Raw genomic sequence first — 141991 nt, forward strand, 5'->3', positions numbered from 1 at the left:
ATATCAGAAACAGCAAGGCTGGAAAACAGCTGGGAGCAGCCTCCTTGTTCTTACCTCCAGAAAATTGAGGTACCGAAAGAGGCTAACAGATAGCTCAAGGTGCCTGGAAGTGGTTCATGGAGCTGATATGTTTCAGGATTCCGAAGGTTTTTTTTAAAACACGTGGAACTTCAACTCAGTCATTTGCAAGACAAGGAAGAACCACCATATCACCAGTCAAAACATATGCACCAGTTCCATTCAGGGCAAAAAGGAGCAAGAAACCCTTCCCCTCTTTGCTGAGTTACAGTTTGGAAAGTTGAGAAATGGATGCCAGAATTTGCTTGTCTTCTCATTCCCTGCCCATTCCTTTTTCTCTTTTCATATTGTGTGTTTTAGGTTGTAAACCTGTGGTCAGGAATTATTTTGCTTGTATCATGAACACACTTACCAGGGAAAATGCCCTACTATATATATAGTGGGGCTTACATCTGGGTAAACATGCCTAGTTTGTATTGTTTTTAGGAATGTTCAGGCACTTTATAAATAGTATTATTATTAATAATAATAATAATAATAATTATCACTGTGTTCTGTTGATACCACTCAGTTTGATACTGATGGTTATTCAGAGCTCCACTAGTGATGTCATGTTTGCCCTTTAGCATAAAGCAGCATTTCCTGCCGGTCTTTTTTTGGGTGGGGGGCTGGCATCTCAACACCACTCTCCCCACTGACCATTCCCTCGCTCTTTCCCTCCGGGCGCAATCTGCACAATTGCTCAGGGGGATAGTGCAAGGCGAGGGGCAGCTGTTGCTCCTTAAGCACATAAGAAGAGCCCTGCTGGATCAGGCCGAAGGTCAATCCAGTCCAGCTCTCTGTTTCCGTAGTGACCAGCTAGATGCCCTTGGGAAGCCCGCAAACAGAACCTGAGCTCAGCAACATTCTCCCCAGATGCAGTTTCCAGTAACTGTTATTCCAAGGCATTCTGCCTCAGGCTCTGACACTGGAAGTTGGTCTTTTCTCTGCTTGAACATTTGGAGAGGGCAAGTGAACGGGCGAGGAAGAGGAAGAGCAGCGCCATGAGGTTGTTGTGGGTGGACTTCTGCTGGGGATGGATGTTGTCAGGTGTCCAGCAATGGTGGCTTGTAGTATCAGCTTTGGCATAAGGTGTGCTGGCCCCAGGGGTTTGTCCGTGAAGTGAGGTCCAAGTCCAGCCCTGGGTCTAGGGGTCCAAAGGAGGTCAGTCCGGTGGGGAGCGAGGCAGGGAGCAGGTCAAGGTCCAAGGCAGGTGCAGGCACGAGGTTGAAGGTTGAGCATACGCTTGCAACTAAGTTGCTCACGCAACTTGGGCTGGGTCTGGCTGGCTTTTATCTGGCCCTATGCTTAGGGCGGCCCCGATCCTCCGGAGACTCGCCTCTCCTCCGGGCCTGGAGGCGAGCACTCCTCCTGAAAGCACTTAGCTCTCTTCGCCTCTCTGTCCTGAGCCTCTGCAGCTCAGGAGAGGCTGGTGGGTTACTGGACCCAGGGGCCGCCTCAGCTTCCTCTGAAGAGGCTGGGAGTGGAGCACCTGCAGGCAATGGGTCCTCCCTCCCATCAGGAGCCAGAGCAGACTCTGCTGATGCCTGCACCTGGGGATCCAGCACAGGTGGGGATCCTTCAGGCTCAAGCCCTGGCCCCGGCTCAGCTGGTTCTGGAGGCGGGGAATCCTGTGCAGGCTGGGATCCCTCAGGTTCAGCATCAGAGTCTGACTCCCAGGCCATCACATAAGGGGTTGGAAACTGAAACATTCTCATGAGCCTTTGTAAATTTGATCATCAATAGTCGTTAGATGTCCTAAGACCCTTTGTGTATCAATGTTCTGAAACTAGGAGCCATTATCACTGGCTCTTTCGGTGTAGGCATTACTGCTGTCACACAGTGTGTGAAAATCACGGCGCCGCCCATAGGGTGAAAAACTAGCATTTCAGTTGATCAGTAGACACCATTCATTTTGCAAATCTCTTCGCTAACTGATTGGTTTACTTGATTAGAAAGCTGGACGAAGAAGCCATTATCTGGGGCTAGGAAATAGAATCAATCTGATTATTCGAAGCTGCCTTTCCTCTGGAATGCATAAACACCAAGCTGTTTGTGTCAAATGGGGACAAAAGAGTGGGAAGCACAATGTAAGGGACGAAATCCTCCCGATGTCGTAAGTCCCTTGGAGATGCCATAGACGGGAATGGTCAGATCATGGGGAAAGGGTGGGAGGGTCTCGGAGAGCTGGGGCTTGATGACTCCAGGGAAGGTGCCAGCGACTTGCAGGAGGCAAAATCAGCCTTCACCCCCACAAAAATGTCAGAACCCGAGGAGGCAGGTAGTGAGCTAGAGAGTAAGAAGCTGGATCCAGGGGAGGAACCAAGTGTTATGAGAAGTGTTCTGCCACTGCATTTGATATTTTATTTCATAAAATGTATATAGTTGGAGTTAGTAATGCAGCTAAATACCAGTTGCTAGAAACCACAGGAGGGGAGAGGCCTCTTGCGCTTGGATCCTGCTTGCAGGTTTCCAACAGGCAACCAAGGCCGGCGCGTCCATTTAGGCGAACTAGGAAATTGCCTAGGGCGCCAAAATGGAGGGGGCGCTGGCCAGGCTTGGGCGGGACGGGCTAGCCAGCCCCGTCTCGTCCATTGGGGCTGGTGGCGCAGCGTGCCAGGGTGCCAGCCCCCCCAGGGGCATCCCCACAAGCCCGCCGGCATACCAGGCGGCCCCTCCCCAACCCGTCCCCATGGGCGGGCGGGCGCCAGCGGCACAACCGCTGCCACCCATACTGCTCCTGGGCGGGCTGTGAGCCGGCTGCCCAGCCCCATCTTCGAGCACAGCGAGTGGGGGGAGCCACGCTGCCCCGCCGGCGGCCTCCCCCTGCCCCCACAGGGGGGGGGCGCCAGAAGGTGGTTCACCATGGGCGCAAGAAGCCCTAGCACCGGTCCTGCAGGCAACTCATGGGTCCCTGTGAGGAGAGAATGGTGGAGTAGATGGGCCATTGGCCTTAAGAACACGAGAAGAGCCCTGTGGGACATTCAAATAGTACTCTCCCCCCCCCCCCCCCCGCAATCAACATGTGAGATACACAATGAATGGGAAGGGGTTGCACAAGAATAGAATAACGCTCTTGCCTACATTTGGGTCATTTCAACTGGGCTTGCCCAGGACCATTCTCAGTCTCATTTTCTGCTACCTTTAATGGCATTCAAAAACTGCCGGCTGATGCAGCTGCCCCACGCTCACATAACTGGAAGGGGTCTTGCAGGCTACTTAGGGTGACTGGTTTATTCAGCAGCTATCCTGGTCTCTTTATGTGGTGGTTAGACTATGTCTGATCTTTATTGAGCAGCCATTCTGATTTGTTTGTGGGGTGGTTATATGACAGCAGGCTTTCCATCTTGATTGCTTATGGGGTGTTTACACATCTTCCTGCTAATTACCCATTCGCCCTATGCTTTTCCAGTGCATTTCTCTGTCACTTTTCAAGACGCAAGGATTCTGTCTTTTGAAAAGTAGGTTTGTTCCATTGAGGACACAGAACGGTTTAATCCACTATAAGTGCACAAACCTAAAGTTCTGGTGTGCGCTTGGATCCCTCTTGCAACATACTAACAGCCTGGAGTTACCTCTGGATCAATCCCGTGCTTAATGCAGAGCATACACAAAATATGGCTAGCCAGCTTTTGCTTCAAGAGCCACCATCCTTCTAGGTAACTGTTTCCATTATTCCACTGACCATCAAGGAGTTTCTCCTAATATTCAACTGACATCCACCATCCTGTTACTTAAGCCCTTTAGATCTAGTCACGTCCTCTGGGGCAGCAGAGAACACGTCTTTGCCCTATTTTAGATGATAGTCCTTTGTGCATTTAAAAACTACTATTGCGCCCCTCCACATTCTTCTCGTCCAAGCTAAGCATTCCCAGCATCTTCAGCGGGGTACAAATAAATTATTATTATTATTATTTGTTTGCATAGTGCTGGCCATCTCCATTGCTCTCCTCTGAGCCCATTGCAATTTGTCTATATCCTCCTTGAAGGGAAGATTAAATTTTAATCTTTAATTAAAATTCAAGATAAGTGAATGTGCCTAGTTTCCATGTAACACTGGACGTGGGTGGTGCTTGTGGTTTAAACCACCAACAACCCTCTTGCGCTTGCCAATCGGAAGGTCGGCAGTTCGAATCCGTGCGACGGAGTGAGCTCCCGTTGCTCTGTCCCAACTCCTGCCAACCTAGCAGTTCGAAAGCACACCAGTGCAAGTATATAAATAGGTACCGCTGTGGCGGGAAGGTAATTGGCATTTCTGTGTGCCCTGGCTTCTGTCACAATGTCCCGTTGTGCCAGAAGCGGTTTAGTCTTGCTGGCCACATGACCTGGAAATCTGTCTGTGAACAAACACCAGCTCCCTCGACCTGAAGCGAAATGGGCGTCACACCCCATAGTCACCTTTGACTGGACTTAACCATCCAGGGGTCCTTTAACCTTAAAAAAACCTCCTTAAATTGCTCCAGATAATGTCTGACTTGTACAAAAAGTGGAGATACTAAATCCTTAGGAACCTTGGTTCTACTGATTTGTGCTTGGATCACTTCTGAGTCATGACACACGTCACCAGAGACCTTTGTGGTCATATTCTGCAGGATCTGGAGCGGTAAAGCTGGTACCACTTTTAGAACAATGATGGCTGGCAGGAAGAATATAAGGTACACAGATTTCCTTGTGCTTTCTCCAGCTTCTTAAAAAGTCTGCAGTGATCATCACTGACCAGAGGTCTCGGCAGCTGCCTGAAATGTAAATGGGATGCCCTTCCTTCCTTGCAAGGATTTTGTGAGCGGAGGTTTGGCCCTAAGAAACAGCATGCAGATTGTGCTGCAGTGTCAGTTCCTTGACAATCGGTGACACTCGAAGCTCTCAGCAAAAAGAACAGATTGAAGACAGATTGCACGGATGATGTGCTGTGGTGCTACATAGATAGGGAGTGGCTACAGAGATATTTAATCATTCAACATTAACACAAGACATCTGTCACCATGCTCAGCAGTGATGGGGCTTTGCTGCAGCTTGGAGCAAAAACAATATGTTCTGGACCTCATAATCACTTGAGGGGAAATTCTACTTTTGCAAAGAGTTCTCTTAAGCGAACAGTATAAATCTGTATATTTTATTATAGCAATCCCAACTCAAATCCTTCAATAAATGTAGTTGTTATTAATGTGCAGCTGTTAAATAACAAAAAAGCAATAACAGATGAATCCCTGAATAATCATGCTGATCTCAAATGGTATGAACAAGGAACCAAAATAAATGCCTACATATTTTTATTATTGTTTTCAATACAAGTTTCAGGTTTCCCCCCCTCCAAATCCTTGTTTCTTAATTCCTCCCCGCCCAAATGTCTCATTCTGTAATTTAAATTGTTACATGTATTCGCTTTTTTGTTTCAGTATTCATATCCCACCTTTCTATGATGATTTATACTCAAGGCAGCGTACAGAATGTGTGTGTATAATGACCAAAATACTCCTTAAAAACAACAACACCTAAAATACAGTCCTAATAAGAAAACTTGGGCAAATGACAGAAAACAAGACCATAAAACACATAATCGAAAAGGTTCAAAATAAATGATGCCTTAAGAATAGAAGATTGTGAGATTTCTATATTTTATGGATTCAAGCGCAGAAGTAAAATGAGATGGATACAAGCCCAGTTAAGAACTACAGCTTTAGATAAGACATGTTTTGAGAGGTTTCTGAATTAACTTTGCTCCCCAGATGGTACATAAATTTCTGAGAACATGCCAGTTCTTTAGTAGCATACTGTAGGTACAGCTACCATTCATCCAATCTGCGAGTCTTGTGACTTCATCCTATGCATTCTCCATCAAAATGCACACTGATGCATGTGTCATCGAAATAATCTCATGGCTGTATTCCTCGCATGAGGACCCCTTGCCCCTACTAACAGTGCTACTGTTGTTGTTCAGTCGTTCAGTCGTGTCCGACTCTTCGTGACCCCATGGACCAGAGCACGCCAGGCACGCCTATCCTTCACTGCCTCCCGCAGTTTGGCCAAACTAATATTAGTAGCTTCGAGAACACTGTCCAACCATCTCATCCTCTGTCGTCCCCTTCTCCTTGTGCCCTCCATCTTTCCCAACATCAGGGTCTTTTCCAGGGAGTCTTCTCTTCTCATGAGGTGGCCAAAGTACTGGAGCCTCAACTTCAGGATCTGTCCTTCTAGTGAGCACTCAGGGCCGATTTCCTTGAGAATGGATAGGTTTGATCTTCTTGCAGTCCATGGGACTCTCAAGAGTCTCCTCCAGCACCATAATTCAAAAGCATCCATTCTTTGGCGATCAGTCTTCTTGATGGTCCAGCTCTCACTTCCGTACATTACTACTGGGAAAACCATAGCTTTAACTATACGGACCTTTGTCGGCAAGGTGATGTCTTTGCTTTTTAAGATGCTGTCTAGGTTTGTCATTGCTTTTCTCCCAAGAAGCAGGCGTCTTCTAATTTCGTGACTGCTGTCACCATTTGCAGTGATCATGGAACCCAAGAAAGTGAAATCTCTCACTGCTACAGATGTGTATTATTTATTTGTTTCATTTCTGAAAGCAGTTTAACAATGGAAACATATATAAAAGCATTTTCAAATCCAATACAGCTGCAGACTTGGATAAAAATCTCCACTTTAAAAAACTTGTTGGGAAAGCCAGGTCTTCAACAGGTAGGTTTTGAGATGGCCCCTATCAAAAATGCAGTGGTAGGGAGTTCCAGAGGGTAGGTGCTGTTACATTAAAGGCCCAGTTCCTACATTGTATGGAACAAACCACCTGGTGAAATGGTGTCTGTCGGAGGCCCTCTCCCGCAGAATGCAGCATTCAGTTGAGTATGGATGAGGTAAAATGAAATTTCAGGTATCCTGGTCCCAAGCGGTTATAGAGAATCGCATGCCAGCACCAGCACTTGGAACTTAGCCCAGTTGCTATCTGCACTAGCAGCATGACATAATGGTGACTGCAGTGAGCAATTCAGCTGTTGCATTTTGCATTAGCTGCAGCTTCTGAGTCAACTTCAGGGGCAGCCCCACATAAGAGTAAAAGCCACTTCTGCAACTATAGCAGAATATAGTGCAAGTTTACCACTCCATTCCATATTATTTGCAAATGGATCCTCCACCCCACCCCACCCCCCGAAAGCAAATAATATGGAAGTTAGCACCAAACTTGCACTATTTTGCACAGTTGTTCTAGAAATGGCTTTTACATTGTGCGAAAGCTGGAACATAATGTGGAACTTAACAGTCAGAGAAACATTGCGAAAACAGAATAAACTGCCATGTGAATGTACCTGCAGCCTCGGATATGGAAAACAGCACACTAGTTTTCCTGATTATATTACTAGTGCTTCTGCCCTGTTTTCTCATGTTTCTTTCAGACTGCAGTACCTGCTGGGTTATAGAACTGTGGCTTTTTGACTGATATATGAGAGCATGCCAGGCTAATTTTCATTCATACCAGTGGGTGTGGTGTGTCATAACAATGAATATTATTATTATTTTATTGATAATTTTGTAAATACAAAAAAGACATAACTTAAAAGCAAAAATTACATAACTTAGAAAGCAAGAAGAGAAAGTAAAAAAAAAAAAAAACAATTAACCCATTCCTCCCCACCCCACCCCCCTGCGATGGCTTCCAGCCTTTCCTAAATTGCATTCCCCCCTTTTGATTGTATGTATACCTATATCTATAATTTTTCTTCTCTCCTTTATTCATTTGTTTGAGCCTTCACAGATCTGCCAAAAGACTAGCTTTTTCCACATGACTTATAATATAGTCTTTAAATGACTTCCAAACCTTATCTATTTTTTTCTTGACTTATTCCTTTAACTTCACCAATTTTTGTTGCCAAATTATAATAGGTTATCATTTTTATTTGCCAATCTTCTTTATTAGGTACTCTTTGGGCTTTCCATTTTTTTGCTATGAGGAGTCCGGCTGCTGCTGCTGCTGCATATATAAGTATGCACCTGTCCTTGACTTAAATATCATCGTCCAACAATGTTGAACAACGAATATTATTGGACACTACTCCCCTATGCTTTCTGCGCACACCTGCTTCTGTTCCCCTGTGAGTCACCCATGAAAACAGCAGGAATGAACTATATGCAGCTACACCACCTCAAATTCCATCTCTGTACACCCACAATATTCTGCGTTAATGGGGGTTACAAATGGTTTTCTTCCTGGAAGGAGTTAACATGGAAATGAGCACTAAACTTCCACTATATTGTATTCTGCTAGATTTATGGAAGTGGCTTTTACATTGGGTGAAAGCTCACATTTAATGCAGAAATTAACCGTTACAGATATGTTGGGGAAACAGAATAAACTGCTGTGTGAATGTAGCTAAGGTCTGCCTCTGCCTCTCTGGCATCGTCTTGACTTCTCAAACGGCGACCCAGGATCCCTCACCTCACCAACCATTTAAGGCTCCATTCTCCACTGTAAACAGATATAGGATGAACATGGAGGGTGGCCACCCACAGATGTTCATGTGAGATTCAGTTATAGGGTTCTGGCTTTTGAAAATGTTAGCTTTCAGCAGTCTGCAGTAGTCTTTGTTGTTGTTCAGTCGTTCAGTCGTTCAGTCGTGTCCGACTCTTCGTGACCCCATGGACCAGAGCACGCCAGGCACGCCTATCCTTCACTGCCTCTCGCAGTTTGGCCAAACTCATGTTAGTAGCTTCGAGAACACTGTCCAACCATCTCATCCTCTGTCGTCCCCTTCTCCTTGTGCCCTCCATCTTTCCCAACATCAGGGTCTTTTCTAGGTAATCTTCTCTTCTCATGAGGTGGCCAAAGTACTGGAGCCTCAACTTCAGGATCTGCCCTTCCAGTGAGCACTCAGGGCTGATTTCCTTGAGAATGGATAGGTTTGATCTTCTTGCAGTCCATGGGACTCTCAAGAGTCTCCTCCAGAACCATAATTCAAAAGCATCAATTCTTCGACGATCAGCCTTCTTGATGGTCCAGCTCTCACTTCCGTACATTACTACTGGGAAGACCGTAGTCTACATTTATGTTATTTTGATAAAGTCAAAGCAATATTCATCTTTCTTGGGAGCTGTCCAAGGCTCTGCACAATCTCAGCCATCCTTGGCTACTTGAAACCTGTTCTCCTTACTTGGTTTTTTGATGCTGGATGACCCATGGCCTGGGTCTGTACCCTCCAGATCTTGTAAAGTTTCCTGTGGGCTCATTCTTTCTTGAGTAGGGCACAATCCTGTACAGCTGCTGTTCATTCCACATGTTTATTTGGCTACTCTGTTCATCCCACCCTTCTCCCAAGGAGTTCAGAATGGCTTACAGTGCCCCTCCCATTTTACCCTCACAACAACCCTGTGAAGGTTGCTTAGGCTGAGATTTAGCAGCTGTCCTGAACACCACCCAGAAAGATTAATGATTGAATGGGAATTTGAACCCATGCCTAAATCCAACTCTGAACGTGGCAGCTTCTCCGCCTTGGATTGGGCCCTAACATGTGCTCAAACCCCTCAATAATTTATGCAGTCCCAAGCAGCCAATGAAACAGGACATCTATTGAGCCCTTGGTGGGCTGACATACATGGTTGGTGGGGGGAGGGGTTGTAAGTTTTGTGTTATATCCATTTTAGAGATTTATCAGCTGAGGCAAAGAGATTTTAACTTTTCTATGAAAACTATCAGTGAAGTTGAAAGAAAGCATGGGATGCAATCAAGTAAACCTCCTTAACTTCTTGTCTCCCATAATTAGGAAGGCTATTTTTCCCACTGAAAATAATTAAAGATGGCACCTATATAGCTGTTAGTACCAGAAGGAGTTTAGTCCTTGAAAGTAATGACGCTCAACTGTTAACCCAAGTTTGGGTGTCAGTTTGCATTTGGAAGAAGATGACAGCCATTGGTGATTTCTAAATGCGACAGGGTGCTTCTTTATCTTATGGTCATATGTCTATTTTAATTTTTAGATGGGTTAACTTTCCCCCCCACTCCAAGCCATACTTTGCAACAGGGGGCTTCCCTCTGAAAATTAATACCATATGGTAAGCTATTCAAGCTATCAAACTTGGATAGTAATTAATACAGAAATACTTCTGTGGATGCTTTGTAACCCAGTGTGTGCCAATTAGAGATGGGTGAACTGGCCTGGAAATAGTAAAGGATCAGACATGCTTTAACCCAGATTTTTAACTGTGCTGAATTCTGTGCCAGGCAGCTCTTAGAAAGCGCAGATCTGTGCCTCTTAATCCTCCTGCCCATTACTCAGGGTAAACTCAATTGACTATGGCAAATGGTTTTCAACCCGTACTCCAGACCACTTAAATTGCTGGGTATCTCAATACACAACTTACTAAACTTTGTCCTTTGGTGCTGGCGTCATCAATATCAGCAGCATCATAGCGAGGCCCTGGGCCAGCCTGCTAAGAAGGGCCCTTTATTATTTATTAAATTATTTATTACATTTCTATACTGCTCTTCATCGAAGGATCAGAGGGCAGCTTACAATATAAAAACAGGGGAAAAATGCATACCATAGTAATGAATAAAAACAATTACCGCCCACTGCCCCCCCCGTTTCAAAGGCCATAGAAGAAGAAGAAGAAGAAGAAGAAGAAGAAGAAGAAGAGGAGGAGGAGGAGGAGGAGGAGGAGTTTGGATTTGATATCCTGCTTTTCACTACCCAAAGGAGTCTCAAAGCGGCTAACATTCTCCTTTCCCTTCCTCCCCCACAACAAACACTCTGTGAGCTGAGTGGGGCTGAGAGACTTCAAAGAAGTGTGACTAGCCCAAGGTCACCCAGCAGCTGCATGTGGAGGAGCGGAGACACGAACCCGGTTCCCCAGATTACGAGTCTACCACTCTTAACCACTACGCCACACTGGCTTGTTTAGTTAGCCAAAGGAGGGAAAAGAGGAATACTTTTGCCTGACGCCTAAATATATGCAGTGAAGTTGCCAGGTACGCTTCCTTGGAGAGAGCATTCCACAAGTGGGGAGCCACGCTTCAGACCTCTCATGGAGGAGGCACACAAAGAAGGGCCTCCAGACCACCCTTTTCCTGCCCAGTTGAGAAAACATGGTCCAGATGCATTGGACTGATGACATGTTGGGACAGCCCCATGGTTATGAAGTCCTGAGCCAACCCAAAACCAGTCACCTTGCCATGGATGTTGAAGTCCCCCAGAACCAGCCATCTGAGATTCCTCAACACCGTTTCTGATGGCCACCAACTTGGATGGCTGTAAAAGAGAATTAGACAGAGGCCAGAGATATATAGTTTGATGCCACATTCCTGGTCATCTGTATTATTGTTTCCCCGGGTAAGGGGTTATATACTGGTGGTGGTGTTCTGTGACTGGGTGTTGAGTTACACCATTCTCTATGCTCTGTTGTGGTGATGTGGGCAGGGTGGTCATGAATGAGGAGAATAAGCTATTTCCTCCCTTCCCACTGAAGTCTGGAAGAGGGAAATTTTCTGTGGCAATTCTGAGGCTGGTTTAAAGTTCAGTCATCAAAAGAGCTGTAGTCACATAAGGATATGTTGTTATTGTTGTTTAGTCATTCAGTCGTGTCCGACTCTTTGTGACCCCATGGACCAGAGCACGCCAGGCACTCCTGTCTTCCACTGCCTCCTGCAGTTTGGTCAGACTCATGTTGGTAGCTTCAAGAACACATAAGGATATAAGGTAACACAAAAGTGTTGCCTTCTGCTGTGCCACAGGTGTCTTACTACAATCTTTCCCATTTTAGCCACCTGAGATCTTCTTTTAGCATATCTGTCGTGGGTGGCCTCATAGGCTGTGTTTGCCCAGCGTTAGTGACTGGGGCTGATGGGAGTTGTAGTCCAAAACATCTGGAGGGCACCAGATTGGTGGAGGCTGTCTTTATAGGCTGATATTTCACTCTTTTGATTAATTTCATTAGAAATGTTGGCCAGAGCTTACACTGGATTAGCAACCGTTAGCATCTCATCACTGCATACTGTACAATTACCTGTTCCATTTTTTTAATTGATTAATTATAAGCCACTGTTATGATATTATTCTGAAATGTATTTGGTGACAGATGTTCACTAAAAAGGGGACATAGCAATAGGAAAAATACGTAAGTTTTCCTCTCTTTTGAGAGTTTAAACATTTTAAAGTATAATTTATGTACGTACCCAAGAGAACTGTACAAATTCTTGCACTATCTCTGGAAAGAGAGCTTTGAGGACTCTCTGCTTTGTCAGTGTCTTGAATGTGTTCTTTTATTTCCTTCTTTAATTATCATCTCTCTCTGTATCTAATACTTTCTCTAAATTTCCTGCACTTAACAGCTAAACTCACTCACTATTAGCTTGTGTGCCTAAATTTACTGGAAGAAACAGGAATGTCACAATAGCAACAGTTTTGTTCACAGTCTAAAATGGGCAAACAAGGAAGGGATGAAGACTAAAAGCTTGGAGGGCAGGCTGGTTAGTGCCAAATAGCAAGGCAAGGTCCTGATTTTCAGGACCTTGGAAAGCTCTCATGCAAGAGATATGTTGCCTCAGAGTCACCTAGGGACTGACACAGAACACCCTACTTGTGCAGAGTTTTTGTGCTCTTTCTGAAGCAGTTTTGCTCCTTTTGGGGGATGTTGATTTAATTAATATGGCAGCTATTGTATGTGGCTCAGAGTTCCTTCTTTGGTGCTTATATTTTCTTTTTTCCATTTTAATGAGAGGCTCACTAATGAGCTTGATGGTTTCTGTTTAAATTAGCACATTTGGAAAGAGTGATCAAAATAATACATTGAGGCAATTGGACAAGCATAGTGCACTAAAATAATAGCTCTTTTGCAGAGACAACTGAAGTGGACATCCTTTTAGCTAGTTTGCAGCTTATCACAGCTGGAGTTCCACTACTCAGTTCTGCCGTGTGGCCAGGTCTTCCCACCAGCCCACCAAGTTGCAGCTCCTGTTGTCCTTTCAATTAACTCTAATTAGGTATAAGCAAGTGCAAATAATTGCTGTGTCCGAAGCTAATTTAGTACTTGTGCTATATTTAATTTACAAGTGATGCTGGACTTTGACTGAAAAACTAATGGAGATCCCTCCATCGACTTCAGAGTATTTTGAAGGGTTTCAGATGGTTAAGTAATTTGGTTCATCAGCTGTTTATTTTAAGCAAGCAGAATTTACAATGGCTGGCAAAACACTTAAATCATTTGTATTATCAAATGATTTAAGGAGTTGGATATATGATTTATGTGTGCTGTACATAATTAATCCTACAAGGGGGACTTTGAATTTACATTCAGTGGCTTCTAACTATTATGGCTATATTGTACCTCAACTGTCAGAGGCGTTGTTATGCCTTTGAACACCACTTGCTTTTGCACCCATGTCCATCTTGCAGGCTTCCCAGAGGCATCTGGTTGGCCACAGTGGATTTCTTCCACTGTGCAATTTGCAAGATAGCATACATCGTTTCAGGTTGTACTTTTGTAACTATTTTTGATATGATTCTTAATGTTTGTTTATATGCCAACGGTCATTACTAAGTGTCTCCAAAGGGACTTACGGCAAAGGCAGTGGCAGAGACAAGTAATATATACACATAAACCATTAACAGTGTTTTGTGTAAATAAAATGATTTTTTATACAGTACTAAAATTAAATCGACAGTGTTCTCGAAGCTACTAACTTGAGTTTGGCCAAACTGCGAGAGGCAGTGAAGGATAGGCGTGCCTGGCGTGCTCTGGTCCATGGGGTCACGAAGAGTCGGACACGACTGAACGACTGAACAACAACAACAAAATTAAATCATTATCACATAGTAACATATGAGCACCACCAAATTCTCAGCTGCAGCTAAACAATCTGACTCTTAAATTTGGATTTAGCTGTGCCTTGTCCACCACAGCCTCCAATGTAATCTTCAAATAAGTGCCAGAAAAATAATGGCAGGCCCTTATAAAAACAAAAAAAACCTATAAATATACAGAAACCTCTAAACCTGAGGAATTTCACACATTACCTATTTCAAATAATAACTTCACCACCCAACTGTTTCCAAAGCTACCTAAATGCCCCACTGGGCCTGTGTTCTGTGAAGTAGCTTAAAAGGGTGTTGTATGGTAAGGTAAAAGGTAAAGGACCCCTGGATGGTTAAATCCAGTCCAAGGTGACTATGGGGTGTGGTGCTCATCTCGCTTCAGGTCAAGGGAGCCGGCATTTGTCCACAGACAGATTTCCAGATCATGTGGCCAGCATGACTAAACTGCTTTTGGCACCACGGGACATTGTGGTGGAAGCCAGGGCACATGGAAACGCCAATTACCTTCCCGCCACAACGGTACCTATTTATCTACGTGCACTGGTGTGCTTTTGAGCTTCTAGGTTGGCAGGAGCTGGGACAGAGCAACAGGAGCTCACTCTGTCGCACGGATTCAAACTGCCGGTCTTCCGGTTGGCAAGCCCAAGAGGGTCAGTTGTTTAAACCACAGCACCACCAACGTCCGGTGTTACATGGAAACTAGGCACATTCACTTATCTTTAATTTTAATTTTATTGCTTTAGTCTGTTACCATTGTAAACTAAACATTCTTTTTGTCACACACATAATGTTGTTCTTCATTCTTGCTCTAAATACTTGTAGGCAGTATGGGGTTGAAGCCTTCTGAATTGTTAACATCCAAAGGTATCTGAAGAAGTGTGCATGCACACGAAAGCTCATACCAAGAACTAACTTAGTTGGTCTCTAAGGTGCTACCGGAAGGAATTTTTTAAATTTTGTTTTGTTTTGACTATGGCACACCAACACGGCTAACCACCTGTAGCTGATCCAAAGGACAAAATAGGAGCAAAACAAAACACTGAAAATAATCTACTGGGTGCAGAAAATAGGGACCCTCCTTGGTAAGTAGGGAGAGTTGGAGCCTATGCAATTAATAGAACAGGAAATGCAGTTCTGTCCATGATTCCAGAAGGCCAGTGAGGAATCTGGACACAAAAGGGCATAATATGCATCTTTAACTAATGTAAACTTTGCACAGCATTGGGTGGGAGAAATGCCCTTTGTTGTTGCCATGAATTGAGGCACATGGGGCGCAATCCTATATATGTCAGCTCAGAGGTAAGTCCTGCTAAGTCTAATAGACCATGCTCCCAGGTAAGTGTGTATTAGGCTGCAATCCAGTATTGTCTGGGAATAAGTCTCAATGAACTCAGTGGAGGTTATTTCTGAGTAGACATGTTGTATAGGATTGCAACTGTAAGTGTATGAGGCAGGTGCCATTTCAAGTTACCCAAATAACTGTGTGTGTGTTTTTAATGGATATCTTTTGTATCTTGCCACGTTAGGAACTGGATGTTCATTTACTTCTCTCCCCGCACCCACTGTGTATTTCTCCACGAATTAATTAAAAGATCTAGCCAGGACTGCTCTGACAGCTGTCTTGCTCTTCCACTTTCCAGCAGTTTGATTAATCTGTGACACTCCAGATGCAAAAGTCGAGTGTGTCAACACACGCTTTGCTCTTATCTTAAAGTCCATTTAAATCATGACTGCTCTTCTGTTTTTAATCAAAGAGAAACGTCTTAAGAAAGAAATCTATTACCAGGAATTAGCAAGGATGTTGTTGACTGGGCACCCTGCAGATGAGGCTAACAGGAATATATTGTAGGACCAGAATTGGAGCATGCCACCACTTGAATGGGTGTGAATAGATCCTTCAGATATATATATATTAATTATAAAGGAAAGATGTGAAGGTGCACTTTTAGCCTCCCCCTTTCCCCCAGATGATACTGATACATCATTCCTGTATCTGAAATTCACATGTGACATCTACACAATAACCCCTTTTTTGGCAAGGTACTTGAGAGGGTGGTAGCAGTTCAGCTCCAGGTACTTGTGGAGGAAACCAGTCATCTGGACCCATTCCAATCTGGGTTCAGGTCTGGCTTTGGTACAGAATCAGCTCTTGTCATGCTGCTTGACAGATAGAAATGGGGGGGGGGTGACCCTGCTGCTCCCATTGGAGCTGTCAGTGGATTTTGACACCATTGACTATGGACTGTAGACTGTGGATTTTGACACCATTGACTGTGGACTATTTTTGTGGGCTGGGAACCGAAGGCAGTTTTTACAATAGTTTCACTCCTAATGGCATACATCATAGAATCATAGAGTTGGAAGAGACCACAAGGGCAATCCAGTCCAACCCCCTGCCAAGCAGGAAACACCATCAAAGATCTTAGAGAATAGAACTGGGGTGTCTACATGCTGGCAACTTAGTTGTGGGTTACCACAAGGCATTGTTTCGTCCCCAACATTATTAAACATCTATATGAAGCCATTGGGAACAGTCATCAGGAAGTCTGAGGCACAGTGTCTTACTAACATCCAGTTCTATTTCTCCATTAAATCTGAGGCAGAAGAGGCTGTGCAGAAGCTGAACCGGTGGTAGGCTAGGTGACAATAAGTAGACAGGAGCTGAATCCTGCTAAGACAAAGGCACTGTAGGTGAATGGTTCCCAGGTCTGAGAATTGGGAGTGTTGCCTAGATTCTGCTGTCCACAAAGGTGATTGTGGTTACTTGATAAACATGCAGAAATTAAGATCCTATCATTTAAAAGCTAGAGGCAGGCATTGATTTGATCGGTCACTTCAAAGGACTAAGGAGATATCAGGTGCAACTATTAATAGGGACATAAACCTGTGCCAGACAACTAGGCAGAGACTGGAGGAATGTTAAGGAGCTTGTTCTTCCTTGTAGTCCATACAATGGGGCCAATGCACAGAACTGATTTGTCAAGGATACACTCATCTTTCTGTCTTATGCGTTTGTAGATGCTAAATAGGCCTAGAGTATTACAGCAACACTATAAGGTAGGTTTGTGTTAAAATGACATGCTTTCCCATAAAGCTTTATGATGCAGCTGCTTCAGGCAGCAGACTCTAATGGAAGCAACCATTACCTTGTATCTGATCACCAGGTACGTCTAGCTTTGGTGCATGACACTTGACCCAGAAGGGGAGACCTGCATGGAGATGAGCAAATCCATAATCATTTACTTCCTAATTGCTGAGGACACACTAGAAAGGTGATATTGCTCTTTTTTGGAATGCCCTCTGGCAATGTTTTGACGAGTCTTACATTTTGTTGCTGCTACGGTTAAACAGTTGGGAGTCAGAAATCCTCGCTGATCTTCTGCAAGTCACCCAGAGATCTATCAGTACATCTCGATCTACTTTCTGCGCTCCCAACGCAGACGCAATCCCCAGGATTGCCTTACACGTGACTGTGGAGTCTCCATGTGCCCTGGAGGGAGGGGATGCTAGAAAATTAGAGCGAGGAGCGATGTTTGATGTCCTGCTCTTTAAGGGATTAATAATCTTTTGGCGTCGGGGAATAGGCCAAAAATCTTCCCTTGCAAAATAATGAGCAGAGAAACATTTACTGATTAGTTTAATTCCAGATAATCCTATCTGATGAGCATATATCAAGAGATCCTTTAACTGATTTACTGTCAAAAGGCTCAGTCCAGAGCATGCTCTACTTGTGTTCTTCTTTGCCCCCACCTCCTCCCTCTTGCAAGAAAGAAAGTGTGCAAATAATGGGAGAACGCAGTGCGGAAGTGCAAAAGCCATGTCCGTGCAAAGCTAAGCCCAGGTGCAAAAAAGGTACACTTGACAAAGCGTTCAGAGTAGAAGATGCGTAGAAGATAAGCAAGCTAGAGCACGCAACAGGCACATATTCCTGGAAAATCCCCAGGTACACTGCAGAAAGACTGTCTTTATGTCTAGCTGGTAGTTTTTGTCTGCTTCTGAATCTCTCACTGCTGCATCGTGTGTAAGTAATCACATCTCTCTCTCTAAAGTGCAGGAGATTTAAAACTCTTATTTCCTCTCCTCTGTCTATCGGCTTTCTCTCGCTTTTGAGCTTTTATGTTTCATAAACTGATTAGGAGCAATTATATATGCTTTATCCCTAAACTTTCCAAATGACTTGGCCATATGCATATTTAAGGCTTCCTCATCCCCGCCAGGAGCTCAGCCTTTAACGTAAAACTGCTGAAATTAAGCTGATTCTGGTGCCACGTCAAAAAAGGGGGGAGGGGAGGGAGAAATTAGGGGTTTATCCATTAATATCTAGTCGGACAGGAAATTTGTTGTGGGTGGTGGTCGGATTACTGCTTCTCTAATTGCTACATCAGATTTTCTCCCTGGCACTACCAGTGAAAGTCTTCCTCCCCACCCCACCTCAGTATTTTTTACTGTGTTTACAGTTTAAAACAGGTTTTAATAATAACAAATAAATAAAAGAGTACCAATAAATAATGCAATTGTCGTAACTTGGAGATCATAAATAAAATAAATGTAAAACTCGCAAATTCAGTACCAAGACATGCCATCAGTAAAAGATTTTGCAGTTTGTGACTACATAGTAACTGACAGTAATTCCAAAAATAAAGTACAGATAACAACCTAGAATTTTACTAAATCCAGACATTTGCCTAAACAGTGGAACCTGGTGTCCTTCAGCTGCTACATTCACATCAGGGCCGGCCCAATAGCAGAAGAAGAAGAGAAGAGTTTGGATTTGATATCCCGCTTTATCACTACCCGAAGGAGTCTCAAAGCGGCTAACATTCTCCTTTCCCTTCCTCCCCCACAACAAACACTCTGTGAGGTGAGTGGGGCTGAGAGACTTCAGAGAAGTGTGACTAGCCCAAGGTCACCCAGCAGCTGCATGTGGAGGAGCAGGGATGCGAACCCGGTTCCCCAGATTATGAGTCTACTGCTCTTAAACCACTACACCACATTTTGGCACCTGAGGTGGACCCCAAAATTGGGGGGGGGGAGGAATCCTGCCCACTGGGCAAGTAGAGGTGAAGGAAGATCTACATCAGGGACAAGTTGAGGGAAGGAAGGTTGACATTGGGATCTGCTGCCCCAGTGAATCCTGCCACCAGAAGCACTCACCTCACCTCAAACCTAATGACAATAAAGCAATATTGTCCTCTGGATACTTAAGCAAAATAATTTCAAGGAAGGCAAATTGCCAAGTCTTGGTATACCAACAATCCAAATTATCAAGATTGAATATCTTCCAAAACTTTGCAATTGTAGCCTGTTCTGCTGTAAGGAGATGTGAAACAGATTCTCTGTTCTTCAAATCCTGATCAGTGTTCACAAATAAATTTGAAAGTGCCAAATAAGGGGAAGAGTGGACTGTTTACTCGTTTATTTATTTATTTATTTTCATGAAATTTATATACCACTTGATTGGGAAAAAAAACCCACCCTCAACGAGGTTTACAAAACAAAATAAAAAATAAAAAAATTCCTTCCAGTAGCACCTTAGAGACCAGCTAAGTTTTTTTTATTGGTATGAGCTTCAGATACACAGACAAAAGGAGTGAAACAAAATTATTGGTAAAAACAGTTTAAAACAGCTATTTAAAACAATTTATAAAAAAATTAAATGCAGTGATAAACTAAAAACACTAATCACTAATTAAAACACTAATCAACTTTCTATATCTGAAGAAGTGTGCATGTACACGAAAGCTCATACCAAGAACAAACTTAGTTGGTCTCTAAGGTGCTACTGAAAGGTTTTTGTTTGTTTGTTTGTTTGTTTCAACTACGGCAAACCAACACGGCTACCCTACCTGTAACTGCAACTTTCTACATATCTGGATAGGCTTGTGTAAAAATTTTTTTGTTTTGTTTTAGGTGCCTAAATGAATACAGTGAAGGTGCCAGCCTGATGCCAGTAGGGAGTTTCAAACTGTAGGCACTACCACACTATAAGATCAATTTCTTACAAATATGGAATGGGTGTTATGTGATACCTGTAACAGTGCCACAGATCTAAGCAGCTGAGTGAGGATTTATGTTCTCAATGAGATTTCCTCAAATACCTTCTCCCCAAACCCCTGCAAAATCCAGCCAGATGGGTGGGCTATAAATAAATAAAATAATTATTATTATTATTATTATTATTATTATTATTATTATTATTATTTTGGGACAATTCCACCACGTTTCAAAAAAAAAAAGTCTTGTTTTCCTGGCACTCCCTCCAGTATAATGGGATGGCGTTCTGGTGCATAAAAGAGAAAGATCGTGACATTTAATATCAGCCATGTTCTATTTTCAGTGAGAGTTCTGTAGGATGCCCCTGTCTTCTTCCCACCAAGGCCTATGATTCTGGTTTAAATTAAAAGTGGCCCTTAACAAAATGTTATACAGCAGTGAAACCAGCTCCTTTATATGCTCTGAAGAGTCAACAATAATACTTTCAACTGGGGTTAACTGTCCAGTGACATCTTTTTAAACTGATCGGCAGGGAAGAAATGCTCTTAATTGACAACCTAAAAGCCCGTGAAGGGCTTTATCCCCCCAATAAGTTTTCATTGTCACAATGGTTAATGGAGTGCCTTATTTATATATATATATATAAATCCAGCAAGAGGAACAATTTACAAGTTTGCCAAGAGTCATTGTTATATATCCTGCCTTTATTTTTGAAGGGTGGGTAACGTTACAGTGATAAGCAGAAACATTAAGCTAGAATCGCCACCCAAATGTTAAAGAACTAGTTTCCCAGCCATTGCAAGGAATAGAATTCATGTTTCCAGAAATGTTTAGTATTTAGTAAGGCACTATCTGTCTCAAGGTTCTCCATGGTTACCCACTGTAACCAAAGGAGCTTTTTCCCAAATCAGTGTGCATAGGATTTCAACTTTCAATTATAATACACAAATTAATCTCTTATAGGTACACTAAACTCAGTACCATTAATATGAACTAAAATTCCTGAGCATATCCTTTCAACCTTCCACATCTTTAAAAAAGAGAACCCCCCACTTTATTTACTTAAATTAAGAACAACTTTTAACATGCTAATATTTTCATTAGGATGTTCTAACTACTGTTTCAAAATGCATTCAACTTTTAATGTAATCCTTAACTTTAGTTTTTTGTTCCCTGCTTTCCAACTAGTAGATCAGTCACCTAAAGATTTAATTGGTTCAATGGGACAAATTTTGATCCACAGACCATGTTGTGCAGCACACAGGTTAATTTTGGGATTTGTTTTGTGTGTAATATACTAGGGATTGAAAAGGTTAAATATGGTAATAAAGATTTACTTTCCTTTGAACAAATAAGGGTAGCTATTTATTGTTTGAAATGGTCAGGTAGCTTCATAGTTTAATTTATCTCTTTAAGATAGAAAAAAAAATTGAGATGCTGGTAATCTGCAGATATATTTAAATATAATCAGTAACTTAAATCAAAGGCAGATTAATAAAACAAAATTCTGTAGTTAGACGACAGCTGTAATAAAATGTCTTTATACATCAGTGTGTGTGTGCTTTTAACAGTGTTACCTGTCTTGAGACCACTGTTCCAAACAGTGCAATCCTATATATATATCTCCCAGTAAGTTCAATGGGGCTTACTCTTTGATAAGTGGATACAGAGCAGCCAATTTTGCTTCTTAAATATCTACAGCTATTTCCCCTTTCCTGGTTTGGGGTAAGCAGAGCTGCCTGCTAGCAAAATTACCAGCAGCCCTAATAGCATTGTCATTAATGAGTCAGTCTGAAACTACTAACTCCTCCTTTTCTTTTCTTTTTCTTCACACCTGACTAATTCAAAACGAGATTCCAGCCTTTTCTTATAAACCAAGAATAATAATGATCAAAAAGTAATCGTCAAAAGCAAAACCATAAAACCCAAGCCATTCGCATCACAATTACCCTAAATGAAAGTTATTGTTTTGCTAATCCCAGGAACAGCTTGCAAGGGGAGATTTGGGTCTTTCTTTAATAATGTAAAGTTAATACGCAGTCCTCTTGTAATTATCTTTATCAGAAGACCCCTGTTTAATCTGCATGTTTAGCAGAAAAGGACCAAATCAAAAAGTGATCTGCTTTAGAGCACTTGATGTAAGCTGTTTGTAAATCGTTTGCATAAACAGATGAAGCGGGGAAATGCAATCCAGGTGCAAGAAATGGAATCAGAGGTACAAATAACTGCAGTCTCCCCTCTCCCCCTTTTCTGTTTTTGTTTGGCAACACGTGGCTTGTGGTTAAACACAACAACTCTCTCAATTTAAAAGAGAGAGCCTGAAATCTAGCAGATTTTAGCTTTACGGGTGGATTTGACGGATGCTAAAAATAAAGTTGACCTGGAATCACAGCTTGAATTTGGCCAAGGCTGATGCCAGTGTCCAAAAGACACACTGAGGAGCTGGCAAGCTGGCTTTGTTGGTCAGCCAAATAACAAACCACCCAGAAACACTGTGGAATTTTGCAGTTTTCCTTCCTTTCCTTAAGAATGCATTTTAGTTGGGATACATTTCTCTTGTGATCACTGCTAATGCAGGATAGAAACTGGGAGGGGAGAAAGCCAGTTTTAAACCAATTGTACATGCTAACCAATGTAGGTTTTAAGGTGGAATTTCAAACATGGAGTGTACTCCTGAGAGATACCCTAGAATCTCCCCTGATACAACACAAATTTGGAGCAAGTTGCTCTCATGTGTCCTCCTCACTCCCAGTAATTGCAAAAACAAATAAAAACAAGGAATGTGTGTGTGTGAGTGAGAAGGTGTGTGTGTCAGTTTTTCTCTTCTTTCCTGCTCACAGGTAAAATGGAAGTTTCTATTCCGTATCAATAATTTTGAGTGAGGGGCTAAAGGGTAGCAATTATTCCAGATTAATTCTTACAGAGTAAATTGCTGCAATCCTAGGACTATCATTTGCAGAATAGGGAACATTGAAAGGGGGGTAAGGGGAGGCTTGCCCCCAAGAAGTGCTGGATGTTTTTGGGAAGTTTAAATCATAAACTGGAAAATAAAATAAGGCTACAATCTTAGACATGTTTATTTGAAAGTTAACTTTAAAAAGATCAGTGGGATTTACTGGAGATTTGGTGTGGGAGAATTCATGTCATACGGTCCATTATTTCTCTTTCAGAAATCTAAAATGTGGGACAAGTGTTGCCCCCTCCCCAGAAATACACTTTCCTCTTCTGTACCACCCCACAACTTCCACCTGCCCCCAATGCTGCCCATGCTATCACTTGTAGATGGACTGAGAAGAAACCCCCTCTTCCCTTTGGTATAATTGCAAAAGCAGCTTGCAGAGAGCAGCAGCTGAGAGTCACTGTACACTGTACACCTGACAGTGATTCCTGCCCCCCCCCCGAAAAACAAATTTCCATTTTTTGTGCAGCTAACTAATGGAACACCAAACCTGACCCAAAACACCAGTGAACAGACAGCAATATATTGTCTAAGATCCTAAGTGAAAAGGACAATGTGTCTGTGAGCACATGTGCCAGTGAAGAGCTTTTTTTTTTTAAGTTGAGGCCCACATTTCCTTCTAGGCAACCTTCCAGGGACCATATGCCAATGGTGGGTGGGGATCGGAGGCACAACCAGAGTTCAAGGTCACATTTCATGCTCATGGAAGGTGTGAAGCATGCCAGTAAGGGGTACAGCCTGGAGAAAAAGGGTGTCATTAGGGAGAGTCCCCAGGCTGAGAGGCTCGGAGGGCTGCATTTTGGGGGGCAGGGGGATTGATATGAAGAGAGGCAGACTCCATGGTTTTCTCCATCTCTGTTGCTTTGTTTACCCCCATCCCATTGTTTACCATCTAGTCTGATGAAGAACTCTGGAGAACACAAAAGCTTACACATTGCTTTGTGATAGTTTAGTTGTCCTATTAAAGGTATTGTCTTAATATGGATTTTGGCATTCATGCAACAAATAACCTTGCTCACGGGACTTGTCCAGGGTCCTGAAGGATTTGTTTCTGATTGCTTTTGCTTCCTAATTTTCTCCCGCGTCCTTAAGAGTCCTTAGAGTTGTAACTTTCCTGCCTGTTAGTCCCCTGCTCTATGAGTCTACCATAAACTCCTGCCTAACTTTCTTCCTTCAGACTCCCATGGACTCAGCCTTGCCTTAATTGGAAAAGGGGTTTTCCCTGTCTAGGGGAGAAGACGGTGGTACCTCTATTGGAAGATGTGATAGTTCAGTGGCAGAGCACATGCTTCCCATGCAGAAGGCCTCAGGCTCCATCTCTGGCATTTCCAGCTAAAAGGCTCAAGTTGTGGGTAATGAGAAAGCCCGAGAGCTGCTGCCAGTCAGAGTACAGAATATGGGGCTAGAATGATGAACAAATGGCTTGAACTTCTGTAAGGCAGCTTTGCCGATACAGTCTGGCTGTAATGGCTTACAATATATATTACTTCTAATGGATGTTTTGTAAAGCATGCTGCGTTTTTAATAAACTATCTGTCCCTCCTGTGCCATCAGTATTCCCTCACTACATGGAGAATTAAGACAGAACAGGCAATTAAAGGTATCTAAGGGTTCATTGCCAATAAATCTGATGGTTCTTGATTTTCCAGGTCCGAATGGCTGCAGATGATTATTGGGATGCCTTCACTGCCTAATTAATGGTTATGCTAAATATGCTACAGTGTAGACCCCCCACTTACAGTTATGCTGCGTTAGTATCTCTGAACCGACACCTTGCTATCTTGTTAGTGGTTGTCTTTAGCATTCTTTATTGCTATCTGTCGCCATATCACTATGACAGAATGAAGAGGTGGTTAAGGGGTGACAATATCCAGTGGTCCTGGGGGGAAGACCGTAGCTCTGTGGCAAAACATCTGCTTTGCATGTAGAAGGTCCCATGTGCAACCCCCTGCATCTGTAGGTGGAGTTAGGAGAGAACCCCATCTCAAACGCAGGAGAGCTGCTGCTTGTCAGTGTAGGCAATACTGAGCTAAATGGACCACCTGTCCGACTTGATATAGCTTCCTATGGGCTATGCCTCGAGAATCCACAAAAGGGCAACCAAAATGATCCAGGAGGTGGAGCTACTCCTCTATGAGGAAAGGTTGCAGCTTTTGGGACTTCTAGGTTTAGAGAAAAGGAGAGTAAGAGGTGACATGATAGAAGTTCTTATAACACTGGAATTCGTAGACACCCAATGAAGCTGAATGGTGGGGGATTTCGGACAGATAAAATACTTTTTAAGGCAGGGCGTGGTTAAACTACGGAACTCTCTTCCTCAAGAGGCAGTGATGGCCACCAACTTGGGTGGCTTCAAAAGAGGATTTAGACAAATTCGTGGCAGCATGTTTCTGAATGCCAGTTGCTGGAAACTGCAGGAAAGAAAGGTGCTGTTGCGCTGAGGTCCTGCTTGCAGGTTCCCGCAGGGATCTGGGTGGCCACTGTATGAGAACAGGATCCTGGATTAGATGGGCCACTGGCCAGACCCTGAAGGCTCTTCTTGTGTGCCAGCGACGGGGGGGGGGTGGTGGACGGCGTTGAGGGCAGGGAGACGGGGGACAAACGCCGAAGCCGATGGGGCTTCCGCACCTCGTAGTGAAATCTGTTACCCAGATCAAATAATGCCTACGTCAGAAAGCGGAGAGGGAAACGGGGGAGGGACAACAGGGGAAAGAGTGATCGGATCGCGGGGAAATTGGTGGCAATTAATTCTCATGGAGTGACCCCCCCCCTCGTCCCGCGCACACTTTCCCTGGAGCTGATTGGCGCCGGGCGGCTTGGGGCGCGCAGGATAAAAAGCCTCGGAGAGTCTCTCCGCGCTTGTTGTGTAGGCGCCCGGCTGCCGAGGAGAGGGGAGCAGAGGCAGCAGCAGCAGCAGCATGACGGGCCGCGAGGAGATCGCGGAGGGCAAAGCCAAGGGGAAAGCGCTGACGCCCAGCGGAGGCGGCGGCCCCGAGAAGGCGCGCTTGGGGAGCCCGTCGGGCGGCAGCCTGCGCTCCAAGGGCTTCGCCATCACCGACCTGCTGGGCTTGGAGGCGGAGCTGCAGCCGCCCGCCACCTCCTCCGTGACCGGCTCGGGCTGCGAAGGCGGCGGCGGGGCAGCGGGGCTGGCAGGAGGCGGCACCGGCGGCGGAGGTCCCTTGCCCATGGGCTTGGGCTTCCTGTGCGGCTTCGCCACGCAGCAGCCGGCCGGGGCGCATTGCCTCCTGCCGGCGCACCTGCCCTTCCTGCAAGCGCGCCCGGAGCACCATCACCACTCGCACCACCACCCGAGCCACCACCCGCACCAATACGGCCCCGGAGCCGAAAAGCACAAGGAGAACATCTCCGGTAAGCGAGACCCCGCTTGGGGCAGGTCCTCTCCGGAGGGAAGGAAACCGAGGAGAGCGACTGCCGTGGGGCGAGAGGCCGGGAGGGGTGGAGGAGCGCAGGCCGGGAGCAGGAGAGCTGCTGCCGGTTTAGATCGAGCAGCGAGCGGCCTGAGGGAGGCTCTCCCGGGAAGCGCACCAAGCAGGGCAGGACTGGAGCCCGACCTTTGAGCAGCGTGGCTACTTCGGAACAGGTCTGCTTTCCGCAGGGCGCTCCGAAGGCACAGAGCCACTGAGAGTCTGGCTGGCAGGCGCCGATCAGTTCCTTTTGGACACCTCCGAAGTTCCAAGAGCACTTTGAAAGAGTTGTTGTGTGTGCCACCTTACGGACCGAGAGATCTTTTGGTAGGGTCAGCGGGCTGGAGTCTACTTACCAGATGCGTGAAATATCCTCAGTTGGTAGGTGCGTGCACTGCACGCCATAGATCAGTGTTTTTCAACCTTTTTTGGGCAAAGGCACACTTGTTTCATGAAAAAAATCACGAGGCACACCACCATTAGAAAATGTTAAAATTTTTAACTCTGTGCCTATATTGACTATATATAAAGTAATTCTCTTGAATTTTTCAATTTTTCCCACGGCACACCAGGCAACATCTCGCGGCACACTAGTGTGCCGCAGAACAGTGGTTGAAAAACACTGCCATAGATAGACAAACGAACAAACCAACCCGTTAGGTCTCCATAGTGCATGGGTCTTGCATTAATGGGCTATCACCAATCCATTTTCCACCACAACACGCAAATTTGTTTCCCAAATCTAAAGTTGGTAACAATCTTAAGTTTAATATATTTGCTAACAGATACCCTGTGCCTTTTAAAAGCAGTATAATATGAACCACCACAACATGAGGTTTCCTCAACTCTCACTACATCACTGTACAGGCAAAAGTGCCACCTGTTGAATCCTGGAGATCATGTAGCTGTTAAATAGGACCTGCCTGTGTCCATGAAAAAGGTGTTTGCATCCTGTCCTTCCAATAACCCACATTACAACTTCACAACATTATAACACCCTACTGTGTGTTGCTTGAGAAACAGTAACTTGCAAACATAGAATCAGACCATTAGTCAGTCTAGTCCAATTTTGTCAACATTCACTGGCAGCAGCTCTCCAGAATTTAAGACACAAGTCGCTGTTAGCACTTCCTGGAGATGCTGAGGATTGAACCTGAAACATTTTATGCACAAAGTACAAAGAACTACGGCCCTTCCCAAAGCAAGCCCATACCCAGCCAGTGAGCTTCATGACTGAGCAGGAGTCTGATCATGGAGTTTATCATATCTGTCACCAATACTCTAGCACCTGTTCTAGCCAAAGGCAGAGCTACATGGATATGCTAATGCTTTAAATGAAATCCTGGTGACCTGATCTGCAGGGGGAAAGATTTGGAAGGAGATGATTTGGAGCACCAGGCAGCTATTTCAGAACCATTAACTGTTGGCAGACATTAAATAATTTCTGCAAATAAAAGTGCTGATGAGAGAACTCCAAAAAGATCTGAAACAATCCTTATATGGATGGGCCATTTGGATTACAAGCTTCTGCATGTGGGAACACACATGTACAAATATTTTCACATGTGCAAATGTTCACACAGATTCACCAAGGACCATTTCTGATGTGACATTCTGTTCATAAGGGATCACTTTTGGATGTGCAGATGTATATAGGTGTGGAAATATTAGGCAAACAGCTTGTTGGGACAGGTGAGTCCACGGGAAGAATCTAACAGCATTGCTGCTTACAGCACTATTCTTGGGTCAAATATTGTGGCACGGTGTTTTCCAGTGTGTGATTTTGGTAATTATCTCTGTGGGTGAACACCAGGACTTGGAAGTTATACAGTATGCACATTTTCGCTCAAGCATGTTTTCACTCAGATCATCTTCACACAACACACACCAAACCGTACTTGAGTTTCTCTTCAGTGGTTATAGTTATAGCAGTGTTGAACATCAGCATGGCCAATGGCAATCAAAGGTAGGCCTTTCTCACTTGATTGGAACCTTCCACCATGGTGGGTTTCTAACCAGGTGGCAAACACCATGGCGCTGGGCTTCCTCAGGTTTGCCATGGGATTCACTCACTGCTGTGTAAACGTGTGATGGCAGCCCCTGTCTTTCCAGGGAAGAGATTAAAGGAATGCCTGCTTGATTTAGTAATCTCAGAGGCAGCACGGCTGCCAGCTGAGAGGTCAGCATAAAACTGAAGGAGGAAAAGGGCACTAAAAATACTATTGAGCTGAAAATTTCAGCGGCTGTTTGAAGGTGTTGGTTCTTACAGAATTTTACTCAGCTGGAGTTTTTTTTTTAAGGGTTCTGTAAAACAGTATACATTGGAATAAAAAAACTGTCCTATGAACTATGGGAGAACAGAGGAATTTCAAATTAATTTGCTTAAACAAGCAATCTCATATAATATTTGATTCTGTATATCTTATGCATTAATACAATATTGAAATGGAAAAATAAAGGCTGTTTGGTAACTTTTATTGTGATTCAGAGAAGGCTCCATCTAGGATGAACTCAGTTTACTTTGGAGCCCCCTGTTCTGTTGTTCCCTTGCTAGAAGAACTGGACTGACTCCGATTCTATTCCTGCCTTAGCCTTCTGCCCACCTGCTCTAGTTGCTCTGCTGGTGCTGAAAAGCTGGTGTTTGTGGCAGCTTCCCTCCCATTTATTTTGCCAGGCAGTGGAGATGGTTGGAGTTGACCTATATTCCTAATGACTGAGGAGAGCAGTTTCAATCAGCTCTGGCCACTTGCCAGCCCTATTTGTAGTCCTGGTTGGCAGCTACCTGCCCCCCTCCTTGGTGCTTACCACAACAGGGACTATTGGACACAGGCTGGTCGAAAGGTGGCATATGTGGTAGATAACAGCCAATATATACTTGTGAGTAGCTATTTCTTGACACTGAAGATGCTGTACTAAGTAGAGTATTAGTTGGCACTGCAGCTGTTAAATGCCCTCCCTGGGGAAGTCTGCAGAGCTCCCTCTCCTCCCATTTTTAGATGGGCCTTAAAAGCAGAGTTATTAACAAATTCTACTTCTGAAAGCTGTCTTATTGGATTTTTATACTAATGTTGATTTTCTTCACAGTAATTTTTATTGCTCTTTTACAATTTGGAAACTGCTATGGGAAAAAAATCTGTTTTAAACAGTGCATATTAATAAGTTGAATAGAACAATGTTTATACGGGGGGAAACCTTTGATCTATATTTGTTTTTCTCCCCAACCAAAATATTAGATGAAGACAGTTTGTCAGGGGACAAGAACAACCTCAAGGCATCTGATTCTCAGATCAAGAGAAAGAAACGGCGGCACAGGTATGACAGATAAATAATACTGGATATAACTGGAGTCTTCCCAGACACAGCTTGTAGCATTAGATCCCAGAGTTAAACTTTGTAAGTACGCTACATTCTCTCTCTTTAAAATCTCACTTAAGCTGCAATCTTATATTCACCCACCTGGGAGTGAGAATCATTGAACTCAATAGGGCTTACCTCTGAGTAGACACATATAATAGGATTTCACTGTTAGCATTTCTGTATTGTATTGTATTGGACAGTACTGTATAACTTTTTAAAATGAATTATCTGGTCTGTAGATGTTGGAGAAAGAAATTGCCACTTGATCAGACATGTGAATTTTTGCTAGAGAATTCTGGGGCTTGGGACAGGACAGAAGTCACACCATTTAACCTGGAAGTCCTAATGGTTAGTTGTGGTTACTCAGTGGCAAAGGAAAGACACTTTGCACATGGTCAGAAACATTTTATTTTTTTCATATGCTCAGTGCTAAGCCTCAGCAGTGAAAACAATATATTGGGGAAAACCTGGCTCAAAGTAAGTCCTGAAGGCACAACAGAGACATGTGCCTCAGTAGTAAAACCCATGTTTTCCACACGGAATGTCCCAGGTTCAATCCCCAGCATCTCCAGTTGATAAAAGGATCAGCAAGTGATGGAGAAAGCCTGAGACCTTGAAATGCCAGCCAGTGGGCTGGATGGACAAGTAGTCTGACTTAGTATAAAGGTGGCTTCCTGTGTTCCCAGATTAACTGGGCCATCCTAACCATGTCTACTCAGAAGCAAGGCCTATTTAATTCAAGGGGGCTTACTCCCAGGCAAGTGGGGTTGTAATCCTATGCATATCTAAAGTTGCACTGTAAGTCTTGAAAGCACAACAGTAAACTTCTAGGCAGCATGAAATCTGATTGAGTTGGGAGATTCTGAGTTAATTTAAATCACATGTTGGTAATGAAAGGATTTCTCTTCCATTTTAGATTTTTTTTTTTTGGGGGGGGAGACAAATTCCTAGGCAGATGGAAACACAAATGGACACCATTCTATGCCACTTCTTATTTTGTACAGCATTCTGGAAGTTATAGTTTGCGATCTGCCTGTTTGTCTGAGCAACAGAGCTTGGGGTGGACTCTAGCTCCCTCTTGTTCATTCCCATTACCTTGTACAAGAGCAAGGTAATTTAGACATCAAGGTCTCAGACCAGGTTGGAACAACTCCAATCAGCCTGTCAGCAAACCCAATGGTCAAGGATGATGGGAGCTGGAGTCCAGCAACAGCTGGTGGCTACTAGTTTCCCAATCCTGCCTAAAGCATCAAAGATTAAAAGTCACAAATAACTGTGCTGCTTTTATATTAGTGAAAACATTGTGGGCACTTTTCCCATGGAAAGCAATGCCAAAAAATACAGCTCATATGTTCTATTCTCATTCCTCCAGATGTTCCTGGACTATATAATTCCCATCATCCCTGACCATTAGCCATGCTAATGTCCAATAATACTGGGGACCACCAAATATTGTCTGAGGCCTACAGGATGAATGCAGTCCATCAGCCATGTACCGGTACTCTATCACACACACTTTCACACACATGCAAACACGCACACTTGCAGTTCCAGGCAAATAGCAATTATAGTACAGGAGTTTAACAAGTTCACTTGGTATTTCTCACTCTGGACTATATAATTCCAACCTACACATCTGCTACTAGAGCAGAAAGTTGTTTCTGAAGGATGTGACACGGCCATCTATGAATTTATCGTCCCTGTAGGACTGTGTTTACTGCCCATCAGCTGGAGGAACTGGAAAAGGCTTTCAATGAAGCCCACTACCCGGATGTGTATGCCAGAGAAATGTTAGCCATGAAAACAGAGCTCCCTGAGGATAGGATACAGGTATGTTGTTTGTTATTGTTAAACCACCATAAAGAGATCATCATGTGGAAATGGGAAGTTCGTTTAGGGAAGTTTTTAATGTTTGAAGTTTTATTCTGTTTAATATTCTGTTGGGAGCTGCCCAGAGTGGCTGGGAAAACCTAGCCAGATGGGTGGGCTATAAATAATAGATATAGATATAATTATTATTGAGTGTCAACACATTCATTTAAAGCACTGATCAAACACAAGTCATGGGAGCTTACTAGACCCTCAGGGCAGGTAGGAATGGATATGTTCCTGGACTTCAATTCCTATCATGCCTGACCATTGACCATGTTGGCTGAGGCTGAAGGAAGTTGAAGACCAACAGCATCTTTTATTTTCAGTAAAAAAAAACCGTTGAGTATCTGCCTAATAGGGAATTTGGCACTCCAGCCCATCTGAATTTGACACCTTTGGATTAAGGAGTGGCTGGGTAAATAGCTCTGAGTAATTATTTTTTCCTAGCAAATTGTCCAACAGTGCAGGAGGCTAGGCTGTATAATCTTCCAGCCATCTGATTCTAATTCAGCTCTATAAAAATGTATATAGATGGACAGGAATGACCCATTAAAATAAGTAAAAAATAACAACAGATGTTACAGTAGTTGCAATAGCTAGCCTTCACTTTCCAATATTATGACTCTACTGCCACTGTAAATTTGCACCAATGGGGTGCTAGTACAATACACAATGTAGACGGGACACGATCCCAGACCAGGTAGTATTTCACAAGTAAGGCAATAGTATTAAGATAGAATAACAATAGCAAAAGGAGTAAATGTTAACCTTATCAGTTAATTTATGTAGTATCACCTTCACCTGGAACACAGGGTTTTTTTTAGCTGGAACTCAGTTCTGGCACCTCTCAGGTGGGCACCATGTCCATTGCCATTATAACAAAGGAGGTGTTCATGGTGGGTTCTGGCACTTCTGTTTCTAGAAAAATAGAACTGAACACAATGAAAGGAAAAAGAATTTCTACTGCTTATTTAGTGAAGGAATACGATTGAGAAACTGTTAATTTGGTTGTGTGTGTCTTCTATCTTATTTATGCCAACAGAGAAATCAAAAATTACTTAGAACATACTTATGCTTTCTTGATCTGACATGTTTTATTTGATGTCCTTTCCTCCTCCTCCTCCCCCCCCCCCCGTCCTCCACACAAATATGGATACTTTTGCTAAATATATACTTCTTGATGTAAATCCAAAAGGTTTGGTTTCAAAACCGAAGAGCCAAGTGGCGAAAGCGTGAGAAGTGCTGGGGCCGCAGCAGCGTGATGGCAGAATATGGTCTCTATGGTGCTATGGTGAGACACTCCATCCCACTACCTGAATCAATCATCAACTCTGCCAAAAGTGGGCTTGTGGGCTCCTGTGCCCCCTGGCTGCTTGGTAAGCAAACATATAGCGCTCTGCATTCGCTGGTTGGGCTGAAACTCAGTTAATTAAGCGGGAAGAGCTTTCAAAATGAAAGACACTACTGGGGTAGAGAACAGACTTAGGCTTCACAGCCTTCATCCCAATAGTGTTGCTAAGTGCATTTGTGAGCATTGCTGCAATGATGGTGAAATCTACCTTCCAACCGTCACTGACAAGGATCTCACTGTGTTGGGGTGGGTGGGTGTGCACTCATGTGTTTGCTCATGCTTGCACACATACAACTTCTTATAATATACAAATTTATTCTATATTTACACCCTATACACCTGCTCTCTACCCCAGTAATGCTTGTCCTTTTGAAAGCCCTTCTCTCTTCATTAACTGAGAAATAAGGAAGTGATTGTTAGCTGACTTGCCATCACTTTTATGAAATACTAGAGTGAAATTTAGATTTAATTACATAAAGCAACATTTTGTTCTTGTGTTAACCACAGATTAACCTTTGGTTAAGAATTTTATCAGAGCTGATAGAACAGCTTTCTTCCTAGTCCTTCAAACTTCCTCCTTGTACGACAGGGACATTGCATGGAGAAAACAGCTGCCTTGCTTGCGAAATCCCCTATGGAGATCCTGCCATGCATGAATATCAGAAGCAGAGCTACTGACCTGTCTTCCATGAATCCAGTTGTATGCTATCTTAGTATGCATGGCTAATGATGGAACCATGTGGATGGAGAGGGCAAATCTGCTCATGTGTTTTACATGAGCAAGCTATGGCATGTGTGGTACTGCAATGGATGCAGCCATTGATGACTATTATTTATTTTTATTTCACAAGGTTTATATACTCTTTGATTGTAATGAAACCTCAAAGTGATGTACAACAAGAACAAAACGATAAAATGATCAGTTTTTTTTTAAAAAAAGTTAATGATTTAAAACATTCAAAAAATAATTAAAATCAATGATAAACTAAAAACTGTATTAAAACACATGTCAATATTTAACATGTCTGGATAGGCCTGCCTAAGCAAAAATGTTTTTAACCTGACACCCAAAAAAGTAGAGTCATGTACTGATGTCAGTAGACAAGGAGTTCCGAAATATGGGTGCTGCTGCACTAAAAGGTAAATTTCTTACAAATTCAGAATGAGTATTGTGTGGCACCTGTATCAGTACTAGTTCTGCAGATTGAAGCAATTGAGTAGGCATATATGGGACAAGGTTATCTTGCAGGTCTACTGATTTCAGTGGGCTACTATGAGTTTACCCCAATGAGTTTCAGTCAAGCTAGAGTACTAGCTTTCTCAGTCACTGTTAGGTTTAATCAGTATTCTCTCTGGTCTTTGCTTTTCTTTAAAGGAATGCATAAAAAATCAATGGATGTTACAACTAAGCCCGAAAGCGAGGAAAAGGGGAACAGTGACTGGAAATCTCAACGCCCTGAAGAGGAATTAAAAATTAAGCAGGTAGAGCAGGAAAGAAGCTCCACTGACAAATTTACCTCAATGGACAATTCTGATGACATTGCAATGGATCTCTCCAGCACAGCAAAGCATGAGAAAAAGCACGACACTTTGAGACAGTGTCTCAGTGGAGGCCCCCAGCCCAAAATGAAGGACAGCGAGCACTAAGAATCAGAAAGAGGAGAGATGTGATACAATAGAAAATAAATAAATAAATGAATGAATGAAGAAGTCTCTTCAATGCTATGGGAAAATATATTTATTAATGTTTAATTAATATTTATTAGTATTTTTCAACTAACTAATACATTTTACATAAAAGTGGGACCTTTTTTAGATGGTGCCCATCCAAAATATAAAATTTATTTTTTCAACATTAAAGTTGTTTATACGTAAACAAGATAAATTGGGGTTACTGATTTTTTTCCTTTAAAATGTCTCACTAAGTCACCTTTTATTAGCAGCTCCAGAAAAACGATCAGGGCATCCTCATTCTATAACATGGGAGAGATTAACCTGTGGCCCTCCGGATGCTGGACTACAACTCCCATCATCCCTGATGATTGGCCAAGCTGGCTGAGGCCAATGGGAGTTGTAGACCAAAAGCAACTGGTTAGCCACACCTGCTATAGTAGAAAAAGAAACGGAAGGCACTTCATCTAAGCTAATCCAAGGTATGGCAATGACAAAAATGCTTTGGGTGTTGTTTTCAGAAGTGATAAACCTTAGGGAAACTTTGTTCCTTAGATTACATGCTACTATAGGACAGGAATGGTTAATTTCTATATTTCTGGTGACATTACAAAGACTAGGGAGGGGAGGGAGCACAACAAACCAGCCTTGACAAGCATTGCCTAGCAATTTAAGGGCTTAACATGTATGGAAGACATGATGTTGGAATGTGTATGGAGAATCATGGCTTCTTTTCCTTACAAGTGAAACTGTCACCAAAAAAAGTTTGTGCACATCTTGAGTCCTACAGGGGGTAGACTATCTGTTGACATTACAAGGTATATATTTATACCAAACTCTGAAGGCCACCAGAATCTGTTCTAACAGCATCCCCTTTAATTTCAACAGGATTCACACCACCACCACCACATGCTGGATTGAATCCTCTTGCAGAGTTCTGTGGAACACATGCACTCTTTTCTTTTGTGTCAGAGAATGCTGTGTACAGCTCTAGAAAATGAGAATCTCAGTCTATAACAGAACACTGAGCAGAACAAATTATCTTTGCACACAAAGACCATTTCCTGACCCTGAAGAAAAGAGATTAGATCTTGCCTGCACAATGCTCTGTGTGTGTATCAACCCTCTTTGTTTAGAAGATGCTACATCAGGGTACCTGTGTTTACAATATGCAGTAGGTCCAACTGATGCAGGGAAGCAGATGGTACCCGGGAACACTGTGGACTATCTCCTTGTTCTTGACCCACTGATTTCACCTTGAGCTGCAGCACATTTTACTTGATAAGGAAACTTTCCCTTTACCATGATTTGAGCATAATAAATGGAATTACACTGTGCATTTGTACAAATTTGTATTTTGGAAAACATATGCAATAACTCTACATTTTTGAATGTTATTTGACATGCTATGCATAGAACTCACACTTGTATTAAAATATCAAGCCATAGAACCCAGAAGTAAAAATTCCTATTTGGAAAATGCCATAGGAAAAATATTTTGTAATTATGTCTGTAAAAGTGTTAATGTTTGATATTTTTTCCTTTGTCTTTTTATATTTGTCTGAAAGCACTTTAGATACCTCCATTTTCTGAATGTTCCCCTACTTGTTTTGTTTGCCACTTATTTATTATTATGCATTCACAAATAAAGTTCTGTGTTTGTTTGTGGCTTTTGAAGATATATATATATATATTAGCTGCTTGATTTTGAGAATACAGCTTCTAAGCAAGTCCTATTTTGGTTACAAAAACTTTTGTTGGTGAAAGAGTGAGACTTGGGTGGCCTAGATTTTTCAGCAAACGGCCCCCCTGCTGCAAAGACTACATTGCTGATTTGACATCAGCCTACTGTATTCAAAGCTATGTATGAACATAGAGCAAATGTGTGAGCTCTTGTGGGGTAGTCCATTTCAAAATCTGCAGTCACTCTGTGTGTGCAATGTGCAGAATAAATCTTCACAGGGCACTAAAACTGCTATCAGACAATACAATGCTTCATTATTTCCTATAAGCTATCTGTCATAGAATCATAGAGCTGGAAGGGACCCAAGGGTCATCTAGTCCAACCCCTCACAGTGCAGGAATCTCAGCTAAAGCATCCATGACAGATTGCCATCCAACCTCTGCTTAAAAGCCTCCGAGGGAGTCTGTTCCACTGTCAAACAGCTCTTACTAACAAAGTTTTCCCTGCTGTTTACTTGGAATCTATTTTCCTTAACTTGGTTCGAGTCCTACCCTCCAGAGCAGGAGAAAACTTGTTCCCTCTTCCATGTGACAGCCCCTGAGATATCTGAAGATGGCTGTATCTCCTCTCAGTCTATTTTCCAGGCTAAACATACCCAGCTCCTTCAACTGTTCCTCAAAAGACTTGGTCTCAAGACCCTTGATCATCTTGGTTGACCTCTGCACATGTTCCAGCGTGTCAACATCCTTCTTAAATAGTGGTGCCCAGAATTGGGCACAGTATTCCAGGTGTGGTTTGACCAAGGCAGAACAGAGTGGTGCTATGACTTGCCTTGATCTGGACACTATACTTCTGTTGATGCAGCCTAGAATAGCATTAGCTGTTTTTGATCCTGCATCACACTGTTGACTCAGGTTAAGCTTGTGGTCCACCAAGACCTCTAGATCCTTTTCACATGTACTGCTAGTAAGCCAGGTGTCCCCCATCCTATATTGGTGCATCTTGTTCCTCTTGTCTTGCCTAGGTACAGAACCTTACATTTGTCCCTATTGAAATTCATTTTGTTAGCTTGCCCAGTTCTCCAATCTGTTAAGGTCATTTTGAATTCTGATTCTGTCTTCTGTGGCATTAGGTACCCCTTCCTGTTTGGTGTCATCTGCAAATTTGATGAGCATCCCCTTAATTCCTTCATCCAAGTCATTTATAAAGACGTTGAACAACAAAGGCCCAGTACAGAACCCTGCGGCACCCCACATGTCACTTTTTCCCAGGATGATGAGGAACCATACATACTGGGTTCAATAGAATGTATATATACTGTGTGTGTGTAAAATCCCTCAATATAGGAGCATTTAGAATGATCCAGTTTCTGCCTGCGTTAAGATTATTAGATAATTCCCCCTACTTTTTCCTCTAAAGAAACCAAGCAGATATTGAGAAAGGGAGAAATAATTTTGTTTTCACAGCAATTTAAATAAATAAAATTCATGCACATGATGGATCTTTAGGTGACATGCACTGCCCTAGAAACTGTCTGAATCTGTTCTTTAGAAACAGCTTCTTAGACAACATGAAGAGATGAATATGTTGCATTGATCAGGCAGTGTGGGGTCCCACAGTCACCTAGAGGTACCAGGCAAAATATGATGACACACTGGGCACATTTGGCTTAGCATTGCCTTGCCCTCTGATGTTTACCTGACAGCAATATCCTGCTGGTAAGAACAATTCCCCCACCCAGCAGCACTGGTTCTAGCTTCATATAAAGGCACTGATACATATCCCCATCTCAGTGTCAGATCAAGGTTTTGCTTTCTTGCTTTTGGGCACCTGAGAGTCCTGGATTTCAGCGCTTGACAACAAGGGAGACCAAGATGTCACGGCAGGGCTGAAAGCAGTTTTCACTATGTCTGAGGACAGTAAGCAGTAGCTACAGGAGCCTCAGTTACTAGGTTACCCGTGGGCTGAGGACTTCCCAGAGACACAGTGGACCACTGGTACTACAGACTATAAAGGTGCTTTTTATAAGCTTCAATCATTGACCAAAAAGTTATCCATGAGGGTGGTGGTGATATAAAGAGACAGGGCTCAATTTCATACACTGATTTTCTTAACTACCGGTAGATAAAATTTTGAATGTAGCTTTGTAGTCTTCCTAAAAAACATTTGTTAGTAAATACATAATTTTTAAAGATGTAAATTACAGGTGGCTTTGGGGACAGTGGCTGTGGGTTGTAATCCAGAAAGTAAAATAGTATTTTAAAAATGACTACACTTCATACCATTTGATAAACTCGTAGTACATTTTCATCTTCTGTGTAAGACAGAATTGGCCCCAAATCACATTCTAACAGACATATTGAAATGTTTCCAATTTTTTTCTGCCAGACAAATTTTATCTGAAAATGATGTAAAGGTTTTATTAAAATCTAGGTAATTCCAGTCTGGAAAGATTCCTAATAGAGATCAACATGTGAATAAACATGTAACAATATTCCCACCTGGAGCAGAACTGGCAGGTTGTCTACATAGACAAGAAAATGTAGAGAGAACTCTAACAAAAACATGAGCTATGAAAGTTTTAGGAAAATATTGTTCAGAACATCATAGTAATGCAAACACTATGATCAACAGATGCTCCGGATTGTTATCCTAATGCATGTTTTGAAACACTCTCAAAATAACTAGGTTTGGCTGGAATAAACAGGAAAGGATGAAAAGAGATTGGCGAGTAAGTAATTATTTGTGAGTGACTCAAACGCTGAGTTCCTAAAAGTGAATTTGCAGTGAACATGATAAATAATGATGGGTAAAGGCTTATTTAATCAGAAATTAGGCTTTACAAGAGCCGAGGTTTGGCACATTTAAAGCCTAATCCTGATTCGGCAGCATTTGCAAACAAATTTATCTGGGCCGTGCAGTGCTGGCACTAGCATTTTGTTGCATTTATGACCACACCCCTTACATGACACAGATGGCACATCTCTTTGCTTGTCACATTGGAAAACAGAAGCCAGATATCATTGGAAATAATAAAAGCAGAGAAAACATACATATTAAAAGCAGGAATTTCTAAGCTTCAGTTTTTCAACCCTCTCCCTTTTAGGCACCGTAAAATCACCTCTGCTATGACCCACCCCATTATTCAGGCTATGCTGTTATACCTAGGACCTGTATTTCTATTGCTTTGACATCTCTCTGAACAAGCCCTTCACACACACCTTTCTACTCTACAGATCCAACACAGTCCTAACAATGTATGTCTGAATGGAGAGGAGGTATTTTGTGGATTCTTCTAATACAAAACACATTGATGAATAATACAAAAAGGGCTCACAATATGTAGCCTTGGTTTTTGTTATCCAAACCAAAATGATTAACCAATTCTTGACAGGGAAAACCTCAAATAAGGTTATGTAAGTATTAAGAGGGTGGCACTACATCTCAGTTAAAGGGGGACAAATTTTGATTGTGTTGCAATAGAAATAATAAAATAAAATGGCATTTACAAGCCAACCTCTTTCATATTAACATTACCCTAATCATTATCACTACTACCAATTATTGTGATGATGCTGAACCATTAGTTGGTTGGTTGAAGTGATCTGAACGGGGCTAGTAAGCAGCAAGAATAAACGGTACAAATGCTTTTCTAGAAACAACCATCTCTCCCCATCTGGAATGTTTAAAATAGAAACATGCATAATGCTGTAAGTAATTCCACATTCTTTTTAATTTATCTGGGTTACAACAGCATTTTCTTTCATATTTACATCTTTTCACTTTGCCATATGGACAGTTAGATCCTAGGATTTAAGAGTATTTGCTGAATTAATGATGAGAGGTGTGGGGGTGGGGAGGACATAAAAAATGAAATGTGAAAAAAATGAGATTATTTAGATTTTAATTTGTGGAGGGGGGTTACGAGATTGACTGGATTATATGTTTACTTGGCTTTCATAAGAAGACTTTCCCCCATTCTTTTTAATAATGAATGACTCATGTTCACATAAAAGGGAAGGCTGTGTGCATTTGTTGCAGAAACATCTGTATTCTGCCATTACTGTATGATTTAGGAATATTAATTTTTAACTGGCATTTTATCTAGGTTTATCCCATCTTGCTGCTTTGTGGAGTTTTAGATTGAAAGATTAAGCAAATGTGATGTTTAAAGAGATTGCCCCCCAGAGGGTAATACAGGTTATTGCACATGAGAGAGAACATGAAGTGTTCATTACTATCCAGTGAGTATATAGAAGAAAAAAGCTGTGTTCTCCACCTGCCCCCAAGATCACAGGTGAACTGTGGGATTATGATCCACGTCCCTTATTGTGTAGTTTTGGTTTGCGTTGCTGATAGCAGGTTTGCCTTGAACCTCCTGCTTTGTCCATTTTCTTTCTTTTTTCTATGCATGTAGTTAAACTGGAGGCCTATGCATGTAGTTACACAGTATATATTCAATTAGTAATGCCTATTTCACTTCTCCATGAGCACAGCAATCCAAACTATGATTGACCACATTATATGTGGCTGCTGACAATCTGGCAGTGCAAACAATGCTCCATCCAAATCTTGCTCAGTGGCAACTGGGAGGGGTCACAACTGGCAGAAAGCACTGGAGCCTAGCAGAGGTCAGAATACAGGCAGAATGCAGCAGCTAGGTTACTTGTGGGGGCAAAGTACCATCTGCATATAAAACCTTTATTGCAGTATTTACACTGGCTGTCCATCTCCTATTGGGCCAAGTTCAAGTGACTTGTCAGATAACTTTATCTACTCTCTGTTTTGGAAAATACTTTGTCTATTCATCCACCAGTTTTCTATAGGTTCTTGAGAACCTATTCCTTGCCAAACTGAGCACAATGATTTCCAAGGTGGGAGTAGCAATTTTCATTGACATTTGGATGCCAACTGCCATCTTGAATCAAGATGGCAGATGGTAACGTGACTTTGTCCATTTTTTGGCATAGGTTTCGCCACCTCTTGAGATATCATTGCCAAACTCAGAATGAGGGTTTCTGAAGTAACAACATGTGCCATTTGGAATCAAGATGGTAGACAAAAACATGACTTTGGCTTGACCAACCTGATTTTCGGCATGACAGGTCCAAACTCACAAATTGCACAGTCACTCAGAGCAGGACCATTGTGCTATCTCTTTCATACATCTGTGAACACTTGCTGAGGCCCATCTCATGCTATACTATACGGATGCATGTGCCAGGCCACATGACACACCACAACCAGACATGCCAATCTTCACTTATGATCGATCAGGCATTTTGGACACTTAAGATATAGCTATGATGGGATACGTGTGCGTGGCCTTCTCCCCTGCAATATTTATGATATAATTTGCAAATAATACTTTGGTAAAGCTAACAAGAAAGAAAAGGGCTAAGATCCCACTGATTGGCTAGTAAAGGAGTAGGGTTTCTACTAAAACACTCCTGCTAAACATGTGATTTATGGTTTCTTAAAAGGGATCTGCATGCACAGGCCTGGTTGCTCTGTGTGCTGTATTGGATTCATTGCATCACCACCACCACCATTAAATTTATATCTCAAACAGCTGTTTATTTTGTATATACTTCTTTACTTCTCTCCTTGTTAATTTTACTTATCCTTCAATATACCTCAGAATTTGTATACATCTATCAACATCTCTGCTTTGTGCATCAATAAACCATATATTTCACAATATATAAAAAATAAAAAGTCCAGTAGCACCTTAGAGACCAACTAAATTTGTTCTTGGTATAAGCTTTTGTGTGCATGAACACTTCTTCAGATACATACTGTACCTGTATATTTCACATTCTTGTTACATTGCAGTAGCAAAGTTCAGGAACAGTCCCACTTCAAAACGTGTGATTCATGCAATAAGCAGAAGAGGGCACTGTTCAATTATTTTTCACTTGTAGATAATCAACAAAACTGTTGAAGGAAAGTCCAGTACACCAATGAATTATTGGCCATTTTCATTGAACCCTCTGGATCACTAAGCAGCAATTATAGCTATTCCTTAATTATTAAGAGATCTTGAATATACACTCTTCTTCTGTTTATTTAGAACAAGAAAGTAGATTACAGTGGTACCTCGGTTTAAGAACAGTCCGGTTTAAGAATGATTTGGTTTACAAACTCCTCGAAACTGGAAATAGTGTCTTGGTTTGAGAACTTTACCTTGGTCTAAAAACGGAATCCAAACAGTGGAAGGGCACCGGTGGCAGGAGGCCTTATTAGGGAAAGTGCGCCTCGGTTTAAGAATGGTTTTGGTTTAAGAATGGACTTCTGGAATGGATTAAGTTCGTAAAGCAAGGTACCACTGTATAAGGATTCCGGTAAAAAGAAAAGGAAAAGGAAAATCAGATATATTTAACACTACAAAATTATATCAGTTTTACAGCAACATAACTGTTATAGTCCAAGGGACGCTGGTGGTGCTGTGGTCTAAACCACTAAGACTCTTAGGCTTGCTGGTCGTAAGGTTGGCAGTTGGAATCCATGTGACCGGGTGACCTTCCATTGATTTGTCCCAGCTCCTGCCAACCTAGCACTTTGAAAGCATACCAGCGTGCGTAGATAAATAGGTACAGCTGCGGCAGGAAGGTAAACGGCGTTTCCATGTGTTTTGGCACTCGTCGCAGTATTCCATGCATCAGAAGCAGTTTAGTCATGCTGGCCACATGACCCCAAAAAGTTATCTGTGGACAAAACACCAGCTCCCTTGGCCTGAAAACAGAGATGAGTGCGGCACCCCATAGTCAAATTCGACTGGTGTCCAGGGCTCCTTTACCTTTTTACCTTATAGCCAAAAAATCCTGGGAATTATACTTTGGTGAGGGTGTTGAGAACTGTGATAGAACTCTCTAGCCAGCTCACAAAACTACAAACTGAAAGCCAAAATTTGGCTGGTTCATTTCTTTAAACATATAAAACTCAACCACCCAATACTGCCAATAGCACCTAGATATATCTGTCCCTGTGTTTGTTTTCCATTACCAACACCACCTCTCTTTCTACTTAAGCTTCTAACTACATACCTCCTCCATCAATTTTGCCCTTAGATCACAATCATTCAATATCACCATGTACAACTGGGAGATTAGGGTCACAAGATAAAGTAAGGCCCAGTAGTAGGCACATAAAATACCACATGCCAAGAGGAAGATGTTGAGTCCACTTCAACACTCCCCTCCCTTGCATCTTACTTGTGAGGTTTGCGGTCAATATCACAAATGCATGTTTGCTCGAGAAGCACAGGGCGTGTGGACAGAGTTCTTTAACTTCTTAGAGAGGACCTCTGTGTGTGGTCACTTCCTTTGCCTCCTCTAGGTGGGAACTCTATAACAAAGGAGACAATCCTTCCTACTTCCTTCTGCCTGTGAGGAGACTCTTCTCTTTCCATCATGACTCAAAGATGACCAGATATGCATGACTAAAGTTCCCGCATTAAGCCATGTTAGCTAAGACTACCAACTTTTATTTAATGTAACTTATAAGTATTTTTTGCTCACTACTTTGCTGTATTTGCTGCCTGCATTGAAATGTAAGTAATAGACAACAAATAATTGGGATTAAAATGTGTAATTGGCTAATTCCTAAGCTTTAATGAGCTGCAAAACTTATGTTTTCTCTGCTAAAAAGACTTCGCAACCAGTTTTTCTTTTTGTATTTATCCCACACATGTTGGGAAAGGAGGTTTAGATCTAAATCTACAGATTTAATCCTCAGTCCATTTCCCACATTACTGAGTAGGAAAACCATCCAACCGAACTTCCCATCTACCAGACTCACCCCAGGTTGCCTCTCACAGTGCCTGCCTACAATTCCATAGCCTGACTGACAGTAGGAGATGCCCCATGACTCCCCAAATCAGCAGGTAAAAAAGGTAAAGGTAAAGGACCCCTGGACGGTTAAGTCCAGTCAAATGTGAGTACTGGGTGCGGCACTGATCTCGCTTCAGGCAGAGGGAGTCGGCGTTTGGCCACAGCTAGCTTTCCGGGTCATGTGGTCAACATAACTAAACTGCTTCTGGTGCAACGGAACACCATGACGGAAGCCAGAGCACATGGAAACACTGTTTACCTTCCTGCCACAGCAATACCTATTTATATACTTGGACTAGTGTGCTTTCGAACTGCTAGGCTGGCAGAAGATGGGATAGAGCAGTAGGAGCTGACCAAGGTTGAGTGGATTTGAACCATATCAGCAATCCCCTTTGGTGTCAACTCTGCCACTCACAGAAGAGCCTGTTCTTATAGCAAGGCAGGCTCCGGACCACGGCCACACCTCAACTGTATTCACTCAACCAACAATCAACCAATACATTGTACTGCAATCAGCACAAACACTCGCTTACTTGCAGGCAAATATCTCAGTGAACAAACTGATGCAAGCAACAAAACATGCACGCTATCTTGCTGCCTGGGAGAATATACCAGGCAGGGGTGGTGCCAAACAGCCTTCCCTGATTAGTCTTCTGTTGGTCTGCTCCATTCAAGCAAACACATGAATTAGATCTATCCGTTTCTATGGAAAACACAATCCTCTTAAACAGAGAACTGTAAAGGTAGCATTTCCCAGTTCACAGAAGGAAACCAATTATCACCATTAGTAGAAATAATTACAGTACTCTTTCAGCAGCCAGCATACATTTTCCTGCAAACAGATTTTTTTGAATGAATAATGAAGACTCAACAGATGGGAAATGGTTTCCAAATAAAGCATAAGTATCTCAGTGATTAGCATGGGAATAGCAATTCAATGAGAGCTGAGTTCCTACCAGAACTGTAGAGGGAAAGTAGCATTTAATCCTCCTCCTCCTTCATACCATCCCAAATATACAGTGGACGCTTGGGTTGCAAACATGACCCGTGCGGGAGGCACGTTTGCAACCCGCAGCATTCGCAACCCACAGCTCCACGTCTGTGCACACGCGGGTCACGATTCAGTGCTTCTGCGCATAGCGCGATTTAGCGCTTCTGTGCATGTGCAAGTGCCAAAACCCAGAAGTACGGTAACCAGTTCCAGTATTTCTGGGTTTGGCGCAGTGTGCAACCTGAAAATGCACAACCTTAAGTGTCTGTAACCCGAGGTATGACAGTATTGACAATATTACATTTTCAAACTCAGTCTTAAACACTGTTGATACAGAAATGAAATCGTGATCTGGAAAAATGAAGAAACAGAAAAGGTATTGAATATACTGTATTCCCCTAGAGCAGAAGCAGGGAAACCTATGGCCTTCCAGATGTTGTTGAACTTCAGCTCCCACCACTTGTAGTCAGCATAGGCAAAGGTCAGGGATCATGGGAGTTGTAGTAAAATAATGTTGGGTGGGCTACATGTTCCCTTCCCCATCCCTGCTCTTGGCTTTGTGTGTGTGTGTGTGTGTGTATCCAGGAATTCCTTAATGAATAGTGGATTGGACTAAGTCTGATTTTAAATAAAAACTAATTTAATATGCGAAAAAATGAAAGCACCGTAGTTGCAATTTAAGTCTGAACAGACATGAAATCCTATCAGCTTAATAAAAGTGATCATACATCACTAACGTAATAATTATTTCTAATACAATCTGGATGAGAAATGGGTACAAAGCTCGGTGGCAGTATATGCATTACTAGAGAGGCATGGCAATATATTTTGTCCACTTATCACTTGGTTTTTCTGTGACACATCTCTTGGGTGCTTTGGTTGCGATTAAGACACCTCAACAGCTTATACACGCTGGCACACTCTCTCCTTTAGATTTTCTTCACAGGATTTCGAGATAAGGCAAATAGTTCAAAAGGTCCATAGTTAGCGTATGTTGGGGGTCGGAGGGCAAGCATTATACTTCACACATGAGTAGTCGATAAAACACTTTCCATATTTTATCTTTTGCCCCCTGGTTACTCACGCCTAGCTTTGTGTCAATTTCTCTTTGAAAAAAAGCACCTTGCCAAACTTTAAGGTACCGCACCAGTCTAAATTTATTTACACACCCACCTTTCCAACGTTTGCAATTAGCGTTTCCGAATAGAAATTCAGGTCTTATTCCTAAAAGAGGTCATCCGCAAGAGTCGTTTTGCTTTTCGGCTGCGGGAGAAGCTGCAGCTCAAAACGTACGGTTTACAGTGAAAGATAATATGCTTTTCCTCCTCAACAAACCTGTGATGCAGGTGAGAGAGAGAGAGAGAGAGAGAGAGAGAGAGAGAGAGAGACCCCAGCCCAAATGGGGTCCTCTCAGCTTCGGCCGCGGCTGAGTGCGGATTTTTGAACTTTTTTGAATCCCGCCTCACGGTTTAACGGCTTAACCGCTACGCGGTACGGCAGTTCCCGAAACTCGGGAACTTTTCAGTTGTTTTTTTTTAAAGTTTCCCCTCTGCTAAAGAGGCCGAGCGCTCAGTTCCTCTTTCGCCTCACGAGACGCTGCCTACAAGGAGGGGAAGGGGAAAAGGGCGGGAAAGGCGTGGTGAGGCGAAGGAGGAGGAGAAGGAGGAAGCGCGCAGGGCCAACTTGGCTGGGCCAACTCAGCGCCTCAGGCGAGCGGTTTCGAAAGCCGCTTCCCCTTCTTCGCCCCCTCGGAGGCGGCGCCGAGCCGGTTTCAGCGCCCCCCGCCGCTACACACCTGCCAAACCTTCCCCGGCGGCCTTATGGCAGCCACACCGTCCGCGGCTGCTGCCCTGAGCCGCCTGCGGAGCGCCCTGAGCAGGCGGCGAGGGAGGCTGCCCTGGTGGAGCCGGAGCTGGCCGGGCGCCCCCTGGGGATGGCCTTCGTGCGGCCGCCTCCTCAGCGGCGGCCGTTGCCTCTCTCAGGCGAGCGCCCACTTTCCGAGGGGGAGCTACGGCGAGGTGTCCAGGAGGGCGGCCGAGGCGCCCGGGGCTTTCTGGGGGGCGCTGGCTCGGGAGGCGCTGCTGTGGGACGCCATGCACCACACCGACTGCGAGTGGGATTTCGCGCAGGGCCGCGTCCGCTGGTTCTTGGGCGGCCGCTTAAATGTGGCGGGTAAGGAGCGCCTTCCTTTGGCAGGAGGGGCGAGGAGTTGCCCCTGGCGCGCGCACATCTTATATATATTCATATATCTCGGTCCCTCTTGTCATCCCTCGAGTCCTTCTGGTTTCGAAAGCTTATCTAATTCAGTGCCTGGAAGTCACCACCCAAGTGATCTGGAAAGTGATCACTTGGTGCCTGGAAGTCACCACCCAAGTGATCTGGAAAGTGATCAGGAAGTGATGAGGTGGCTGTTAATGCGGCAAAGAGAAAGAAAATAAGGGGTCGAATGCGCTCTGCAGATGCTCAGAGGCACCTGCATTGTGTCAGGTCGGGCCTTCTAGATCGGCCCTGGTGCGAAAAACAAGTTTTAGGGCCTGAGGTGGGACTTTCTGGTGCTGAGCTCAAGAAGTCCGCATGAGTTGTAAGACTACACAAGTTTTCCAGTGCAGAATGCCCCGAGTTCAAATATCTTTGGCACCTGCAGTTCATAGGGTGCCTAGGCTAGGAAAGTGTTTTGGAATAAGAGCTCGAAGAGTCAACATAAAAGGGGGGGATTAGCTGTGGCTCTTGGGATAATGCATCTTCATATTTAAAACAAATTTTCTCCCCACCATCTGCCTTGCATTTGTGAAAGCCAATGTGACCCCATGAATAGAGTGTAGGAAATAAAGAGTTCAAAGTAGACAAACAGGCTTTCTCAGCAATTGTCAGCTCACATAATGGAAGCAACCTTTGTTTTATGTGATGCAGGTGGCCTTCCTTAAAGATTTGCTGGCAGGGAAAGCAATATGCAAATAAGTGAATTGCTCATTATTTTTATTTCATTGGGTTTGAGGTCACGGGCGGCTCATCATTCTCATATGACATGTTTTTTGCTGCTGCAGTTCTTGTGAGGCAGGGAAGCAGCATTTTCATCTTGCAAATTAATAGCATTTAAATACTTTGCTGTGGGACAGCAGGGGAGCGGGGAAGGCATTTTATCCCCAGTGGACATTTCCATTGGTGCTTGGAAATACCACATGGAATGTGGTTGAGCAAGCGTTGCAGGGCCTCCCTTGTCTATACAGTCATATATCAACGTAAAAAGCAGATTATAGGAACAGAAGAATAGCCTGCAGGATCAGGCCATTGACCCATCTAGTCCAGCATCCTGTTCTCACAGTGGCCAGCCAGATGCCTGTGGGAAACCAAGGAGCAGAACATGAACACACGAGCACTCTCCCCTCCTGTGTTTTCTAGCAACTGGTAGTGGGAAGTATTACTGCCTCCAAAGTAATATGAAGAAAATACAGTTCCCTGTCCCAAAGAACTTACAAAGAACTTTTGCAGGTTTTTTTTTATACCAAAGAACTTAAAAGTCATACTTGCTTAAAGCTCTCTGAGAGCTCTTTTGGGTGGCCATTTTGCATACTCTTGGTTGCTTGCTGTGTACCATATTGAGAGTGTGGGAAGCGGAACAAAAAGAGTATCCTTGCTGTGTGTGTGTGATTATGATGCACATAGGTTGGATATATACAAAAAAGCATATCTTTCAACATTTGAGACTGCCATATAGGTTTCCCTAATGTAGGAGATATGCCTATATTAATTGATTTATGATTATTTCAGGTGGCAGCTTTTTCCATTGATTAACCCTGAGAATGAGCATACTGGTATATCCTGGATGCTGGTTGCAAGGTGCATGTCATTTCACATTGGCCTACAAACATTTCATGCATTAGACTTTGCAGTTATATTCAAACAGTTAAGTACAAATAAATAACAGTATTGACTTGTTAGATCTATAATTCCGTCCCCATCAGGGGTTACTGTGCTCCACTAAAAAGAAAACTAGACCCCAAAGCCCTGTTTTCCCACAGAGTTGTTAAAAATACAGACCACCACTTGCTTCCTTCATTCTTTTAGACTCTTCACATCTGCTCCACAACCTTTTAACCACCTGGCTGACCTCAGATCTTCTGGAAACTACAAACTAGATTTGGCCATTTTTTCTAGTTTGGGCTGATTTATTTGTAACTGTTGCATTAACAAGCTAGATATACCGGTAGGATGGGCTTAGTTAGACTAGTAGAAAATAAGGTGTTCTATCAAAAAGCTATGCAATGCCATAAGAATGTAAATGAAACAGCTTCCTGAAGCTTTCCTTGCAAAAGAACCTATTGTTAGATTTTTGAAAATTCTGCTGTTAAAAGTAAGACATGTATAAATAAAGGCCTTGTAAGACATACACTGTGTATGTACTTTTACATGATTCTACAGAGTGAATGTATCAATACTGAAACATGGAAAGCTCTGGAGCTGTAGTTGGTGATGGTGCTAACCACTTAATTCAACACTAATTCCTCTCAGATAGTTGCTATGGGCACTACATTTTTCTGGTACATGGAATGCTTGTTGCTAGGAAGCCTCATCTGTGGAAGTTGAACTTGGCTTTGTAGTAAAAGCACTCTTGTTCCCGCCCCTCCTCCTTTTAAAACATGGATAGTAAACGAAAGAAACTGCTAGAGGATGAGGATGTGATTTCTCTTTATTATTGGTTTTCTGCAGTGTCTGTAATACTAAAATGCTTTGTAACAATAATTTTTTAAACAACAAAAATCTAACTTGACCACAGTTGACAATTGAAAAAATGACCCACAACCTCTCCCTATATTATGTATTTATCATGAGACTGAATTTTTTTTGCTCCTGCACCCTTTTTCTTTTTTGCCATGTCATAATGGTTTATGATATTTCAGCAATTACAGAAGTATAAATAACAAAAATGAAGATTAACCAATAGAAAAACAGTTCCATGAGCTTTAAAATGGATTCTGTTACTTTAATGGGATGGACAAGCCATGCACTCTGTGACTGACTGTAGACTTCGAGCACATTCAATTACATATTGAAAAATTAAGGAAAAATAGTGAAAGATGAAACTATTTGAGGTTCTTACTGTACAATGTTGGGGACCAACAATGGGAAGGGCTATTGCATTCGTGCCTTGCTTGTGAATTTCCTAGAGGCAACTGATTCTGCTGTCAAAGTCATAAGGTGTGTGTTAGACTGTGCAGCTTTGGTAGATGAGAACTGAACATTTTGGCTTTAGCACCCAAAAATTCCTTATTGAATAGCTGCTTTTCTCCTGTAAAGTTGTTTATAATACCAGGATCTTAATTTTTGTTGTGTTAAGTAATACTAAAGAATAGGTGAAAGTGCCTCTCAACATGTGCTATGCAGAGTGCTGATCCCTCACAGCCAAATGATTTTGTGTGCAATCAATAAGGTTCTAATTGTAATCACTGTTTTAACTAGCAATAACAAGGTAATAAGATATTAAATCCACAGTGGTTCATTATAAAGTAAGTTGTTCTGAATCCCTCTTATAGGAACTGGTGTCCCCATGTCTGTTTGCTGCTAGCTGTGACTGCATAAACAGTGGCTATCACCACCACCACTAAAACTGAATGCTAACCTTAGCAAATGAGGCACATGAGGTGATAAACATTCAGCAAAAGTTCAGGCTACATAGTAATCTTGGAACGCTACTTTATGGGAAGGGTTGTAGCTCAGTAGTAGTAGAGCACCTGCAGCCTGGGGATGTTCCCTGCCTGAAATCCTGGAAAGCCATTGCCAGTCTGACTCAGTTGCACTTGTGGGGTGGTTGTCGGAAATGGCATAATTAATGTTCTCATGGGTGTAGCCAGAATTGTTTTTTTTGGGGGGGGCAGGACTGACATGATTGGTCAGTTAAGTATTTCTATTGTTTTACTTTATTGGGGGACAACAACGACTTGCCCTTCTTGGCTATGCCCATGATTGTTCTCCATATAAAAAAGCTTCCTTTCTTTAGAAACCATTACAGTGGAGGTTAGGACCTTTCTCCCCACTTCCTCTCTGTTAATTTAAATACAGTTGCACTCATTTACACTTACAGTTCATTTCAGTTAATAAAAAAGATACAGCTGTTTCTCTTACACTGCTCTGTTAACCATGTTTACTCAGAATTAAGTCTCACAGAGTTCAGTAGGGCTTAACTCACTAGTCACAATGCTTAGGATTGCATCCTTAATTATTCCAATTGTTCTAATTCAAAGTGCAACACAGCTTCATAAAACTCATGGGAGATAAACCTAGGCACACCAGTTCTTTAACACTTTTTGGATGTGAGTTTCTATTTTCAACAATTACCTATTTTCGACAATTACCACAGTGATCAGGTTTCATCATTGCAGTTGACATGCTGGAGAAATCTACAATAAAGTCACAGATGACATTTTCCAGAAATGCCACATTTTCTTCAGCTGCTTCTTTTTACCCGTTAATATTCTACAAGGTGAGGGTGTTAAAGTTACTCACAGATGGTTTATTATGCAGAAAGAAACTGCTTTAGAATCCGTTTCAGTTTGATCATTGACCAGCATTCGGTCCAATTCTTTGTAGCTTACATATGATATTGTTCAAAATTCAACAGGAAGAGCTGCCAACTTTCATTTATTTTAATGGAGCTTTCTATATTATGCACACTTTTGTTAATTATATTGTAACTCCATTTCGTATTTGCTCTACTTATCACTCTACGTACCGGTATTTGTTCTACTTATCACTTTCTCTTCTTATCTTCACATCACTGTTGTATGCATTCTTACTTAGAAGATGACAATAACTTGCTTAAATTGGTTTAGAGTTGATGTGTTAATGTTTAATGGGGGGGATGTATATTATCATACATGTTTCATAGAAGAGGATAGCAAATTGCATTGTAATAAAAGGGTAAAAAGAAAAAAAATTGATTAAAAGTTGGAATATAAAAATATTTAAAAATAAGTAGAATTTAGCTAAAAAGCAATTCTCAATCAAGTCACCAGTGTATAGAAATACCGGTAATCAAGGTCATGAAAACCATTTAAATGTTAAATATTAAGGAAGAGTTAAATGACCTAGTTAAGCTACCATTGCCATACACATAAGAGTTGAAAAGGTACTTGAACGTGGCTGGAATAAATTAAAGGACTCTAGTGCTGCTTTTGTTTATTGAAGAAGCCTTAATTTTCAAGGATGTGATATTTGGTCTCAGGCATGGGGGGGGGGGGAACATACAGTGGAATTAAGTATCTTACTGCATAATTTTCCCAGTAAAGTTTCTCTAAGCTTTGTACAGTGCAGAACTGTCTTTGATTGTTGATTACAGTATTTGTAAATAGAGGACTCCCTTAGGGTCAAATTAGAAGAAAAGGACACCAACAAGGGCATTGAAGGGATTGGCTGAAGAGCACAACACTACAGTATTAGGTTTCCAAAACATGAGCTTATAATTACAAAACATACACATTTTTAGAAGGGTGAAACATAATTACACAACAGATGTCCACTGCAAAATCTGATGGCCAAACTTCAACTTTGATTTTAAAAGGCTGGATTTCCTAGCCTTTAAGTGCTGGAAAGAGGGCCTGCTAAACTCAAAGCTGAGGGAGAATTGTGTGTATCAATCATCCTGTGCTTAGGAGGCAGGACTCCTTTCAGTATGTTATGCACATTCCAATCCCTCCACATAATTGTAATATTTAGCAGAAACAGTGGGGGCAAGGGGGGAGTGCTACATTAACCAAATGACTTTCAGTCTCTTGCCTTTCCAATGTCCTGTTGCTCTGCCTCTCCTATCCAAGCCTTAGCTAGAGGCTACATTTTTCAATAAATATAAATAGATAAATATTATGCATCTATTCCTGGCTTACATACCAATCACATAGCTCTTGTTCATCTGGTTTTAGACTGTAGGTGGTCTAAACTACAAAGAATATCAACAACCCTTGAAGGGAGTTAGTTAGTTGTGGCCATCTTGTGTTATAAACAGAATCATACTGTCAAAGTTTTAACAACTGCACACAACTGTATCTAATGACGTCCTTACATTTACTGCCTCAGAATTCTTATAGATGCTTGACTGTAGTGTATGTTTATGAACTAAACTGATGTACAGTGCAATTTCATGTATTCTAATGATTCTGAAATACTGAAATCATCTGAATACTGTACTTTGATGCTCTTGACTATTTCATTGGGACATTATTGTAGATTTGCATGATCAGAGGCTCTTTAAATAAATTATATTTGTTCATTATCTTTTAAAAATATTAATAGCACAAGTTGATTATCAAATCTGACACTTTAGAATTTACTGTAAATGTTGCTTTTTTATAATTTGTTTCTGTGCAGTTAACTGCTTGGACCGGTATGCACAACACTCTCCAGAGAGAGTGGCTTTGATCTGGGAAAAAGATGAGCCTGGCACTGAAGAGAAAGTTACGTACAGGTATAACTTCAAAATTTTCTTATACTGCGGTTGGGGCGTGCTTACTGCCTACTTCAAGAGCTTCTGTACAAAATCTTTTCCATTCTTTGATGATGGCCAGCCTAAAGAAGAAGAATCAGTCCAGTAGTAGTGGTGAACAAGATGGCAAATACAATCAGTGTTTCTTTTAGCAGAGCGGTTCCCAAATAGTGGGTTAGAACCCAGCAGTGGATTGATGGGACATTTGGTGGTAGCTGAGCAGCCTGTCAGAAAGGGGCTACTGGAAACCATGTGGCAATGTAGCCTAAAGAATATTCATAACTGCTCAGTTGTCATTAACAGACAGACTTTCATTATTATGATTAAATAATTTTGAACCACTTAATATATTAAAAAATACCTCTACAAAAAATAACAACGGACAAATTAATCTATTACAAAATATTACAAAAGTACAGTTACATATAAACATAGTTACACATAAAAATGTAACAAAAATTTGCCTGATGGTGCTATTTCAACACATGTACAGTAAGAAGCTAGCTATGTCAGAACAGGAAATCAAGCTGAAGCTAGTGTAAGAAAAAGGAGCCAGTCCACATGGATGTGAGGGCTTTCTGCAAATGAACATTGGCTGCGTCTGTAAGAAAAATGTAAGAATATCTCTGTGCAGCCTACCTTGGAGTATTTGTAGTGCCTCATCACAATCCTGGATTGCCAAGAAGTCAAGTTGGGGTAGAGGAGCAAAAGTGAAAGCTGGTTGCACAACAAGCTGGCCATGGCATGGGGGTGACACTGACTGGGGAGAGTGGTGGTTTGGAACAATGGCAGAAGTATGAGTGAAGTACTATGAATTATTTCAGAGCTGTGCATTCTTTATCTGTCTCACATGAGACAGCAAGGGAATGGAAGAGAGAGAAGTTTCAGGACATCAAGAAGGGGGGATACTGAAAGGAAATGAGTGGCTCTTCTAAAGAATGGCAGGGGTAAATTGGGAATGGGAGGAAAATGGTGGTTTTTAAACAACAGCAGAGATTGTACCTTAGCACCTTAGTACCTTTCACTCCTGGTACCATGTGCTATCTTCAACGTTATGTTCCAGATGCAAAGTAATAATTTAGAATATATACAGGTATGTTATTACCAAGCAAGCACCCACATGCACACAACACCCATAAGCTGAACTTAACCTTCTCTAACTGAACAAGCTAACTGATTGGCTTGCTCTTAAGATTCTACAGTGGTTACTTGGGTTACAGACGCTTCAGGTTACATACTCCGCTAACCCAGAAATAACGCTTCAGGTTAAGAACTTTGCTTCAGGATAGGAACATAAATCGTGCTCTGGCGGCGCAGCAGCAGCAGGAGGTCCCATTAGCTAAAGTGGTGCTTCAGGTTAAGAACAGTTTCAGGACCTCCGGAACAAATCAAGTACATAATCAGAGGTACCACTGTACTCAATTTAAAGCTACAGCAACATATACCATCATGGGGATTGCACACAAAGGGGGCTGCAGAACAGGGGAGAGAATGAGGAACGAAAACGGTAAGGGGGGCAGGTTGTTTGTGTGCAAGGGATAGTTGAAAAAAGGAGGTAGGAAAGGGAGACTGGCTGGCACAGACCTTGTCTTCTTAATAAATTTGAGTTCTTATTAAATATAAAGTGGTATCTCGACTTACGAGCAACTCGACTTCCGCATTTTTCGACTTACGAATGACCTCCGGAAGCGAAAAAATGGCCGCCGCTTCCGAAATTTTCGACTTCCGAAGTGAAAGCGGCGGCACGATACCTCGACTTACAAAGATTTTAATGCGCATTTTTCGAGGTATGATTTTTTTTTTTCCGTTCTGAGATGGCGGCTTCGACTTGTGAAGATTTCCATTTACGAGCTCGAGATACCACTGTACCAAGAAAAAAATGCACCAAGAACTCTGCCCAGTAAATTTCAATGGTGGGAATAAATCCTACTCACAAGTCAAAAATCAAACAAAAGTATGTACTGTATTCTGAAAAGAATTACAAACTTAAGCAAAGAATGCAAACTTTAACAAACAATACAGCTTCAAACTCACAATGATATGTGTGGCACAATAATTCGTTACAGTATAAGAATAAAAAAGTTTTAAAGTAACAACAAATTCATATTAGTCCATACTCAGAATGGCCGTTTCATGTATTGAGCCGAAGTTAAGAGTCGATTCTGGGTCAAGAACCAGGACAGGGCCCTGTTTCGATGTGGACACCTTCATCAGCTGGTAATATCAAACAATACATAAATTTACATTTGAATTCTAAATTATAAGTTTTATAAATTTTATATACAGAATTATACAACATTTGGTTCCTTGCCTAGTTTTTTAGGGGTCGTGTTAATTTGTAGAACTCGTATGAATATATCTTTTAATTTCTATGATGTAGCAACTGAAAATAATATTAGCAATAATGACGTGTTTTAAATCGAATTGAAAATTATAAAGCACCATATAATCATATATTTCCTTACCTAGGTGTGGATTGATCAATGTGTATCTCAAACTTTTCTGTGCGTTTTCAATTTGGAAATAGCTTATTGCCTTTTATATGCACTTAAAAAGGGAGGAGGTTAACCTCCAGATCTTCTTAAAGGCATAAAGTGCTAAAGTTCAGAGGGCAGAGAGTTCTAGAATTCAGAGGGCAGCTATGCTGGCCTGTTTGGCTAAATCCAGCACCTGGCAGCCCATTTTAATACTCCAAGCCTTGATTAAATTCCAACACCCACTAGACCCAGGAATTTAGGGGAGGATCTGACACCAATAAATTTAGGGGAATCAAGGCACCCACAAACTCATAACAATATATTCAAATATTTAGTTTCATATTCAATATGATCGAGTCATATCCACTCTAGTCTGAGATTCGTATGAATAGCATACTATATTTAGTTTTATTTATGAAATTAAATACATTGGAACTCTCAGCCAAACCATACATTGCATTCAGTGTCTGATCACATTTAATGTATGTGTTGCTTTTTAAATAGCAATTTCAGGGGCGATTTGGACATGGTGCATTTATTTCTTTAACATAATTTCTGTATTATTTAATTGTAATAAACCTCTAAGTAGCATAAATAAAATGCGAGGGCCTTCCTTCTGCACTGTGATTCTGATGAAAATTGCCCCACAGAGCACAAAGTTGCTATTTGCTGTGGGAGCTATATTGTTATTGGTGCCAGTAGCAATTTATGTCCCATAGCAAATGGCAGTTTCGTAGGGGGCTGTTTTCATTGATACCACAGCATGGGGCTGGAAGAGGAAGGGATAGCCCCATGTGTTGCATTCTTGATCCTGACATGGTTCCCCTCCCCCAAATTGTGCATAAGGCTCATTGGCTACTTTAAATGCCAGTATGTTCCTTTAGGTATTTTGTTAGGTTTGCCTTCAAGTAGGAGTGTTTGAAGAAACTGCTCTGTGACCATACTATGGTCTTTGGTCGTCTCAGTAGGGACAAGGCCTGCAAACACAGTGTTTCCTTTGAAGCTGTTCTGATATCTGTTAATAATAGCAAGCTGTTGGTAGATTTATCAGCTAATTAACCAAGCTGCTATAAAAATGCATTGACTGCTCTAAGGAGTTTTGTCCATGCCCAGCTGTTACATTCAATAGATAGATGTAGGTATCACACAGAAAGCAGGTGACCAGTGAAATAAAAATATGTGTGTTGACAAGAGGCATGAGTACTGTACTTTATCAGTAAATAGTCTGGACATTTTAGCAGGGATTATTATAGCCTGTGTTATATTCACATATTATTTATTATTTATTGAATTTACGTCCTGCCCTTCCTCCCAAAGCAGACCAGAATGGCAAACAGATACACAATTTAAAAACAAACAAAGGAAAAAAGCATTCTATAACAGTCAACATTCTAAAGGCAGTTACAATTGAAAACATCTAAAAGCAGTTACAGTGACAGTTAATGACCTTGAGGTTGCCAGGAGCAGTATTCTTCAGCCACCAAATGCCTGGGTAAACAGGAATGTTTTCCAATTTCTCCTGCAAATTAATAATGATGGAGACAGGTGCCCCTCACTAGGGAGGGCTTTCCACAACAGGCAAAGTACCACTGAAAGAGTGCTGTCATGAGTCAGCAGCACCAACTGGGCAACTCCCAGCAGCGGCACCATCAGCAAGGCCTCACCTTCTGATGATAGGGTCTGAGCTGGAGAAGGCGCTTTTTTGGGTCCTTGGGACCCAAGCCATAAAGGTTTTATATTGCAGCACCAGTATCACATGGTCCCTTCAGGCTACCCCTTACCAATCCAGCAGTTGTATTCTTCACTAGCTGCTGCCTCTGGACTGTCTTCAAGGGCAGCCCCACGTAGAGCACATTACAGTAGTCTAAGCAGGAGGACAACTGAGGCCAGGTTATCCCAGTCCAGGAAGGAACCATAGCTGGTGAAACAACCTAAGCTGGGCATAAGCACTCGTGGCATACGTACAAACTTCCATATTTGAAAGTAAAGAATGTGTACCTCCTACTTGGAGTTTCTGGGAAACACAGAGATGGTGTTGGAGGATAGGCCACTTTCAACTTGGGCCTTAACTTGGGAGATAAAGCCCATTTTCATTGGGAGTTTCTCATATCCCTAGTTTTTATTTATTTATTTAAAAAGTAGGTCAAAAGCTGTTTGCCACTAATTCAAAAGTTTGGGCAGTTTGGTTCCCTCCCTGTGGAATGCCCTCCCATCAGATGTCAAAGAGATAAACAACTACACAACCTTTAGAAGACATCTGAAGGCAGCCCTATATAGGGAAGTTTTTTATGGTTGGTGTTTTGTGGTATCATATGTGTTGTAAGCCACCCAGAGTGGGCAGGGTATAAATAATAAAATAATAAATTATTATTATTATTATTATTAAACTTATTACTTGTAGCTACATGTATTCTGAAAATATATAATACTTTTTTGCAAATATATAATACTTCTTTTGCAAATACACAGACATAAAACTGATCCATTGACAGCTACTAGTGGATAGATAAATGTAATATATTTTCATGAAAATATTTGCTTTATCTCAGGAGAAGGCACGGAAGCATTGGCATATTAATAACTGTATAGGAACTGTCAGCACAAGAGGCTGCCACCTTTTTTTAGAGGTGTCAAATTGTGAATGTCTGGATAGTGTTGCAGTCTACTTCTTGAGTGGAGGAATGGAAAATATTATACAACAATATATATACACAACTAGGAATGGAAATATTTCTAGCTTTTGTTGCTGGCTGGCTTTCTTTCTGAGCACAATACAAAGTTCAAGACAAAATAGGGAGGGACTAGTTTGTGGCCCTCCAGATGTTGCTGGATTGCAGCTCTTATCATTCTGCAAATTTCTCCTGGCTGTTTCTTCCTGCTGTGCTTCATCTGGTTTCAGAGCACGACTGGGAGAAAAAAATAGCCAAGGGCATTTGCAGGGGATAATCCAGAGGTGGCTTGTGCCTGCAGGGACTGGTAGGGCAGAACAAAATAAAAAATAAAAAAATCCTTCCAGTAGCACCTTAGAGACCAACTAAGTTTGTTCTTGGTATGAGCTTTCATGTGCATGCACACTTCTTCAGATACACTGAAACGGAAGTCACCAGACCCTTATATATAGCCTTCTGCCCTACAGGGACTGGTAGGGCAGAAGGCAGAGAGCTGCATGAGGGCAAGGCTGAGACTGAGAGGAGGCACTGACAACCAGTGCCACCCTCAAGACTGAAAGCAGGTAGGCGGAGCCGGCTGAGGTTAGTGGAGCAGTGCCCCATTTGAGCTAATGGACCAGCCTTCACCAGACTCATCCATGGATATGAGCAGGATTAAACTCCACCTTTCAATTCTCCCTTGTAAATGCCTTCTGGTCCCTTTGTTAGTAATAGGAGACAAACCTCAGCTTGGAACTCTTGAATTTACTTCACAGTCTGTAGTTCTGGCCTAATAGTCCCTTCTGAAAATGTTCTGATCCTGTGCAGGACTTTGATACCATATTCTTGAAACACATCTGAATTATTTGGCTATTGTGAGATGGAATGGTTGTCTACTAAGACAGCTATGGTTTGGCAGACATCCCAGTTTCTCATTTTCGTTTAGCCATAAAACTTGTAGGTAGCTTTGGAAGAGATACGAACTTTATATCAGTCTCTGTTTAATTATTTTTTACTCTATTCTAAGAGTAAAAACAACTTTTTAATAAATAGCCTTATTCATAGATTTGTTGATTTCAGGTTGGGCTGTTAGTTGCGTAAGAAGTAATTACACAATCAAATCATATGAAACAAATTACAGTTTTTAAGGCTGAGCAAGGATGTAGGCTTCCTACGAAGCATTCTTTTTTATATTTGAACACTGTAAGTGTCTCTTGAATGCTAAGAATGTTGATGAAGGCCAAGTATTCCTCATTATGTCAATATTTCAAAAGCACTATTGATTTCTGTGGTTCAGCAATTGTTGTTATCCAAAAAGACCAGCAAGAGACAAAGCTAAGGATTGTTCTATTCTGAACTTTAGATCATGTATTAAAATGGTTTCTCTGATGCTGTTAAAACAGTGCATATATTTCATATGAACATTATATACCTTATCCTGTCTTAATGGTAGGTAATTAATATATACAGTAGTAAATAACTAAATCTTGCATAGATGGGAACTTTGGTGGAATAATAATTATCTGTTATAGATTTTAGATTGGCCAGTGAATAATTTCCAAAACATTTCCCCCCATTTCATAAGTTCACTACTAACAATGAGTGGGTACCAACTGCATGTACAATATTAGGCGAACATGGCAGTTTCAAATTTTTAACTTTGTTTACGTTATAAAAGTAAAGTAAAAATTCTAAATTGGATCATCCACTAGGACATAAAAAAAAATTCTGGTGGAAATTGATTTTTCCCCAATGCAAATTACCCTAATTGGCACAGGGGCTTTTCCTGGGATACCTTCAAATTCAAAATATTTCTTAAAAACTCAAATTACTGGGATTGGCATTGCTTTATACAAGCCTTATGCGATAGAAATACATATTTAAAAAACTGGAGCATACAGAAATGACATGGTTGTTCTTTCCTGTGTTGCAGGGAGCTTCTGGATACAACTTGCCGCCTTGCTAATACATTAAAGAAAAATGGAATTACAAAAGGGGACCGAGTTGCTATTTATATGCCTGTGTCCCCACTGGCAGTGGCTGCCATGTTGGCTTGTGCCAGAATTGGTGCTGTTCATACCGTTGTCTTTGCTGGATTCAGTGCAGAGTCATTGGCAGGGAGGATCAATGACTGTGAGTAGTTTTCAGATGCTGGGAAGGGGTAGTTGATAAACATTTATAGTACAGTATGACTTTTTCCCATATTGCAGGGCAGTTCTCTTCACACACAACTTGCATTCCCATTATGCATGACCAATATTCCCCATCATTGAAAAGAATGTGTTAGCCTCCGTATGCACAAAATTCATGTGTGTACATTAGAGCCCTTTGTAGTATGTTGTGAGGAACTTTGGCCAATGGGCTTCATTACACCCACCAGCCAGTTATATGATATCAGATGCAGAGATTTGTTATCTGCGGACTAAGCATTACAGCACTATGATAAGAGTTAAGCCTCTGCTTGCAAATTGTATAAGAAAAAAACCTATAGAGTCTTGAAGCTTTTTACAAACTAACAAATTTATCAGGGGGTGTAATCTTTTGTGGACAAGAGTCTGTTTCTAGTTTTGCTACAAGACCTTTTGTTTCTGCTGCAACAGAAAACACAGCTACCCCTCTGGAAACTGCATATGAGTTACTGTTCTGCTATATATAATGTCTTGGTTACAATATTACTCGGAACAATAATGGAGGAAAACAAGCTGCTAAGTCCACAAATAATTTTTCTTGTTAGCTGAATGCAAAGCAGTCATCACCTCTAACCAGGGAGTCAGGGGCGGACGTGTCATAGAACTGAAGAAGACCGTGGATGAAGCTGTAAAGAATTGTCCAAGTGTCAAGTGTGTTTTTGTGACTCAGAGAACTACCAACAAAATCCACACGGGCAGTCGTGATATTCTCCTTGAAGAAGTATGTTCATGATGTTCATGGTACTTCTTTTAAATCAGGTATTTCTATAGGGTGCAATAATATTTTATCACAACAGGTTATATGCTGGTGTTTTGTCTAGAACAAATTAATGTTGATGAGCCTAGTTTTATTATGAATCAAAGGCCAGGCTGAAACTTGGAATTGTCAGGTTAGTGCATCCTTGGATTGCAGCTTCATATCTAGAGATGAGAGTCCAGAAAAACTGGGGAATTTTTTTTGGGGGGGGCATCTTTTTCCCCATCCCCATTATTTTCTGAAGCTGTTTGTTTGTTTTTGAAAATTAGACACAATTTGGATTAAGAAATCTTTTAATTCAGAATGGTGGACAAAACTTTTAAGACAAGGTGTTCATATATTTATTCTTCCAACATGATTTTTAAAACTGTGTAGCAGGAGGACTTGTGTGATTTTGTGTTCAATCTTGGATCATGAAAAATTGCAAGCAAAATAAATAATAAATAAATGGTAGCAATATAAAATATTATGAAAGAGGAGGTGTATTACCGGTAATTAAAAACATGTTGGAATAAAACAGTCTTCAAAAGGTGGGGAGTGATGGAGTAGCTACTCCCTTGGGTGGGGGGGGGCACAACTGAAAAGGTGCTCTTTTTGTGCCACCTCTGCACCTCAGATGGCAAGTGGGAGCATGGAGGAGCCTCTCCAAAATGAAATTCTATTCTTGAGCAAGTTTATCCAGGAGGATGTAGTTCTGTAGATAATCATTGTCCCAAGGCATTTCAAAGATCAATGGCAGCAACCACAATTGAGTCTCAATGGATTTCAAATGAGGAAAGTTGGTCAAGGATTGAGCAATATGTATAAAACTCCTGGTCTTAGCAAAAGACCTAATGGCTACATTTTGAACCAACTGTTTCTGAACTGTCTTCATGGACATCCCTGTGTACAGCACATTGTAGGTATCCAACCAGGCAGTGGGAAAGGTATGTATAACAGAGGTCAGGTCTGATTTCACCTGGTAAGGACACTGCTGACTTACCAAATGAAGATGGTAAGGCGTTCCTGATCAGTGCCTGCACCTGACCATCCAGGAGAACTCTCAACTAGCAAACTTACTGTTTCAGGAGACATGCAACCCCATCAGTACAGGTTGCGCACGTACATCCAGATCAGCAGATCTCCCATTTAGCAGTACCTGTCCTGTCTGGATTGAACTTCAGTTGATTCACTCTTGTTCAGGTCAAAACTGCCCTCAAAACAGCAGTACAGTGGTACCTCGGAATACGTACACTTCGGGTTACATACGCTTCAGGTTACATACTCCGCTAACCCAGAAATAACGCTTCAGGATAAGAACAGAAATAGTGCTCTGGTGGCGCAGCAGCAGCGGAAGGTCTCATTAGCTAAAGTGGTGCTTCAGGTTAAGAACAGTTTCAGGTTAAGAACGGACCTCCGGAATGAATTAAGTACATAACCAGAAGTACCACTGTAAATAACTTGCACTGTTTCCCCAAGTTCTTGCTTCTTCCAAGATAACTGAAACAAAAGAGGATGCATGGTCTAACAGTTGGCAATAGCTCCCGGTGAAGAACAGTGCAATGGACTTGTGGCTCCTGGCTGAGTTACCCAGCCTTTGGATAATACCGTATCCATACCCCAGGTATGCCTGAAGTTTACTGGAGATGGCAGCCGTCAGTAGAGTGCAGCACAATAGACTTTGGGCAACTGTTTCTGCACAGAAACATGAAAGCATTTAAATAAACAAAACCACAACTGTGAATCCAGAACATTGCTTCAGTTTTTAAGAAATAGCCCTTTTTGTTTTTTATGTTTTAATATGTGCTGTATTTATTATTATTATTATTATTATTAGTATTAGTATTAGTATTAGTATTAGTATTAGTATTAGTATTATCCTCTTTCTTTTCTTTATTTAGGAGATGGCTAAGGAGGCGCCAGTTTGTTCCCCTGAAATAATGGACAGTGAAGATATGCTCTTTATGCTTTATACCTCAGGGAGCACAGGAAAACCTAAAGGGATTGTTCATACCCAAGCTGGCTATCTCCTTTATGCTGCCTTAACGCACAAGGTACATCAGAAATCATATCCCTTGGAAAATAACACTTGTTGTTTTACTATATCAGTAGTAATTGTGGAGAACAGATAGTAAAAATAAATTTGTTTGGGGGTGGGAAAATGTACTGATGAATTTGGATATGGTGCCTGGTAAAAATTTCTCTGATTCCTTCTGCTAGAATCCTGGGAACTGTAGCTCCTCTCGCAAAGCTACAGTTCCCAGCACCCTTTACAAAATGCAGTTCCCATGATTCCTTGTGGGGAGGCATGTGCTTAAATGTATGTTGTGGTTCTGCCCTCGGCCATCACATGAAACCATGAATGTGAAGAGCAAAGTGCCTGAAATCTGTGGCTGTACACCTGTTTCACCACATGAGGTGTATCATATGGTAAATACAGTAGTACCTCAGGTTACAGACACTTCAGGTTACAGACGCTTCAGGTTACAGACTTCACTAACCCAGAAATAGTACTTTGGGTTAAGTAAGGACTTTGCTTCAGGATGAGAACAGAAATTGGGCGGCGGTAGCAGCGGGAGGCCCCATTAGCTAAAGTGGTACCTCTGGTTAAGAACAGTTTCAGGTTAAGAACAGACCTCCAGAACAAATTAAGTTCTTAACCCGAGGTACCAATGTAACTGCTGAAGAATGATGGAGAGTTTAATTAATTAATTAATAAACATGTAAACTCTAATCTGTTTTACTGTTCATCTTTGTAGCATGTGTTTGACTACAAGCAAGATGACATTTTTGGTTGCGTGGCTGATATTGGTTGGATCACGGGACACAGCTATGTGGTGTATGGACCACTCTGCAATGGTAGCACCACAGTTCTGTTTGAAAGCACTCCAGTCTATCCTGATCCAGGTGCCTTAAGTAGAAACTTAAAGTTTAACTCCTGGGCATAGAGAAGGGTTGTTCATGTAACAACTCCCAGTTTCAAACTCTGGCATCTCCTTATAGGGCTGGGAAAAGATTCCTGTCTATAATCCCCAGAGAGCTACAGTGTGTAGACACTGCTTGGTATGCACATGATGCTAAACCACAGATTACTATGCTAGAACAATGCATTGGTGCATGCTGCTCAGTTACTCCCACTTTGCTCCACCCTGCATGCCTCTGGTAGAAACAAACCATAAAGTATGGCTTAGCATTACATGTGAATTGGCACTTGTGGTAGGTTTCTCACCAAACAAACTGCAAGTGGAGCTGTCTTGCTGTTAGTGATTTGAAAGAAAGAAACCTGGAGTGTTGGTTCACACATAATTGGAAACTGAGAATCATAGAAACGCAGAGCTGGTACAAACGTGCTGTACCTGGAACTGGGTGTGGAGAATGCAGCAGAATGGGACACAGCTGTGGCAGCTTGAGGAAGCACCATCCACCTTGGGTCTGGCCATAAAAGCAGGTCTAGAGTGAGAGACTAGGGTGATGTCTGCTGTTTCCAGGCATTTTTCTTGGTGTGAGACTTTTGTGGGTAAGCTGAAAGTTTGTTTAGACCCTGGGTGAGAACCTGGAGGGTGAAAGGAAGGGTATGTCAGAAGTAAAATTAATTTATATTGATTTATATATCTTAGTAACTTTGTACTGAAGTATTTGTATTAAATATATAAAAAAATTGTCCAGTAACACCTTAGAGGCCAACTAAGTTTGTTCTTGGTATAAGCTTTCGTGTGCATGTACACTTCTTCAGAATGCACACGAAAGCTTATACCAAGCACAAACTTAGTTGGTCTCTAAGGTGCTACCGAACATTTAATTTTTTAAAAATATATTTCGACTGCGTCAGACCAACATGGCTACCTACCTGTATTTGTGTTAAGATATCAGAAATGAAAATTTTGAGAGGTGATGTAGCAGCTGCCAATCCAACCAATCTTCCACCACATATATTTGGTGAATCTGTAGCACTGTAGACCAGTGGATAGGTGATAAGCTTTGGTCTTAATTGTTAAGAAGAGATTGTCCACGTTCACCTGTCAGTCACCATCTTGCTATGTGTTTAAGGCAGTTATGGCCAAACTTGGACCTCCAGCTGTTTTGGGACTACAATTCCCATCATCCCTCACCACTGGTCCTGTTAGCTAGGGATGATGGGAGTTGTAGTCCCAAAACAGCTGGAGGGCCAAGTTTGGCCATCACTGGTTTAAGGAGTACAAATGGTATCTCAAATGACCTGTTTTGGCTCAATTTAAAAGGTAGGTGTTGATTTTAGTATAGATCAGTGGACTTACTGCTCTGCCCTTTAAACATGAGCCTGTACAAATTGTTTAGGGTGGGGTATACTGATTGTGGCATCTGCTCAACAACACAAAGCACAACGATGGGCTAGTGTGACAGGCAGAGAATCTATAAAAATATTTTAAAAGTCTTTAAAAAGCAGGTACTTTGTGTCCATATTACAAAGAACGCCTTTGTATTGCAGTATGTATTCTCATTGTACTTGAAATATTCTGAACATGTAGTGCTTACGAAGTTCACAGACAAATTTAAGTGACCATTTGAAATTTTGCAGGTCGCTACTGGGAAACCGTTCAAAGGTTAAAAATTAATCAGTTTTATTGTGCTCCCACTGCATTGCGATTGCTGCTGAAGTATGGAGATGAATTTGTAAAGAAGTATGACAGATCTTCCCTAACTACACTTGGATCAGGTGAGAATGCGCAACTTAAGGCTTTGTTCCATTTGAAGTCAGTACTGCTGATTTCTATGGAAGCAGATTTTCCCAGTCCTGTAATGATTTTGAGAGAGATAAGCTTTTTACTTTGTCAGAGATTGTCAAATTTTGTGGGAAATGTCATGTTACTCTTCAACTGGGAGGTCAGGATCCATATGTGGAACACACTCTGACCTTAGCTGGATTGCACCAGTAGAACCTTTATCTTCTAAAAAAAAGGGGGGGATAGGTAATAACCACATGGAAAAGGAACACAAGGACTTCTGCCCCACTAATTATTTCTAATTTACATGCAAAAAGTACTTCTAGCAGCCAAGAGTTAATAATTTTAGTAGGTAAAGCTTTTCTCATTCTGGCATGACAAGCTGAAACATCCTTGAATCTCTGCAACTATTAAAATTGCAGGAGGCTTTGCTGTCCCTCTTTGCAGCTTAGAGAAAAAGTAGAAATATGCAATAAATGATTGAAGTTGGGACCCATATCATCATTTGGGATTAAAGATGGATCCTGGAGATTATAAGGAAGAAGACTTCTTACATAGCCAGTTTAGTTCTGTGTCACACTCGCATTGGAGCTGTCAGTGGACTAACTTTGAAATGGTATGGCAAGAGTGCTGTAGAAGCTCCAATTAGAGCACTGAGTGCACCAGCCAATAAATTATACTTTATTAATCAGACAAAGCACAAATGCATAGGCTGCTGTATTTGCAAGGGCTGGCCACTCTCAAACCTCAGCAGTAGTAATCTAACTGACAAGATGATGTGAGCTGCCTCTTTTGCAAATATCTGAAGAACATTTTTGATCGTTGCCGTTTTTGGTCTTGTGCACCCAAGTGCTTGTGGCTGTGGAGAAGCAACCTGGAAAATTTGGTTCATGACACCCAGCCCCCCTTACTCTTTAGAGTATCTGCAGTAGATGCCAGTACACAAATTTTGCTTTCAAAACTTCCAAAGTTTTATGCATTTTTAATTCACGCAATGAGATTGAGTGTTTGACAAGGGGCGAGGGAGGGTCAGTTAATTTCATTGTACACAGGTTGTACATTGACAATAAAAGTATATTGTTGTTGTTGTTGTTGTTGTAACTTAAAGGTTTACATAAATGCACCTTCTTTTTAATTTCATCCTGTTGCTTTATGTCCTATTTTTAGTAGAAAAGATGGCCAATTCTGAACATTTTCAGCATGTTTCTCCACCAGTTCTTCTTTCTGCTAAACATATCCAGTTCCTTCTGTCATTCTTCATATGATTGTTGATCAGTTACCAAATGTAAAATACTTTCGACAGAATTCGCAATTCTTCCTTTTACTATTTTGAATTTTAGTGGGAGAACCCATAAACCATGATGCTTGGCAGTGGTTCTACAATGTGGTAGGAGAGGGACGCTGTTCTCTTGTGGATACTTGGTGGCAAACAGGTAAAATAATGACAGTTTTAAAAATCTTTTTTACCCCCCCCCCTACACACACACAAACAGAGCATTGTGCCATTTTTTGTGTATGTTTATTGGGTAGCTGCTAGCATCCTGTTTAAAGCCATCTTATCAGGCTAGAGGAATGGCTTGTGCAACAACCTCTAGGCCTTTGGAACTGCCTGGGGCATCTGACCTTGGTGTGAGTCTTCAAACTACTGACTTCTTAATACTAAGGGAATATCTCTAAATTATAAACTCTCATTACAGAAGAGCCTAGGGTTCGGGTCCCCTGAGCTGTTTCGTGACAACACCCCTGAAGTTAGTCTATCTAGTTTAAATAGTTATTTGAAAATAGAATGATTTTTTTCCATTATTGCTGATGCTCAGAAGCAGAAACCTTAATCTCTCAAAAGCTTTATTACCCAATGCAAAAACAAATGCACACATTCCTGTGAGAGGATTTATTATTTCCTTTGGATATAAATGATAGTGGTAAGAATAATTCGCATGGAGTGTTTATGAGGATATAGAATGTGAGTTGATTTGCCATCGTGTTAGCTCAATTGCACATCTCACAATCAATTTAAAAATAGCTCATTAATTGCTGTTTATCCGCTCTGGAACATAGCTCTCTGAAGCAGCAGTATGCCACAAGATAATCAACTTGAACAGGCATAAAGATTAACAAATCAGGCTTTGCGAATCCATTTGAAAGCATTTGGATGAGTGGATAAGTGAGAGGGAGATTATAAGTGTGTGTGTGTGAGAGAGAGAGAGAGAGAGAGAGGAAGCTCATTGTGCACATCTTGTGTTTATATTTGCAAAGTTTGATCAAGCTCTACACAGTAGCATAATTTTCAGATCCAGTGTTCAATGAACCTTCAGCCCACAAACCAGAGGTAGCTTGCCTTATAGGAGGTCAGATTGTTTGTCCATCTCACCCAGTATTTTCTATTGTGTCTGAGAGTGTCTGCCAAGAGTCTTGGGCAGAAGTCTTTCTAATCACCTGCTATGTTTAACTGGAGAGGCCAATAATTTTCTGTATGCAAAGCATGTGCTCCAGTGATTAACTGTGTTTCTTCCCCATTTATTTTGGAGACTTACACAAAATTGAATCTGAAAAGTCTGGTAAAATAAAAATCATTTGATGCTAGAAAGACATCAGCCAGTTCTAGGGGAGCCTCCCTGGGGCAACATTCCAGAGTTACAGCCCTTTCCAGGTAACCATCTACTTCACCTATGAAGGCAGGGGGACCTGCACAAGCGTCTCTGAGCCTCAGGTAGTAAGAGTTTAGCAGCTGAGCAGGCTTGTGTGGGAGCAAGTTGCCCTTCGGGTAATCTAGACCCAAGCCTCATAATAATACCCAGCATTTAATTCAAGGTTAGCACAGAAATATCTAAGCATGGAACAGCAAACTCCAGAACATTAAACAATGCAGACTTGCCTGCATTGTGGGCTGAGCAAGATCCAGCTGCTCATCTCCACTCCCTTGCATCAGGGGCCATCAACAGGCTCCGCAGTCTAGCAGACAGAAGCCAAAAACTGACACCAAGGAGCACCAAGGATGTGGGCAAAAATGGTCATAATCCTTTCACCATAGAGACATTTCTGACACCATATTTGGATTTGATTTTTATTCTGAGATTTTTTTGTAAGGTGCTTTGACAAGACTTTTGAGGTTATATAGTATTCTAAACAAAAGCTCATCACCATGCCAAAAGAATGCATGGAATATGACGTTAGAGTGTGGTGCTAAATGCAGCTTGACTATTCAGATACTACTGTGGTTAATGAATCTAGCAAATTTCAAGTATTCAAGGCATTTTGTGTACATTGCATTATTAATCTTAATAGCCTGTAAAGTAGGAATTATTATCTCCATTTTCAGATAGGCAGCTAAGAATTTAGTGGATTGTCTATGGGATTTTTTTTAGGTGAATGTGAAATTTAGGACCTTAGAGACCAACTAAGTTTGTTCTTGGTATGAGCTTTCATGAGCTTTCACAGTATCTGAAGAAGTGTGCATGCACACGGAAGCTCATACCAAGAACAAACCTAGTTGGTCTCTAAGGTGCTACCGGAAGGATTTTTAAATTTTTTAAATTTTTCATCGATTATAGCAGGCCAACATGGCTACCTACCTGTAACTGTGAAATTTAGGGTTTAACTACACATGCCACATACATGCATGTAGCTTAGGCCTGACACTAGCTTCAGAAAGTTGTTGCTGTTTTTAGTTGAGAAGCAATGGGCTTGGGTAAGGGGTGCTCAACCTTTTCCCTATTCACTATGTCTCTTGCACAGTTCTGTTTCTAGTTTTATTATTCTGCCAGTTTCTAAACTGAACTTAATCCATCAAGATCCCAGAGCAGTTCTAAAATAATCACATTAAAATAATAAAATGTAGTCATTGAGAAGCATTGGAATATAATTTTCTTTGAAGCACCTTTTTAAGATAGCTGACAAACCAATAGCACCTAGTACCCAAATCCAATTAAAAAAAAAAAACTAAAGCAAGAACCATTAACTGTTGTTTAAGATGCATACCAGTGCAGCACTTAAATTTGAGAAAAAATAAGGATAACTACCAGTACAGTGGTGCCCCGCTAGACAAATGCCTCGCTAGACGAAAAACTCGCTAGACGAACGGCATTCGTCTAGCGGAAGCTGCCCCGCAAGACGAAAAAGTCAATCGGGCTGCTTCGCAAGACAGAAAAAAAAATTATTATTTTTTTAGCGCGAAAACCTCCGCGCTCCATTGCTGCTTCGCTAGATGAAAAATTCGCTCTATGAAAAAACTCGTAGAACGAATTATTTTTGTCTAGCGGGGCACCACTGTATATGAGAACAATTCTCAAGTTGAAACTTAAGTCTTGGAAGTCAGTACACTTCATACCCTTTCCCTGTTGAGTGTTGATGTACTTGTGATTATTTTACATGTGAGTTATATTTGTTTCCTTTCTTATAAAAGGAGTAGAGTGTTCTGTTTCCCCAGTTAAGAGGACAAACAGGATAAAGGGACTAATGCCTTAAAAGTGCTATATGTACGATAAATAGTAACAATAGCTTTAATGTATTTTGCAATGATTTGTAATTAGGGCAAACATCCATTACCTTTGAGACATCCCAAACAATTTCCCTGTTAGCATATAAGCCATGTTTGAGCCCTGATCTCCATAAATAGGGGGTGGGGTGGGGAGATGAAGGATTGCTGTTTTGTGCCAACTAGGACAGCCCTACCCTCTCCTTTTGCAACCTTCACAGGGCAATCAGGAGACAAAATCCCTAGATAAGAATAGTAAAAATTACACATTTACCAGTAGCTCTTCATTTGCAGTAAATCACAGTTATCAAAGGAATTGAATACAACTGTTGGATATGGCTTTCTTTATTTGTAGGGCCTAATATTCTGGCGGTTTTATTACTTTTGCTTCTTTTTGTGTATCTGTTAGTGTTAGGCTATAAAAGATCTGATTAAGGTTGAAATCTCTGATCTGATTTAACATTTATCCTGAGAGAAATGAGGAAAGAATGATTAAGAGGCTCAGTCCTGAATTGAAAATAATCGCAGAATGCCCATAATGGGTGGGAGAATCTAATCCTATATAATAGTATTTTAGTCTCATAAACCGCTTTTCAAGCAAACCATTTGAAGTGCTGTGAAAACAGCACAAGGAAGCACATTCCATAATATCCTTGCACTTCTATCATTGCTGTTGAAATTACTTGCTAAGTGTATGAAATTGGGTTGAATACAAATAAAACAAGCTGCTTCCCTGTATTTTTGCACAGGAACTGATACCTTCCCGATACTTAACAGCATGTTAAGATGCCACTATAGATGGTTTAGTGTGGTTTTATGAAGTGACTAGAGTCCCATTGGCACCAGCATAGCCAGTTGTCAGGGGTGATCGGAATTGTAGTCCAAGAACATATGGGAGTGTATAGTTGCTTGCACCTCCTTTAAGATGTGGTTGTCTCCCCCACCCAGCAGCATCCATCTTTTTTCCATTGTGTGGCTAGGGACAGAGACAAAATTGAGTTTGTTAAAAAAGAGCTTGCCAAGGAAAATTTTATGTCCGGGAGAATAATCATTTCTGCGGCTCTTGATAATGCTGGACTTCAGGTGTAGTATACCCACCCTTGGAGTCCAGATTGATGGGGATCCTGTGGGAGATGGCATCTATGTACAAAGCATGGTCTGAAGACACATTGCACAGCAGTTTAGTTGAAGCTAAAGTTCTGGCCAAACTGCGGGAGGCATAAATAGATCCATTGCATATCCATGGGCTTTTGTTAACCTCTCGGGAGCCCTTACCCATACTTGCTCATCATCATCAGTCTAGTCTAGTTGGAATCCACCAACTTGCAATACAAAATGAAGTTTGGGTTCATTCTTGTAACGCCTTTACATGAGCCACCCTACCAATTATTGCTTGTTTCTCCTGGCAGCCTGAGAAGACTAGATTAGAAGCCTCTGTACTGTCAGTTGAGCACTGGCAGATGGGTTGCATCTGTTGTTGTTGTTGTTGTTGTTCAGTCGTTCAGTCGTGTCCGACTCTTCGTGACCCCATGGACCAGAGCACGCCAGGCACGCCTATCCTTCACTGCCTCTCGCAGTTTGGCCAAACTCATGTTAGTAGCTTCAAGAACACTGTCCAACCATCTCATCCTCTGTCGTCCCCTTCTCCTTGTGCCCTCCATCTTTCCCAACATCAGGGTCTTTTCTAGGGATTCTTCTCTTCTCATGAGGTGGCCAAAGTACTGGAGCCTCAACTTCAGGATCTGTCCTTCTAGTGAGTACTCAGGGCTGATTTCTTTGAGAATGGATAGGTTTGATCTTCTTGCAGTCCATGGGACTCTCAAGAGTCTCCTCCAGCACCATAATTCAAAAGCATCAATTCTACGGCGATCAGCCTTCTTTATGGTCCAGCTCTCACTTCCGTACATTACTACTGGGAAAACCATAGCTTTAACTATACGGACCTTTGTCGGCAAGGTGATGTCTTTGCTTTTTAAGATGCTGTCTAGGTTTGTCATTGCTTTTCTCCCAAGAAGCAGGCGTCTTCTAATTTCGTGACTGCTGTCACCATCTGCAGTGATCATGGAACCCAAGAAAGTGAAATCTCTCACTGCCTCCATTTCTTCCCCTTCTATTTGCCAGAAGGTGATGGGACCAGTGGCCATGATCTTAGTTTTTTTGATGTTGAGCTTCAGACCATATTTTGCGCTCTCTTCTTTCACCCTCATTAAAAGGTTTTTCAATTCTTCCTCACTTTCTGCCATCAAGGTAGTATCATCAGCATATCTGAGGTTGTTGATATTTTTTCCGGCAATCTTAATTCCGGTTGGGGATTCATCCAGTCCAGCCTTTCGCATGATGTATTCTGCATATAAGTTAAATAAGCAGGGAGACAATATACAGCCTTGTCGTACTCCTTTCCCAATTTTGAACCAATCAGTTGTTCCATATCCAGTTCTAACTGTAGCTTCTTGTCCCACATAGAGATTTCTCAGGAGGCAAATGAGGTGATCCGGCACTCCCATTTCTTTAAGAACTTGCCATAGTTTGCTGTGGTCGACACAGTCAAATGCTTTTGCATAATCAATGAAGCAGAAGTAGATGTTTTTCTGGAACTCTCTGGCTTTCTCCATAATCCAGCGCATGTTTGCAATTTGGTCTCTGGTTCCTCTGCCCCTTCGAAATCCAGCTTGCACTTCTGGGAGTTCTCGGTCCACATACTGCTTAAGCCTGCCTTGTAGAATTTTAAGCATAACCTTGCTAGCGTGTGAAATGAGTGCAATTGTGCGGTAGTTGGAGCATTCTTTGACACTGCCCTTCTTTGGGATTGGGATGTAGACTGATCTTCTCCAATCCTCTGGCCACTGCTGAGTTTTCCAAACTTGCTGGCATATTGAGTGCAGCACCTTAACAGCATCCTCTCTTAAAATTTTAAATAGTTCAGCTGGAATATCATCACTTCCACTGGCCTTGTTGTTAGCAAGGCTTTCTAAGGCCCATTTGACTTCACTCTCCAGGATGTCTGGCTCAAGGTCAGCAACCACATTTCCTGGGGTGTATGAGACCTCCATATCTTTCTGGTATAATTCCTCTGTGTATTCTTGCCACCTCTTCTTGATGTCTTCTGCTTCTGTTAGGTCCTTTCCACTTTTGTCCTTAATTGTGGTAATCTTTGTACGAAATGTTCCTTTCATATCTCCAATTTTCTTGAATAAATCTCTGGTTTTTCCCATTCTGTTATTTTCCTCTATTTCTTTGCATTGCTCGTTTAGAAAGGCCCTCTTATCTCTCCTTGCTATTCTTTGGAAATCTGCATTCAATTTCCTGTATCTTTCACGATCTCCTTCGCATTTTGCTTGTCTTCTCTCCCCCGCTATTTGTAAGGCCTCATTGGTCAGCCACTTTGCTTTCTTGCATTTCTTTTTCATTGGGATAGTTTTCGTTGCTGTCTCCTGTATAATGTTACGAGCCTCCATCCACAGTTCTTCAGGTACTCTATCCACCAAATCTAAATCCTTGAACCTGTTCTTCACTTCAACTGTGTATTCATAAGGAATTTGATTTAGATTGAATCTTACTGGCCCAGTGGTTTTTCCTACTTTCTTCAGTTTAAGCTGGAATTTTGCTATAAGAAGCTGATGATCTGAGCCACAGTCAGCTCCAGGTCTTGTTTTTGCTGAGTGTATAGAGCTTCTCCATCTTTGGCTGCAGAGAATATAATCAATCTGATTTCGATGTTGCCCATCTGGTGATGTCCATGTGTAGAGTCGTCTCTTGTGTTGTTGGAAAAGAGTGTTTGTGATGACCAGCTTGTTCTCTTGACAGAACTCTATTAGCCTTTGCCCTGCTTCATTTTGATCTCCAAGGCCAAACTTGCCAGTTGTTCCTTTTATCTCTTGACTCCCTACTTTAGCATTCCAATCCCCTATAATGAGAAGAACATCCTTCTTTGGTGTCATTTCTATAAGGTGTTGTAAGTCTTCATAGAATTGATCAATTTCGGTTTCTTCAGCACTGGTAGTTGGTGCATAAACTTGGATTACTGTGATGTTAAAAGGACTGCCTTGGATTCGTATCGAGATCATTCTATCATTTTTGAAGTTGCATCCCAGTACAGCTTTCGCCACTCTTTTGTTGACTATGAGGGCCACTCCATTTCTTTTACGGGATTCCTGCCCACAGTAGTAGATATGATAGTCATCCGAACTGAATTCGCCCATTCCTGTCCATTTTAGTTCACTGATGCCTAGGATGTCAATGTTTATTCTTGCCATCTCATTTTTTACCACATCCAGCTTACCAAGGTTCATGGTTCTTACATTCCAGGTTCCTATGCAATACTTTTCTTTACAGCATTGGACTTTCCTTTCGCTTCCAGGCATATCCGCAACTGAGCGTCCTTTCGGCTTTGGCCCAGCCGCTTCATCAGCTCTGGATCTACTTGTACTTGTCCTCCGCTCTTCCCCAGTAGCAAGTTGGACGCCTTCCGACCTGAGGGGCTCATCTTCCAGCGTCATATCTTTTATATGCCTGTTGTCTTTGTCCATGGAGTTTTCTTGGCAGGGATACTGGAGCGGCTTGCCAGTTCCTTCTCCAGGTGGATCACGTTTGGTCCAAACTCTCCGCTATGACCTGTCCATCTTGACCTGTCCATAGCTTGCCTGAGTAATTCAAGCCCCTTCGCCACGACAAGGCAGTGATCCATGAAGGGGGGGTTGCATCTAGAAATGCTATATTTCTTACCTTCCAGTGTTCTCTCTCCTGCCTGCCTGCCTGAATGGGAGAGCTTTCTCTCTCCCCCCCCCTTCCCCCATTAAAATAAACACAGATCATTTTATTGATGGGGATTTCACTAACTGGAAATTTGGAAAACTGAAAAGAAGCAAGTAAGGCCCCACTATATAATAATGCTTATATTTATGTGTGTGACTTTGCCTTCAGAGGTTTGAGATTGGGGTGGCAGTCAAATCTTATACCTTCAGATATTCTGCCTCTCACTTGAAAAGACTCCCTGCAAGGCATGGATGGTGTGTATTGGAATTATTTGTTATACGGTATATTGGAATTGTTTGCAAGGTTGTTCTACGCGTTTTTAAAGGGTTCGATCCACTTCCCATTGCAATGAATAATAAACCTGCTATTGTTTTTATTGGGGCTACATTGTATTGTAGCGTACAGGAGAGCAGAGGATGCATGGATTTCAATTGCTTTCCACCATTTTTCTTCCAGAAACTGGTGGCATTTGCATCGCTCCTCGGCCTTCAGAAAAAGGAGCTGAGATCATTCCTGCCATAGCAATGCGGCCTTTCTATGGGATTACCCCCGTTCTGATGGATGAAGGGGTGAGATTTATTAAAATATGATCAATGAAAATACAAAGACATAGTGCCTTTTTGGTATATGTATTGTTCCTAAACTCCTAAATAATTGTCTCATATCTATCTATCTACTTACCTATCTACCTGTCTCAAACATTAATATAATGCTGGATAAATGGTTTGCTGCAAAGGATTGTGAAATTTAGATAGAAAGGGGTTAAGGTTTGCTTATCCTTTATTATTTTCTTTCTTGTCAGACCTGCTATTCAGATAGGGCTTTACTTTTGTTAGGGAAATTGCTGACTATATCAAATCTCTCTAGGATAGGACTTTGATAGAAGACTGTGGTTCTCTTGCTGTTCCTAGCATTTATGCTGATGATGTCCTAAATTGTAAATGTTAATGAAACATACAGTTAGGCCATATAGTTCAGCTTTTGCAACATCTCTGTTTAATTGTTATATTGACAGTTGCTCCTCTTTTTTTTGGGACTCTCAGGGAAATGTTTTAGAAGGCAATGATGTCTCAGGAGCTCTCTGCATAGCACAGCCTTGGCCAGGTATAGCAAGGACCATCTATGGAGACCACCAGAGATTTGTAGAAACTTATTTCAAAGCTTACCCAGGTGAGAGTGAAAACATTGGTGCAAGTAGTGCACCATAATTTTTGCATAAGCTGCTGACTCTTTTCTTTTGACAGTACTGTATAGCATATGTGACACTTCAAAAAAGAAAGAAAAATCAATTTTGTACCAGAAATTTCTGTGCAAGCTGGATATTGCAGCTTGTATTATCCAAACCAGTTAAGCATATGTGTGTATATATGTAAAGCCAACAGTGATAAAAATGAAAAGTTCTGAAACATATTTACTAATTGGTGTTGTTTGTACATTATATTATGTACATACAGTACTTCTAAAATGTCACCTATGACACGGGTCATTTCCTCCCATCAAATTTTTTTTTTACCAATGAGTGGTTATGAACCATGTTCACCCATACAAATTATTCTGTAAGGACTAATGGACATTGCCCAGTCTGATGTTGAATTTTAGTGCTGCTAACAAAGGCATTAACTGACACTGCTTGTTTGTTGTTACAGGTTATTATTTTACAGGTGATGGTGCTTATAGAACTAAAGAAGGCTATTACCAGATAACGGGGCGAATGGATGATGTCCTCAACATCAGTGGGCACAGACTTGGAACTGCAGAAATTGAAGATGCCATGGTAATTACTGGGGCAATGAAAAGTGTTGGCCCTAATTAAATTAAGTCAGTGGGAACATAATTGACCATGAGGGAACCACACTAATCCACAAGATTTTCATTTTAGGGCTTGCTCACATATTGATATTCATTGACATCTTCATTGTGGCATTAAGAGATAACTTGCTTATGTGGATACAGATTAGTTTCCACAGACAGTCTACCACCTGATATCACCATAAACACAATTATTAAGAAGGAAATGGTTCACACATCTGGTGAAGAGTCAGTGGCTGATGAGAGGTCAAGGCCTAGTCTTTTCAAATGGATGAGAGGGGGTAAACTCAGGCATACCATATCAGACTACATATACAGTGAGGGGGGAAAGTATTTGATCCTCTGCTAAATTTGCTAAATATATTCATGCAACTTGTAAAAGGAAGGTATGAAACATAACTTTATTTTTTTTAATTTGTCGTTTTAAAGGATGAGCATCCTGCAGTACCTGAAACAGCAGTGATTAGTTATCCGCATGATATCAAAGGGGAAGGTAAGCAAATGAAATGTTTTGAAGATACAGTATTATTCAAATACTTAATTTCATGTTTAATGACTGCTTTTTATAGGTTCAGGTAAGGAAAGGTATGGTTTAAGAGAAAAATCATGAATAGATTTTATTTCAGGTGCCCCTGTTATGTTTGATCAGATCTGCAGAATCAGAATTAAAAAAAAATACTGTCAGATTAATAGTATTTCATTGAATTGAAATGCTTTTGCTTAAAATGTTTAGCAACAGGATTTGTATATGAAGTTTATAAGCTGACGGTCATCTTATAAACTAAATTTATGATACCTTGATCCAAGAATTCTCGCACAAGGAGTAGTGCTTTTGATTTCTGATATTTGATTCTCTTTTGGTACATAAGGAAGCACATGTAGAATAATCCAGTATTTATATATTTATATTTCTTACCTACCCGTCACCATGTAGAACGAGACACTTAATCTCAAGGTCATGGGTTTGAGCCCACTTGGGGCAAAAGATTCCTGCATTGCAGGGGGTTGGACTAGACAACCCTCGTGGTCCCTTCCAACTCTCTAGTTCTATGATTCTATAAGAACTTTGAACACCTTAGTACTTTGAGGATTCATTACTCAAAATGTGGCATGATTTGGCATTAAAGCTTTTTTGCATCAATAGGAGTATAGCATCTAGATCAAGGGAAGTAATAGTACCACTGTATTCCACTCTGGTCAGACCTCACCTGGAATACTGTGTCCAGTTCTGGGCACCACAGTTCAAGAAGGATACTGACAAACTGGAACATGTCCAGAGGAGGGCAACCAAAATGGTCAAAGGCCTGAAAACGATGCCTTGTGAGGAACGGCTTAGGGAGCTGGGTATCTTTAGCCTGGAGAAGAGAAGGTTAAAGGGTGATATGATAGCCATGTTCAAATATATAAAAGGATGTTATATAGAGGAGGGAGAAAGGTTGTTTTCTGCTGCTCCAGAGAACTGGACACGGAGCAATGGATTCAAACTACAGTGGTACCTCTGGGTAAGTACTTAATTCGTTCTGGAGGTTCGTTCTTAACCTGAAACTGTTCTTAACCTGAAGCACCACTTTAGCTAATGGGGCCTCCCGCTGCCGCTGCGCCGCCAGAGCACAATTTCTGTTCTTATCCTGAAGCAAAGTTCTTAACCTGAAGCATTATTTCTGGGTTAGCGGAGTTTGTAACCTGAAGCGTATGTAACCCGAGGTACCACAGTACAAGAAAGAAGATTCCACCTAAACATTAGGATGAACTTCCTGACAGTAAGAGCTGTTTGACAGTGGAATTTGCTGCCAAGAAGTGTGGTGGAGTCTCCTTCTTTGGAGGTCTTTAAGCAGAGGTTTGATAGCCATCTGTCAGGAATGCTTTGATGGTGTTTCCTGCTTGGCAGGGGGTTGGATTGGATGGCCCTTGTGGTCTCTTCCAACTATGATTCTGATTCTTTAAGGCTGCAATGCTATACACACTTACTTGGGATTAAATCCCATTTAACTCATATGACTCCCCTTTAAGTAGACATGTGTAAGTCTGCACTGCAATAATATTTTCACAACTGTATCTAAGAATGGTACTTGAATTTTAAACATTTTTAAACAATGAAGAAAAACTACATTGATCAGAACAGGAATTTTAGCATAATTTCTTAACTTGACTAGAAAAGAATATCCTTACAGCCATTGCTTTAGGCAAGACTTACATAATTCATTGCACTGAGCAATGGGCTATTCTACATGTGCTGTCTTATGTAGTGAAAAGGAATAGTGGAGTTTTAATGTATAGTAAATGAACTGTGTTCCTTTCTTCCAGCTGCATTTGCTTTCATAGTTCTAAAAGATGAGAAAGCACATCCAGAAACGGTTACCAAAGAGCTAAGGGAAATAGTTGCCTCCAAGATAGCCAAGTATGCTGTGCCTGATCATGTTCTGGTAAGTTCTTCAGGATCAGAATTTGTCTTTAATAATGTCAGGCTACAGTGGGTCAGCATGCATCTACTGACTTTTCTGATGGCACTGGGGACAATTTCTAGAGGAGGAACAGACTCTTCTCAGACTAGTTTGTACCTGCCCCTTGTTTGGAAAAGGACTTAGCTGTACTCACCTGTTTCCCACTTTCTTATTTAATGGCGAAATGGGGACAGCTGTTTGTGGGGGCAGGTTGTCCATTATTGACTAGAAGTGCTTGGGCAGTATAGTTGATGTACATTTTTCATAGGCTTTTTTCATCTTGGGAATCTATAACGTAAGAAGAATAACTCCAGTCATGTTTCTTTGATTGCAGTTGCCTTCATTTAGTATTGGCCAGACAGATTTTTCTTGATTTAGCAAATACTGCATTAGCCTGATAACTCTTGAACTGGAGGGTGACTTTCTTTTACTTCCAAAATATATTGTCCTCTGTTGTAGTGCTACCGCTTTACACAAAACTTACTTCATTATTAATTCCCTTATAGTCCTTTTATAAAATGACATTACTAAGCCCTGTACTAAACCCTGGCTTCATATTACTAGACTCTTGTTGTTAAAGCCTGTTCCTATTACTTGACTTGTGCCACCGTTATTCTTTGTCCTCTGTACATATACTACTTTTCTTTTAAAAGTAGTATCAGAGGTGTCTTTTTGCATATGTTTACATTTACCACTTCATGAACATGGCTAAAAGATCACATAGGCACAAAACAATGGCACTGTCCAGATGCAAAGAGTAACCTATTATAACAAAAAAAATAATAAATAAAAATCCTTCCAGTAGCACCTTAGAGAATGTGCTGTCAGTCTTGGGCTTAAGCAGACCCGTTCCTTTCTTCTACGCATGCAAGGGTAGGAAGTTTAAAGTTTCCTTTTGCTGCATGGTTTCTTGTTTTGTCCAAATTCAGGAAAGCTGTTGCATCTTCAAGCCATACTTAAAACATACTTGGATCAAACCACAGTTTCAGATTGTGGTGTCTTCCAAGTAATTGTCTTGAACAAACCAGTTTTGCCATTTTGGGACATGGTAGGAAACCAGTTTGTTCCAAATTGCAAAAGAACACCTAAACTTTTTCCATTTGCAGTTCTTGTAATGGGGGAACCATGGTTTCCTCTTATGTCAGAACCAGGCCAGAGGCTAAAGGCTGTATGTGTCTGGCTTAACTTAACATATTATTGTCATAGTGGTTCACTCTCACAAGAACACAATTCTTCCCCTTCTCAAACAGGTAGTGAAGCGCCTTCCTAAAACTCGCTCAGGGAAAATAATGAGAAGGTTGCTACGGAGAATAGTGACCGGCAATGTCAGCGATATGGGAGATATCACCACACTGGATGACTCCAGTGTCATTGAAGAAATACTTGATGCATATGAGAAGTACAAAATTAAGCATCCTACTTTGTAATGAGAAGCTGTGGGGATATGTTCCATTAGAAACCCCGAGAAACGAAAGGAACCATCAAATACGCACAAGTTTTCATGGAATTCTGCTTAATCATGTGAGGCTCAGAAGATTCTCCTTCTGAAAAATATGTATATTACAATACTGTTTGTGTGTATTTCACTGCACTTTGCCTTTCTTTGAAACTATGCAGCATGTAGGTTAGATCCTGATATTTTGGATATCCTGCCTATCTTTTTTAATACTTTATTAAAACCACACAGAGTGGAAACTCCAAAGCAGAAAGCGTTAATTCAACCTTAAATCCAGTGCCTTGGAAATATTAATCACTCTTTGAACTTACTCTTGGGGAGAATGCTCTCTTCTGAGTAACCCATTATATCTTTCTAGATACTGCATTCATTAACAGTGGAGGGACATTGTTCATTTAAGTAGAATAAATTATTTTTCATATTTTGTGAAAGCCAATTTTAATTAGGAATAACTGAAAGATAAAATTTTAATAAAGATATATAATATATATTTATATGGCTTAATGAAAAATGTGTAGAGAAAAAAACATTTCTTTACCTTACATGGAACTTAAAATGACTACAAAATTATCATTTCCTAAAATTATAATCAAACAAAAATAAAATTGAAAGGAATCTTGTTGAAGCTTACCTGGGAGTAAATTTACATGTCTGAACTCATTGAAAGGGTTTGCACAGAACCAAGAAGAAGGGTGGGAGACAAAAAGCCTCAAAGGGGTGGGGGGAAACATTTTAAAAGGAAAACAGAGGGTCTTGGCTGATATTATGGAAATGCAGTATTTTATTGATCCTGTGATCAAATAAATCCAATTTGAAAAATCCTGACCTCAGATAGACACTTGCTGAACAGGGAAGTTCTAATTTTGACAAACAATTTGCTCATTTTCCCTTTGATGATACAGTCATAACACCTCTTAGGATTCCTTTGTATTCAAATAATATATTGCCTACTTTTTATGCCCTTTACAAATAAATGTGTTGAGGTTCCCGTTGCTTGGTCCCTGCTCCTGCCAACCTAGCAGTTCGAAAGCACGCAGTGTAAGTAGTTAAATAGGTACCGCTCTGGTGGGAAGGTAAACGGCGTTTCCATGTGCTGCTCTGGTTCGCCAGAAGCAGCTTAGTCATGCTGGCCACATGACCCAGAAGCTGTACGCCGGCTCCCTCGGCCAGTAAAGCAAGATGAGCGCCGCAACCCCAGAGTCATCCGTGATTGGACCTAACGGACGGGGGTCCTTTACCTTTACCTATGTATGTATGTACGCAAACACGCATCTGGGGGGTAGGGTGCCAAACTGGGTGTTTGACCTGGGTGACAGAAAGTCTAGTTTCGGCCCTGCAAACCGTGTTGCTTTTAACAAACAGAAAATGGAAATAGCATATTTCTGAAAATCTTCATTAAAGATCCTTCTTAACAGTCTATGTGAAAAAAATCTGCTATAGTTTTGACAGCCAATTATTGTTGATACTTTATGCAAGATTTATAAAAAGGCATATAATGGCATATTGTATCAAAACCATATTAGGATTCAAAGGGCTGCAGCTAAGTAATACAAATATTAAAATACCTGAGTTAGTATATTAACTGGACTTTGCCTATATTCCAAAGGGCAGGAACATTTATGATGGGGTTGACGTATTTAGGATATAGATCTGTATGTCTTGGCAAAGAGCTTCTATGGTTGCAGCTTTTGAACCGGAAGAATTCTTGGCCAAAACCTCCAACTTCATCAAACAAGCATGCTAGGCAGTCTTCTCTCCAATCTCTGTCTTTTATTGGGTAGCATAAATTATCCAATGTTGCTTTCTATAGCCAAAATGAACTGTTGAAAGGCTCACTTCTAGTAGTTTATCCTACCAACACAGAAAATTGGTGCCATCTAATGGCCACTAGGCAGCATATCTTAAGGGAATTGGAATCTCCCTTGATTAAACAAATCTTTGCTGATTTATAGGCTGCTCGTAATGTATAAAAATATCCATTGTGGCAGTCTAATGTACACTTTCCTACAGAAGGTTTATATAGTCCCCTCATATGTTCCTCAAACACCTGAATATGGCTTCACTCCCTCAAAACTTGGGACATGATAAGAGCAGCCAGCATTCCCACCACAGAACAAGATGAATGATAGCATCTCTATTTTTGCAGAATAAATGCTTTACATATAAATATTCTGTATTAAAACAGTAGCTTCCGAGTGAAATTGAAACCAATTGTGCATTTATTTAATTAAAAATGTAATTAATAAATTTGAATAAATATAATTTTAAAAATTCAAATCGGCTTACCAGTTTTAAAACCAAATTGTGCTATTCTAATTAAAAACAATTACAGTGAATAAGGCTAAGGATAAAAGTTTATCCAAGAAATGCTGAAAAACATCTGGTCAACAGGTTTAAGGGATCTCCTGGTACACAAATTTTGCTGGTGGGCTGTCCCTTGTATATGGATCCTCTCAGACATATATAGTGCTGGTAGCCGCAGCAAACTGAAGGTGACTGAAAGCTAGCATATTAATTTCTCACAATGCCCTGGAGTGTCCAGCCCTAATGTTGCTCCTGGGAATTATGGGAATCGGTAACTAGTCACTAGCTAATAGGCCCTGCAGTTGGAAGCCCAGGCCAGGTGTCAGTGATGGTGCTGGTCTGTGGAAACCTTCCTAGGATGCCCAGGTGTGCTAGAATATCAAAATGCTTTCTGTCAGGAATGAGCAGCCCTTTTCAGCTAAAGGCAGCATTTCCATCTGGTCAACAACTGCATGCCAATAGTAGGTGGGTCCAGAGTCAAAAGTGTGTGAATGAAATCTTACGTTTGTACAGTAGGCTGGGTTCTAAACACACTCTTCTCTATCCTCCATCCAGATAAGCAAAAGTCATGATCAAAACTCAAGCATGTGTTCCAGCCAGTCAAAAACCCAGAGAGTATGAACCAGGGCGAGTGAGGGGTGTGGCCTCAGGAGAATTATGAGGGTCTGACAGAGGGCGTTGCATTTGTTCCCCAGGTGCTGATGCTACCCACTTCTGCATCAAGTAATGGAATACTCATTTAAGCCAGAAAGTGCACTTGAGATTCCTCTTGCAACTAATGTTATATGTAAGGTAATATACAGTGCTTTTTCCCCCTCAATGCTTTTTTGCCCCTCAATGAAGCAAAACTTAGATTCACAAAATGTTTAGGGGTATGCGTACCCCTGCATACTCCCAGAAAAAAACAACACTGGTAATATATACCATTTACAATTGCAGCAGCGCTCAGCTTGACAAAGCTGAGTTACATCTGTATTGGAGCAGAACCCCACTGTCTCTACTCATAAGTTGAATTTATTTGATGAAATGTAATTCAGGTAGGATGATACAACCTTGATGGTAGAAAGTGAGGAGGAATTAAAGAACCTTTTAATGAGGGTGAAAGAGGAAAGCGCAAAATATGGTCTAAAGCTCAACATCAAAAAAACTAAGATCATGGCCACTGGTCCCATCACCTCCTGGCAAATAGAAGGGGAAGAAATGGAGGCAGTGAGAGATTTCACTTTCTTGGGTTCCATGATCACTGCAGATGGCGACAGCAGTCACGAAATTAGAAGACGCCTGCTTCTTGGGAGAAAAGCAATGACAAACCTAGACAGCATCTTAAAAAGCAGAGACATCACCTTGCCGACAAAGGTCCGTATAGTTAAAGCTATGGTTTTTCCAGTAGTAATGTACGGAAGTGAGAGCTGGACCATCAAGAAGGCTGATCGCCGAAGAATTGATGCTTTTGAATTATGGTGCTGGAGGAGAGACTCTTGAGAGTCCCATGGACTGCAAGAAGATCAAACTTATCCATCCTTAAAGAAATCAGCCCTGAGTGCTCACTGGAAGGACAGATCCTGAAGTTGAGGCTCCAGTACTTTGGCCACCTCATGAGAAGAGAAGACTCCCTAGAAAAGACCCTGATGTTAGGAAAGATGGAGGGCACAAGGAGAAGGCGACGACAGAGGATGAGATGGTTGGACAGTGTTCTCGAAGCTACTAACATGAGTTTGGCCAAACTGCGAGAGGCAGTGAAGGATAGGCGTGCCTGGTGTGCTCTGGTCCATGGGGTCACGAAGAGTTGGACACGACTGAACAACAACAACAATTCAGGCAGCGTCCTGGTAGCTTGAAATGTTTCCCTGCCGATTTGTGAATATTTCTGTTTCTGATGTTGCATATGCACCCACTGATTCTTTGGGCTCAGATACCCAACTTGCTCAGGTACAGTAAACTCCAGATGTTATTCCCTCCCAAACCACCCGTTTATATCATTATCATCATCATCATCATCATCATGATTAACTGTTACATTTTTACACCACCCTTCATCCAAATATCACGGGGCGTTCCATGACATAAGAATACAAAATAGAAACACAAAATATATAATAAGAACAAAAACAAACCAACATGGACATTTAAACACATTGCAATTGCTCGTTCCTAATGCAATGACGTTCTACGTTCCATTTTTCCTCGCGGAGAAAGATATACACACCTTTGACTTCGCCCCCTAAGCATGCAACTGTGACACTGGATAGGCGTATGGAGGGGGCGTGGTGTGTAGTGTGTGGGCGGGGACTGACTGACGTTCAGTCGCGTAGTGTGGGCGGGAGCTGGCTATTATGAAGCGTCAAGCGTGTGTGTTTGTGAGAGAGAGAAAGTCGATCCCATTAGAAAACAAAGGGAGAGAGGTCTTGTCTTATGGGCGGCACTGAAACGCCTCAGCCAGTCACATCGCCCGAAGAGCGACGAGGCCCTGGCTTCGTGGAAGCTGAGGGCGGCTCATTCGGCTCTCTGGTCACGGGGGAAGTGGCTTCAGAGCTGGCTGCCGCCGATTGGTCTACCCTGGGAGGCGGGGTGGGGCTTCGGCGGGGCCGTTGGGTCGCCGTTGGGCGGGCATAGCCGAGTGGGCGGGGCTTCGGCGGGGCGGCCGTTACGAGAAGGAGGCGTGGCTCCGTGGCAGCCGTTGGGCAGGTATTTAGGGGGAGGGGCCTGCGGCGCTCCAGCTTGGCGGCTGTTGGACAAGAATGGAGGCGGGGGCGGAGCTCCGCGACGGGGCGGCACCTCTTGGCGCTGCGTGGAGAAGTTGTTCTGCGGCGGCGGCAGGCAAGCGCGCTTCTTGTCAGTCACGCCAAGGGGCGACGGGGGCAACATGAATGAGGCAGAAGGCCTGAGGCAGCGGCGCCCTATCCGCCCTCAGGTGATCACCGAGGACAACACGGCTCAGGAGACCAAGGATGGCAGGTGCGTGCGGAGCGTCGTCCGGCTTCTCAGGGAGGTGACCTCGTGGGCGCCCGCCTGCCTGCCTGTCTTTCCCTGAGGGAAAGGGGTGCATTCCTGCTGTTCTGTTCCTCCGGGCGCGGAGCGGGTCCGCCGGGGCGCCAGCGAGCGAGACCCCGCCTCGGCTCTTGAGGGAGCAGCTGGGGTTGGGTGGGCGGCGTGAGGCGGCGTTCCTCCTCGGCCTCCTTCCCTGACCCCGGGTTTAAGGAGTGGGTCTTGCCTGGCCGAGGGGAGAGGCTGAGCTGCCTACCTGCCTAGGCTAGGGCAGGGTGGAAGGAGAAGAGGGCCGCGTAATTCTGCAACGAGATACTCCTGAGCTCAAGCCTTTTTGGAAGGCCTCTCTCATCTGCTGGCATTTATTCGTATTTAATAATAATAATAATAATAATAATACAGTAATGCATTCTTTTCTCTCAGTGCTGCCAGGGCATGTAACACGAAGAAACAAAAACGGTGCATTGTGTCCATAGCTGTCAACTTTTCCCTTTTTTAAAGGGAAATTCCCTTATTCTGAATAGGATTCCTCGCAAGAAAAGAGTAAAGTTGACAGCTATGATTGTGTCTCCTATTGCATTGTATTTTGGTCCTACTGTTTACATCGCTTTCTTTTGCCTCCCCACAATAAATATGCGTGCACCCACCCACCCACCCCATGCTAGGGAAGGCTAAACTTTCTGCTTCTGACGGAATGGGTTCTACTTAATGAAAAGTCATGCCATAATAAGCCTGTTAGACTGTAAGGTGCTGCAGTCTTCTCCCCCTCCCCGACCCCTTCTGTGATCACAATATAGCTACAATAAATGCCAACATGTGGCTTTTATTAGCTTTGATCATATGCTACACTCGGGTTTGTTTGTTTTTTGCATTCATTTCTACCCTATCAAAATGTAGATCAAAAAGTGCTTGGGAAGGAGGGATCCAGCTCTCTCTCTCTCTCCCTCTCCCCTCCCGCCCATTATAGGAGGCTGTAAAGTGTCAAAATAGCTTGTGTTGTATAAACTAAAATAAAAGTTCTGCAATAAAGGCAGTGAAATGGTATTATTAAAAAAACCAGAAGAGTGACCTAAGTCGAAACCTTTCTAAATCCCAAATGTGTGGTAACAAGTTATGGAAATTGAGTGCTGCAAATGCACATGAGATGTGAGATCCAGTGTGGTGCAGTGGTTAGTGTGTCAGACTGGGACCTAGGAGACCAGGGTTGAATCCCCCCTCCCACCACAACCATGAAGTTCACTGGGCCAGTCATTCACTCTCAGCCTAGCCTACTTCACAGGGTTGTGGAGGTTAAATGAGGAGGGGGAGAAGCAGGTATGCTATCTTGAGCTCATTGAAGGAAAAAGTGGTATATAAATACAATAAAAATAAAAACTATTCTTTTATTAAACTCTCTGTATAAAATGCCCTGGTCAGAACTCTGGTGTTGAAAATTGGTTCCAGCATTGAACCCTCATTTGCAAAGGAAGCATGACTGTAGAAAGGACAAGGGTTAACTAGAGGAGAGTTCAGTCATGTTTGCAGCATGGCGAAATCTTCAAATTCTGTACAAGTATATGGAGTTATCTGGTGACAACATTGTTCAAATGCTAAATTCAGATAAGTGATAGTTTAGTGGATTTGTGTGAGCAGCTGAAATACGAGAGTATGACTCAAAAATGCTAATAATCATGGCAATAGTATCCATGGCAAGCCCCTTCGTAAGTAAATTTCTGAGTATGTTTGCTTATTCTTACTGTGTTCTTAATGTGACTTACTATGTGGTTTGGGGGATGGCTTAGTGAGTCTGAATGAAGCCCTAGCCACTGGAAAGAACAGCCTGGTTTGCACTTAACACTTTAATCATGGTTTACTAGACGATGGTTAATAAACTCTGGTTAATAACTCTGGTTTCTTTACTGCCAACAAACCATCATGTGAAGCCTTGATTTTTGCTGACTTATCAGCCTTGGTTTCTTCTAACTTTGGCTTGACATTACATGCAAATCCAGCGCTCTGTTCATATTTCAGTTTGCTTTTGGACTGCAGAGTACTGTAATTACATTTATGCTTCCTTGGAGGAGTATTTCCCTATTTCCCAATAGCTAACATATCTGATTCGCCTTCCAGTAAACACATGTTTCCATTGTACAGCTGTACCTGGAGGTAATCTATGGAAGAGAAAAGGGGATAATTATGTCACATCTCCTTGGGACATAATGTTGGGTAAACCTCTTGGGTAAACCTGCTTGCTGAATTTGTTGTCCTTTTCAGTGAGTGTACCTATCCTTGATCTGGTGTGTGTGAAAAACAGTTTATAATCTACAGTACATGTTAGCTTCGCACCAAATCTGGGAGAGAGAAATTTGCGAGAGAAACTCCTTGGGTAGGATAACTTGTTACATTGCAAAAACATGTAACAAAAACAGTAAACCTCCAGTGCTTCAAGTTCTGGAAGTAAGCTCTTGAGTCACACAGACCTATTACAATCTTGCATGTGTTTTTTTTTGGGGGGGGGTAGGGCTCTTTCAACAATAGTTCTCAGGTGTGACTAATATGATCAAGCCAAATTCAGCTGTCCCAGAATTTCTGTACTGGGAAGAAGGCTGCATGTCGGTGTCATCAAAACTGTAGTTTGAGAAACTGAATTTTATTTTAATTATTTAACAGGGTGTGTTGTTGTTGTTGTTTTTGCCTGTCTACCAAGAAGTAATCCCATTTATTTCAGTGGGGCCTGTTGGCTGATGTTTGTTATCTGTCCTATTGGCATATCTCCTATGGCTGAATTTCTTTACCAAATTCCATGCTGCTGGTGGTCTTCAAATTAGACACATTAAATGAAAAGGAAGTATATGAATAGGTATTTGAGCAGCACAATTCATTTTTATCCATGTTCAGCATTTCTTCACTTCTTTGATGAAATGTTGATGTTCAGACCTTTTGAAGCTGAACAAAATAACACAACACGATGGCCAATAACAATGGCACTAAACACTATTTATAGACTAATACAAATGATCAGAAATTGCAACCAAAGTCTCTAAATCTTCTTCACCAGCTCCTAGGGCCTTTAAGCCTGTCTTATCCCTTCCCAGTTGTTTAAAGAAAGTCACTTATGTGCTGATCAGAGAAAAAAATGCTGCGTAACATTCCTCTTAGCAGAGTTTTTGTCCTTCATTTATGAAGGACACCATACTGTATTTGTTAATACCAAAGGCCTTCATTTATATGTTTTATCCAAATGTACTCCAGTATCTATCTTTGTACATAACTGAAGAGAAATGGTACAGAAAATGAGATTTCAAGTTGGATTTGTTCATTTTCTTTGCTTCTTTTTCCTTGCACAAATCATGGTAATTAAAAAGCTTGCTAAGGGTTAGAAATGCAACCTTTACCCAGAGAAAGTAAAATCTTAAGCTGGTTTCATCCACAGAACTTCAGTTCTGTTTCTCCCACTTACTTACCCTTAATCTCTCTTGCGGCTATAAAAAGGTTTAGATTTAAACTGTCAGATTCATGCATTGTGGATACTATCTCAAACACAACACTTAATAATAATAATAATAATGTTATTATTTATACCCCACCCATCTAGCTGGGTTGCTCCAACCACTCTGTGCAGCTTCTAACACATACTGGAAAGTACCAGTCACATTTAACATGCAGAGTTCTTAATCTACTCACCTGCTCTCCATTGGAAAATCCCCTGTTCCCACATGCCCTCCATGAAGATTCTTTGCATAAGCTGCAAAGGCTCAAGTAAACACAGAGAAGGCATCTTTTCTCTCTGCAGTTAAGAGAGAAGTAGAAAGAGAGAGGAGGTGATTTCCCTCCCTTTCTGCTGACTGAGCTTTCTGCATCACAAGCTGTATCCTTCTTTGGGATTATACTGTTAAGAATGCAGGTGGGATATTATGAACTCTAAACATTTAAATTCTTGCTTGTGGATAACTAACAGAATGGGAAGAAGAGTAGGCTAGAATCTTCTTAGACATGATTTCCATGTGCAGGGAGCTTTTCTACACGAGGAAGCATTTGGATGTGTAATCTTACATCTGCATTTTGCAGTGGTACGTTCCTGAGATGTGTTTTGTGATCTACTGAATGTATAGCTCAGCTGTAATGTCATTGATAAATTGTAATGGGTTTGAAAATGATATTTGGAGTTTTTTCTTAATCTGACTAGTGATTCCCCTTTGATAGTGGAATAACGTAATCATTGAGTTCATACAACATGCTCCAGTGGAAAAACTAGGCATACATAGATGTATTGCTAGTTACACATTCATAAAATAGTATAATCTTGGCCTGAAATCGCTGGTACAGATTTACACTAACACACTGGTGATCATTGTTTAAAATTGTGCAGAACTTCAATTTAAGTTTCTAATCTGTTTTGTATTTTTGTTACAGTACTTACAGCAACAAAGTATTCCGTGTGACTTTCATGACTTTGGCTGTATCGCTAATTATTCCCTTACTTGGAGCGATAATTCTTCTGGAATGTCCAATAGACCCTCAGCCTATAAGGTGAGTAAATTGTAAAATATGTATGATGTCAGAATGTAGCATATAATTTAAGTGTCTAACTGAATACTTCATTAGGATTTTTTATCGCTGGTAAGTTTAATTTTTTTGCTTCAGAATGCAGGTATTAGTAGGGTAAGTCCTGGTTAAACTGTGATGTGCAGTATACACAGGACTGTGCAACCTACTAAGAAATACAGTATTCTGATATTGAAAGACGTATTGAAAGCTGGATTGCTTTTGGTATCTCAACAAACTTCACATTTGCTGTCTCAGTTCAGATCTTAGAAATGAATAACAGTTGCCGTATGTATTTTTAAAATAAATGCAATCAAATATAATAAGGAAGATGGAAAATTTATTTTTGAAGCAAACGAACAGTGCATCCTTTAAGACTGCAAGCAAATAAGAGGATCTTCAAGCACAATAGGACTACTTTGGCAAGTGTTCTCATCTGGCTAGAGTTGGTTATTCATTTGTTTAGCACTATGGGAATTGTGTCAACTCCCCTTGGTGTGTCTGCTCCACAGCTGTCTTGCGTACATGTTTGCAAAGGTGCCTACATGGACTTGATCCAACACAATTAGTATACCTTGTTCATGGGTTGTGCAGATTGCTCAGCTAAAACAAGCCTATGGTCTCTCTGCATCTAGGGTCTCTGCAAACATGAAGCCAAATTGTGGGTTCAGCATATTTTTAGGAATAGGTATTGAGGGAAGAAAGAATGATATTTGTATGGTACCCACGGAGAGAGCTTAATGATAAGATTCCCAGTTCTCTTAAACCTCGAGCCAGGAGTTCACCAAGAAGTCTTTGAAGGAAATTGTACTTTGGAGGGTCTGAGAGCACCCAAAAGTTGACGTCTCTCATTTGGGAAAGATTTCAGAACAAGGAGGACTATTGGAGTGAGACTATTGCGTCAGTTCTCATTTCAGTCTTGCTAGGTGTTAGTACTAAAGCTTTACTGTATTGGTTTTGAGAATGAATATATGTTTGGGTCATATATATTTAAACTGTATTTGGAGTAGATCTACTGAAATCAGTGACAAGTTAGTCATGACTGACTAAATTCATTTTCAGTGGATCCACTCTTGAGTATGACTTGGTTGGATGCCACCGTTCATATTTTCACCACCACGGAGAAGGCCTTTTCAGTAGTGGCACCTGGTTTATGGAACAGTTTAACCCTTTCTTAGGGGTGCCCCCACATGACTTAAGGGAACTCATACAAATACTTGCATGTGAATTTGTACACACCCCTGAAACTCAGGATAACACTTCCATGCATCTGGTGAAGTGGGCTGTAGCCCATAAATCTTTTGCCATAATAAATTTGACTTACTTTATTATTATTTTCATAAAATTTATACACCACTGTATTATTTTTAAAAAATGAAGTAGTTTACAAAAGATAAAACAGAAAAATCAAGACAAATTTACAACCTTGCTTTAAAGCATACAAAAGTTAAAATACTAAAACAGATTAAAATTACCTCAACTTTCTAAGCATCTGGGTAGGATTTTCTAAAAAGGGATATTTTTAGCAGGTGCCAAAAAGTGTATGGTGCTCATCAGAATAGTCACGCATGAAAGCTTGGGCCCAGGTGAACACTTGAGTCACAGCTTTACAAGAATACAGCTTACATTCACGTGATAATGTGAGATGGTTGCATACAGTTAGGCATGGGAGCCTAGACTTGTTCTTGTGACTGGTATGTTGATTAAACCTTTGCAGAAACAGGAAGCTGCCCATTGGTCAAAAGCACCCAAACCTGCTGAGCGTTAAATGCTGCCATAAACGCACAAAGAAAGGTATGCTGGAGAAGCAAGAGCAAACAAAAAAAGTTTGTTTACACATTAGACTTTGAAATCTCAGAGAAAAATTTGCAAAGGCTTTTTTGGGGGGTGTTGAAACTAAGTCAAACATGGTTGTTGTAAGTTATGACTCCCTGCTGCCTTTGGCACCCTGCCTCCTGGGTCCTTTTTATTTTATGTTTGAGACTTGGGGGGGTATGGTGTGACAAGTTCTGTTTTGTAGTATTTATGCAGTTTCTCCCTCCCGCTTAATGCTTCTGCTTTTTGTATTATATTTCAATTGTGTTCTTTGCTTATATACTGTAATGTAGGTCATCCATATAACTTTCTTATGAGGAGACATACATATGTCAGAATAAATACTTTATCTTTTTGAGATGAAAGAAGTTTTTAAAGCTACAGTCCAAAGCATACATCTGTGAATCAGGTCCCTCTGAAATAAGTGGGGTTTACTGTCAAGTAAATAAGGTTAGATCAGCCTGTAAATCTTACTGTCATGGTAAGTTTCAGTAACTGACAAGTTTAACATTCATAATCACATCTCTGCCCTATCTCTGTCCTTAGAATCCTCCATTTCATACAACCTCTCTTGTTGTATTCAGTTTTGGTCCATTTAACTTACATTATCCTGACAACAAAATACAGGATTAAGTAGTGCAAAGCAGATCTAGAACAGGGAAATGGCTACTATTTCATTTAGGTAAGATTCTTTCCTAAGCTGTTCGGTAGTGTTATTGACCACCTTGTGGTATGATCATTTCTGTGGATGACTACATCTTATTGGCCAAAGTAATCACGGTGTGTATTTTGAAGTGGTCTCTAAGGTGTTCCATAAAAACAAGTCTTCATTAAGAAGCATTTTAACTTGTAATGGAGAATTGTTTCAGAAAAGCTGTGGAAATATTGAGTTACAAATATGCATTATTGAAATGCTTCAACGTTGGAAATGAGTACAGTGTCCTTGTGGTAGTGTCCATCATGTTGATCTTGCAAATCCCGTTTTCTTTTTTTTTCTATTTTGCATTAAAAGAGATCTGCAGGGCTCTCTCTGGCTTTTCCATCTCGAGTGTGTTGGCTTGATGCTGGCTTATTTTGCATGTTATGTTATAAACTATAGTTTAAACTTTCTGTTTAGATATTGTAACATTTTGGATCTTATGTTGATGTGTTTTATGTACACAGTATATACCGGTACCTTGATCAGACTTCTGTACGCAGTATGAGCAGAGTGTGTTTGAAACTCATGTCCAGCCTCACCTGCCTTTTAGTGCCTGAGGTAGAAAGGAAAACTAGGTTTATCTGTACCCAGGTTCTTCCAAAATTGGTTGGCTGCCTGCCCTTTTCTTTCAGTCGATCAATGAAATTGCTTCTCCTTTTTCTCCTCTCTAGCTTCAAAGAACCTCCTCTCCTCACTGGCGCATTAGAGCCAAACTTCAAGCTCCGACAAGCAGAAAGGCTATTTGAAAATCAGCTTGTTGGACCAGAATCTATTGCAAACATCGGCGGTAAGCACAATAACATCTGCATGCTAAACTGTGAAGGGTCTTAATTCTTGGAGCTTGATTCAAATATGAGACCTTCTGAGCCTAGCAAAAAATCATTTTTTCTCTTGCTCTGTTCTTTTCCCCAGATACTTTATAGCAGCCTTCCTCAAACTTGGCCCTCCAGATGTTTTGAGACTACAATTCCCATCATCCCTGACCACTGGTCCTGCTAGCTAGGGATCATGGGAGTTGTAAGCCAAAAACATCTAGAGGGCTGAATTTGAGGAAGCCTGCTTCATAGTAATAACTACTCCATAAGTCATGTTGGTAACTCTTGGTGTAACCATTGATCTTGTTATTGATCGAAATAACTGTGCAATTGATTTCTGAAATAATTAAATCTTCAATTATATAAAGCACACAGTGAAAGAGCATGTCATGTTAGAAGATTTGACACTCTCTAAGTTGTAACAGTGGTGTGGTTTCTGTAGCTGTTGTGTTGTGGGATATGTGAAAGAGCTAGGGAGATCTGATCTTCTACATCAAGAGAGCTAGTGTACCTTGGGTCCGCACCTGGTGTGCTCAGGGTCTAATATTCAAGGTGCCTGGATGTCTCTGCTCTTATAAATAAATGTGTCTCAATGGTTGCTGAAGAGCAACAATGGAACAGGGCTATTGCCTTCATGTCCTGCTTATGGTCTTCCTAGAAGCATCTGGCTGCTCACTGGGAAACAAGATGCTCACTGGGAAACAAGTCCTTTTTTCTGATCCAACATGGCCTCTGTAACTTTCCAGGAAGCAAATGGCAAGAATCACTATAGATTCACAGACAACGCCATTTATTCCCAGTTCATAATCAAAATAATAAATAGCAAACGTATAAATTGCATAAAATATAATCAAACACACATACTACAAAAAAATAGGACAATACCGAGAATGTCAAAATTCAGAAATAAGAAAATAACCATGAATGCACAAGGTTGTCCCAGTGTTACGGTTGGTCAATTTCTGATTACTCTGACTAATGGGAAATGCATCAACGATACAGAAGTGGCACCTAAAATTAGTAGAGTTCATGAACTTGGCAAAAATGACAGCAGCAATTAGGAATATTTCGAAACAAAAAATTATAGGAGAATGGAAATATGTGGAGGAATATTTGAAGAAAGAAGGAGTAGAAACAAAATTGGTGATCTGCTTGGAATGACTGACATACAGGAAAAGGTAATTATGGATAACGAGGGATAAGTATATAAAGATATTTTGTATCAAACTTGATTTATTAAATAAAGCATAGACAAGAACTTTAGTAGGAGACACGAAGACGAACTTTAGGAAGTCATTTTAACTTTTTCTCTTTTCCTTTTTTTCTTTTTTTGAGTTCTATTTTTACTTGATTGTGTAATTGTATGTAATGATGTGGTTGTGTAATTGTCTTTTGTAATTGTGTAGACTGTGTTTGTATTATCTTAAAGAAATTTCAATAAAAACTTGTTTTAAAAATTAAAAAAGGGAAATGTATCAAAATAAAAAGCCATCTATTAGTTTGGATTATGGAAGATGAAAACAAACAATGCTTTCCCTTTCTACTGGAACCTTAGCTGGCGAGTAATCCACTGATGGTGAGCAATCCAAGAGATACCAACATTAAAGAAAGTAAAAATTGAACAAATGTTGTATCTCAGTATAAAGGATCTTAAGGTTGTGTATTTGGAGTCCTATTGTTTATGAGCCAGATGCTGACTGGAGTGTGTTCATGTGCCTTTGAGCCACAGATGACTGCTACTTTGGACATGATTTGAGGCTGACTTTAGTTTTAATATTTAAAGGTCATGAGCTTTTTTATGAAGGAACAATGTACAATTCATACAGTACTTCCAGTTTCCAGAATTCATAAAAAGCACATCTTACAACTTGTCTCTCTTAGATGTGTTGTTCACTGGTACAGCGGATGGAAAAATTCTAAAGATTGAAAATGGCGAAATACACACATTAGCCCGACTTGGACATGGCCCCTGTGGTAAGTTAAAGGAACCACGTATTCTATTGCTGCCATTGCCTTTTGGTCTGAATTGTATAGTGATTGTACTGTCAACATTTTAAGCTTTGCTAAGTCATTTGCTCAAATATTATTTAACTCATTTTAAGGTGCACTAATGATTTTTCTTTTCCTAAATGGAAAAATAGCTATATTTCATAATGTTATTCACAGTGCATTTTAGGCAGGTTATTTTTGGTATATAGTTTCATAGGCCTTATTATACAGGTTTGGTCTGAGAACTGTGCCAATAATTGACTTGAAAGAGTGAAGACAGGAATGTCCCTGTGGAATAAGAACATATCGTTAACACTTTGGAGTAACGGTCAGTAATTCAGCGCACACTACCATTTGTTATTATTTTATCTATGCAACTGTATCAACACTTCCTGGTGGTTCTTTTTGTGCTCCTTTCAACCTTCATGCCAATGATTCTAGCTGACTGCTCAGCTGCAGCCCTGATTGCCAGATAATGGCTCTGGTTGAAAATACCCTGAGTTCGACGTGGGAAAGCAACAGAGAGGATGTGGGGAGCAGGAAACTGACCATGCAGTGGTTAAGAGGAGCGGATTTGTAAAGGTCCATGTGTCCCAAGGTTCTGCAAATGGAAGGGAGGAATGCAGCAAGGTCTTGGAAATCTATGCTCTCCCAGCCAACTCGTGGCTACCAATGAAAGAATACACAAGTTCCCTTCTTTCAAGCTTCTGAACTGCCACAACTATATTCTGGCAATGTTCAAAAGAAATTATTTATTTCCAAACCAACCTTCATCCAATTAGTACAATGCTGTATAAAACAATTAAACTACTAAAAGGAAAAATACATTAAAATCCCTGCCACGTCACTGCCAAATGCACAGCACCCATTACCACCAGCCAGTCTCATTGGACAGGTTGGGACCTGCTGGAAAGTACCGGTAGTCCTAAGCTGTTCAAGAGTTTATAAATTGGGCCTAGTAGCTTATGGGAAGCCAGGACTGGTGGTGTTTGGCTACACTTGGGGATATCATATAGCAGCCAGGCACAGTCAGTATCTCAATATCATATGGATAACATGCCCCTCATTCTGGTACTGCACATCATGCCATCTTTGACTTTAGCTTAGCTTAATGCTATAGAAAAATAGAGGAACTACAGCATCTGAAATTGCACATGAAGAATGAGAAGCTTCATTGGAGCATCCAGATTTCACCATTACTTGTAGGATCTCATTTCCTTAACATCTATCCTTTGATTTTTTCTTTTTAAAAAATTCTGTGTAGCTTTTCTTTTTCTCTAATGCACAGGTCCAGTAACTTCCACTCAGGATGTCCCCTTCAAACACCAGAGGTGCTTAAGAGAATATAAGACAGCAGTGGTTCAACTCTTTGGAGTGATTGCTCTTTAGCATGTTAAAGTTGAGAGAGGCAACTCTGCATTGTTCTGACTAGAAGTGTTTTCCTGCATAGAACAGGGAAGAGAAATGTATTTTGGAAAAAGGAAATGACTTCCCTTACCACAGGCTATGTTTTTCACAAGTTGTGCCATGTGAAGTCAGTAAGGGGCAAGAAAGAGACTGACTGTTGTTCAGTACTGCTTGTGGGTAACTTGCAGAATGAAAGTCTAGCTTCAAATTATTTCTCCTTTTGTTATAGGCACTGATACAGTTTGTGTTGGTTTCCTTTTTTGGAACAGCCAGTAGAGGGCACTGTAAATGTAAAAGTTTTAAACATTTGCTGTTGCTGCTTTGGCTACATCTTCATTCTGCATGCAAAAAGAATAACTTGTTCTAAAAGTGGCAACAAAAACATAAATGCAATAAAAGTCCACTACTAGAAGAGATTATACATCACATTTATTATAAGGCAACTAGTTATTTGTCCATGAAATCTTATGGCACAATAAATATGTTAGGGTAACATTGAAGTGTCAGCCTACTTGTGTAAGAGGGATTTCTCTGTTTGCTTGGGGGGGGGGGCAGAAGTGGGAGGAAAGGAAGGGGAAGTTGGCATGAAGTTGGATCTTGTACAAAGGGTTGCATTCAGCATAGCACTAAACAAATAGTTCCATCAGTGCAAGGATTTATCCTTGCGTAAGTAAACGTTCTCTTCCTCTTGTGTGCCTCCTAAATCTGTTCTGGGAGTTCCCCCACCCTCTGGAGCAGATTTAGAGATAGCACAGGGCACACACAGGAGGAGGAAAGGGGCAAAAGTCTTGTTGTGTTCATGCTAATCCTTGCACTAGCACAATTTAATCTTGTCCAGAAAATCTCAATAGTCTGCAAGGTGCATTGTTGTTTCCTGCAACAGATCACTAAAGATACCATTTTGGAATTTTGTCAGCATAAAATGGTGTTGATATCTGTAAAGCTTTGCTTAATATTTGTTTCTGGATTAAATTCTGAAGTAATGGCATTTTTTTCTGAAGCAGTGTAGAAATCTTTGTATAAAAACTGCTGCTGTTAACCTGCTAGATATGTGTCTTAAAAGGAACCACCAGAGAAGATGAAACCATATGTGGGAGACCTCTTGGAATCAGAGTTGGACCAGAGAACACCCTTTTTGTGGCAGATGCTTACTATGGACTGTTTGAAATCAATCCTGTCTCAGGTAAACTTGCACTCATGTTTTTCCTGTTCATGTTTGCTTTGGCCTGGCATTTCTTTTTTTGTGAACTCACCATGCTCTCCTTCAGAGCTTTCATTTCCTGCTTTCTTCTTAAACCCCATTCCCATGCCTCCTACTCCCTTTTTGGCAACTCTCTTTGCACTCCTCTTTCCCCCTTCACTTCCTTTTCCAACTCCTCTTTGCAGACAGATCACCCCCATTTTCATGTCTCCTTCCTATTCTGCAGCCATTTGCACGCACACCATGATGATATATGTCACTGTTTTAAGATGAGCAATCCTTCCTCTTGTTCTGTTAGTGAAGATTATCAGCTGATGAATGTTGTACATATGAGTGTTTGCTTGCTAATAAAACCTGTTCTAAATTACTACGTTGAATCTGGAAAACCACACTGATAACAACCCTAACACTGGGAATGAAACATATTGTGTGAAAGGACTATGTAATATTTCATGGCTCTGCATCCTTTTTCTCTCATACATAAGAAAAATGACAGTTTTAAACAATGGCAGAGTTTAAGCAGAGCAAGCAGAGAGGAAACACTCAGGAAAAGGTGGCTGTTTAAGCAAGGTTTCAGTACAGCAAGAAGAAAGTTGGGAAAGTCTCAGCCCAATGGATCTGTCTACTTTAAATAACATACGACAAAAGCACACCTTGAAATGCAAGCTGTTCCTTTTAACAACAAAAAACCTTTCTTATGTGCAACACAGATTCTCTCCCTTAGCCAAAGTAAATGAAAATATTTCTAAATTATTTTGTATCTGCCATTTTGATACATAAACTACTCTAAACTTAAAGCATGTAGGAAAGCAAGGGGTTAACCATTTCCTTCTTTCTGTGATCAGGTGAAGTGAAACCACTTGTGTCCTCCAAGATTCCCATTGAAGGAAAAAACATGTCCTTTGTGAATGATCTTACACTGACGCGAGACGGAAGGAAAATCTACTTTACTGACTCCAGTAGTAAATGGCACAGAAAAGACTACTCCTTATTAATCATGGAGGCTTGCGATGATGGACGGTAAGTCCCAGCTGGCGAAAATCCTTGCAGTGTTTTGATGCCAATTGCAAAGCAGAATTTTGACAGAGCAGTACGACTGGGTTGCTTGGCAGTTTCTGGTCTGTAGCATGGCTGGGACTGCCTGGTGTGGAATTTGCTCTTAGCCAATGTGCTAATTCTTAATTAAAGGTAATAGTAATAGCTTAATTGAATGAGCATCCCCACCCTTGAGCTGGAGTTTAGGTTCATTGTGCTCCTACTAATGCACAGCCAGTGCTGTGGTTAGTGTCTTTCAAGCAAGGCCCAGACAGGAGTGGAGAGACTTTTGAGGAGCCTGCAGAGCAGCTGCTTGTCTATGTTAAACCATAGTTCGAAATAAACTATGCTTAGAGTTGCGTGAAAACCAAGCCAATAAAAATATGGCATTACAAGGAAATGTGTGAATGAAGCAACTAAGAGACATGTAGGTTCACAGAAGTTAAACGAGCCTGTGAGTCTTAAAATCTCTAGGAAACTGGATTATAATACTGCTCTGCTTGAGACCCCTTCTGACTTGTGGGTCTCCTTCACATATGTGCTCCTTGTATGGTTCTGTTTTGTCTACATAGTTATGTATTTTGCACGTATCTTTATGGCAAATGAATTTAAAAATTAATACTGTGTAATGGTTTTGCCCTTAGCTTGCTTGAATATGACACTGTCACAAAGGAAGTGAAAGTCTTAATGGGAGGGCTCAGATTTCCAAATGGAGTCCAGCTCTCACCTGCTGAAGACTTTGTGTGGTGGCCGAAACAACTATGGCAAGAATACGAAGGTATGTGGGATGCCTCCCGAGGTGGCTATACATTAAAGTGTGCACCAACAGCATTAGCCAAGTGTAAGCTCAGCTATCTTTTTAGGAATATATTTGATGCAAGTTTGTTGATCATCCTTGTTGAAGAGGCTTTTCTAAATACTGTGTCTGCAAGCCTCTCACTGCTTTTACTATGCAAACTGTAGACTCACTTGCTCTGATGAATTTTGCCCACTGTGATATAGTAGATCTTTCTTGGCTCTTCTTCCTGGGAAGTACTTGTTGGTTTCTATGGTTCCTCCTTGACATGTGTTATTATCTTGTAATATATTAATGCACTTTAATTTTGCAGATATTACGTATCTGGCCTAATGAAAGTGGAGAAGACATGTTTATAGAAAATGCCCGGCTTTCCAGATAACATACGTCCAAGCAGCTCTGGAGGTTATTGGGTAGCTATGTCAGCTATTCGGTCCAATCCTGGATTTTCTATGTTGGATTTCTTATCTGAAAAACCATGGATTAAAAGAATAATATTTAAGGTAAAACAGATTCTGTTTTGATGATAAATTGCATAATCTACCTTGAGAGCCAATTGGTTCATTAAAAAAAGACATGATTTAAAAGCAGTATATTAATATTGTTTCTCAAAAAGTGATTCGAAATAGCCGATTTATGGACAGATCATATTGCCCTCACACCAGGCAATATCAATCAAATGATTAAATTATGTGACTCTTTGTTGTGCTGTCTCAAAGATGGTGGCAGCAAAAGGAAGTTCTGGGGGACAGTTTCCCCCCCCTTGAGAGTCCTTTTCCTAGTCAAGCAGTTATTCCTGCTTTAGGTAGATGGTATTAAAACAACTCCAATCCCTAGAACTTCCAGAGGCAGTGACTGTTGGAGGCACCTGTGAAGTCCTCCCTCCCTTTTCGTAGTGGTGGCAAACAGAACTTCCGAAGGTTGATGTTCTTCATTCCTCTTAGCAGTCCAACAAGTGTCCCAGCTGCCAGCACTGGTGCTTATTACCTTATGTGCTTGTTGGACTGGCATGAAGATTGAAACACATCGATATTTATATCCCAAAGCTTCAACTTAAAATACGTTCCCAGGGTGGTTTACAAGTTTACAAAACATAAAAGTAGTTTTTATTTTTACGTAGCACAACAAAGCATAAAACGGATGCAACAAATTAAAAAGCACTAAAACAGCAACATTCACTCAAATACAGAGTAAATTAAAAATGCTTGTAAGATTAAAATGCTTACATTAGCAGTTCTTTAAAAAAAAAAACCATCATGAGGAGCTTAATTTAGGCAAAGTTTAACTCCTCATTGATTTAGTGCACCCTTACCCAACCTAGGGCTCTCCAAAAGCCTTGGACTACGGCTCCCGTCAGCCCCAGCCAGCATGGTCAATGGTCAAGAATGGCGGAGAAGTCATCTAAAACATCTGGGTCATGGGCACCAGGTTGGGGAAGGCTGCTTTAGTCAAGCTACTTGATTGAGCATATGCTTAACTCTGCCCTGAAATAAATTGTGCTTCAAAGAGCTTTGGGTTTAAAATCTGAATCGGTTAACATGTTTAAACTGACTGTTCAGTGTACTGGTAATGCTTATGACTGAGGTGGTTATCCATAAAATGAATATTTTCTTCCCCCAGCTGCTCAGTCAAGAAATGGTGATAAAATTTGTGCCCAAGTACAGCCTAGTTCTAGAACTAAGTGATACCGGATCCTACAGAAGAAGCTTCCATGATCCGAATGGAATGGTGGCAACATACATAAGTGAAGCACATGAACATAATGGACATCTCTATTTGGGCTCCTTCCGGTCTCCCTTTATTTGCAGACTGAACCTTGAGGACGTCTAATTCTCTCAGCCAAAAGCACTGCCGGTGTTGTCTTGAGTTCCTCTAGAAGGGCAAACGAGAGTTAGTTGCAAATGTTGGCCCAGGAAGAAGAATGAAATTGCAGTCAGCCATGAGCACTGTAGGCCCCAAGTAATTTGCAGGGCATAAAGTTTGAGCGTTTCTTACGTTAAGCATGCCATGCCATAAAACCAGTGAACCCAATCCACTATTGTCTTGTGCAACTCCCATTTGAATTGGTGGGCCTTTTGTAGAAGAAGTTCTTGGTGAGTTGTATACAATCTTTGGTATCTTTACTTACTTACACATAAATACAAAATTACCTCATGAAAACAAAAGTTGCTAAATCTAATAGAAGCTGCTTCCACTAGTGAAAGATGTACATAATTATATCTACACTTGAAATAACATACTGGAATTACATCCTTGGACTTTACTTGCTAGTCCAAAATGACGTCTTGCATGCATTTGCTTCCAACTTGGATTTGTCTTTATAAGCATGTTTTTCTAAGCATGCATATTATAAAAACTATAATTTATAGATGTATTAATAAGCAAATAAATTACAGGTATAATTCTATTTTCTGTCTGCTGTTTTCTGCATGGGTAATTTTAAAGACATGAGATCACTCCTGTGCGGCTCTCTAAACTTGAAAATGTATCCTCAGAATGATAAATAGATACAACTGACATGGAAGGAGCTTGTTTCAGTCTTATTTTGTCTCTGTGCAGATTATTTGATCACTAACACAATTTTTTCAGACATAGGAATGCTTTCATGTCATTAGATTGCAATGTAAGAAAAAGCCTTTAAACACTGTACCTGACTGGTGTACGAGCTATCCATTGAGGCCTTTATTTCTCTTAGATTTTACTGAAAACTGCACTCTATATAGTAATAAACAGAAGGTTGACTCAAATGTATAAATTGTATGATTGAAATAATTTTGAAGCACATAAGGAACTGATATTTTGTTACTTAAAGTATATTTTATTTTATGATTTTGACTCATAAAGTTAAGTGCTTTTATTATTATTTGGGTAGTTCAGGGGTGTTTTTTTTAAGATGTCAAGATTATGTCAGAAGAATTTAATATGCATAAGGTTTTTAAGAGTAAAACCAACCAATGCTTTGCTGGCTTACTGAGTTACATCTGGGCAGCCTTTCAAACAATGCAAACAAATGTTACAAATCTTTATTATAATTTGTCAATGGAAACAACAGATTAAATGATCCAAGAATTGTAGTACAGTATCTTATGTATATCTTGTCTTCCCTTTCTTAAAAAGTGATTATGAAATTTACTGGATAATTATGAACATAAAGCTAAACATCATCAATAAACCAACAAGATAAGAACAAAACTAAAAGTGGCAGTAGCAATAAACATTCAAAAATAAAGCTAAACATCATCAATAAACCAACAAGATAAGAACAAAACTAAAAAGTGGCAGTAGCAAATAAACATTCAGCTAAAACTCAAAGCTTCAAGACAACAAAAGCTTAAGGGCATCAAATTAAAATACCTTGTCAAATAAAACAATTTTTGTCCAATACTGAAAACTCGTGAAAGGAGGCACCAGGCATAAGCATCTAGAAAGCGCCACCACAGAAAAGGTTCAATCCCCCAGTTATATTACCCACCTCTGTTCACTAGGCAGAGGAACCTAGAGAACAGCTTTGCCAGATTTTCTCAAGACATTTGCAGGTGGTCCTTGAGAGACCCTTGTCCTAAGCCAAGTTGTGCAGGTCTTTACAAGTTAAAGCCACTAAATGGATTGGTCTTACTGATCCCCCCCCCCCAATGTTAGGGCACTAGCATGCAATGTGTTGCAATTGCCACTTTGGAAACACATGGATTGGAATTCTGCAGCTAGTAAACCTGTACAGGGAACTAAATTTGCAGGCAAGTGGTGGGGTAGAAGTACAAATCCTGCATGAGAAATAAATAAATAATTTGGCTTCTACAAGGGGCCTTGGAACTACCTGGGATTTCGTGAGTATAATGAAACATCCAGCAGGGAAATAATTTTGCATTTTTTTTAAAAGTTCAAAAATAATAAATGGGATGGAATCCATATGGAGTTAAGTTGCATGTATGAAATCAATGGGAACTAATTTAGTGATTAACTTTTCACATTGATTCTAATGGGATCTAAGGTCCAGTTAACATATTCTGTATCCAAGCCATTATTACCTTCAAATTTTATTAAAGGAAATTGATTACCATAAACTACAAATGGTATTCCAGTATTTTCTTAAAAATTATTCCTGCTCAACTCTGCTGCTGCCTACCTTTACCCAAAAGACACCCATTTTAGTTTATTGATAATTGCTGAATTCTATAATTTAACAAGCCAGTCTCTAAGCTGGGGTATTCCATATATTTTATTTAGCATATAAGGTTTTCCTGTTGTGATCATATAAAAAAAAAAATACCTTTCGGAAGTTCTTTTCTGAACTAAGTAAATTTTCAGTATTTTGGTATCTACATTTCAATAGCATACAGCCCCAGTGTACTTGAAACTCATAATCGTCACAGCAAGAAAGCAAACGCCACACTTTGAAGTCAACTGCTCCTTCATGATTCATCCTCCATTGGGATTAATTATTGATAATGTAGCTGCAGTAAGTTTCTATGGTAGGCAAAATGGCTTTGTCGGGCAAAGAACACTGGCTCGTTGCAATAGGAGAAAGCATGCTGCCCTCCTTGGCTGTAGAAAGGTCTGGCTTCGGAGTGCCCATGGACATGTTCCCTGTAGTTTGTTACGAGACAATTTAAAATTACGGTAGATTTTGTAGGAGGCTTGCGGCTCACTTTCTAAGCTACCCATTGGAATCGGGACTGCCTGTCAGGAAATTCCACATGTGTTTTGCTGCTAAATGATATACTGGTGTACACACACACACACATTTTGGCTTTGCCTTTGTGCAATACACCTTTTGAGCGCTGTGACAAAGTATTGTTAAGAGATGTACATCTGAGCCCACATGCTTGTCCGTCACACGCATGAATTCAGTGTACAGCTGTTAGAAGAAAGGAGTTGCAGTGCTTCCGATAAAAATGTGTGTTTACCTTTAACCTTTCTATACCAAATCAAGTATATGTCACAGTAGGAAGCAGTAAAGTTCAGTTTATTACATGGACATGAAAACAGACAGAAGATACAAGCGCTGCAAATATGCAGGCAGCAAATGTTCATTAAGCACGTACATACACCTTTAGTCTAAAGACTGGCATCCATCTGTCTCAGGAAACAATGGAGGAGTGCGCCTTCGGGGTTGAAATCAAACCGTTGGAGAGTTATCGCAGCTGCTGCGGCTGTAGAGACTGATACTGGAGAGACAAGTTTTGCTGCAGCTGAGGCAGATGAAGGCATTAGATTAGGGGAGCAAAATTTTGAACAAGGTTCACATGTTTACTCTGTTCAGTATTACATTAAAAGAAAAGAGAAGTGTATATCCAGAGGATTTCCAATTAATTGTTATGGTTTATGTTGACAGCGCAAGCCAAACAGTCTATTCCTCCAGGGATTTGTGGTTTGATGTAAGTCAGAAAGTGTAAAGTGAAGTCACTGGGGCAAACAGAATTCTAACCTAAGCATTCCTTGAAGGGTGTGAGCTAGTTGTGACTAACCAGGAAAGAGATCTTTGGGGCATGGTAGATAGCTCAGTGAAAATGCTGAGCCAGTGGTATTGCAACTGTAAAAAAGAAAAAAAAGTTTTGTGTTAAGGATATTTAGGAAAGTCGCATGATATTGGCAGCTTTATTTGCATCTATAGTGTGCGTAAGTAGGATTGCAGTCCACCTATATAGACCTTTGCTCTGATCCAGCAGCACTCGTTTTTTCTTGCCTTTTGAAATCCACACTTGGTTTATGCATCCAATTGCTAAGAACAATAGTTACTCAGTATGTGGCACTTCTGCTTCATTGACTACACAACATCTACTTCTGCTTCATTGACTACACAAAAGCATTTGACTGTGTCGACCACAACAAACTATGGCAAGTTCTTAAAGAAATGGGAGTGCCGGATCACCTCATTTGTCTCCTGAGAAATCTCTATGTGGGACAAGAAGCTACAGTTAGAACTGGATATGGAACAACTGATTGGTTCAAAATTGGGAAAGGAGTACGACAAGGCTGTATATTGTCTCCCTGCTTATTTAACTTATATGCAGAATTCATCATGCGAAAGGCTGGACTGGATGAATCCCAAACCGGAATTAAGATTGCCGGAAAAAATATCAACAACCTCAGATATGCTGATGACACTACCTTGATGGCAGAAAGTGAGGAGGAATTAAAAAACCTTTTAATGAGGGTGAAAGAGGAGAGCGCAAAATATGGTCTGAAGCTCAACATCAAAAAAACTAAGATCATGGCCACTGGTCCCATCACCTCCTGGCAAATAGAAGGGGAAGAAATGGAGGCAGTGAGAGATTTCACTTTTTTGGGTTCCACGATCACTGCAGATGGTGATAGCAGTCACGAAATCAGAAGACGCCTGCTTCTTGGGAGAAAAGCAATGACAAACCTAGACAGCATCTTAAAAAGCAAAGACATCACCTTGCCGACAAAGGTCCGTATAGTTAAAGCTATGGTTTTCCCAGTAGTAATGTACGGAAGTGAGAGCTGGACCATAAAGAAGGCTGATCGCCGAAGAATTGATGCTTTTGAATTATGGTGCTGGAGGAGACTCTTGAAAGTCCCATGGACTGCAAGAAGATCAAACCTATCCATTCTCAAGGAAATCAGCCTTGAGTGCTCACTAGAAGGACAGATCCTGAAGTTGAGGCTCCAGTACTTTGGCCACCTCATGAGAAGAAAAGACTCCCTGGAAAAGACCCTGATGTTGGGAAAGATGGAGGGCACAAGGAGAAGGGGACGACAGAGGATGAGATGGTTGGACAGTGTTCTCGAAGCTACTAACATGAGTTTGGCCAAACTGCGAGAGGCAGTGAAGGATAGGCGTGCCTGGCGTGCTCTGGTCCATGGGGTCACGAAGAGTTGGACACGACTGAACGACTGAACAACAACAACCATGTGGCACTAGTGAGCTGCCCACAAACAGAGATGCTCCCAGGGAAACTCCTCCTCTGTGATTCTCCTGGGAAATTCAGCCAGACTTCTGTGACTCATGAGTCACCACCCGGAACTCAACTTCCCCTTCTGAAAAGGAGTTTCTACACAAAGCAATTTCACGTTTCCCAAGCTAGGGCAGCGTTGCCACTTATTCTTTGACAACACTCGTGTGCCTTTAGTACCCAAGTGGCTTTTGGAGGCAGGATGTAAACTCCACAACTCCACAACTGCATTGGCCAAGAGTTACCTATGCAATCCAAACCACCCGCAGGGACCTAGGGCGTGCGACAGAGTGGTGTAGCCACTGCTGCATCTATACCCCTGCAGTGAACACTTGCTGGAGCAGAAGGCAGGTAAAACACTGCTCAAACGACAGCAGTGGTGCCAGCTCAGGATCCGTGGATTCTGGCCCAGCTTGGCCACTAGCCTTCCTCACCCCTGGAACACTGTTAAAACATTCCACTGGCTTCTTCAATAGGAAGCCTGCTGGCAGTACCGGTACTTCTGCCTACCCCTTTGGCAAGCTGGAGAATAATGGAAGCAGTTGAACTGTTTTGGGTATGGCAGTGGTGGTGGGGGGAACCTCCGCCCATCCAATCCCCTTCCTAATGTGGTGGATCAGGGGTTTGGATTGCAATTTGAATCAGTCTTGTCCATGGTTTTAAAAGATGATAGCAGGCAAGACAGAGAAGGGATCTTCAGTGTCCTTCTTGATGGCTGATTAATTTTTTTGTGCTTTTTGTACTGTATTATGGATGTACTCAGTGTTTAGAATATTTGCCAATGTGGATGCCAATTTTAAAGCTTACAAAAGAACTTAAAGGCACGATAATGCTTTTGTGGCTAGAATTCTCTAATAAAATAAGGGGTTGGGGGAAGGAACAAGGGCTTGGTTTGTGCAAGTACCAACCCTTCTTTCTTTCTAGCAAGGCTTGTCTTTAACACTGGGACAAGCAAAAATGTAGGAGAGGAAACCTCCTCCTCTTCCCAATTTGTTTCCTCTTCATGCCAGAAAAAAAGCTTTTTTGCTGAGTTTGTTTTTAACTACATGATAAAGACAAAGGAGGCACTGTGCCATTAAAAAGGCAAATCAAAACACCTTTCTTTGCAAAATTGCTCCATGCTCAAAAGAATGCCCAACTCTGCAAACACATCAGGTAAGATCCCCTTCATGGATCACTGCCTTGCCGTGGCGAAGGGGCTTGAATTACTCAGGCAAGCTATGGACAGGTCAAGATGGACAGGTCATAGCGGAGAGTTTGGACCAAACGTGATCCACCTGGAGAAGGAACTGGCAAGCCGCTCCAGTATCCCTGCCAAGAAAACTCCATGGACAAAGACAACAGGCATATAAAAGATATGACTGGAAGATGAGCCCCTCAGGTCGGAAGGCGTCCAACTTGCTACTGGGGAAGAGCAGAGGACAAGTACAAGTAGATCCAGAGCTGATGAAGCGGCTGGGCCAAAGCTGAAAGGACGCTCAGTTGCGGATATGCCTGGAAGCGAAAGGAAAGTCCAATGCTGTAAAGAAAAGTATTGCATAGGAACCTGGAATGTAAGAACCATGAACCTTGGTAAGCTGGATGTGGTAAAAAATGAGATGGCAAGAATAAACATTGACATCCTAGGCATCAGTGAACTAAAATGGACAGGAATGGGCGAATTCAGTTCGGATGACTATCATATCTACTACTGTGGGCAGGAATCCCGTAAAAGAAATGGAGTGGCCCTCATAGTCAACAAAAGAGTGGCGAAAGCTGTACTGGGATGCAACTTCAAAAATGATAGAATGATCTCGATACGAATCCAAGGCAGTCCTTTTAACATCACAGTAATCCAAGTTTATGCACCAACTACCAGTGCTGAAGAAACCGAAATTGATCAATTCTATGAAGACTTACAACACCTTATAGAAATGACACCAAAGAAGGATGTTCTTCTCATTATAGGGGATTGGAATGCTAAAGTAGGAAGTCAAGAGATAAAAGGAACAACTGGCAAGTTTGGCCTTGGAGATCAAAATGAAGCAGGGCAAAGGCTAATAGAGTTCTGTCAAGAGAACAAGCTGGTCATCACAAACACTCTTTTCCAACAACACAAGAGACGACTCTACACATGGACATCACCAGATGGGCAACATCGAAATCAGATTGATTATATTCTCTGCAGCCAAAGATGGAGAAGCTCTATACACTCAGCAAAAACAAGACCTGGAGCTGACTGTGGCTCAGATCATCAGCTTCTTATAGCAAAATTCCAGCTTAAACTGAAGAAAGTAGGAAAAACCACTGGGCCAGTAAGATTCAATCTAAATCAAATTCCTTATGAATACACAGTTGAAGTGAAGAACAGGTTCAAGGATTTAGATTTGGTGGATAGAGTACCTGAAGAACTGTGGATGGAGGCTCGTAACATTATACAGGAGACAGCAACGAAAACCATCCCAATGAAAAAAATGCAAGAAAGCAAAGTGGCTGACCAATGAGGCCTTACAAATAGCGGGGGAGAGACAAGCAAAATGCGAAGGAGATCGTGAAAGATACAGGAAATTGAATGCAGATTTCCAAAGACTAGCAAGGAGAGACAAGAGGGCCTTTCTAAACGAGCAATGCAAAGAATAGAGGAAAATAACAGAATGGGAAAAACCAGAGATTTATTCAAGAAAATTGGAGATATGAAAGGAACATTTCGTACAAGGATTACCACAATTAAGGGCAAAAGTGGAAAGGACCTAACAGAAGCAGAAGACATCAAGAAGAGGTGGCAAGAATCACAGAGGAATTATACCAGAAAGATATGGAGGTCTCATACACCCCAGGAAATGTGGTTGCTGACCTTGAGCCAGACATCCTGGAGAGTGAAGTCAAATGGGCCTTAGAAAGCCTTGCTAACAACAAGGCCAGTGGAAGTGATGATATTCCAGCTGAACTATTTAAATTTTAAAAGAGGATGCTGTTAGGTGCTGCACTCAATATGCCAGCAAGTTTGGAAAACTCAGCAGTGGCCAGAGGATTGGAGAAGATCAGTCTACATCCCAATCCCAAAGAAGGGCAGTGCCAAAGAATGCTCCAACTACCGCACAATTGCACTCATTTCACATGCTAGCAAGGTTATGCTTAAAATTCTACAAGGCAGGCTTAAGCAGTATGTGGACCGAGAACTCCCAGAAGTGCAAGCTGGATTTCGAAGGGGCAGAGGAACCAGAGACCAAATTGCAAACATGCGCTGGATTATGGAGAAAGCCAGAGAGTTCCAGAAAAACATCTACTTACTCGCTTCATTGATTATGCAAAAGCATTTGACTGTGTCGACCACAGCAAACTATGGCAAGTTCTTAAAGAAATGGGAGTGCCGGATCACCTCATTTGCCTCCTGAGAAATCTCTATGTGGGACAAGAAGCTACAGTTAGAACTGGATATGAACAACTGATTGGTTCAAAATTGGGAAAGGAGTACGACAAGGCTGTATATTGTCTCCCTGCTTATTTAACTTATATGCAGAATACATCATGCGAAAGGCTGGACTGGATGAATCCCCAACCGGAATTAAGATTGCCGGAAAAAATATCAACAACCTCAGATATGCTGATGATACTACCTTGATGGCAGAAAGTGAGGAAGAATTGAAGAACCTTTTAATGAGGGTGAAAGAAGAGAGCGCAAAATATGGTCTGAAGCTCAACATCAAAAAAACTAAGATCATGGCCACTATCCCATCACCTCCTGGCAAATAGAAGGGGAAGAAATGGAGGCAGTGAGAGATTTCACCTTCTTGGGTTCCATGATCACTGCAGATGGTGACAGCAGTCACGAAATCAGAAGACGCCTGCTTCTTGGGAGAAAAGCAATGACAAACCTAGACAGCATCTTAAAAAGCAAAGACATCACCTTGCCGACAAAAGTCCGTATAGTTAAGCTATGGTTTTCCCAGTAGTAATGTACGGAAGTGAGAGCTGGACCATAAAGAAGGCTGATCGCCGTAGAATTGATGCTTTTGAATTATGGTGCTGGAGGAGACTCTTGAGAGTCCCGTGGACTGCAAGAAGATCAAACCTATCCATTCTCAAAGAAATCAGCCCTGAGTACTCACTAGAAGGACAGATCCTGAAGTTGAGGCTCCAGTACTTTGGCCACCTCATGAGAAGAGAAGAATCCCTAGAAAAGACCCTGATGTTGGGAAAGATGGAGGGCACAAGGAGAAGGGGACGACAGAGGATGAGATGGTTGGACAGTGTTCTTGAAGCTACTAACATGAGTTTGGCCAAACTGCGAGAGGCAGTGAAGGATAGGCGTGCCTGGCGTACTCTGGTCCATGGGGTCACGAAGAGTCGGACACGACTGAACGACTGAACAACAACAACAACAACAAGTTCACAATAAACCACACACACACACACACACACACACACCAGCCTACATATTACAGACTTTGTAATAATTTATCACCCGTTTTTCCAAGTTTCCCTTTGTCCAGAATATGGGGTTTCCTGAAGGTTCAGATTTATGCAAGCATGCATCCAGGTCTGCCAACAGCAAAATACAGCCTGAGTTAAATCAACCAATGCTTGCTCAGTGCTTGGTGCAGATTCCTCTCATTTTCTGAGAACTGAGCAGTTCATTGTCGTGTAGTGGGTGGGACAGCTCTTATGATATATACATGCACCATAGCCATAAAAAGTGCCTTCCACCCAAGCCAATGCAATAAAGCCTGCAGTGTCGGGTGTGTAAAAGGAAACTCAACGGCTGCAGGCAAAGTCCATTTAGCAACTGCCAAACAACAAGGTGGGGCGAGGTTGCTACTGCCCCTTTTCTCTTTCATGCTGCCGCACCTTAATGTAGTAACTTTTGTGGTAACTGAACAAGAAGAATAGGAACACCAGAATGCTAACTATCTCATGCATCTAGTTACAGGTAGGTAGCCGTGTTGGTCTGCCGTAGTCGAAACAGAATAAAATCCTTCCAGTAGCACCTTAGAGACCAACTAAGTTTGTTATTGGTATGAGCTTTCGTGTGCAATGCACACTTCTTCAGATAACAATATCCCATGCATATTCCTCAAGCATTGACTGTGATCAAAAAGACCTTGCCCAACAGAGACTTCTAATTTCTGTGTTACCAAAACAATACAGTATTTTTCAGTGGAGCTCATTCATGCCATTTAGGCAACTCCTGCAGCCAAGCTGGTGCCAAGTGTCTTGCTCTGCTTTCCTTTGGACCACATCAATGAGGCTGAGAGGAGAGTCTTGTTGTCTGGGCAGCCCAGGACCTCCATACACACTGCCCAGGCATGCGCCCCGGGGGGAGGTCACTTTGGTGCTGCTAGCACAATGCTCTGATTTCACCCCCGGAGGCACACACTCCATTGTCCCTCGAGACAGACGGATCCCAACAACAACTGTTTTAGCCTTCGGATGCCAAATACCCAGTGCTGGGTAAACACTAAGTGAATCACACTTGCACAGGAGAGAACTGGCCCTCGGGAATGCAAACGTCCTTAGAGCAAAGGCAGCCAGTTAACTATACTTGGTAGACCATAAACTTGACATGAGTCAACAGTGTGATGCAGCAGCTAAAAAAGCCAATGCAATTCTGGGCTGCATCAATAGGAGTATAGCATCTAGATCAAGGGAAGTAATAGTACCACTGTATTCCGCTCTGGTCAGACCTCACCTGGAATACTGTGTCCAGTTCTGGGCACCACAGTTCAAGAAGGATACTGACAAGCTGGAACGTGTCCAGAGGAGGGCAACCAAAATGGTCAAAGGCCTGGAAATGATGCCTTATGAGGAACGGCTTAGGGAGCTGGGTATGTTTAGCCTGGAGAAGAGAAGGTTAAGGGGTGATATGATAGCCATGTTCAAATATATTAAATATATTATATACTAAAGGATGTCATATAGAGGAGGCAGAAAGGTTTTCTGCTGCTGCAGAGACGCAGACACGGGGCAATGGATTCAAACTACAAGAAAGAAGTTTCCACCTAAACATTAGGAAGAACTTCCTGACAGTAAGAGGTGTTTGACAGTGGAATTTGCTGCCAAGGAGTGTGGTGGAGTCTCCTTCTTTGGAGGTAAGCTGAGGCTTGACAGCCATCTGTCAGGAATGCTTTGATGGTGTTTCCTGCGTGGCAGGGGGTTTGAATGGATGGCCCTTGTGGTCTCTTCCAACTCTATGATTCTATGCTGAAGGACCTTGCTTCAGGAGGCCAGCACATTTTGCCCCAAATGGCTTCTGCGCTAGAAAGCAGGCCATGCAAATTAAGCGCCACTGAGGGGGCTAGTGCCCTGAGTAGGTGGGATATCCTGGCTGTTTTGTTCAAGAGGGCCATCTAGATGAAAGGAAGCACTACGAATTCTTCAGCCAGTGCATGCCCAAGGAGGTGCCTCTATTCTACACGCTTCTGGAAGACAGTGCACCCAGAAGCGTGTTTGGCAGCTTTCAGTGCTAATGAGTCCTGTCCCAAGTCTTTCCACTTGTGCGATGGGACTTCCCCCCTTCTCCTGCCCCTCCTGAAATAAGTTATTGTGGTGTGGGTGTGGGTGGGTGTCAGGAGAACCTCCAAAACAGAGCAACTCTGGAGAAGGGTCATTCCCTCTGGAAAGCTGAAACACTTGTGCAGATAAATCATTCATCATAGCTTCATGCTGAATCCCACACTTGGTCTAGGATGGTGGGAACAATGACATACCAGCCAATTGTCCCGCTTTGAGAGGTACATCCTGGATTTACAGAAGCTGGGGGCGGATCCTGGATGTTCCACCATCGCCACTGTGGCGGCCACCATACTTCAGGAAGCTGGGCTGCACCTCCAGAAGTGCAGCACCAGCTTCCGGAAGTACGTCCGTGGCCTTGGTGGGCCTTGCAGGTTAGGCGGGGGGGGGGGGTCATGTCCCGATTTGTCCTTCCAATATGTTGGAGGGTACGCAATGAGAGTTCTGACATTTAGTCAGTGAATTGGTTAGATTCATGAAGTAAAAACCCTTTGATTGGGGAGGGGGGAAAGGTGCTCTTGATTAAATGAACAACAATCTTTCTTTTGAGCTCTATTTTTCCTCCTTAACCTTGGGCTCTGAATTACATTCCCATTTTTTTTCTTGTTTTCCTTACCATAGGGGAATTCTTGTTGCTGTGGTTGCTAGCTTCTTGCCCTCAAGAGGGAGGGGAAGAGTCACAAGTAGCATTTTCTCCTTTTGTTTTTCTCCTTTCCTTACCCCTCCTGTGTTCTTTTTGTAAACTTCAAATCTATATCTGCTTCGTCTAACATTTTACAAACTGGGCATATCAATGATTCAATATAAATAAGAGATTTAGCCTCCCATAGAATTCCACTTTATCTTACTGGTTTATCGTCTGTTAAAACCACAGACCTGGCTGACTCAGCTCTTGGCAAGTGCAAATCATTATTTGTGCAAGACGTTTTTTTTACACTACTGCCCAACAGACCCAGATCAGCAGGAAGGCTCAATGGTTGCTGAATGTGATCTGGGGCTTTCAGAGCAGCAGCTGGGTCCTGTCTCCACCCCTCAGCCACAAACTCTGTATCAAATGATTAACCTTGGACCTACCCATGCAAAGCCTAGAAAAGGGCTTGCATGTCAGATGCTGTATCCTGCCCTCATACCCTACTTACTTAAAATGTAGTGTTTTCTTTTATTATCGTGTGTAACCAAGCACTCCAGGTGCTGGCACTGTTGGTTGCTGAAATTGCACTTTTAACACTGGGTCGGAAGAGAGCTGAAGGAATCGTTTCTGCAGCTCATGTCTTTATTCCAGTGATTTCATGTCCCCAGTGAATGATGGTTGTATTCACTGTACAGTATACCATCACACATATTTGCATTTTAGCTTGTGTTCTAGAAGAATGCTGAGGTCTGCGTCTGTGTGTTGCGGAAGATTTAAGCATGTGAAAGTGTGCGTTTTTGCTGCTTCCCCCGCCCCCCCAAAAACACTTCTACATTCTATTCACCGCAGCAGACACTTCTGCATTCTAATTCCAACATATTTCTGTTCCGGGAGAAGTCTAGAAAGCCACAGAAACCGACCAGAAAGTGAACAGAGAGTCTCTGCTGCATAGAGGGCTCCTTCGCTACAGGCACAATAGTTAGAGGAAAGTGGGGCATACGGTTCACCAGAAATACCTTTCTTGTTGAAAAAATCAGGAGCTGTGGTAGTACTCACCCTTTTTTAAAATTTCCTTTGATTCCTCCTCCTGCCTTAGCTGGTTTTTGTTTTCTTGACAGTTGCATACAAGCTGTAGAAGTGAAGAACTCTGAGCATGTACAGATACCAGAGGCTTATCGACACTTTGCTTCTGTTCAACTATTTGACTCTTAATCAAGCTTGAGTCTGTACTTTCCTTATAAATTTAAACAAGGGTTTAAGTAAGCTTTAGGCTGATGACACACGAAAGCTTGTTTGTCTTGCGATACAGAAAGGTGTGGGATTTTGCTTTCTTTCAACTGGATTCCACCCCAGCTGTTACCTTTATTTATCTACAATAACAAGACTTAACTTGCTACATATATTTGGGGAATTCTTGGGCGGTGCAATATAGTGTGCAGTGAAGTAGTGCTTGCCGAAAATGAGTAACATTTCTCCTAAGAAGTTTTAGTCAAGCCTAAAAGAGCAATTGTTTGGCTAAATTTTAAACACTCCTTGGGGCAAGAACTTATACCTACAAGGCGGATTTACTGAACTGAGATTTTAGCAATCAATTTTTGCATTCTTGGTGATGCCACTCTGTTCGCCAGACCAGAGGCACTAGAAAATTAATACACTTTCTTAAATATAACCTCCAGGTAGCTCTTTGCTTTTCTCAGGATGCCTGACAGAGAAATGCAATATCATGCACATGGACTATACATTTAGCTCCGTGTATTTGTTACAAGGGAAACATATTACTGCAACTTAATTCCATACCCTCCAACATTTCTCCGATAATAAAAATGTGTATCTGAAGAAGTGTGCATGCACACGAAAGCTCATACCAAGAACAAACTTAGTTGGTCTCTAAGGTGCTGCTGGAAGGATTTTATTTTTTATTTTGTTTTGACTATGGCAGACCAACACGGCTACCTACCTGTAAATAAAAATAGGGACATCCTATTCCATCATCATCATTTATACCCCATCCATCTGACTGGGTTGCCCCAGCCATCCTGGGCAGCTTCCAACATATAAAATAATAATAATACAATGTTAAACATTAAAAAAACTTCCCTATAAAGGGCATCCGGTCTCACCTGTATAGGCAGTCCCCATGACAGCGGGGGATAATTGCCAAACGAAAAACAAGGATGACAGAGGGTAAATAATCCTTGCAAATTCCCCCCAGGTTCTCCGTTTAATTGGCTCTTTAATTGGCTTTAAAGTACGGAAAGGGGTTGCAACAACATACTGCTGAATATGCCAGCTACATGGATCAAAGGTTTGAATTAAGATAAGAATTTCTTCAGCGTGAGGGTAGTTTGGGGAGAGGGAAGCCCACGGATTGTTTATTCTAAGTTTCTTTTATGTATTTGTGATTCAGCAACCCTCTCCGGAATATAAGATAAAAAGATATTTACAAGTGAGGAAGGGATGTTGGAGTAGTATTGATATTAACAAGCAGAAATGGAAACTCTGTGTGATCTGAAATGAAGAAAGGAGAGGGGAAGCTCAAGTAGGACTGTGTTGGAAAGACAGAGTAATTTCTCTCACCTCTGTTTAAGGAAAAAGAGACTGAGATTTGTGGGTGCTACTGACAGAATGTAATCTAAAATAAAGTTTAACTGGGCCATAAATATCTTGCTGGAAGGGAAAGAATTGGGGGGCCGTGATAAGAACGCTGCAGAGATTTTGGGAGTTGGGAAAGAGTATTCAATCTTCAGCACGTATGAAAACTGCCCACCTTTTCCTACCGTGTTTCTCATAAAATAAGACACCGTCTTATATTTTTTTTCCCTCAACAAAACACAGTATGGCTTATTTTCAGGGGATGTCTTATTTTAACCGCGTTGCATAGCCACGCCTCTCCAGGCTGTTTTAATGGGAGGTGCCGCATCACTATGGCTTATTTTCGGGGTATGGCTTATTTTCGGGGAACGGCTTATATTTCGCAAATGCATAGAAATCCTGCTATGGCTTATTTTATGGCCATGTCTTATTTTAGGAGAAACACGGTAGGCTAGGGAAAATGGTGAAGACCTGCGACAGAATGGTTTCTAGCAGAATGTCACCTGTTCTGAGACATTGAAGTGAGGGACGGAGAGATAAGACCCCTGAGAAACTTCGAGATTCAGTTCTGCCCAAAGCCAGGATGGGAGAAAACAGCTGGGAAGCGAAAGAGACAACACCATATATGGACAGAAGGAATCTCCATGGACATTTTCACACGCAGGGAAGAATAAAGATAATAGTTTGAGTTGAAGCTTTATAAATGTATATATTGTTCTCAATATATATTGTTCTTGGGTTCCATGATCACTGCAGATGGTGACAGCAGTCACGAAATTAGAAGACGCCTGCTTCTTGGGAGAAAAGCAATGACAAACCTAGACAGCATCTTAAAAAGCAAAGACATCACCTTGCCGACAAAGGTCCGTATAGTTAAAGCTATGGTTTTCCCAGTAGTAATGTATGGAAGTGAGAGCTGGACCATAAAGAAGGCTGATCGCCGAAGAATTGATGCTTTTGAATTATGGTGCTGGAGGAGACTCTTGAGAGTCCCATGGACTGCAAGAAGATCAAACCTATCCATTCTCAAAGAAATCAGCCCTGAATGCTCACTAGAAGGACAGATCCTGAAGTTGAGGCTCCAGTACTTTGGCATCATGAGCATCATGAGAAGAGAAGACTCCCTAGAAAAGACCCTGATGTTGGGAAAGATGGACGGCACAAGGAGAAGGGGACGACAGAGGATGAGATGGTTGGACAGTGTTCTCGAAGCTACTAACATGAGTTTGGCCAAACTGCGAGAGGCAGTGAAGGATAGTCGTGCCTGGCGTGCTCTGGTCCATGGGGTCACGAAGAGTCGGACACGACTGAACAACAACAACAATTGTTCTCAAGAACATTTTAATCGTCTGGCAACCCAACACAAATCAGCTTCTTAGTTTTGCTTCAAGAAAATTGTGTAAATCTCCTAGTAAAAATTCCATAGCAACATACAACCAATGTACATGTCATTCCAACCAGTAGCCCATCAGATATTTTTTTAAGTGAGAATCTTTACGAAATAGGTTATTTTCAGAAAATTGTTCTTTGTATTTAGTCCTCCTCAGTTTTAGTACAATGAAGGGAACTTGAAATGAGATGAAAAAGCAAGGGCATGGGGTTATTTAATTGCTTCTGTCAGTAAGAGGTTGATATGTTCACAGCAAACTTGAATTAAAGCCACAGACCTGTGTATTGACAGGCCCTCCATCTCTCTCACACAATTTTATGACATTACTACAAGATGCAACTTCGAAGGTAGTTCTCCTTATTCTAAGCATGTCATTTTGCAGCACGTTTGGTTATGCCTATGTGGAATGTTTACTCTTATGAAGAATGTTGTTTGCTTTTGAGAAGACAATGCTTAAGTCAATGTGAATTTTCATACTGGATATTTCAGGAAGGGGTAAGTGTGCACTTCTTAACAGGTCACAAAGCGACTTATAATGACTCATACATTATCATGAGAAGAAACAGAAAAGATTGCTATCACAAAAGTCCTGTACACTCAGGAGCATGAATAGAGCTGGTGGCTGTGTTTCAACTTGTTAAGCTACCATGTTGAAATGCAACATGTTCTGTATATACGTCGTTGATAATAATATGCAAGCAATGAGTTCTGCTGCTCGTTTTTGTGCTAAATTGCCAAAGCATGAGTAAGACATTGCCATGAGAATATATGTGTACAGTTCCTTTTAGATCAGGAGTCAGCAAACTTTTTCAGCAGGGTGCTGGTCCACTGTCCCTCAGACCTTGTGGGGGCCCGGACTATATTTGGGGGGAGGGTAATGAATGAATTCCTATGCCCCACAAATAACCCAGAGATGCATTTTAAATAAAAGGACACATTCTACTCATGTAAAAACACACTGATTCCCGGACAGTCCGTGGGCTGAGAAGGCGATTGGGCTGGATCCGGCCCCCAGGCCTTAGTTTGCCTACCCATGTTTTAGATCAAGATCCAAGTTGTGCATTCAGGGCACAATCCTCTGAAAAGTCCTTTGCAAACTCCACTGGAATGAACAGGAGTGCAACTGTGCTCTTGCACTTGCCCCTACTCAGTTCCATAGGAGTTGTGAAGGAGAACGTCACCACTTGATGGTGCCATGAGGCAAGAGCAGGTCAACTGGAATGCAGAAGGAATGGATAAATTCCAGACTAGAAATTATTAAGAATCCTGGAAAACTGGATGGAAGCAAGTGACAAGCAAAAAAGTAAAGCATTGGCTAGCCCAGAGGTTTGAATTTGGGAGATGTAGCTTCAAGGCCAGGCTGGAGGATCAGAGCAAGAAGCAGAACAGACCACATGCTATCTGCAAGGCAAGCATGCTAAGTGGTTACCTAAAAGGACATAAGAATATAAGAAAAGCCCTGCTGGGTCTGGCCAAAGACCCATCCTAGTCCAGCATCTTGACCAACTCACACTCACATGACTATGGGAAGCCAGTCAGCAGGACTTGAACAGCCCTCTTCCCAACAAGGAGTAAAGGGAGATTTCAAATGGAGACAAAATTGACAGGCAGAGAGGGGCACAATGTCAACCTCTGGACATGTGCTAATACTAATGAAGTTGGCCAGGCAGGCAACTTCATCATGTGTGCTTTCCAGTTACTATTTTTTATCTGTTCTCTGTTGTAAAAAAATTGGAATAGCACACCTCTCCCTCTGGGAGCAACACTACTGCTAAAGTTACAGTTCTAAATACATGACTGATTTCAGACCAGTGTTTGGCTACTGCTGCCAGGTAGGGCATGAACCTGGCAAGGAAGTGGTGCAGAATAGATATTCCCTACCAAGAAGAATAAATGAGTGCTGCAAATATTAAGTACTGAGCAGGATACAGTCAATGGGCAGACCAAATACAAAAGAGGGAGAGTGATTAAGTCATGTATTGTATTAGACTGAGGTGTTTTTGTTGGGAGACTATGCAAACATTTGACTAATATAGAACTGTTCATCGGAGCTAGAAAAGAGTAGCTCAAAAGCTTGCAGATTCTTCCACTAAAGCAGTGTTTTTCAACCACTGTTCCGTGGCACACTAGTGTGCCGCGAGATGTTGCCTGGTGTGCCGTGGGAAAAAATGAAAAATTCAAGAGAATTACTTTATATATAGTCAATATAGGCACAGAGTTAAATTTTTTAACATTTTCTAATGGTGGTGTGCCTCGTGATTTTTTTCATGAAACAAGTGTGCCTTTGCCCAAAAAAGGTTGAAAAACACTGCACTAAAGGAAGTGAACCTGATAGACCCTATTAGAGCATTATTATTATTATTATTAAATACATTGCTTTCCTATTAAAATACACATTGGTAAAATAAAATGAGTATGAATATAAATCTAACCAACTGTAACAAGGAAAATAGAACACAATTCAGCAGTTACAGGAAAGCAAAAACAAAACCAGTGTCAAGGAAACGTCTCACAAACAGCCAAATTACAATTCTATGGGAGGAGAATAGAAATATGTTGTAAGGAGGGTTTTCCTGGGCATGGACTACCTTAAGGCATGCTCACATTATTGCTGTTCTCTAATCTCTATCAATAGTTTAAATATGATTGGGTATTAGCAGTGCTTTTTTTAGGGGGTATTCATGGGTACGCAGTACCGGAAAATCTTTTTGTTGTTGTTAAAAAGTGTGGCATTTACTGGAACTTCATGGTGAGTACAAGCACTTCTTTTTCTAAAAAAAAAAAAAAAAGGACTGGGGTATTAGGAGCACCATGGGCTGTGTGCACCCTAGAACTCCATGCTCTGGGTCTGGGAGCAGGCAGAGATCTACACCACACAGGTGAGGCTCAGGAACAGCTACAGCTGTCTCGTCTGCTTACAGCCTTTTCTCCCCAGTTGCTGTGATGGTCACGGCCACATGTCAGTGAGGAGCTGCAGCTCCAGTATGAATTGAACCTGGGATATTTCACATCCAGTATACTTATTTTACATTCAGTATACATTTTACATCCAGTATACTTAGGAAGACCGGTTATTGGAAACCACTGGAGTTCTCTCTTGCATGGGGCTGGCTGGCAGTTCCCCAGAGGCATTTAGCTGACCACTGTGAGAACCGGATGCTGGACTCGATGGGCCATTGACCTGATCCAGCAGGCTCTTGTGCAGTTTTTACGAGAAAATGTGTCATGAAAAAGTGAGTGTTGTTTCTGTGTGACCAAATGGAACACGAGTGAGTAATAGTTTCCTCTGTCTAGCAGACAATGATCATGCTTTGCTTATACTGATGACGAACTCAAGAATCCATCCTTGCCCTTTGCTTCTCCTTTTCATTTCTCTCTTATCTTCCTGATGGTCTCCATCTGCCTGTTACTCCTCCTCGCCTAGCGCTCTCTCTCTCTCTCTCTCTCTCTCTCTCTCCTGTTCAGATTGCCCTCAGGCATTGTATAAAAATAGCTTGCTGAGCTCATGGAAAGTTGTACCTGGCCCTCAGCGCTTGGGTATCCCTGCGTGCTCTTCTTGGATTCTACGCACAAGTATATATGCAGTACCTTTTGAAGGGGGAAGATTGTACACTTGTACAAATAATCCGCTTACAAATATGGAGCAGATAGACAAACTCACTTCATAAAGATTGCTTAACAAACATACTCTTGTGTTCCCCATCACCGTGATTTAAAGAGTGGTAAAAAGCTGTGGTATGGGCTTTGGGGAGCTGTCAATTAATTTTAAAAGTGTACTGGTTTTCCAAGGCTTCTGTTAACAGCAATTATACTTTCTGATACACACACATCTCCTTGTGCTCTCTATTCTCACACACTTTTACTAGCATGCACACACAAGAAACAACAAAAGGAGAAAAAGCAATAAATCAAACCGGTAAAAGAGGGAGCGAGAAAAGGAAGAAAGTGCCTGCTGTTTCTTGTTCCGATTCCTTTCTAAGATACTTGTCACCAGATAACATGAGTGGCAACAGTATGGAAACTGAGTAGGTTTTCCGTGACTCTTTCATTGAATACTTGTGGGCGGAACGGGGATTTCTATGTTTTTGTTTCCCTGAGGGCTGAATCCATGGGAAGCAGCCACGGAATGCTATTATCAGTATTTAGTATAACAGGTTGCCATTTCTGTAATGCTTTAGTGTAGAATATGTTTTATAATTCTTGGCTCATTTGTGTATCACAATTTTGTTTGTTCCTGGAGTATTTATACTTATTGGGTCTCTGTAGAATTTGAAGCAAGAAGGAAAGGAAGGAATGCTTGTCTCCCAGAGATTGCAGAAATGAGAGTAATAACTTTATGGCTTTTGTCACTGCCCAGAAGAACAAGGGACCCTGGGAGGTTGAATCCCTTCCCTTCCATCTAGGAAGAACACATGCTAAGGGAAAGACCAACCTGGCCCCAGGCAACAACAAGAGAACAAGTTGCAGTAGGGAGCTTGCCTTGCCCCACCAGAAAAATTACTGTTCCAACTCCCAGTTACCCTAGAACTGTAAAAGCAAGGACACAGTGGCCAGAGGAACAAGGACCACTTGCTTTTGTACTTCTGTCAAAGAAAACACACTTGCGAGGCAGATCAGTCTAGCTCAACTTAGCAATAAATGCCTGCTTACAACTCACTACATTCCAGCATTACCAAATCAATCTCCCTCCTCTACCTTTTCCCATCTACTCCACCTTACTTTGTGTGTCTTGTCTTTTTTGTTTGTATGCCCGAGAGCCTGTGTCCCCTTTATATAGAGAGTATCTGCCACAAGAGATACACAAAACATCTGCCTCATGAGAAGAGAAGACTCCCTAGAAAAGACCCTGATGTTGGGAAAGATGGAGGGCACAAGGAGAAGGGGACGACAGAGGATGAGATGGTTGGACAGTGTTCTCAAAGCGACTAGCATGAGTTTGGCCAAACTGCGGGAGGCAGTGGAGGATAGGGGTGCCTGGCGTGCTCTGGTCCATGGGGTCAAGAGTCGGACACGACTGAACAACAACAATCTGCCATAAGTATCTTATTTATTTTTGATTGGTGTGAGCCACTTTAGAAGACAATTTTTGTCTGAAAAGCAAAAAATAAATAAAAATACAATAAATTCTTGGGGAGAGGATTCATATATTCGAATACCAAGGATTTCAGGCATATTCCTCGCAGTTCTCTGGGTCTGGTGTATGCTCACTGCTCCATATTATATTTTAAAAATCAGTTTGGTCTTTGTGGCTGAAACTTGGCAACAAGGGTATGTTATTTGTACTAAGAGCAGGCAGAGATAATTTCTTGTGCTGCTATGAGTTTGAGCTCTATTTAATGGGAGAGGCCAGAGATTGGACCTGGAATGGGAGAGGCATAATGAGCATGTCTCTTTCACTGAACTATGGCCCTGCTTCATGTTTTATGGTACCTGAAAGACCGACAATTTGATTGTGACACAACTTTTATTGTTGCCAAAGCTCCTCCCACAATAATTCTGTTTGTCTTAAAGGTGACACAAAGCTCTTTTGGTGTTTGTTCCTTTTCCTTTTCGAGTTTGCTGGACATTCATAGACTCACAGAACTGTCGAGTTGGAAGTTAATATTTCTTGAATATCTGCTTTTTCCCTGTTCCTCTGTACTGCAAATAAAAAAAACCAAGGAAAATGCAAATAAGGAACTAGGAACCAACTTCACTCTCCTGTAAAACAGGATAGTTAAAAGAGTGTTAGGAGCAGATCTTGATTATGCCCAACTCTGAATACAAAAGAGATTAAGGTGTGCAGAATCATTTTCTGTAGCTCTCAAAGCAGATTATGGATGTGGGAACGAATCTCAGGTTTCCTTCATAAATCTAATAAAGTAAGGCTATTAAGAAAAGCATGAACATACCAATGTAAAGCAGCTTCTTGCAGGTGGATCCATCAACAGGGTGGGAATACAACAGGAATGGCTTGGTATTAATAATATTATCTCTTTGTCTGTGGGCCAGGGGTGGAGTACTTAGTCAGCTTTCTATGCTTCAGTAGGTTCTGCTGTCAGGTCAGCACTCCGCAGAGACAAGTAGATTTATAAACAGCTTCCTTTTAAATAGGAATATATGACAACATAAATTTATTGCTGCTAAGCTAAGCTGAACAGCTCATGCAGCTTTTTACTAACTCCAACATTATAGGAGGGAGAGATGGGACTACAAGGCTTCTCCATGAGCTCTGTCGAAAGACCAGCAACTATATTTTTGTCTTCTCCCTGAAACCTTTCTTTTCCTGCTAATCAATACAGAATGCTGTAACTAAGAAATAATGCCCGAGTTTGCTTTTTTCTCCTCCCTTCCAATTCATTTTTCCTTTTGTGTTGTGCTCTTTTGGACTGTATGCTTGATGGCAAGGACTGTCTCATCACAGACCTTTGTAAGTCAATCTGGGCCATTTTGGGCTAAAGAGTGGGATTTATGCTTTAAAAAAAATAAACGTATACAGTTTGCAGAGAGACAGAACAAGAGCCATACCTAGTGAGACTAAACTATAACAGGGAAGCTCTGGGCCCAATTGAAAGTGCTGGTTTTGACTTGTAAAGCCTTAACAGTCAGGTATTGCTGGAGGAGACTCTTGAGAGTCCCATGGACTGCAAGAAGATCAAACCTATCCATTCTTAAAGAAATCAGCCCTGAGTGCTCACTAGAAGGACAGATCCTGAAGTTGAGGCTCCAGTACTTTGGCCACCTCATGAGAAGAGAAGACTCCCTAGAAAAGACCCTGATGTTGGGAAAGATGGAGGGCACAAGGAGAAGGGGACGACAGAGGATGAGATGGTTGGACAGTGTTCTTGAAGCTACTAACATGAGTTTGGCCAAACTGCGAGAGGGAGTGAAGGATAGGCATGCCTGCCGTGGTCTGGTCCATGGGGTCACGAAGAGTTGGACACGACTGAACGACTGAACAACAACAATTGCTTAAACAGCAATCCCTCAAGGACCACCTCTCCCATGCCCAAAAGGTCCATCTCTCCCCATAGGAACCAACTCAGACCTTGTGATCCCCTTATGAATCTACCCACCTCTCCTCATTTGAACCGACCTGGACCCTGTAATCATCATCTGAGACCCTTCTTCGTGTCCCCCCTTTACAAGATGTTTGGAGGGTGGAAACATGAAAACGAGCCTTTTCTATGGTGGTTTCCCATTTGTGCAATGCTCTCTCCATGGAAGCTCATCTGGCACCTTCAGTACCTATCTTTAGGCGCCAGGCGACAATGGTTCTCTTTAACCAGGCCTTTGGCTGATTAATATTCCATGACCTTCAAGTGTTCATGGGAGTGGGATTATTGGTTTTTGTTCTATTCTGTATTCTGTGTTCTCATTTTTTATTTTTAGGTTGTGAACTACCCTGTGATCTTCAGATGAAGGGCGGTATACAAATTTAATAATCAACATAATAGAATTTTAGAGTTGGAAGGGACCACGAGGGTCAGTCATTTAGTCCATTATTATTAGTGGACACTAGAAACCCCCATTCCATTAGAGGTCCTTGAAGATACATTTATGACAGCACAAGGAAGGAGCTTCCATATATGCAGCTCATGATCCATCAACTTTAAACTTTGAGGGTATCCCCTATCCTTTCTGACTTTCCCCACAGATGCCCTGAATTCCTTCTTGTCCCTGTGTTTGCCACAGATTTCACCAGTGCCACCAACTTAATAGAAAATTCTTTTCAGTAGCACCTTAGAGACCAACTGTGTTTGTTCTTGGTCTCTAAGGTGCTACTGAAAAGAATTTTCTATTTTGTTTCGACTATGGCAGACCAACATGGCTACCCACCTATAACTAATTCCTTGAACTTTAAATTCTTGCCAGCTAACTTCTTGGTTTCTTGTTGGGGTGTGGGGAGAAAAGAGAGCGAGAGTTTTCAGTTTGCGCACTGCGCTGCCATCCACCTGGCGAGCCCCAGCCTTCCCCAGCCGGACCACCACACAGGTAAATTGTGTAAACACCACCGATCCCCATTTTTGTAGGTACATTCAGACGGCGCTCCAGCAGGATCCACCTGCATTCCCTCAGACAGCAGGTGCCAGGCGACTCTTACCTCAGCACCCATCCCGCCCCGCCCCTCCAAAGGTGTCTCGCGCCGGAAAAGTCCATATATGGCCCACCGGGCGGGCAGGTGAACCTCTTTCGCCTCGGCCGCCGGACTCGCCCCGCCCCGCCGGCCGCTCCCAGTTTCGCTCAGGTGGCGCTGCGGGCTATAAGCGCTCGCGGAAGCCCCGAGAGACTTATTTGTCCTTCGCGGGAGGAGAAGGAAGCAGCAGGAGGAGGCGGGCGCGCGAGAGAGAAAGCGAGCGACACAGGTGCCAGGGGGGCGGCGTTTGTGAGGAGGCCCCAGGTGCAACCTGAGACGTCGGGCGCGGCCGGCCGAGAGGGGGCTTGGTCTACCTGCGGAACCTGCTGAGCAGCTTGAGAGCCTTCGCGAGGGGAGAAAGGGCGCCGCGGAGCCTCGAGGAGAAGGCGCGTCGAAGCAGCGCTCCTCTTTATTACTGTTTTTTTTTTTTAATTTTACTATTTTGCCTCCTTTGCCTACCTGTTCCTTCAACTTACTTGCCCGGCGATGGAGCTGCCCCGCGGGACCGTCTACCTGGCGCTGGCGATGCTAGCGCTCGCCGCCACCGTAAACGGCGGTACCGGTACGTTTCCGTCGAGGAAGGCTCCTTCTCTTTCCCCTTCCTTCTTTGCTGCTCCTTCCTCCGACTATCCACTCCTGTGAGGGGGTTTAATGGCGCCTTGCCCGGGGAGAGCCCCTTCAGGAGCGAGGCGAGCTGTGTCCGCTCGCCACAAAATGGCGCCCCGTCGGGGCGGGGAGGGAAGGGGCGAGGCGCTTCTTCTCGCCGGGGCAGAAAGAGCTTAGGTTTGCCTTCAGTGGGTGGCGGTTAGGGGACAGGGGCTGGAGGTGCACCTGGCTGCCCTCCGTCGAGGATCCTGCTGCTTGGGAAAGAGCTCCCTGGAGAGAGATCGAGGGCCTCCGAGGAGAGTTGGGGGTGGCGGCCCGACCCAAGCGCGGTCGTCGGGGGAAGTTTTTCTTCAGATTTTGACCCCACTGGAGTGTTAGGTCTACTCACCGAAAGTAGATCCGTCGAAGTCAACGGACGGATTTGGATCCTCTTATAAAGTCTAACTTAGCTAGGTACAACCCCGCGCCTCCAAGACTTCCCGTCCTGGAAACTAACTTTTTATAAAAAAAAAATGCTTGCGTTCAGAACTTGGGTTGAGGTTATTATTTTTTAAAAGGTGTGCTGAGATGTGGGCAGCTAAGGATACCTGTTTGCCTTCTAGTATATAGTATTTGTGTGTGTCTCGGGTGAAGGAGGGCTTCAATATGGTTATGGCGATATCCACCGTTTCTCACTTGTCTGAAGAAATGGGAGGTAAGGCCAACTTGGGCTCAGCAGCTACAGGGTTCCTTTCTTGAATGTCGTCCTCTCTCGAGTTAAGGAATTCCCTGTGCAGAAGAATCTTTCTTCCCCTACCCCCCCTCGACACCTAAGTATTGCCAGAGGTACTCTTCTTTCCAGGGATCGTTGCCTTTCAAACGTTGTCCTCGTCCTCCACCTCCCCCCCCCCCAGCCTTGCCTGGAAAGAACTGGAATGAGGCTCAGTCTGTGACATCACAAAGAGGAAGCAGTTTTAAAATATAGCTGTTGAACTGCTAGGTGCTGGTGCAGAGCTGGCCTCACCACTAGGCGGTGTGAGGTGGCTGCCTCTGGCGGCAGGTGCCACGGGGCAGGTGAGATGTTTGAGGATAGAACTGTTTACTATACAACCTGCCCTGCAACTCCCTACGGTTGTGGCTCGTGGGTGTGGTGGAGGACACTGACCCATTGCCAATGCTAGGTCCAGTTGGGCACTATGTAGAATGATGGTGTCATCTCACCCTTCCTCTCGGGCAGCCCTGGTGTCGGAACCTTCTAGGGCTGTGATATTAATGGATCAATCACCTGATTAACTAAACCAGCCTTATTTTTTCCTCTCCTGCTGCTGTGTATTCTGTGGGTGACTGAGCTGACCTGTGTTAGTTATATCTGCTGTCTGATGGGATTGCCTGGAAGGACAGGAATGATTGTTTTGTACAGCTTACAGGCCCATGGGGTTAAATGGGCTGCAAGGAGCACAAGAACTATTGCAGCCAATGGGCACCTCTCCCATCAGGAAGAGAAGAGGCTTCCTTGTTATAGTTCTAAGAGCCCTGGAAAGAACAGGCTAGTACGGTAACTTTTGCTTTCCTTTTTAATCTGTGTCAGCTCCTACCGGTATGTGACTCCTGTTAGTAAATGGAAGCCCACCCCAGAGGCCTTGAGCTATTTTCAGATTTCGCATTTCCTGGTAGGAGAAATAGAGCAGAGTAGAGATGTGACTGGCTCCTTTCTGCAATTGAGACTACACCCAGGGTTAGGGGAGGTGCCTGAGAGCAAATCTGGTCTTCTACTAGAGGAGAGATAATATTTGCAAAATTTCTCTTGAAAATTCCCATGTGTTGTGACTCTTGCGGAAGGAGTGTTTCTTAGTATGTCCCAAGTAGGTTTCTTTTATATAACCACCTGTCACCAATTTTCAAACCCCTGATTAAAATTTGAATATTGGTAGCATGAATTATTAAAAATCTGCAGCTAGTAGAGCATCTCACATTTTATTTTTAAAAAGTCAGTAGATCCTTCCTGGAGAGAGAACCAAATCCTTTAAATGTGTGTATTCAAATTATTCAACACGCGTCTTAAAATTTTGTTTTACTTTTAGATTAGTGACTTCCTCCACTGAGTTCTTTAGAATCTTTTTTCTTTAGACTTTGAGAGGAAGCTGCCTCATACAGAACCAAGCCATTGAGGCATTCAGCTCTGTAGTGTCTACTCTGACTGGCAACAGATCTCCAGAGTTTCAGATGGGACACTCTGGAGATGTCAGGAATTGAACCTGGGATATTTTACATCCAAAGCACATGCTCTGCCCCTGAGCTATAACCATTTCCAGTGGAAATTACAGTCATAGAATTGTAGAGTTGGAAGGGTTACCCAACTCCCTGCAATGCAGGAATCTCAAATAAAGCATCCATGACAGATGACCATCAATCTCTGTTTAAAAACATTCAAGGGTGTCTATTCCATTGTCGAACAGCTCTGTCAAAGTTCTTCCTGGTGTTGAGTCAGAATCTCCTTTCTTGTAACTTGAATCCATTGGTTCAAGTTCTACCCTCCAGAGCAGGAAAAAACAAGCCTGTTCCCACTTCCATGTGACAGCCCTTGAGATCTTGGCTATCCTCCCTCCCTCTCAGTCTTCTCTTTCCCAGGCTAAACATAGCCAGCTCCTTCAAGCACTCCTCATAAGGCTTAGTTTCCAGACCCTTGATCATCTTGGTTGCCCTTCTCTGCACATGTTCCAGCTTGTCAACATCCTTCTTAAATTGTGGTGCCCAGAATTGGACATAGTGTTTCAAGTTTGGTTTGTCTATGGCAGAATAGAGTGGTACTATGACTTCCCTTGAACTGGACACTATACTTCTGTTGATGCAGCCTAGAATAGCATTACAGTAGCTGTTTTTGTTCCTGCATCACACTGTTGACTCAGGTTAAGCTTGTGGTCCACCAAGACCTCTAGATCCTTTTAACGTGTACTGCTAGTAAGCCAGATGTTCCCCATCCTATATTTGTGCATCTGGTTCTTCCTGCCTAGGTGCAGAACCTTACATTTGTCCCTATTGAAATTCATTTTGTTAGCTTGCGCCCAGTTCTCCAATCTTTTAAGGTCATTTTGAATTCTGATTCTTCTGCGGCATTAGCTACACCTCAGTTTGTTGTCATCTGCAAATTTTTATGAGCATCCCCTCAATTCCTTCAACCAAATCATTTATAAAGACGTTGAACAACAACGGGCCCAGGACAGAACCCTGTGGTACCCCACTTGCCTCTTTCCCCCCAGGATAACAAGGAGCCATTAATGAGTACTTTGGGTTTGGTCAGTCAACCAGCTACAACTCCACCTAATGATTACCTTGCTCAGTCATTCCACATTTTACCAACTTCCTCATGAGAATATCATGGGGGACTTTGTCAAAAGCCTTACTGAAATCAAGATATACTATGTCCACAGCATTTCCCTGATCCACCAAGTTTGTAATTCCATTAGAAAAAATCAGATTGGTCTGGCATGACTTATTTCTGAGAAGCCCATGCTGGGTCTTGGTAATCACATCATCCTTTCTGAATGCTCACAGACCAACTGTTGAATTATCTAAGACCTTCCCTGGTATCTTATGTCAAGCTCATTGATCAGTAGTTAACTGGGTCTTCCTTTCCCTCCTTTTTGAGGATGGAGATGGCATCTTCAAAAGCAGAAGGCTCCCACTTTGCTACTCCTATCTAGCCAGTGGGAGCAACACACTGTAATTTCTTAGTTATTTCCAAAACAGGGTGGATTTGATTTAAATCAAATTGATTTAAATCAAAATTTAAATCAGTTTAAATCACTAGTCAGTAAGATTTGATTTAAATCCCTTTTTTACAGAAGGACTCAATCTTGCTGGTATAATGTTAATATTTACAACCAGATGAAGGTTTCATTTTTGGAATAATAAACTTTCAAGGTAGTTCTTACAGTTACATCAAAAATTACTGATTTGGTTATTCTATTAGAAATACATAGAAAGATAATTATGAAATTATTGTGAGGTTTAATAAGCCACTGCTACCCCTTTGGATTTGCATCTACATTCAGGTGCCTATTCTGTACAGTTACGTGTTAGTGCAGTTGTTGGAACCTAGTGGGATTGGGAAGAGGTTGCCAGCCCTGAAGTGCCTTCAGCACTTCCCTCAAGTCTGAGTTGCACACAGGGGCGTCGCTGGGGGGGGAGGCGGCAGGGGCGATATGCCCCGGGTGACAAGTGGCGGCTGGGGGGTGACAAGCGGCGGCCCCTCCCGCCTCTCACGCGCCGCCGCTCCCTCCGTCAACCTGGGCGCAGCAGCGCACGGCCGAGTGAGCACCCCGACCCTGCAGCGCTGCTGCTTCCGGGGTGACTGGCGGTGCGTGGGGAGTGGCGGGGGGGCCGCCGCCTGTCACCGCCACGCGCCGCCGCTTGCTCCGTCGCCCTGGGAGCAGCTGCGCACGGTGTGTGCGATGCTGCTGCTCCCGGGGCGATGGAATGAACAGCGGCACGTGGGGGTGACAAGCGGCGGCCCCTCCCGCCACTCCCACGAACCGCCGCTCCCTCTGTCACCCCGGGAGCAGCAGAGGGAAGCCGCCGATAGCGCTCAGCAGCCCCACGAGCCGCCTTTTCACTCTGCGGCTTAAAAGGGGGCTGCGGAAGCGGCGGTGGCCCGGCGATCGTGACGTCACAATGTGACGTCACGACACCCCCGCCCCCGGGGCGTGTTTTTCGCCACCCCGGGTAGCGCGGAGCCTTCCTCCGCCACTGGTTGCATAGGCATGCAACTGACTTGCACAATTATTACACAAAGATCCCAAGACTTGTGGTGTATTCTGCTCACAAGGTTGCACTTCCATTTTTACTGCTTCGCACTTACCTACTTGTGCAGATCTATTCCACTCCAAACAATCTGTTCTTTGAACCTCTTGGAACTTAGCATTTAAGAGGTAAGGGGTTGATTCTGTGTATATAAATTTGCAAAGGAACAATGGGATTAAGGTTTTTTTCCTTAATCTGACAAGCTGGAACGTGTCCAGAAGAGGGCAACCAAAATGGTCAAAGGCCTGAAAACAATGCCTTATGAGGAACAGCTTAGGGAGCTGGGTATGTTTAGCCTGGAGAAGAGAAGGTTAAGGGGTGATATGATAGTCATGTTCAAATATATAAAAGGATGTCATATAGAGGAGGGTGAAAGTTTGTTTTCTGCTGCTCCAGAGAAGCGGACACGGGGCAATGGATTCAAACTACAAGAAGATTCCACCTAAACATTAGGAAGAACTTCCTGACAGTGAGAGCTGTTCGGCAGTGGAATTTGCTGCCAAGGAGTTTGGTGGAGTCTCCTTCTTTGGAGGTCTTTAAGCGGAGGCTTGACAGCCATCTGTCAGGAATGCTTTGATGGTGTTTCCTGCTTGGCAGGGGGTTGGACTGGATGGCCCTTGTGGTCTCTTCCAACTCTGATTCTATGATTCCTTAACTTAAATAGAAAACCTTTAGAAAGATTTTTTCCTCCAAAAGCATTTTATTTTAAAAAATCCCTTTTAAATTAAAAATAATAATCCATTTTTTAAATAAAAAAACATTGATTTTTATCCACCCTGATCCAGAGATTGTGGTTTGTTCTTGATGTTGTTTGGATGTAGCATTGTTTCTTCCTGCTTGCTAGAAGGGAATAGTAAAGCAGGAGTCTACTGTGTGCTGATGGTAATGTAAATACTCTGATATGCAAACTGCACTGTTTTGATAAAATGATTACAATGCACCAGAAGGGAGTAATGTAAGAAATATTATATAAACACAAAACTCAGTACTCTTGAGTTAAACTATTTCTTCTTAAAATGATAACTTCAAGAGCTTTGATTTCTGTTGTCAGTTGTTGGCTTTATCTTGAGTGCTCAGAGATCTACCGAGAGAGAATTTTTCTTCCTCCCTCAGAAGTGAAGACATTTACTTGCCTATTTGGTGCATGGTACCTGACTGATTTCCTTCCTAACTGATACATTTAATTATTACAGATTGCGTATGTCTGAACAACAAGCATGCAGGAAACTGTACTTCAGTTGGCAGTACATGCAGATGCACAACTTATGGGTCCAATGTCACAGTGGTCTGTGAAACATGTGAGTACAACAACTCCTAGATAACTTGCTTCACAGTTTCAAATTTGAGCTGGAAAGGCCTTGCATTCCAGCATAATCAGACATTTGAAACTGAAATGGTAACTTTAAATGTGGTTCTTTACAATCTTATTTTCAGTGTCTTCAAAATGCCTGCTGATGAAAGCAGAAATAAACCGCAACAAGAGTGGCAAAAGTAACAGACCACAACATGCTATTAGAGACAATGATGGCATATATGATCCAGAATGTGATGACAATGGTAACTTCAAAGCTAAGCAGTGCAATGGTACAAGCACTTGCTGGTGTGTGAACTCAGCTGGAATACGAAGAACTGACAAGGGGGATAAAGACATTAAATGCGATGAAGTAGTAAGGACAAGGTAAGCCTCCAGTGAAACTGCATGTACCTTGAAATATATATATTTGGTGCCAGACTATCTTAAGGCAAATATATAAACATGCAGGTATAAAACAATGTTTTACATCACAGGTGGACAACCAGCAGGCAACATATGACCTTCAGTAGTGCTCTCTACAGCTTGCCATGGCCCACTCACTCACTTCCCTTGTTGCCCAGCTGATCAGCCATCAGTGCAGAAATAGATTCCCCCTGCATTGAGAGCTGGGTGGGAGTGTGTTTTAATTTCCTCCCCACACTACAAGGCACGCCTAATGCAGCCAATATCACTTCCCCACACTGCTAATAGTAACCTAAGGCACTTTATCTACTTCAGAGCATGGAGATTAAAGAGTGAATATGTGCATATACAGCCCTGTGCACTGCCTGCCTCACAATTTGCTGACTACACCCAGTGGTATGTGTCTCCAAATGTCTAGCCCTTGCAGATGTGGCTTTAGGAGTGGTAGAAGAAGAAGAAGAAGAAGAGTTTGGATTTGATATCCCGCTTTTCACTACCCGAAGGAGTCTCAAAGCGGCTAACATTCTCCTTTCCCTTCCTCCCCCACAACAAACACTCTGTGAGGTGAGTGGGGCTGAGAGACTTCAGAGAAGTGTGACTAGCCCAAGGTCACCCAGCAGCTGCATGTGGAGGAGCGGAGACACGAACCCGGTTCCCCAGATTACGAGTCTACCGCTCTTAACCACTACACCACACTGGCTCTCAGTGTTTGAGGTTGCCCACTCCTTAATATTGTCAAGTTTGTTCCCATTGTAATTTTACAAATAAAATATTATTTGAAATCCTATTTCTTAAGCTTGTATTTAATGTGTGGAATCGGCCAGCTAAATTCCTGAGGGCAATACTTTATTTTTCAGCTGGATTTCAATGGAAATGAAGCACTCTGAGACAGGAAATGATTTGGACAAACCTACCCTTGAGAGGTATGTCTTCAGTCTGTTTGAAGTAATTAGGACTGCAAAACATACAATTTCTAGAGATGGGGATGTTCTTCAGAATGTAGTTCAAAAGGAAGTGATTTGTATACTAATGCAGTGTTAACTTCCTCCAAAGCCATTGTTCTTGCTATACTGTATCTACACTTCACTTGTTTAACTGATGCTGGTAGCAAAATATAACTGGACAGCTTTGCCTCTGTTTCTGCTAGTGCCAAGTATGGGGAAAGGTGTAAATACAGTTGCAGAAGTTGCAGTTGACAGGAAGGAACCAATAAGAAGTTGCTGATATGTCCCTTAGGGGTTAATGCAAAGATGTTAGATTGTTGTTAGAGAATGACACAAGATTCAGTTCTAAATCACATGTTCAAGTACTAACAGTTTCTAATTCTTGTCTTTGTAGTGATATCAGAGATGAACTTTCTCAGCGTTACAAATTGAATAAAAATCACATAACTGCTACGGTATGAATAGCAATTTTTGCAGATTTTCTGTCATATTTGGATTCCTACAATTTTGTGCTAGTATTCACATATTTCTAAAAATGGCCTTTAAACTTTCAAGATAGAGATATACTTGAACCCCAACGTTAAATATTTAATTTTACTATATAAAGGACTTTCTGTTGTAAGTATTTTATATTAATCTAAAAAGCCCAGCTAAAAGCAAAATATATAATCAAATACTGAAGGGAAAGCATAAAAGAATTGAGAAGGTTCAAGATGGAGTCACACGGAATTCCCATGAACAAGTTTTAGGAATGGAACGTATTAGGCTTCACAAAAAATTGCCTCTTTGTAGCTTCCACATGTAATTCCATAGCCTGCTAATTCAAGATGTTTTGTCAATGTTCGTATCATACTGCTGTGATATTTGAACTGTTATATTAACCTCTTTTGATACAAGTTCTTGAAACAAACAAATCACTTGTATTAAAGTATGTTTTATATATTCTGTAAGCTGCCCAGAGTGGCTGGGGAAACCCAGCCAATTGGGCAGGGTCAAATAATACAATTATTAGTATTATTATTTTATTATTATAGTACTATTCAAAAAGAACATGATTTTTAAACTCCAAGAGACCTCTAAAAACCTAACAAAGTCACATTCTGTTAATATATTTATTTATTTTTATTTATTGGTTATGTGGATCTAATTGCTGTGTTTTATTCATCCCAGTATGAAAAGCCTTTCGTTTTTATCGAACTGAAGCAAAACGCTACAGAGAAATCTGCCACAGATGTAGATATAGTTGATGTGGCGTACTATTTTGAAAAAGATGTAAGTATACCAGTCCCTTTGTGCAAGGTAGAATAGAATGGTTCATGTAAATTCAGTGCTTTACAGGCAACAACTGATTTACGCATGTCCAGTTTATATGCAATTGAGCACATGTGCAGTGCGGTGACCCGGAAGTGGCCGGAAAAGGGGGCGGAACAGGGTGGGGATGTAATAGGATTGTGCGCACTCCACCAATGTGCATGGGGATCAGAAACGTAACCCCACACAAATCAGTAGTTGCCTGTATTTCAGTGATTGGATATTGCTTGGAATGCTTACTCCGCAAGAGGAAGTGAGTAACTAGTGCTTCTACTTTTTCAGATCAAAGGGGACTCTCTGATTCTAGGACCAGGTCTTACCCTTGACAGTTCATCAGGATCTCTTCAATCTAATGATGTTATAATCTACTACATTGATGACAAGCCACCAGAGTTCACAATGCAACGTTTGACTCCTGGTATTATTGCTGTAATTGTGATTATAATACTGGCAATAGTTGCTGGTATTCTTGTACTGGTATGTGTTTCTAACTTTATAAGATACTTTAACCCCATTCTTCAGGTTAAAAATGTTCCAGGGTTGTGTATAAGGCAACAGTCAAAGTAGCAGCAGAAATAAAATAGCCAAGTATAACATAATGGAACTTGGTATCTTAAGTCTCTATTTCAGCAGAGACTTTTGTACCAGATGAACCTCCTTGGGCGAGTATTCTGAAAGTTGGGGGACCTGATGGGCCTCCTGGGAGGATCTTTAAGGTTGAATAGCTTCATGTATTGTGTCCGAGGTAGTAGTAGTATATGTAGAAATAGCTATTCACTCCTGAATAGGATAAGAATAAGCGAGGTAAATACTTGACCGTCATACATGCTATAGGCTGAATTTAGGTACTAGGAAGTTATCATAGTGAGAACAAATGCCCAGTTTGTTAAAGTAGTGGCATGCAAACTTTTTGGAGACCATAGTGTAAGTCTCTGTAACAGGCAGACACTGGTGTGGGTGGCTGCTGCTGTGAAATAGGCTCATTCCATCCAGTTGTCATACCTTGGTCCAAATTACAGAATTAAATGGAAAGAGGTGCTTATACAGAGTTGGATCACTGGATCATTATTCTCACAATTGACTATATTGATTGACAGTGGCTCTCCGGGCTTTCATTCCAGGGGTCTTTCCCCGTCCTACCTGGATATGCCACAGACTAAACCTTCAACCTTGTGTGTGCAAGCATGTGCTATACCACTGTGGTACTGTGCTTCCCACAGTGACCTGGCTTGCAGTGATAAAAAAAACAAATCTTATAGTAGATGAGACTTGGTCCTGTGCACATGAAGGCAGAACCAAGCCTACCCATGAGACAGGGTGCAGCACCCACCTCAGACGGAATCACAATGAGTACTGCTCGGCTGCTTCCAGTGTGCGGCATTGCCACTCATCTTTCCTGCCCCACTTGTGAAACACCTGAGTTTGATGAGAAGCTGGAGCATTCTGGTGAGACACTGTGGCAGGGGGTAGGGGCAGAAGGTGGCAATTCTTGTTCTGTCTTAGATGGTGAAATGGACCTGCTTGCAGGTCTCATAGGCAACATGGACCTGACTGGCCAGAAGGTTTTGTCGTTTAGGGCAGGGGTCCCCAAACTAAGGCCCGGGGGCTGGATGCGGCCCAATCGCCTTCTAAATCCGGCCCGCGGACTGTCCAGGAATCAGCGTGTTTTTACATGAGTAGAATGTGTCCTTTTATTTAAAATGCATCTCTGGGTTATTTGTGGGGCATAGGAATTCGTTCATTTTTTTCTTCAAAATATAGTCCGGCCCCCCCCTAAGGTCTGAGGGTCAGTGGACCGGCCCCCTACTGAAAAGGTTTGCTGACCCCTGGTTTAGGGGACCTCAGTGAATGGGACCTGGGAAGTCGTGGATGTTGCATGAGTGTTCTGTGTATCCTTGAACTGCTAAGCTTTGCAAAAACTTGGTGTAACCTGTTGCTCTCCCTGCAGGTCTTCACTAGTAGAAAGAAGGGGAAATATGAAAAAGCTGAGGTGAGTTTTAAAAAATCAAAATCAAAGGAACGGTTAAGAATTTAAACAATAGCATAAAACAGTAGTGTAAAAATTCCTCTGATCTTGTAACATCTGAGGTGCATATTTTGCCTCACTCTAGCTTCTCGTGGTTCATTTTTTTAATTTTTAAAATTGTTTTTAATGTATGTAAAATTGTTGTGACCTGCCTGAGACCTTAGTGTGAAGAGTGAATAATAAATCAAATAATAATGAAAACTATATTCTAGCAAGAAAGTGAACTGGAACAATTATCAGGTTCTTACAGTATCTGTTTGCTTAACTGCCATGCAATAAGCTGCTGAAAGGTTCATATGCCATGTTTGTAAAAAGTATGGCCAACATTCTGTGGGAGGTGTGAGAGGGGATGTGTTTTGATATCTCACAGTTTGGTGAGTCACTTAAATGCTGCACACAGGAAATATTTTCTACAGAGCTTAGGATCTGATACATATATTGGCCCTGGGAAGAGGTTTTCTTTGTAGTAAAAACAAAACTGCAAATTACAGCTTTGTAGATTCTTCTGTAGACGAATTCAGCCAAAAAGCTGAACATATGACATTATTGGGGGCAGGGGGAGTTACATTATAGCAAAAAAAATAGTTTCTAGGCTGGTGACTGGTGTCCATTCTATTGGTAATATTAATAGATGAACGTGTTCGAAAGGCATCAAAACTGAAAAGGAATAAAACTTTTTTTTTGTCTTCAGGTAAAGGAAATGAACGAAATGCACAGAGAACTAAACTCATAACTGCTGTAACATGAAATAAGGATAAACATGGCAAAAGCATGTAAACTGAAGATCACCTGTAGAGACTTTTTTTGTTTAAATACTTCCTTATAGTTTAATAAGAGGATTACTTCAAATTTTGACACTAGACTGCATTTTGGTGGGTTGTAATCCATTTTAAAAACATTTTTACTAGTTGGGCAAGATGAAAGTCCTTTGTGTAAAATTACTGATGCCTTTTTGTTGGATGTATGTTAAATAACTATTTTGTATAAACTTTTTTAAGGTGTCTAGTTAGTTACTAAATGACTTTGGCCACCTTGCATCTCTTGCAGATAATGGAATATAGTGTGTGGTGTGTTTTTTTTTAATGCTTGTAAATATTTTCCTTCAAATTTGCTTTCTTTTTTTACAAGTAATTTTAATAAATTCTGAAAATCTTTTCAGCTCTTCTGTGGTATTTCTAAGAATGACTTAATGGGATGCTTCCTGATATCTTCATTCTAATCTTTTAGATGGATAACTCTAATTAGATTAGCATTTAGGAAAATTATTTTGATATCATAGAATTGTAGAGTTGGAAGAGAGCCCAAGGGTAATCTAGTCCAACCACCTGCAATACAGAAATCTCAGCTAGGTCATCCATGACAGATGGCCATCAACCTCTACTTAAAAACCTCCAATGAAGGAGACCACCATCTCCCGAGGGAGTCTGTTCCACTGTCGAACAGCTCTTACTGTCAAAAAGTTATTTCTGATATTGATCGGAATCTCCTTTTTTTGTAACTTGAATCCATTGGTTAAGGTGCTATGCCACTTATTTGGCAGTAAGTTCTATTGAACAGAGAACATTTGAGTAAACAGGTATAGGACTAGGCTGCAGGGAGGAAAACCTGAAGAGTAATAGAAGTGCAAAGAAGTACTTGGCTGGAGGACAGCAGAGCTATCATTTGGTGCACATTTCCTTAGGAATAAATTCCACTGAAGACTGCATGCCTAGGATTTCTAAATTTTAGATAGTTATTGTTATGTAGCAATGACAAACCTAGACAGCATCTTAAAAAGCAGAGATGTCACCTTGCTAACAAAGGTTCGTATAGTTAAAGCTATGGTTTTCCCAGTAGTAATGTGTGGAAGTGAGAGCTGGACTATAAAGACTGATCGCTGAAGAATTGATGCTTTTGAATTATGGTGCTGGAGGAGACTCTTGAGAGTCCCATGGACTGCAAAAAGATCAAACTTATCCATTCTTAAAGAAATCAGCCCTGAGTGTTCACTGGAAGGGCAGATCCTGAAGTTGAGGCTCCAGTAGTACTTTGGCCACCTCATGAGAAGAGAAGACTCCCTGGAAAAGACCCTGATGTTGGGAAAGATGGAGGGCACAAGGAGAAGGGGACGAGATGGTTGGACAGTGTTCTTGAAGCGACTGGCATGAGTTTGGCCAAACTGCGGGAGGCAATGGAGGATAGGGGTGCCTGGCGTGCTCTGGTCTATGGGGTTATGAAGAGTCGGACACGACTGAACAACAACAACAAAATTGTTATGTATTGGTTGAATATGTATACATGAGTTTTACTGCTAGTTCTGTAACTACCTTTCCCGCTCCAGGGTGATTCAAACAGGTGCGGTGACAGTTGCTATTGGTTAACTTGTTGGCATAATTTGGATCCTTACTCTGATTGCGTCCCGCCAAAATCTAAATGTATCCTTTCCCCAACTCCTGTTCCTGAGAGTATAAAAGGAGCTCGCCCTTTCCCTCCAGTCAGTTCTTGTTCCTACTGCAGTAAAGGAGATTGTTCTTGTTAGACTTGACTCCTAGCATATCCTTGTTAGCATGGTGAATCACTACCCAGAGCTGATTACACGAAGAGCTGAAACCGTATAGACACTGCACTCTCAACATAATAGTTATGTTCCCACCTTTTGCTGTACCTGTCTAAAAGGGAACCTTTGGCCCTCCAGATGTTGCTGAACTGCAGCTTGCCATTCTCCCTTGCCATTGGCCATTGCTGTAGCTGATGGGAGTCGTAGTTGAGCAATATCTGGGAGAAGAAATATTTCTCCCATCTGAAGTGTGTTATGGCAAGTTATCTTCAACCTTTTCTGGCTCTGGACTCATTTTTCACCCAAACATAAACCTGAGGACCCATTTTTTAACCACTTACCATATATTTGCATGGTGGTACTGCTGCTGTTGTGACCCACTTTGGATCAGGCCATGAGCACCAGTTGAAGACCAGTGTATTATGGGGCCTGCTATACTAGCTTGATGAAGGTACTTGCATACAGAGGCTGTGAAAAACACACATTCCATGCTAGGCATCATTAGGAAAGGAGCTGAAAAATAAAACTGCCAGTATCACAATGCCATTACAGTATATAAATCTATGGTGTGATCACATTTGGAGTACTGTGTGTGGTTCTGGTGACCTCACCTCAAAAACAATGTAGAGTTGGAAAAGAGGCAGAAACTGAGAATTGCTGGACTGGAAAACATCAGGGAAAAATAATTCAGACAACTAAGAAGGCAAAAGTTGAACAGACCAGTGGTTGTAAAAGTAAATGAAAATTACGTAAAGGATTTAACATTGGAATGGCTTATTGATTAAGAAATGCAATGTGATATTAGATGATCAGCCTTTCATGAAATTCAGAGCATGGGAAGTCACCCAAATATATAAAATTTGGCATTTATATTCGGCTTTTTTAATTGTATTGCAATTTGGAATGTTTTAATGTGGTTCATTGGATTATTAAATTGGAAAACTTAATAAATATTATATTTTAGAAAACAACAGAAAAGGGGCACCAAAATTATCAAGGGCATGGAGTGACTCCCTTAATGAAAGGTTGCAGCATTTGGGGCTTTTTAGTTTAGAGAATAGGCAAGTAAGAAGTGACATGATAGAAATGTATAAACCGTTCATTCTCCAATGGTGTTGTGTGCCACACTAGTGTTGCAGGAGAGGATGGCAGTGGTGGGAAAATACAGATGGGTATCTTTTCAAAATGAGAAGAGGAACATCGGATGATACTGAGG

The 141991-nt window shown here is 41.8% G+C and overlaps 4 protein-coding genes across 6 annotated transcripts; all 4 read left to right on the top strand.

Annotated features, from left to right (window-relative positions):
- Positions 1-25718: 25718 nt before the first annotated feature.
- VSX1 (visual system homeobox 1) lies at positions 25719-34514 on the top strand. Of its 2 annotated transcripts, none has more exons than XM_033145050.1 (5): positions 25719-26181; positions 29471-29549; positions 31301-31424; positions 32662-32842; positions 34193-34514. In XM_033145050.1, the coding sequence occupies exons 1-5, from the start codon at positions 25731-25733 to the stop codon at positions 34462-34464; spliced, it is 1107 nt and encodes a 368-aa protein (XP_033000941.1). In that variant the 5' UTR covers positions 25719-25730; the 3' UTR covers positions 34465-34514. The 2 variants fall into 2 exon arrangements, with proteins under 2 accessions (XP_033000941.1, XP_033000942.1); XM_033145051.1 differs by lacking the exon at positions 34193-34514 and adding an exon at positions 33407-33700.
- A 12126-nt stretch (positions 34515-46640) lies between these two features.
- Positions 46641-81868, top strand: ACSS1 (acyl-CoA synthetase short chain family member 1). Its single transcript, XM_033145052.1, has 14 exons — positions 46641-47167; positions 53354-53450; positions 60527-60726; positions 61328-61503; positions 63420-63572; positions 64278-64425; positions 66074-66211; positions 67559-67651; positions 75901-76013; positions 76488-76614; positions 77091-77218; positions 77683-77746; positions 79558-79676; positions 80945-81868. The coding sequence occupies exons 1-14, from the start codon at positions 46816-46818 to the stop codon at positions 81119-81121; spliced, it is 2085 nt and encodes a 694-aa protein (XP_033000943.1). The 5' UTR covers positions 46641-46815; the 3' UTR covers positions 81122-81868.
- A 4387-nt stretch (positions 81869-86255) lies between these two features.
- On the top strand, positions 86256-103795 carry APMAP (adipocyte plasma membrane associated protein). The gene is given in 10 exon segments (XM_033145053.1): positions 86256-86409; positions 90832-90948; positions 94150-94265; positions 96175-96267; positions 98753-98872; positions 99736-99910; positions 100570-100667; positions 100670-100703; positions 101035-101224; positions 102342-103795. Coding segments are annotated over 10 exon segments (1245 nt in total). The 5' UTR covers positions 86256-86317; the 3' UTR covers positions 102552-103795.
- A 23242-nt stretch (positions 103796-127037) lies between these two features.
- Positions 127038-139000, top strand: EPCAM (epithelial cell adhesion molecule). Of its 2 annotated transcripts, none has more exons than XM_033145056.1 (9): positions 127038-127418; positions 133435-133539; positions 133676-133919; positions 134816-134881; positions 135297-135357; positions 136073-136174; positions 136496-136631; positions 138162-138203; positions 138931-139000. In XM_033145056.1, exons 1-8 carry the CDS (start codon positions 127343-127345, stop codon positions 138170-138172), a joined length of 801 nt encoding a protein of 266 aa, XP_033000947.1. In that variant the 5' UTR covers positions 127038-127342; the 3' UTR covers positions 138173-138203; positions 138931-139000. The 2 variants fall into 2 exon arrangements, with proteins under 2 accessions (XP_033000947.1, XP_033000946.1); XM_033145055.1 differs by having other exon boundaries at positions 127039-127418; positions 136496-136690.
- The last annotated feature ends 2991 nt before the right edge of the window (positions 139001-141991 follow it).

This window comes from Lacerta agilis, chromosome 3, assembly GCF_009819535.1.
Source record: "Lacerta agilis isolate rLacAgi1 chromosome 3, rLacAgi1.pri, whole genome shotgun sequence".
NCBI lineage: Eukaryota > Metazoa > Chordata > Lepidosauria > Squamata > Lacertidae > Lacerta > Lacerta agilis.

Coding starts and splice junctions, on each gene's coding strand:
- EPCAM (XM_033145055.1), top strand. CDS start 127,343: ATGGAGCTGCCCCGCGGGACCGTCTACCTGGCGCTGGCGATGCTAGCG. Junction 134,882..135,296: donor GACAAACCTACCCTTGAGAG/GTATGTCTTCAG, acceptor TTGTCTTTGTAG/TGATATCAGAGATGAACTTT. Junction 136,175..136,495: donor CGTACTATTTTGAAAAAGAT/GTAAGTATACCA, acceptor CTACTTTTTCAG/ATCAAAGGGGACTCTCTGAT.
- VSX1 (XM_033145050.1), top strand. CDS start 25,731: ATGACGGGCCGCGAGGAGATCGCGGAGGGCAAAGCCAAGGGGAAAGCG. Junction 26,182..29,470: donor GCACAAGGAGAACATCTCCG/GTAAGCGAGACC, acceptor CCAAAATATTAG/ATGAAGACAGTTTGTCAGGG. Junction 32,843..34,192: donor CTGTGCCCCCTGGCTGCTTG/GTAAGCAAACAT, acceptor TTTTCTTTAAAG/GAATGCATAAAAAATCAATG.
- ACSS1 (XM_033145052.1), top strand. CDS start 46,816: ATGGCAGCCACACCGTCCGCGGCTGCTGCCCTGAGCCGCCTGCGGAGC. Junction 63,573..64,277: donor ATGCTGCCTTAACGCACAAG/GTACATCAGAAA, acceptor TCATCTTTGTAG/CATGTGTTTGACTACAAGCA. Junction 77,219..77,682: donor CAGAAATTGAAGATGCCATG/GTAATTACTGGG, acceptor GTCGTTTTAAAG/GATGAGCATCCTGCAGTACC.